At 40.4% G+C, this 144,179-nt stretch overlaps 1 protein-coding gene across 3 annotated transcripts; it reads left to right on the top strand.

Moving 5' to 3' along the window:
• Window positions 1-43,247: 43,247 nt before the first annotated feature.
• Lin28b (lin-28 homolog B) lies at window positions 43,248-129,573 on the top strand. 3 transcript variants are annotated; one of them, XM_052164480.1, is made up of 5 exons: window positions 49,855-49,864; window positions 50,694-50,875; window positions 90,724-90,908; window positions 92,266-92,337; window positions 129,207-129,573. In XM_052164480.1, the coding sequence occupies exons 1-5, from the start codon at window positions 49,855-49,857 to the stop codon at window positions 129,571-129,573; spliced, it is 816 nt and encodes a 271-aa protein (XP_052020440.1). The 3 variants fall into 3 exon arrangements, with proteins under 3 accessions (XP_052020441.1, XP_052020440.1, XP_052020442.1); XM_052164481.1 differs by lacking the exons at window positions 49,855-49,864; window positions 92,266-92,337 and adding an exon at window positions 43,248-43,281; XM_052164482.1 differs by lacking the exon at window positions 92,266-92,337.
• The last annotated feature ends 14,606 nt before the right edge of the window (window positions 129,574-144,179 follow it).

Raw genomic sequence — 144,179 nt, 5'->3', positions numbered from 1 at the left:
TGCCATCTACATTGCTGGTGGGTCCTCTCACCTCAGTTATCCCAACCTGAAAACTCTCTGCCCAGAGTCTTATCTCCTAGATAAGGAGATAACCCTAGATGCCTTCTAGATAGGAAGGTATTCGTAGAATCGCTCAAGTTGACAGTCAAAATTAAGCATCATTATCATGTATTTTCAGACAGGTGCCAATCTTCCTTTTGTCACTGAATATTAATTTATCTTCACTCTCCTTTTTGTGGATTATTCCTATCCAACATTTACTAAGGTTCTTGTTCTCTCTCTCTGATAAGATCAAAGGCTAAGAAAATATTTCCAACAAAATCACAGAAGAAAATTTGCCTAATCCAAAGAAGGAGGTGCCTATAAAGGTACAAGAAGCATACAGAGGTGTGCACGGCCCTCCAGGAGAGCGTGATCTCCCAGCAGTGCTTTCACCTCTGAGCACAGAGGTGAGATCTCCACCTTCGCTCTGGAGGGGAACAGCTAGGAGCACATGGGGCACAGTGAAGCAGCTGAGACTGAAGTCTTCCCGCTGCCATTTGCACAAAGGAGCTGGCAGCTCCACAGCCTTCTGTGCACAGCCTACCAGGAGAGAGTGATTTCCCAGCAATGCTTTCACCTCTGAAGGCGAACAACTAGGAACACGGGACATACGATCAGTAGAGCAGCTGGGACAGAAATCTTCCTGCGCCCATTTGCACCAGGGAGCCATGCAGTTCCACAGCTGTCTGTACACAGACCCTACCAGAAGTCTCCCAGGAATACAGACACAGGCTTTCAGGCCCACAGGAGGGACAAGCTCCAGCCAGAGACAGCAAGACCAGCTAACAACAGAGATAACCAGATGGCAAAAGGCAAGCAAGCACAAGAACCCTACCAACAGAAACCAAGGCTACTTGGCAACATGAAAACCCAGTTCTACCCCCATACTCAATCCCAGATACCCCAATATACTGGAAAAGCAAGAGTTGGATTTAAAATCTTATCTCATGATGCTGATAGAGGGTATCAAGAAGAACTTAAATAACTCCTTTAAAGAAATACAGGAGAACATGGGTCAACGGGCAGAAGCCCTTAAAGAGGAAACACAAAAATCCCTTAAAGGATTACAGGAAAACACAAACAACCAAGTGAAGGAACTGAACAAAATCATCCAGGATCTCAAAGTGGAAGTAGAAACAATAAAGAAATCACAAAGGGAGACAACCCTGGAGCTAGAAATCCTAGGAAAGAGTTCCTCAGTCCTCTAACCCTGCATGGTGTATGGCTGTGGAACCCAGATGTCTGGAATAAAGAAATCCTCATGTTATTGCATCGAGACCGTTTCTCTCGAGTAATTTGGGTGTCGCCTTCTGGGGTGTGGGATGCTGGGGCACCCTTGGTTTTTTTGGGGTCTTACAGAAGCAACAATCACTATTCCTTAACATCAATGGACTCAATTCCCCAATAAAAAGATATAGACTAGCAGAAATATTTTTCATGTAAATCTTCAATTTTATCAGAAAAATGTTTGTAATCCCTCTTTCAATAAATTTAGTAATGTTTTTATGTCTACCATTTTATCTGCATTATTTTTCATGATAATCTTCAATTCTAACATGTTTTTCTATATATTTCTCCTATTTTATCAGAATTGTTTTCCATGTAAATCTCTGATTTTATCACAAAATATTTTTAATTCCACCATCAATTAATTTAGAAAGATTTTTTATGTCTACCATTTTATCTGTATACTTTTCTACGAAATAATCAATTTAACATGTTTTTCTACATATTTCTTGAATTTTATCAGAAATATTTTCCATGTAAATCTTCAACTTTGGGCTGGAGAGATGACTCAGTAGATAAGAACACTGATTGCTCTTCCAGACTGCTCATCCTAAGTTCATATCCCAGCAACCACACGGTGGCACACAATCATCTATAATGAGATCTGATACCATCTTCTTGTTTATTCATGGGCACCGTGTATTCATGGTATTTACTATAAGTACAGTGTACTTATAGTAAATAAATAAATAAATAAATAAATCTTTTAAAAAATCTTCAACTTTATCAGAAAATGTTTATAATTCTACTTTCAATCAGCTTAGGAATACTTTTATGCCTACCATTTTATATACACACACACACACACATATATGAAATTTTCCATGATAATCTTCAATTTTAACATGTTTTTTACATTTTTCTACAATTTTATCAGAAATATTTTCTACGTAAATCTTCAATTCTATCATAAAATGTTTCTACTTTCTTTTTCAATTAATTTAGCAATGTTTTTTATGTCTACCACTTTACTCTTTAATTTTCCATGAAAATTGTCAATTTTAACATGTTTTTCTATATATCTCTTCTATTTTATCAGAAATATTTTCCTGATAATTTTATCATAAAATGTTTTCACTTTCTTTTTCAATAAAAGAACATGCTTTTCAAAAAGACAAAGAAGCATACAGAATACCAAATAGATCGAACTAGAAAAGAAATTTCCCTTGACATATAATAATCAAAACACTAAACATACAGAACAAAAAATATTAAAACATATGAGGAAAAAAGACCAAGTAACATATAAGACAGACCTATTAGAATTATACTTGATTTCTCAATGGAGTAAAGCCTGGACAGGTGTGTTGCAGACTCCAAGAGACAACAAATGACAGCCCAGGTTACTATGCCTGGCAAACCTTTCAATTACCATAGATAGGTAAAATAAGATATTACACGATAAAGCCAAATTTCAACAATATCTAGCTACAAATCCAGCCCTACAGAGGTGCTGGAAGGAAAACTCCTACCTAAGGAGGTGAATTATATCCACAAAACATAAGAAATAAAAAATCTCATATAATCAAAATCAAAGAAAGGAAACACACACACACCATCACTACTACCACCACCACCAACAACAACAATAAAACAGGAATCAAGCATCATGGGTCATTGATATTTCTCAATATTAATAGTATCAATTTACCAACAAAAAGACATAGACTTGAAGACAAAATCTATTATTCTGATGTATCAAGAAACACACCTCGACAAAGACAAAAAAAGACATGAACTCAGGATAAAGTGATGAAAAGTATATTAAGAAAATGGACCTAAGACCACACTAGTGTAGCCATTTTAATATCTGACAAAATAGAGTTCAAACCAAAACTAACTAAAAGAGATGGAGGACACATAATATTCAAAGGAAAAATTCACTAAAATGATATTCTTAATATCAATGCCCCAAACACAAGGGCACCCAAGTTTTTTAAAGGAAACACGTCGCAGGCAGATTTCTGAGTTCGAGGCCAGCCTGGTCTACAGAGTGAGTTCCAGAACAGGGCTACACAGAGAAACCCTGTCTCAAACAAAAACAAACAAACAAACAAACAAACAAACAAAGGAAACACATCTACAGCTTAAATCATATATTGACTCCCACACACTAAGAGTGGGAGACTTCAGCACCATGCTTTCACCAGTGGCCAAGTCATCCAGACAAAAACTAAATGTAGAAATTTAGTTAACAGACATTATAAACTAAATGAACCTATCTATAGAACATTTCAGTAAAACACAAATATACCCTTTCCTTAGCACCTCATAGAATGTTCTCCAAAACAGACCTACATATGTGAATACAAAGCACGTCTCAACAGATGTAAGAAAATTGAAATAACTTCCTGCATACTCTCAGACTGCCATAGACTAAAGCTGGACCTCAGCAACAACAGAAAGCTTACGAACTCATGGAAACTGAACAACTATCTACTGAATGAAAATTGTGTCAAAACAAAAATAAGGAAAGAAATTAAATGCTTCCTAGAGTCCAATAAAAATGAATGTGCAACATATACAAACTTACGGGACACAATGAAAGCAGTGCTAAGAGAAAAGTTCATAGCACTAAGTGCCTCCATTAAAAAATGAAAGAGAGAGAGAGAGAGAGAGAGAGAGAGAGAGAGAGAGAGAGAGAGACTGATTCATACTAACAACCAAGTGTTAACAGAACACCTGAAAGTTTTTGAGTAGAAAGACTTAGAAACCCAAAAGGAACAGAGGGCAAGAAATAATCAAACTGAGTCCTGAAGTCCAAAAAAAAAGAAACAAAGAGAACAATACAAAGAATCAGCAAAATGAAGAGCTGGTTCTTTGAGAAAATCAACAACATGGACAAACCCTTATCCAAACTAAAAGATGGAGACAGACCATCCATATTAATAAGTCAGAAATGAAAAGTTGTGGGGAGGTGGATAACAACAGTCATTAAGGAAATTTGGAGAATCATAAGGTTGTAATTTTAAAACTTGTGCTCCTGCCAGGTGATGGTGGCCCTTGCCTTTAATCCCAGTACTCAGGAAGCAGAGGGAAGTGGATCTCTATGAGTTCAAAGCCAGCCTGATCTACAAAGTGAGTTCCAAGACAGCCAAAGCTACATAGAAAGACCTGTCCCAAAAAAACCAAAAACCAAAACCAAAACAAAATCCTGTATCCCACCAAATTGGAAAATCTAGAAGGAATGAATGGGGTATCTTTTTTGATATGTGCCACTTACTAAAGTTAAATCAAGATCATTTAAAATTTAATAGTTATAGAACCCCTAGTAAAATAAACGCAGTCATTAAGAGGCTCCCCCCAAAGAGAACAGGGTTGAGCAGCTTTAGTGCAGAATTCTACCAGAATTTCAAAGAAGAGTTAATGACAAGTCTCAAATTATTCTACAAGAAACAGAAGGAACATTGCCCAATTCATCTTATAAAGCTAACGTTAGCCTTTTACTCAAAACATGTAAAGATTCAACAAAAAAAGAAAATTACAGACCAATTTAATTTATGAACACAGATGTAAATACTCAATAAAATGTTTGTAAACCAATCAAAGAACACACGAAAAAGTTCATCCACCATGATCAAGTAGGTTTCATCCCAGATATGCAAGGAAGTTTCAATATGCAAAAATCAGTCCATGTTCTTCACCATAAAAATGAACTGAAAGGGAAAAATCTGCATGACCTTATCATTGGATGCAGAAAAGGCCTTTGACAGAGTCCAACACACCTTCATGATAAAAGTCCTGGAGAGATTAGGAATACATACATAAACAAAATACATGCAAGCCTATAGCCAACATCTAGTTAAGTAGAGAAAAACCTCTGAGCAATTTCACTAAAATCAAGAACAAGACAAGGTTGACCACTTTCTTTATAGTTATTCAATATAGTACTTGAAGTTTTAAATAGAGCTAAGACAGCTGAAGGAACTCAAGAAGTTACAAATCAGAAAGGAAGAGTCAAAGCATTGTAATTTGCAGATGGTATGAGAGCATACATAAGTGACCCTAAACATTTCACCAGGAAACTCCTACAGTCCTCTATAAACAAATAACAAAGAAACAGAAAGAAATCAGAAAACAACATGTTCACAATAGCCTTGAATAATATAAAATAGCTTGGGGTAACACTAGCCAAGCAAGTGAAAGATTTGTATGGCTAAAAACTTCAAGTCTGGCTCTCTCTCATCCCCCTCCCCCCTCCCTCCTTCCCTCCCTCTCTCCTTCCCTCCCTCTCTCCTTCCCTCCCTCTCTCCTTCCCTCCCTCTCTCCTTCCCTCCCCCTCTCCTTCCCTCCCTCTCTCCTTCCCTCCCTCTCTCCTTCCCTCCCTCTCTCCTTCCCTCCCTCCCTCTCTCCCTCCCTCCCTCTCTCCTTCCCTCCCTCTCTCCTTCCCTCCCTCCCTCTCTCCTTCCCTCCCTCCCTCTCTCCTTCCCTCCCTCCCTCTCTCCTTCCCTCCCTCTCTCCTTCCCTCCCTCTCTCCTTCCCTCCCTCTCTCCTTCCCTCTCTCTCCCTCCCTCCTTCCCTCCTTCCCTCTCTCTCTCCCTCCCTCCTTCCCTCTCTCTCCCTCCCTCCCTCCTTCCCTCTCTCTCTCCCTCCTTCCCTCTTCTCTCTCTCTCTCTCTTCTTCCCTCCCTCCTTCCCTCTCTCTCCCTCCCTCTTCTCTCTCCCTCTCTCTCTCCCTCCCTCCCTCCTTCCCTCTTTCCCTCCCTCCCTCCCTCCCTCTTCTCTCTCTCTCTCTCTCTCTCTCTCTCTCTCTCTCTCTTCCCATCTCTCTTCTTTCTCCCTCTTGGTCTCCATGTGGTCATGACCACCCCTCATCTCTCTATCTTCTCTTTTTCCTTTTCTCTCTCTACTCTTTTAATAATAAACTAAAAAAAAAAAAAAAAAAAAAAAAAAAAAAAAAAAAAAAAAAAAACCCTTCAAGTCTAGCCAGGCTTGAATTGAGTGGCACACACCTTTAATCTCATAACTCTGGAGGCAGAGGCAGGTGAATCTCTGAGTTTGGAGCCAATCTGATCTACAGAGTGAGTTCCAAGACAGACAGGGTTATACAAGGAAACCCTGTATAGAAAAAAAAGTCAACAACAATGAAAAACAAACAAACCTTTCAAATCTTTGAAGAAAGAAATGGAAGATCTCAGAAGATGGAAAGATCTCCCATGATCGTAGATTGGGAGGATTACATAGTGAAAATGGACATCTTACAAAAAGCAATCTACACATTCAATGCAATCATCATCAAAACTCCAGCAGAATTCTTCACAGACCCTGAAAGGACAAGACTCAATTTTATATGGAAAAACAAACAAGAAAAAAAACCAGTTAAAACAATCCTGAATAATAAAAGAACTGCTAAGGTAATCAGCATCCCTGATTTCAACCTGTACTACAGAGCTGTAGTAATAAACACACACACACACATACACACACACACATACACACACACACACACACACACAAGGTATTGGCATAAAAACATACACATCAATGGAATTGAGTTTAAGACCCACATGTAAATTCCCACACATATAGGGATCTGATGTTTGGTAATGATGCCAGAAATGCACACTGCAAAAAAAAATAGCATCTTCAATAAATGACTCTGGCAAACTGGTTGTCTGCATGTAACAGAAGGCAAATACATCCATATTTATCACCTTGCACAAAACTCAAGTCCAAATAGATGAAATACCTCAACATAAAAACAGATACACTAAACCTGAGAGAAAAAAATTAGGGAATAGTCTGGAATGCATTGTCACAGGAGAAGACTTTCTGAACAGAACACCAATATCTCAGGCAGTGAGATCAACATGAAACTGAAAAGCTTCTGTAAGGTACTGTCAGTCAGACAAAGCAGCAGCCTACAGGATGGAAACCAAACTTATCAACTCCTATCTGACAGAGGTCCAATATCCAAAATACATAAAGGACTCAAGAAACTAGATGTAAAAACAAACAAATAATCCAATTACTGTGTGTGTGTGTGTGTGTGTGTGTGTGTGTGTATGTATGTATGTGTATGTATTTAAAGATGAGTGGGGATGATGTATGGATATTCCTGGGAAGGAAAATAGAATAGACCTTCCAAGTGGACTTGGGGTGGTTGGGGATGAGATGGTTGGGAAGGATCAAGTTGGATGTGGAATATATGAGGAGGGAGAGAGAGTTCGAAGAGAGATACCTGGAATGGGGAGGCATTTGGGGGGCTAGTATGGAAACCTAGCACCGTGGAATCTTTCTGGAATCTATGAAGATGACCCTAAGGAGAATTCTTAGTGATGAGAGCTAAAGAATCTCAACTGTCCATCTCTTGTAGCCAGGCAAGGCTTTCCAGTGGCAGGTCTGGGTAGCATTCAGTTGGGTTGTTGGCCAAAGGCGTCTCATGGAAATCTCCAAGCAACCCAGGTTGACGATAAGTCAAAGTGTTGCTCTCCACTAACAAACACTTGAGCCCCATTCCCAAGCACAACATGCACCCCACTCACTGAACATGAAGAACTTGAGCTGCTGCCTATGTGGAGCCTGCACCCCTACACTCTAGTCTCTTTGGTGTATATTGTTGTTTGAAAGAAAATGGCCCCATAGGCTCATAAGGAGTGGCATTATTAGGAGATGTGGCCTTGTTGAAGGAGGTGTGCTCTTGTTGGATTATGTATGTCACTGGAGGTGAGCATCAAGGTTCCCAGTGGCTTGTTTGCTCTTCCTACTGCCTGTAAATCCTGATGGAGAACTCTCAGCTATTTCTCCAGCACCATGTCTGCCTGCCTGCTGCCATGCTTCCTGCCCTGACAATAATGGACTGAACCTCTGAACAGCAAGCCAGCCCCAACTAAATGTTTTCCTTTATAAGAGTTGCCTTGGTCATGGCATCTGTTCACAATAAAACCCTAACTAAGACAGTATGGAAAGGTACTCTGCAGACTATTGAAAGCAAAATACAAACAATCTAGGCACAAAACCTTTGGCCTACAATCAAACACTATTAATATTTGCTTAGTATTTTATAGTATTAATATTAGCATCATGTTTTATGGGGCTCCTGACTGTGAGAATGACTGTGTCTCTGACTCTTGGGCCTGCTCATGGAAATCTTTTCCTTCAGTTGGGTTGCCATGTCCAACTTTAATAAGAAAGTTTTTGCTTCATCTTATATTTTATTATGTCATGGTTGGTTGTCATCTCTTAGAAGCCTGTTCTTTTCTAATGAAAGAAAGAAAAGGAACAGAGGTGAAGAGGACTTGGGAGGAGTGAAGGAAGGAGATATATAATAGGATATATTATATGAGAAAGTAATCTATTTTCCATTTAAAAGCAAAGTAAACTTTAAAAAAAAAGTCCATGGGCTGGAGAGATGGCTCAGCAGTTAAGAACACTGACTGCTCTACCAGAGGTCCTGAGTTCAATTCCTAGGAACCACATGGTGGCTCACAACTATCTGTAATGAGATCTGACAGCCTCTTCTGGTGTGTCCAAAGGCAACCACAATGTACTCATATACATAAAATAAATAAATAAATACTTTTTATTCGATATATTCTTTATTTACATTTCAAATGATTTCCCCTTTCCTGGATTCCCCCCTCCCTGAAAGTCCCATAAGCCCTCTTCCCTCCCCTGTTCCCCCATCTACCCCTTCCCACTTCCCTGTTCTGGTATTCCCTTACACTGCTGCACTGAGCCTTTCCAGAACCAGGAGCCACTCCTTCCTTCTTCTTGGGCATCATTTGATGTGTGGATTATGTCTTGGGTATTCCAAGCTTCTAGGCTAATATCCACTTATCAGTGAGTGCATACCATGGGTGTTCTTTTGAGACTGGGTTACCTCACTTAGTATGATGTTCTCCAGCTTCATTTGTCTAAGAATTTCATGAATTCATTGTTTCTAATGGCTGAATAGTACTCCATTGTGTATATGTACCACAATTTTTGTATCCATTCTTCCATTGAGGGACATCTGGGTTTTTTCCAGCTTCTGGCTATTATAAATAGGGCAGCTATGAACATAGTGGAGCATGTTTCCTTATTACATGCTCCACTATGTATATGATCACAATTTATTCATTTATTTCATGTATATGAGCACAATGTACTCATATACATTAAATAAATAAATAAATCTTTAAAAAAGTTCAAGGCCAACCTTACCTCTATAGTGGTTGAAGGACAGCTTGAGATTTAAAAAAATAAAAATAAAAATAAAATAAAAAAAGATCTTCCCTGTCTTTCCCTATCTTTTTGTTTTGGGGAGTTTGGAAGACTTGTCTGTCTCCTGGGAATTCCCACCTTTTCTCTATGCTTCTACTGAAGTCTAGTTCTGTGATTCAGGATGGTGTGATGGACTTGTAAGTGGAGCACACACAGGGAAAACAAGTGTGCCTCTGGGGGCTCAGTGGCAGCGTGCCTGTCTAGAACCTGGAAGGCTCTGGGTTTGAATCCCAATACCACAGAAAAGAAGAAAAAGAAAAGTTTGGTTTAATTTCAAGGTTTCAAAATTATTTTCCCTAATAATTACTTGAGATGTATAGGGTTTCATATAGAGAAATAATAATATTAGCTAAATTTAGAAATACCTTTTAGTTTCCCAGAGATGAGTGACACAATTTTATCAGATGCTTAAGGAATGGGAATATTAGATAAACATGTACACACACACATGCACACACACACACACACACACACACACACACACACACGCACGCACGCACGCACGCACACACACACACACACACACAAATAAAAGAAGTTGCTGTTAACAGTGTCTGACTATGTAGCTCTGGCTAGCCTGGTGCTCACTACATAGTGAAGGCTGGCATTAAATTCCTGAGCTCAACCAGCCTCGGCAGAGACTAAAGCTGTGTGCCTCCACTTCTTGCTTAGTTACCTGTGAAATTTTTAACCCACATGTTGTGATGCAGCCAAACAGAATCTGTCTGAATCAACAACTAACAGCAACCACTAGATGTCAGCATTTAAGAATCATAATTTCAACAACATGCTCATGTTGCTTTACTCTTTTATCAAAGTTTAAATCATGATTATGGTTTATGTTTTTTAAAAGACCAGAGAGGAAACATGACTCAAAATAGATGAAATATTTAGACAGCAATAGAGTAAACCCAATTCAATGACAACTTCTGTTGTTTTGTTTGTTATTTGACACAGGATCAGCCAATCCTATTTGGAGAAACCCTGTCTCAAAATAATAGTGATAATGATAATAATAATAAGAAATAAAAATAATAAATAAAGATGTGTGCCTCCGGACTTGGCAACAACGTCTGTAACACGGATAATGTTCTTGGAGTAGCAACACAGCTTAGTGTTAGAGACACCAGCCACCACGCCTGACAACTGGAGTCTGATTCCTGGAACTAACAAGATGTAGAGAACTGACTCAAACATGACATCTCACCCCCTTACATGTGGCACTTTACCACACATCCACGCAAACACATAGAGTGAACACATGTAAAAAGAAAGGATAATTACGATCTCATTTTAAGCAAAAGAAGAAAAGCAAAAAACGAAACAGAAAACAAAACAAAAAACCCTTGTAGGAGGTTCAGCTACAAACTGGTACTTTGTCACAACAGATCCAAGACATATTTCTTGACATGAGGGTTTTTCATAGACAGTGCCTTATCTGAAAATCCAAATGCGTAGATTTGGAATCTGTGCTCTGAAATAGTCTTCACACCACCAAAGCCAGCTCTTCTTCTTCCTCTTCTTCTTCTCAAAAGAACCAGCACGTGAGCTCTCTGTCCTCTTATGGGTCATCATGTTGGAGTTCCTTCATTTAAGTAAGTGTCTTCACAGTGTTGTGCATTTAGGAGTTGCACACACTGCACATGAGCGAGCCCTGACACTAACTACTGCTGGGGTCCAGGAGTCACCTCACAAACCACACAGACACCAATCTCAGTCAGAAGGGGATGGTTTATTGAACACACACCTAAATACTGATCAACCAGAGCAACAGCTCAGGCTCAAGATCTCAAAGCCATAAACTGTCCTTTTCTCAGGGACAGTTTATAAAGGCTAAAACAAACAAAAAACAAAAAACAAGACAAAAAACAACAAAAAAACACTCAGTGCTGGAAGTGCTGCCCAATGGTTGGCCCTGACGCAATCCATTTTAGACATAACAGTTGTTCATATTGACCTTCAATTTGATCAGTCCTACATGAATCTTATAGTTGTGGGATCTCTTCAATTGATCTTAGCCAAAAGGCCGAGAAGCCATTACTGTGGAATCTCTTAAGATGAACAAACCTTATAATCTACAGAACATAACCGAGTCTAGCATTAGCATGACCCTGCTCTGAGTCGGTATTCTTCTGTGTCAATGACTGACAGACATCTTACAGGAATGAAATAGCTGGTGGGCATGGAATAAAATGGCTACAGCTAGGCTAGAGGGGCAGACCTCAACAACTGCATCTCCCAGCCCTCGTTATTTTTCATTTCTTTCTTGAGGCAGGACTTGCTCTTCTGACTAGGCTGGGCTCAAGCAAGCCCTTGCTTCAGTTACTCAGGCATCATGGGATGCAGACACCGGGCTTCCCTTCTAGATTTAAGCTGTGGGTTCTGCTAGGTTCTATACTACTTTATATTGAGACACATTCAGAAAAAAACAATAAAAATCAGCATGTTAAAATTATAATCTTTTTTTTCTCAAACACAAATATCCCTCTAATACCTATGGAGAGTAGTAATTACGCTGAAGGTATTTCTACTGGGTCAGATTGTGACCATGAGGCTGAAAGGAATGTAAGCCTAATTAGCTACTTACTGAGCCATTGGAAAGCTGTCTGGATTGCAGGAGGAATGTACACTTTAGCATCATTTTTATCAGCATGTCAAAAGAAATAATGTTAAGCCACTACTTACTTTCATAGTTAGCCATGTTGTCTATGTCGGAGGGTCTGTAGTACCTGAGGCTAAATAGCTTCTTCTACCACTTGAGCTTGGGTTTAAAATAAGAAAATCACATTTATTCTTGTTTTTAATAAGAAACAGTACAACTATATCATGGAGTTGTAATATCTGTGCAAACAATGGAAGTATTAATATTTCCTTCCCTTATCCTCAGCCTTTTTTTTAAAACTATTTTTATTTTCTATATTCTTTGTTTATATTCCAAATGATTTCCCCTTTCCTGGATCCCCCTCCCCATATGTCCCATAAACCTTCTTCTCTCCATCCATTCTCCAATCACCTCCCTCCTTTTTTTTCTCTGTCCTTATATTCCCCTCCAATGCTAGATCAATCCTTTCCAAGATCAGGACCTTCTCCATACTTCTTCATGGGAGTTATTTGCTATGCGATTTGTGCCTTGGGTATTCAGGGCTTCTGGGCTAATTAATATCCACTTATCAGAGATTGCACTCCATGTGTATTCTTTTGTGACTGGGTTACCTCACTTAGGATGATATTTTCCAGATCAAACCATTTGCCTAAAAATTTTGTGAATTCATTGTTTCTAATTGCTTAGTAGTATTCCATTGTGTAAATATACCACATTTTCTGTATCCATTCCTCCTTTGAGGGGCATCTGGGTTCTTTCCAGCTTCTGGCTATTATAAATAAGGCTGCTATGAACATAATGGAGGATGCGTCTTTATTGCATGCCGGGGAATCCTTTGGGTATATGCTCAGGAGAGGTATAGCAGGGTCCTCCGGAAGTGTCATGTCCAGTTTTCTGAGGAACCGCCAGACTGATTTCCAAAGTGGTTGTACCATCTTACAGCCCCACCAGCAGTGGAGGAGTGTTCCTCTTTCTCCACATCCTCGCCAACACCTGCTGTCTCCTGAGTTTTTGACCTTAGCCATTCTGACTGGTGTAAGGTGAAATCTCAGGGTTGTTTTGATTTGCATTTCCCTAATGACTAATGATGTTGAGCACTTCTTAAGGTGCCTCTCGGCCATCCAAATTTCTTCAGGTGAAAATTCTTTGTTTAGATCTATACCCCATTTTTTAATAGGGTTATTTGGTTCCCTGGGGTCTAACTTCTTGAGTTCTTTGTATATATTGGATATTAGCCCTCTATCAGATGTAGGGTTGGTGAATATCCTTTCCCAATTTGATGGTTGCCATTTTGTCCTTTTAACAGTGTCCTTTGCCTTACAGAAACTTTGTAATTTTATGAGGTCCCATTTGTCAATTCTTGATCTTAGAGCATAAGCTATTGGTGATCTGTTCAGGAACTTTTCTCCCGTGCCCATGTCCTCTAGGGTCTTTCCCGGTTTCTCTTCTATTAGTTTCAATGTGTCTGGTTTTACATGGAGGTCCTTGATCCACTTGGAGTGAAGTTTAGTACATGGAGATAAGAATGGATCAATTCGAATTCTTTTGCATGCTGACCTCCAATTGAACCAGCACCATTTGTTGAAAAGGCTATCTTTTTTCCACTGGATGTTTTTGGCTCCTTTGTCGAAGATCAAGTGACCATAGGTGTGTGGGTTCATTTCTGGATCTTCAATTCTATTCCATTGGTCATCCTCAGCCTTTTTAACTCCCTGAACTTTTGTTTGAATGTCCTGAGACTTTTTTAGACTATGAGTTTGAATGGTTGTCATTAGCATCAAGAGTCCCCTTCAGGAGTTACAACAATTATATTCTGCTTCCTCGCCAGAATTATAAGAGCTGAATTCTTCCTAAGCACATCCATTATGTATTACTGATCTTGTCCTGCATAACTCAATTATTTCTTTTGATTTCTTGATGAAGCAAATGGTTCTTAAAGGTTTCATTTATTTTCTTCTCTCAGAAAAAACAGTGTGAATGAAAATGATCAAAATTCATTGCATACATGTATGAAATTGTCCAAGAATTTTTAAAAAAACATGGGGGCAGATCACTTGAGGACACTTGTATTGTCTGAAGATGAGGTCCTGCTGTCCTCCAACTACTAATATTCTGCCTCAGCCTTTCAAATGCTGGAACTAGAGAAGACTCACACCATGCCCAGCTAATGTTACATTTGTTTTGTTCAATAGCAGACATGCTACCAATATTTCAAATCCCTCAAGGGCTTCTAGAGAATGTCCACACTTGTTTAGTAAAACAAACAAAATGGTGCAGTCTCATCTCCCCTTGCTTCTGCTGGATACAACTAACTCTGGAGACCCTGAAAATTGAGTGGGAGAGGCAGACTGTTGAGGGATAGGAAAGAGGAAGGGAAGCACAGTGGTCAGGCATCTTGAGATCTTCCCACCAACAGAGGCAGCTCGCATTTCATCTCTCCTGAACCTTTATCTACTAGAAAATGTCCTACATTGGCTTATTTCTCCCCAGACTAAATGCAGTTCTGCCAACACCATCAGACAGCAAGACCAAAGCTCCCTTGACAGCAAATCAAAGCCCAGAACCACTCCTCACCTCTGTCTGAGCCCTAGAGATAGCTTTTCCTACTTATAGGCACAGGTGGCCTGTGCCTGACAGAGGAAATGCCTTGCTCACCTATGTGAGGCAGGTGTAACAACACAAGAACACAAAACAGCACATCAAAGGCCTGGGAATTAATTGTCATTGGAATTTATAACCAGACCTGGATCTGCATGTTAAACCTAAGAAGACCAGTTGCCTGCTACAATAGACAATTAGAAAGGACCCTAAAGCTTAAAAGTACAGCAGACAACAGAAAACTCCATGGACTGTTGTTAGGGGTTGGTCTGGCGCTGCTATGTATGCAGATGCTAAATCCTGTACCCCAAGATCTGGTTGTCCCAAGATAAACGAATTCCTACCTACACCAGATTTTGTTGTGCAAACCTTGCTCCCCAATTTAAAGTTAATGAAAGGCAAGAGCCTGTGATCAGGCAATAACTAGAAAGGCAGGACTTGAGGACTGACTGAGGGGTTCTCAAGAGAGAAGAAAGGGAGAAGAAAAAGGACAGGGAGAGAGGAGAAGACAGCCATGGGACCAGGGGACTATGAGCATGTGGCCAGGAGAAACAGCAAGGAACAAGGGATGTGACTGGGATGGAAGTTAGAAGAGCCCCATAATCTATGCTTACAGCTTGTAAGTAAAATGCCAGGATTGTGTGTATTTTATTCTGGCTAGCTAGAATATATAATTCCTTCCACAGGCTGTGGCTATAACTCAGGAGAAGAGCCAAGTCTCTGAGATCCTGGACAAGGGAGGAAAGGGATAAATTGAGGCAAGGGAAGGGAATCTTCCTGTCACAAAAGTCACAAATATGGCTGGGGGTGAGAAGGGCTCAGAGGAGCCCAGACTCTGTAGCAGGTGTTTGCAAGCCTTGAGAGTCTGGAGGCCAGTGCTGCTTTGATATGTTAATAGCACCTCAGTTAACCTTTCTCCTTCCTCCTCCTCCTCCTCCTCACCATTCTCCTCTTCCTTTACCGCCTCATCGTTGTCCTCTTTGTCCTTGTCCTCGTCGTCCTCCTCCTCCTCCTCGTCGTCCTCCTCCTCGTGCTCCTCCTCGTCCTCCTCCTCCTTGCCCTCCTCCCCCTCGCCCCCTCTTCCTCCTCTTCGACCTCCTCATCGTTGTCCTCTTCGTCCTCCTCCTCGTCCTCCTCCTTGCCCTTCTCCTCCTCCTCGCCCTCCTCCTCCTCGACCGCCTCATCTTTGTCCTCTTCGTCCTCCTCGTCCTCCTCATCTTCTCCTTCTCCTCCTTCTCCATCTTCTTCTCCTCCATTTTCTCCTTCTCCTTTTCCTTCTCCATCTTCTTCTCCTCCGTCTTCTCCTTCTCCTTCTCCTCCTTCTCCTTTTCCTTCTCCATCTTCTCCTTCTTTCTCCTCCTCCTCCTTCATTTTTGCTTTTACTTATTCACTTTACATCCCCCTCACTGGCACTCTTCCGGTCACCCCCTCCTACTTCCTTCCCCCTCCCGTTCCCCTTCTCCTTTTCTGAGTAGGTGGACGGCCCCTCTTCATATCCTCCAACCCTAGCACATCAAGTCTTGGTGAGGCTGGGCGTTCCTCTCCCACTGAAGTCAGACAAGGCAGCCCAGCTAGAAGAACACATCCCCCACACAAGCAACAGCTTTTGGGACAGCCCCTGCTCCAGTTGTTCAGGACCCACATGAAGACCAAGCCGCACATCTGCTGCATATGTTTGGCAAGGCCTAGGTCCAGTATACTCTTTGGTTGGTGGTTCGGTCTCTGGGAGACCCAAGGGTCCAGGTTAGTTGATTCTGTTGGTCTGTCTTCCTGTGGAGTTCCTATCCCCTCAGGGACTACAATCCTTCTTATTCTTCCAGAAAAGTCTCCAAGCTCCATCCACTCTTTGGCTGTGGATGTCTGCATCTGTTTGAGTCAGATGCTGGGTGGAGCCTGTCAGAGGACGGCCATGTTAGACTCCTGCCTGCGAGCATAAGAGAGTATCACTAAGAGTGCCAGGGAGTGGTGCTTGCCCATGGGCTGGGTCTCGAGCTGAGCCGGTGATTAGGTTTGTCAGTCTCTCCGTCTCTGCTTCACCCCTCATCCCTGCCTTTCTTGTAGCCAGCATACATTTTGGGTTGAAAGTTTTGTGGATGGGTGTCCCTATCACTTCACTGGGGTTCCTGCCTGGCTGCAGGAGGTGGCCTCTTTGGGTTCCATATCTCCAGTGATGTGAGTCACAGCTAAGGACACCCTCCCTCACTGATTCTTGAGTGCTTCTGTTATCCCAGGTCTCGGTTTCTGGAGATGCCCCTCACCTCCCCAACCCTGTCAGTTACAGGTTTCCATTCATTCTCACTGCCCTCTGTCCATCCCTCTTGTCCCTCCACACACTTCCCTCCCCACCCCCTCTCCCACTCTGTTCTCTTCCCCATCTGCCTCTTATGGCTGTTTTATTCCCCTTCTAAGTGAGATTCAGTCGTCCTTGCTTGGTGCACTCCTCCACTGCTGTGGGAGTGCAAACTGCTGCAATGATTTCTGGAAATCATTTCTCAGAAAACTGGGAATAGTTCCACTTAGGACCCAGGTATACTACTCTTCAGCACATGCCCAAAGCACACTCCACACTACCACAAGGACACTTCTTCAACTATGTTCATAGCAGCTGTATTCGTAATAGGCAGAAACCGGAAACTACTTAGAAGTCCCTCAACTGAAGAATGGAAAAAAATACATGGTACAGCTACACAATGGAATACTATTCAGCTATTAAAAAAAAAAACCCAAAGACATGAATTTTTTCAGGGAAATGGATGGACCTTGAGAATATTGTCCTGAGTGAGGTGACCCAGTGCCAAAAGGACATGCAAAGTGTGTACTCACTGCTAAGTGGATATCATCCATAAAATACAGGATACCCATGCCGCACTCCACAGACCAAAGAAGCTAACCAAGCAGGAAGGCACAAACAGGGATGACCCGGGTTTCTGTGGGACTTGACACATGGTAGATCCTGCTGCAGTCCCAAAGTTTCATCCACCGAATTTTAAGACTCGACAAGAGCAGAAGTTTTGTAAGCTGCTTTGAGCTCTTCATTAGACATCTCAAAAAACAAAACCATGGGCTGGAGAGATGGCTCAGCATTTAAGAGTACAGACTGCTCTTCCAGAGGTGCTGAGTTCAATCCCCAGCCACCACATGGTGGCTCAAAACATCTGTAATGGAATCTGATGCCCTCTTCTGGTGTATCCGAAGACAACTACACTCTACTCCAATACATAAAATAAATTTAAAAAAAAAAAGCCAAGACCACTTTTTACATACTTCTCTCACTTAACAGATATTTGTTTCTTGCTGTGTGTGTGTGTGTGTGTGTGTGTGTGTGTGTGTGTGTATGTATGTATTGTCTGGAACTTTTAATGTAGATCAGGCTGGCCTCATAATTGCAGAAACCTTCCTACTTCCACGTCCCCAGTGTCAGGATTCTGGCATACCACTGTAGCCGCCCGCGGCCACATGTGAACTGGATACCTGGAAGAGAATTCTGCGGATAAACGGGAAGGGGACAAAAGAGAAATGAGTCAAGACGACAGTTGCCGATAAAGACTGACTTTACTATTATTTAGCCAAAATATATAGTCTTTAGAAAACAACCCTGCCCACCAAGTGGCCACGAATTCTTTGGTTCTTCTTCTCAGCAGGTCGCCTGCTTCCAGTCAGGCAGGTTTCTGCTGGTCTCCAGGTGAGACTGCCCTGAGGCAGCCCTGGTTGTTAAGGTGAAAGCCGCTGTATTGTTCCCAACTGAACAAGGGCCGGAGATAACACAAGGGGAAGGGTGGAGGCTGCCGGCCTTGAATGTCACAGCTTGAATAGGATGGGCTGAGAAGTCCAGCTAAATGCTGTGGGGGAAGGGACATACCACCATGCCTACCCAGGTCACCTGGTATTTCTTATGGTTCCTCATAGAAGCTGGTGTTACTTTGTTCTATCAGGACCCAGAAGTATAGCCTCCAAATTAGAATCTGTTCATTGTAACAGAACCCCAGACCTTACCACCACTGACTCCATGACAGAAGAAGTACCAGTTAGGCCATCATAAAACTCAGTGTGAAGCAGTACCTCCTGCCAAAAAGAAGAAGAAGAAGAAAAGACCTAATCCGTCAAAGGGCATAGTTCTGTATGGCTTCTGCAGTTCCGCTTCTGGTTACCTGCTCTTGTGAACTGGAGTATGTCATCCCAGGATGTGGTTTTTGTGTTTAAAAGCTCACCTTGAGAAAGACTTGGAGTGACACTGGGATTCTGAACAGCCAGGGTAACTGCCGGTCACTCTAAACCTATGTCCAGGTTGTCCTCTCTGGTGGACATCTCACAGCATTCACGACAGATCTTTGAGTTTTTGCTACTCTGTCAGGTTTCAGGAAAAGTTTTACTCTAACTATGTAATTCTTAATACAATGGTTTACTGAAATTTGTACAAAATGGAAAATGTTTTTTATAATGATTAAAAAAAAAAACCCACCATTTTAAAAGCCCAAGTAACATTACTGTCAGAGTAAATTAGAACACTTCACAATGACTGTAGGAAAAATAGAAATCTCCTGCACCTACCTGTCTTGGACCAGTTCACAATTATGTTTTATGGTTACAATGTGCACACTGTACTTTGGGAACAATTCTGAGTCTTAGTTTAGCTACTGCAACTGCTTTGCAACTTTAGACTTCCAGTGTTTAGACTAGAAGTCGGCTGTTAACTAATTAGCTTGAGCTAATTAACTTGCATATTCTAATTGCCCTAGCCAGCTATGCCTGGATCCACACTAATCTCTAAGACCTGGGCTTTTGGCAGGTCTTTCTCTCAGCAGATATTGTCTCCCTGCTTTGTAACTTGGCTGCTAAGGCCCTCTCTTTAGACAACACAGTAACAGAGGGGGGCCTTGCAACCTGAAATGCCATGGCTACCACGTCCTCTGTGCGGACTCCTGAGTTCATCATCACTATCCCACACACAAACACGTACAACCAAATTCTTTGAAGAAAGGTAATTAGCACTTACCACACTTAATCAACTCCCTCAGTTGAGTCTAATATTTTGAATGTTTTTCTGAGTTTAAATTCTAGCTTGAGGATATACTGATTTTCATGAACAAATTATTTAATATCCATCTTTCACACACCCAAGTCTGAATTTCTCCATCTATAAGTGTTATATTAATGCCCACATTAGGATTCTACAGTAAGAAACAACAGTGCAGTGTTCGTAAATATTGACACTTGTCATTCTTATTCACATTTTTAAAATATGTCATTTTTGTCTCTCTTACCTATTAAATTCTGCATGGACAGAATAATCTTGTTAACCTCTGTGTATCATTTTAGGGGACTAAAGCTGGCTGATTCTGTTTCAGAGCTGTGGAGATTCTTGAACAAAAAAACGAGGACATGACATTCCAAGGATTAGTTGAGGAGAAGGTTTTTATTGTTTATAAGAAGGAGAATACAGCTAGAGGCATCTGAAAGAGGCCAGAGAAAGGAGAGGAAGTGGTGGACTGTACATGGGCTCAGACTGAACCAGACCATGAGAGGAAAGAAAGAGAGAGAGAGAGAGAGACAGAGAGAGAGAGAGACAGAGAGAGACAGAGAGAGACAGAGAGAGAGACAGAGAGAGACCCCTTGACTCCAGTTGCAGCTTCACACCACCCAACCCAGCCTACTCCACCCCTGACACACACTCGAAGACCATGTGGTATCTTGCACTGGCCTCCAGGCAGATGCCTCCACTCTTGCCATCAATAGATTCTGCCTAAGGATAGGTAAAGTAAGCTATACCCTTCTCCAGGTAGTCCCACCCGATCCTGCATTGCCCTGAGCTCTGTGCTACCCAAGGAGTAACTGGAAAGCCTGATGAGCCTTCCACAGGTTTCTGAGGATGGGGGTGACAATCTTCTAACCCTACAGAAGGGTAGCACCCTGGCACAAAAGCTGTGTCTAGCCTTAACCAACCTAGGACCATACAGATACCAATACTGAGACCTTGACAGATGTTCAACAAGTTCTTAAATTCAAAAAATTATCAGATCCTACTACAAAAGCCTATGCTCAACAAAACTGGAAAATCTAGATGAAATGGATGATTTTTTTAGATAGATATCAGGAACCAAAGTTAAATCAGGCCCAGATAAACTACTGAAACAGTCTCATAACCACTAAGGGAATAGAAGCAGTCATTAAAATTTCCCAACCAATAAAAGTCCAGGGCCAAATGCTTTTAGTGTAGAATTCTATCAGACATTCAAAGAAGAGCTAACACCAATACTCCTCAAACTATTCTACAAAATAGAAACAGAGGAATACTAACTAATTCATTCTGCAAGTCTACAATTACTCTGATAACTAAACCAGACAAAGACCCAACAAAGAAAGAGAACTTCAGACCAACCTCATTTATGAATATCAATACAAAACCACTCAATCAAATTATCAAAAACCAAAGTAAAGAGCACATCAAAACCATCATTCATCACAATCAAGTAAGTCTCATCCCAGGGATGCAGGGATGGTTCAACATGATCCACTATATAAACCATCTCAAAGAAAAAAAAAATCAAATGATCATCTTATCAGATGCTGAAAAAGACATTGACAAAATATAACACCCCTTCATGTTAAAAGTATTGGAAAGATCAGGAATTCAAGGCATATACCTGAGCATAATAAAAGCAGTATACTGCAAACTAACAGCCAGCATCAAATTAAATTGAGAGATACTTAAAGCAATCCCATTAAAATCAGGGACTAGACAAGGCTGCCTCCTCCTCTGTCCCTATTTATTCATTATAGTACTTGAAGTTCTAGCTAGAGCAATTAGACAACAAAAGGTCAAAGCGGTCCAAGGGAATATAATTGGAAAGGAAGAAGTCAAGGTATCACTATTTGCAGATGATAAGATAGTATACACAAGCGGCCCCAAAAAATCTACCAGAGAACTTCTACACCTGAAAAACAACTTCAGCAAATTGGCTAGATATAAAATTAACTCATATCAGTAGCCTTCCTCTATATAAAGGATAAACAGGCTGAGAAAGAAATTAGGTAAACAACACTCTTCACAACAGTCACAAATAGTCTAAAATATCTTGGTGTATCTTTACAAGAGATCTGTATAACAAGAACTTCAAGTCTCTGAAGAAAGAAATCAAAGCCCTCAGAAGATGGAAAGATCTCCCATGCTCATGGATTGGTAGATTTAATATAGTTTAAAATGGCCATTTTACCAAAAGCAATCTACAGATTCAATGCAATCCTCATCAAAATTCCAACTCAATTCTTCACAGAAGTAGAAAAGGCAATTCTCAACTTCATCTGGATTAACAAAAAAATCATAGGATAGCAAAAATAATTGTCAACAATAAAAGAGTTTCTGGGGGAATTGCCATCCCTGATCTCAAGCTATACTACAGAGCAATAGTGATAAAAACTGCATGGTATTGATACAGTGACAGGTAGGTAGATCAATGAAATAGAACTGAAGACCCAGAAATGAACCCACATATCTATGGTCACTTGAATTTTGACAAAGAAGCCAAAACCACACAGTGGGAAAAAAAAAGACAGCATTCTCAACAATGGTGCTGGTATAACTGGCAGTCTGCATGTAGAGGAATGCAAATTGATCCATTCTTATCTCCTTGTACAAAGTTCAAATCCAAGTGGATCAAGGACCTCCACACAAAACCAGACACACTGAATCTAATAGAGGAGAAAGTGGGAAATAGCCTTGAACATCAGCACAGGGGGAATTTCTTGAACAGAACACCAATGGCTCAGGCTTTAAGATCAACAATGGACAAACAGAACCTCATGAAACTGAAAAGCTTCTGTAAGGCAAAAGGCATTGTCAATAGGACAAAGCAGCAACCTATAGATGGGGAAAGATCTTTATCCTACATCTGATAGAGAGCTAATATCCAAAATATACAAAGAACTCAAGAAATTAGACTCCAGAAAACCAGATTACCCAATTAAAAATGGGGTACAGAGCTAAATAAAGAATTCTCAACTGAGGAATCTTGAATGGCCAAGAAGCACCTAAAGAAATGTTCAGCATACTTAGTCATCAAAGAAATGCAAATCAAAATGACCCTGATATTCCACCTTATACCAGTCAGAATGGCTAAGATCAAAACCTCAGGGGACAGCAAATGATGGTGATTGCAAGCTGGCACAATCACTTTGGAAATCAATCTGGTGGTGCCTCAGAAAATTGGAAATAGTTCTACCTGAAGGCCCAGCTATTCCACTACTGGGCATATACCTAAAAGACAGATGCAGATACTCATAGCCAGCCATTGGGCTGAGCTCAGGGACCCCAATGGAAGAGTTAGCGGAAGAGCTGAAGGAGCTGAAGGAGTTGAAGGAGATTGTATCTCCGTAGGAAGAAGAGCAGTATTAACTAACTGACTGGACCCCTCAGATCTCCCAGGAACTAAATCATCAGAGTATAAATGGGTTCCTTGAGCTCTGAGGGAAGGGGTTTGATGAAACCATCCCATTTAGACTCTCTCTTTGCATAATGTTTGGCTGTAGGTCTCTGAAAATTTTCCCATCTGCTGCCTGAGGAAGCTTCTCTTTCTGGGAATGGATTATCTCACTCAGGTTGTTGTTTTTTTTTTTTTTTTTTTTCCTAGTTCCATCCATTTGCCCACAAGTTTCATGATTTTTAACAGCTGAGTAATACTCCATTGTGTGAATGTACCAAGCTACAATTTCTTCTATTAGGTTCAGTGTATCCGGTTTTATTTTGAAGTCTCTGATCCACTTGGATTTGAGTATTGTGCAGGGTGGTAGATATAAATCTATTTGTATCTTTCAAAAGCAGACATCCAATTTGACAAGCACCATTCATTGAAGATGCTTCTTAGCTGCACGGTGGTAGCGAACGCCTGTAATCCCAGCACTCTGGGAGGCAGAGGCAGGCAGATTTCTGAGTTTGAGGCCAGCCTGGTCTACAGAGGACAGCCAGGGCTATACAGAGAAACCCTGTCTTGAAAAAACCAAATAAAAAAAAATGCTTCTTCTCTCCCCCCCACCCCCAGTGTGTATTTCTAGCTTCTTTAGCAAAAGGTCAGTTGTCTATATGTGTGGATGTATGTTTGGGTCTTCAATTCAATTGCATTAATTGATGTGTCTGTTTTCTAATACCACATTGTTTTTATTGCTGAGGCTCTATACTACACCTTGAATAAGGGACAGTGATAACTCCAGTATTTCTTTTTGTAGTTCAGGAGTATTTTAGCTATTCTGGGGGTTTTGTTTTTCCATATGCAATTGAGAATTGTCCTTTTATGGTCTGTAAAAAACGGATCAAGCTAGGCACTGGTGGTCCATGCCTTTAATGCCAGCACTTGAGAGGCAGAGGCAGGCAGATCTCAGTTTGAGGTCAGCCTGGTCTGCAGAGTGAGTTCTCTCTGCAGAGAGAACTCTGTTAGAACACTCATGGCTGCACAGAGAAACCCTCGTTTCAAGTAGAAAAAAAAGAATTGTGTTGTAATTTTGATGGGAATCTCATTGAATCTGTAGATTACTTTTGGTAGCATGGTCCTTCTTTCCTTCCTTCCTTCCTTCCTTCCTTCCTTCCTTCCTTCCTTCCTTCCTTCCTTCCTTCCTTCCTTCCTTCCTTCCTTCCTTCCCTCCTTCCCTCCTTCCCTCCTTCCCTCCTTTCTTGCTTTCTTGCTTTCTTGCTTGCTTGCTTGCTTGCTTGCTTGCTTTCTTGCTTTCTTTCTTGCTTTCTTTCTTGCTTTCTTGCTTTCTTGCTTGCTTTCTTTCCTTCCTTCTTTCTTTCTTTCTTGCTTGCTTTCTTGCTTTCTTGCTTGCTTTCTTTCCTTCCTTCCTTCTTTCTTTTTCTTTCTTTCTTGCTTTCTTGCTTTCTTTCTTTCTTTCTTGCTTGCTTTCTTGCTTTCTTGCTTTCTTGCTTTCTTGCTTTCTTGCTTTCTTGCTTTCTTGCTTTCTTGCTTTCTTGCTTTCTTGCTTTCTTGTTTTCTTTCTTGCTTTCTTGCTTTCTTGCTTTCTTGTTTTCTTTCTTTCTTTCTTTCTTTCTTTCTTTCTTTCTTTCTTTCTTTCTTTCTTTCTTTCTTTCTTTCTTTCTTTCCTTCTTTCCTATGGGATAGCCTTAATTTAGGGCATGGGGAGGAGAGTTGAGGAGGGAATAGAGACCAAGAAAGGGAGAGAAAGGGAGGGGGGGGGTCATGAACATGTGGAAAGGGGGAGGGAACGGGGAAAGAAGGGACACAGAGAGAAGAGAGTAAGAGCCTAGAATGGCCATTTTTACTGCATTAATTCTACCAATCCATGTGCATGGGAGAGTTTCCATCTTCTGATATCTTCTTCAATTTCTTTCTTCAGTGACTTGAAGTTTTTATTGTACAAGTCATATCACTTGCTTGGTTAGAATTACCCCAAGATATTTTATGCTATTTGAGGCTATTGTAAAAGGTTTTATTTCCCTGATTCCTTTCTCAGCCCATTTGTCATTTGATTACAAGAATTAATTTTGTACACAGCTATTTAGAGAAATTTTCTCCTATGATTTTTTTGAAAATATTTTCTGGGATTATTCTCCCATCTCTATTCCTATTGTTCTTTTGATAGTGTCCCAAATTTTCTGAATGCTTTGTGTCAGGAATTTTTTAGAGTTACTATTCTTTCAATCCATATATCCATTCTTTTCTGTCATATCTACAATGACTGATGTTTTCTTTTCCCGTCCCTGTTGGTGAAGCTTGCCTCTGTAGTTTCTGTTTGAATTTGTAAATTTTTCCTTCCCAGACTCCTTCATTTTGTGTTTTCTTTATTGCTTCTATTTCCATTTTCAGGTCTTGAACAGTTTTCTTCCTTTGTTGCTTATGTGTTCTTGAAGGGATTTATTCATTTCCTCCAAGTGTCTAGATTTCTTTAATGGATTTATTAATCCCCTTGAGTGGTTAGTTTGTGTTTTTCTGGGTTTCTTTAAGGGCTTTATTAATTTCTTTTTTAAAGACCTCTATCATCTTCATATAGTTGGTTTGATGGCCCTTGTTTGTTTTTTGGTGCTTTAGCTATATTGAACTAGTCAGAGCCTGCTGTAGAAGAGCAAGACACACTGCCCTGGCTGTTATTTATTGTGTTCTAATGCTCTTGGTTTTGGATGACTATAGGTCTAGGTGCTGATTTCTGGATTTGTCTTTGTTGGGTGGGTTTTTTTTTTTTCTTGGTGGCTGTTTTATCTTTGAATTTTTGGAGTGTGGCGCCTGTTAGCAAATTTTCTTTAGACTTGATAGCTGTGGCCACTCTGGATTTCAAATAAATTATGTCGGGTATTGGGAGCTGACGGTTGGGAATGAGGATATGCTAGGGGTCTGAAGCGGTTCACAGGAGGAAGGAGAGCAAAGTGCTCAACCAGGATTGGCTCACTTTGACTCCTTGGAATGAGGGGAGACAGTGAAGAGAGGTCTCCACAGAGGGCCTGCTGTAGCACTGTTGACGGGATTGGGGTTTGATCCCAGAGGAACAGAAGGAGAGGGCAAGATCTGCAGGTAGCCTATCTGCTTCCCTGGCAGGAGTGGTCTGTGGGTTTCCTGAGACTGCCTGCTGGAATTGGGGTCTAGGATAAAGCAACTAGTGGGGAAGAGGGAGGTTCTGAGGGTGAGGGTTGTGGCGTCAACAAGAGATGTGGGCAGAGGGGAAAGGACAACTGCAGAAGGTGTTCTGTGGCAGAGATAGGGATGTGACTGGAGACTGAATTCAGAAGATAGCAGGTGGTGGTAGTGGTGGTGGTGGTGGTGGTGAAGGTCCACAATTGGCTTACCTGTTTCCCTGGCCTGCTCAGCTGATGTGTTCACAGGGAATGCTTGCTGGTGTTGGAGGCTGGGATACAGGCACCAAGGAAGGAAAGGTGGAGGAGAAGATCTCATGATCTGTTGGGGATGGTATCAGAAAAGAAAGATCACAGTATGTTTCCTGCTATAAAGCTGGGTATGAGACTGGAGGATTGGATCTGGAGGAGCAGAGAAGTGTGGGTTTACTTATTGCCCTTGGAGGCCTGGCCCTCGGAGTTGGCAAGGAGTGCCTGCTAAGGGTGGGGGCTTGGATAAAGCATATGCCGCAGTGGCTCCAATAGACTCTGTGAAACAAAGTTTTACAGACTGAGGGGAGAAATGTCTCCTGGAGCCCTCTGGAACACCTCCATTCAGAAGCTGAAAATCTCACCTGGCAATTTGCTTTGCTCCTAAACTCTTCCCCTTCTTAGTAGCCGGGACTAAGAAAAACCAAGCAAATTAAGATGTAAAAGAATCCATCTTGAAGTAAGTCACTAGTCAGAAAATTCTGCAACACTTTGCTCCAGTCATTTACATAATTACATTCACCTCCCAACAGTATCTAAACGAAGTATGGCTCTGACACTATGGTATGAAAAGCATTAATTAGCACAGTGGTATAAATATATTTCATGTGTCTTGACTGTATATTAGCTTATAAATCATTGGACATAATTTAAAAGATATAATGTTTTAAGAAGAGGTTAGTTTAACCAGCAACGACACATAAAAAGTATAAGTCTCTTTTGTTTTTTGACCCTCAGAGTTGCCCTTGCAGGACATGTGGATTTGAAACAATAGGCTCAGACTAGAAGATATTTACATCTGAAGAACCTTATACAAAGTCCTCGCCGAACAGGTGGGTGTTGGGCAAACTAGAAAGAATTTACATTTGAGTTGGTGCAGAGCTCAGAGCTGCCTCAATGGAAGCTTGTGAGGAACTGGTTTTCTCTTGCAGACCCCACCTAGGGGGTCTTTGGCCAAAATAACATTCTTAACTTATCCAGGTGTGATTCAGGATACAGTTCATACTTATTACTCGCGGAGACTCATTTAGATTCAGGGAGTTTGACAAAATGTCCTTTAAAGTCTCTTTAAAAGTTTATATCAAGAAGATTGATGTTGTCTGTGTTCGAACTTCACAGTTGTTGCACAGAAAAAACGTTTTACCTGGTTGATTTTATACTTCCTTGTGCCAAATGGTTATGCTAATTGTTCCTTGTGCGTGCTTTATGGGATACATCTTTTGATATGTAAATGTCAATCCCACATGTTTAAAGGCTCATACCTCAAAACAGAAAAATACATTCAGATTCAAACCGCCTCTGTGTGTGGTTGTGTCTGTCTGTCATCTCGCCGAACCTGTGCCTTTTCTTGAAATCCAAAAGTTTCCCCTCAGATCTAAATCTTCCTGGACCATCCGCAGCACAATAGGTCCAGGAAGGGATGTTAAAAGGGAAGTTCTGGGGGGATTCGTGGACGATGGGAACAGAGGACAGGGAAGGCTGCCACAGGTGTTCTCCTGCAGAGCTGGAAATGAGACTGGGGCATTGGATCTGAAGGGACAGAAGGAGAAGAGAAGATCTTCAGGCAGTCTTTCTAAAACAGAGAAACTTGATTTTTTTTTTTTTTATATTGGGGCTGTAGGACTATCTAACAGTATGAGCTACAATAATATCCTTTCTTTTAAACATTCTCCTTTTCATGTTTAGCTTACCTGACCAGAATAATTGCTCAAAAAAAAAAAACCTACTTCCTGCTAACTACCATACAGTGCCATATGCCATGTTTTGTGTTATTTTGTTTTGAAATTATTTTGGTTGAGATATAACCTGAGTTGGCCTCAAACTCTTAATTCCCCTGCCTCAGACTCCTGAGTGCTAGGTTCATATATATGCACTTATTATGCTTGGCAGACATAATTTTTTAAGATTGTGTATATGTTGGGCATTCATGTGTGTATAGTACATTTGTACATGCAGGTATATACCCACATGTAGAAGCCAAAGGACAACATTGGCTGTTGTGCTGGTAGGTTTTTGTCAACTTGACACAAAGCTAGACATGCCTGGGAAGAGGGAATGTGAGTTGAGAATTTTCTCCATCAGATTGGTTTGTGGGGTATTTCCTCGATTACTGATATGGGAGGGCCTAGCCCACTGTGGGCAGTGCCATCCACAGGCAGGTAGGCCTGGGTAGAGAAGTAGTCAAGCAAACAAGGGATCAAGCCCATAAATAGCATTCTCTCAGGGCCCCTGCCTCAGTTCCTGCTTCTTGAGCTTCTGAGTTGGCTTCCTTTGATGATATAAGGCAAACGAGCTCTTTCCTCCCCAAGTTAACTAGAGCAGGTCATGTCTCAGGAATACTGTCCATATTTTCTCCTTTTGGACATGGTCTCACTGACCTGGGTGCTTCAAATAGACTGATCTGGCTGGCCAGAGTCCTAGGCATTTGCTTGTTTGCCCATTGCTGGGCTTATAAGCATGCCTAGCTTTTGTCCCCTACTGGGAAGGTAGAGGGAGAAGGACTGACCCAAAATCAAGGCCATTCAGGTTTACACAGTGGGTTTAGGGCCAACCTGGGCTACAGAGTAAGGCCCTGTCTACAAAACAAAATGAGACAAGATGACAACACAAGAAACAAGTTTTTAAAATATCGGATTTAAAAAATATGTTCCCGGGGAACATAAAAATTTTAACCAGTGAAGATGGCTCAGTGGATGAAGTGCTAGTCACACATGCATTGATGACAAGAGTCCAGGTCCCCCAAACCAGACTGTTTGCAACCCTAGAGCTTAAGAAGCAGAGATGAGATCCCTGGAGCAAGCTGGATAATTACAGTAGCTTGCCTCAGTGAGGACCAGGTTTATGGAAAGATGCTGCTACTGTCTGTGATCGAAGAAGACATTTAACCTTAATTCCAGAGCTCCACACACATGAACACACACATGAACACACACACAAACACACACACACACACGTGTGGACATGAATGCACACAAGCACACAGATTGTGCACACACACTGTGGTTCTTTAAACGGTAATGTTCCCTGTAGGCTCAGGTGTTTGAAGACTTGGTCGTGCAGAGCCATATTGGGGCAGTCATGCACTTGGTTGGAGTTTGACATTGGTCAAGGACAATCCCTGGCTTCAGGCAGGAATCTGCTGTTAGGACATAATAGGGAAGTAGGTTAAAGCAGGAATTTTTATCCGAGGGTGGAGAAGCTCAGTGAAGGTTAAGTTCTTTGTTCCTCCAGGTCTAGGAATTCCTGAATTAAGCAGGTGACCCACCCAGCTGCCGGAGCAGTCAAGACCAGAACCTTCAAGAGAAGCTAGACAACTTCCACTGGAACTCAGCCTGGAGTCTGGGGGGAAGGGTTTGCCCAAACTGTTAAAAGGTCTGGCACCATTAAAGTTTCCGGCCTTGATCAGTGAAATATTGTCTTGGCCCTTCTTCTTTTCGCCCCTTCCACATCCATCCTCAGCTTCTGTTCCAGCAACCCAGTTTGTAATAGCTGCAGGCAGCTATGGAATACAACACTTGGTCCCCAGTTGGTGGCTCTCAGTAGGTTCAGGAGGTGTGTCCTTGCGGGGAGAAAATGTGTCACTGACAGTGGAGGTTTCAAAGTCAGGCATCACTCCCAGTTTACTCCCTGCTACTTGCTTTCTAGTTACAATGTGAGCACTGTTTGCTGCTCCAGCTGACATGACTTCTTCCTGTCACAGTGGACTCTCGTCCTCTAGACTGCAAGCCCAAATAAGCCTTTCCCTCTTGCTTTGGTCACAGTGTTTTATCACTGCAACAGAAAAGGAACTAATGCACACATGCAAACTGTTTTCCATAGAAGCAGCATTAATTATTTATCACACTTTGTTATTTTTACAAAAATTTGATAGTTTAAAATTAACCAAAATGTTACAAGTATACATCAATCCTACTGCTGTCTATACTGACTTCTCTCTCATCCCCAACACACACCCTTTAGTTTCTTATGAGTCCTTCTGAATATTTTTATATGCAATATAAGCATAGCATATTCATTATCCCCCCCACCTCCTAGAAAAGTAGCAGCATCTGTGTTTGACATTTAGTTTCTTATACTTAAATATTCTCTAGGTCAGGCAGTGGTAGTACACTCCTTTAATCCCAGCATTTGGGAGGCAGAGGTAGGCAGATTTCTGAGTTCGAGTCCAGCCTGGTCTACAGAGTGAGTCCCAGGATAGTCAGGGCTACACAGAGAAACCCTGTCTCAAAATAAACAAACAAACAAACAAAACAAAAAAATTCTCTAGTTCTTTTGACAAGGACACAAGATATTTTATGTCCACTGAACTAATGTACAATTGTTTTAGGGTTTTTGTCAGTCCCATAGGTAAACACAAGTTTATAATAATTTTTTAAAGTTTTATTTATTTATTATTTATATGAGTACATTGTTGCTGTCTTCAGACACACCAGAAGGGAGCATTAGATCCCATTACAGATGGTTGTGAGCCACCATGTGGTTTCTGGGAATTGAACTCAAGACCTCTGGAAGAGCAGTTACTGCTCTTAACCACTGAGCCATCTCTCCAGCCCCCTTATAATTTTTATGACTGTTTTTGTCATATATGTATATATCTATATATAAATATCATAATATATAAATGTCATATATGCACATATCTATATAAATATACATTTATCAAATGTATATAAGAGAAAAATATATATGAGAAAATATATTATAAAAAAAAAGCCTTACAGTTTGGGTAACTTTTAAATTTTAAGCTTGAAAAAAGGGTAATTTATATTAGTGATGGTTACATAGATGAAAATAAGCTTCTGTGGTTTGAGCTCCTCCTTTTACCATAATAAATGGAAAAGAACCTATACAAATATAATCCATTCTTTGTAGAAAAGAGGCTCATTTTTAAACTAAGATGCAAAACTGGTCAGTTATAAGAATATTACTATACACTGTATTTTGTTGCCTCAAAATATGTCGTAGTCTTAACCCTAGTACCTGAATGTTACATCATTTGGTTATAGAATCTTGGCAGTGAAAGTTGAGACCATTAAACTGGAACATAATCTAGGATGCCAGCATCCATATTGAAGGGGAAATGTGGACAACAGAGACAGACATGTACAGAGAAAAGATGATGTGTGATGCGGTGCTGGGGAGAAGGCTATTAGCAAGTCAAGCAACATGTGCAGCAAGCTAGGAGAGGCTGGGAACGGAGTCTCCCCTGCAGCCCTGTGAGGAACTGATCCAGACAGCTTGCTCCCATGACCGTGGGACCATAGATTTCTGCTCTTATAGCTCTCTTAACCAACAAAATGTTACTCATAAAGCTTCATTTAAAAACTGTTTTAGAGCAGGGAAACCATGTAAAAAAAAAGCCCAGATTTTCAACGTTAAAGCTAGACTTGTCATTTATTAGTAAAATGACATGGTGTCTGGATTTTACTGTTCTATTTGTCAATCACAGAAAATAAAGGGCAGGAGAGATACAACACGCTGCATTTCCTAGTTCCTAAATGCCTTGCTGATTACTTTAAATGTAGTCCAAGTGAATTTGTAACTTAAACATATCTACTTCTTTTGTGCTCCTACATAAACTATTGTAGGCAGGCAATATTAAGGCTAAGGGAGACCCTGTCGACAATCTCTGGGAATAATTATTAGATGTCATTCTATGAGCAAAGCAAATTATCACGACTCCAATTCAAAATATTTATCTTTAGAAAGAATTCTCCAGAGACCTGTCTTCTGACTTTTTTTTTCTTTTTTTTTAAATCTGCTTTGGTCTTGTTGAAATATTCCTTAGAAGTTTTTTTTGTTCAAGTCTATCATCTTTCCCTCATACCCAACATGAAATAATACATTAAAATTTTAATTTTAGTTTTCACTTCTGTGACAGCAGTGTAATGTTATGACTTGAGATGAAACGAACAAGCAAGAAACTGGACGACTTGTTGGTTACTTATCAACTCTGGGTTACATTTTAATATGTCTTGGTTTATGTTAGACTCCTCTTAGGTCTAAATGGCTAGCACATACCTAATTATCTAACACACCTAAATTATACGGAAAGTGTTGCACTTTAAAAATTATTTTAAAACAAAGTTTATATATATATATAATTTGTAGACATATATATATAATTTGTAGACACCACACATTAATAAAAATTACTATAATGCTAAGTCACATTTCATGTGGTAATACAATAATTAATAGCTTTGTTTTTCATTTTTCATACTCAATATTTGCATACCTTCCTCTATCTTTAAAATCACATTGTAAAGAAGGTAGCATTATAGCAGAGCATCTCCAATTAATTAATACAATGATTTTCGCTACTGCAGCTAAAAGAATCTTTTAGGCTCCGAGGATGATAGTGCTTGTGGCTAACTCCTCCAGCCTGAGTTCAATTGTCATCCATATGGTGTAAGAAGAGAACTGACCTCTGCCTGGTGTCCTTTGACCTCCACATGCTGGGAAGCACACACAGACACACACACACACACAGAGACACACACACACACTGTTTAAGGACTAAGAAACCTGTTCTCCTCTGTAAGTTATGTAAGAAATACATTATGTATTTGCCAATGAAAAAGTATCTTTTAACATAAATCACACTCCACTGACTCACAAGAGAAGCCGACAGCCATCTCGGGTATGAGTTCAAACAAGCCAATTGGTTGTTAGAGGAATCACAAATAGGATTTAGATTACAATCAGCTTTCTGATTTATCTCACCCATTAAGCCAGATATTCCCTTTCCTGGCAGGCAATGCTGCAAATAGTTGAACTGAGTTCTAAATCCTAATCCAGATGTTCAAAGACTACAGACATCTTTACATAGCAATGGTTTGGTAATTTAAGTGAGAGTATCCTGCAGCTAGCTAGCCTTTGTTGTCATTTTCAAAGTTTTACAATTTTAGTTTGCTTTTATACCCAGTAATCTTGGTTTTGAACAAAACTGGTTTTGTGAAATATTTAATCTCTTTTTCTTAATTCCAAGCGATAGTCAATTCGCAAGGCTAAATATCTGTGTATGGTTTTTGCAGCTGGCTGACCATCACTGACAGTGGAATGAGGACTTGTTGACAAGAGAGAACTATGAAATACCAGAAATTAAACAGGAGCGACAGCAGTAATGTGGAAAGCTATACCCGGACTACACACACAGCCTCGTTTCTGGCCGCCGACGTCACGACTTGTTGCGGGACAATTACTAAATCTAACAGGATTTGGGGTCGAATATACATTTCACTAGGCACAGCGGATGCCAGGTTCCTCGAAGCTCTGGCGTGGTGGATGCAGCTCATTGGGTTCAGATGCACTTTCTGCAAACTGCATGGTTAGGCGTGCTCGCGGCCGCCCCAGCGCAGCCGACCCGAGGCGCCCAGCTCCGGCCAACGTGCATCCTTATTTCCTGTGCAACGAGTGCGGGGCTCAGCGGGAGAGCACGCGGGCTGCCGCCACCGCGCGTGCTCCGTGCAACCCACGGGGCGCGCGACCGGACGCGGAGAGAAAGGCCGCGGCCCTGGAAGCTTCCTGAATTCAGGCTGCGGAGCCGCGGGCCGTGAGCGCCGCAGGCCCTCGGGGACGCGCCTGAGCGGGTCCGGGGGGTTGGGGGGGGGCGCGCGCCGGGCAGGAGTCCCGTCGCCGCGGCGCGCGCACGCCGAGCCCCGGGAATGAATGGAAGGTTCAATCTCGCGCGCTCGGCGCGGGCAGCCAATGGCGCGGCTCGGAGCAGCGGCGGGCAGGTGTGCGCGAGCCTCCGCCTGACGCAGGGCCCGGGCCGAGCCGCCCGGCCCCTGGCGCTCCGCGTGCACAGCCCTCCTCCGGCTCGCGATGTGCTGGCCCTGGTGGCCGAGCTCCGTCAGGAAGTGACAGGCTCGCGGACCCCGCCGCCCTCCTTCTCCCCGCCGCCCTCCTTCTCCCCGCCGCCGCCAGCGCGCCGGGCGGCTCGACCATGCGGCAGCGGAGGTAAGCCGCCGGCCGCGCGGGCGCGGACCGGGGTGCGCGCGGGTGTCGCACGTGAGCAACGTCGAGTGGAGCTGGGAGCGGAGGAGCAGGGCGCCCGCGCCGACGTGGGGAGGGAGGGACGGACGGCGCGGCGCGTGCGGCAGAGTCCGCGACAAGTCGCCGTGCGGGACGGAGCGCCGCTGCTCCCCGCCGTCCTCTCGCGCTCTCGCCCCCGGCGCGGGTAGTGCTTGTACTTCCGGGTTCACACCTCGGGGTCCCGGCTCGGCGCGCGGGTGGGCGCAGCGCGGCCGCCCGGGCTCGCCGTGCGCGGCTCGGGCGGGCTCGACGCGGGCGGGGGGCTCGGCGGCTCGCCTCGCGCTGCGGGTGCGTCGGCTGCGGGCTCCCGCCAGGGGGCGAGCGCACCTGCCCCCCGCGCTCGCCCCACACCCGGCCGCTTTGTAGCCGCGGGCGTCGGGCAGCCTTTTCCCGCTCGCTCGGGCTGCCTGGGTGGCGTCAGTCTGTGCATTAGAATTGAGGATGTGAAGAGATCCGAGGAAAACGGATGTCGGTGGTGTTTGAAAAAGGATAAAACCGGGGAAGAAACGCGGCAGCATTAACCGCGAGAACTGGATGCGGGTTCTTGATGAGGATTTGTACTCCGAAAACTTTTTTTTTTAAATTGATAAATATTAAGAGTTTCTGAGCAACATCTTGCAATATGTATTTAGTCCCATTATTGGCAGATATCTTAAATGTAAGTAATAGTAAGTCCGCCATTTTGGATTGTTTCACGTAGCAGGATGAGATTTTACGTTCCAGTTTTTCCTTCAGGCCCTTTCTATGGATTTGTTTTTAATCTGTAGGTTTTACGACTGTCGTCTAATACTACTGTTCACAGACTTAATTTTCTCCTGTAAAAATTTGTATGCTTAGAGTTGTAAACGCAAGAGGAAATAACCTTGTGTTCTTCTATTGTAGGAATTTTTTTTTTTTTGTCAAAAATATTGTAGTAGTGAGGTGACAGTGACATCTATCTAGTATTATAATGACTTAAAACATTTTGAAATATTGCCGGAAAACTAAAAAAATAATTTTTTTATTCACCTATCAGGAAATTATGTTTTGGTGTGTTTAATATTTAGCTGAACACTAATGGAAAATGGCCTTTTAAAACAAATTTTGAAGTCTTAACAGTAAATTATAAAATGTCACGATCTTATCAGATCTTTAATGGAAGCCTTGAGCAATTAAAATCGAGTCCTTGGAAATGTGTCGATTTTGTAATTTTAATAAATGTAAATTGGTGAGATGACATCTTTCTCCTGAGTATTTGAGATTTGATAGAAATGAATTAGTCTGTAAGTTAATTCATTTCAAAAGAATATGATACAACAATCTCCATTTAAATTAGGACTATGCTCGTAGTTCATCTTGAGAGTTCTCAGAAATACTTATTTTATCAAATATTAGCATTTACTTCTCTTTATGTGTATGAACTCCTGAAGTCTAAATGTATCCAGTTTCTTAAGGACCTCGAGGAAGGAATTAAATTGCCTCAGGCTTTTAACAAGGGAAGGAAGAAGGTTTTCATGAGTTAGGAATTTTAGACTGTCCTAATTTACAAGTAGGATCAGCTGATTTGTTTCTTGATAGTAAAATATCTTAAGTGTTTAAGGAATTTAATATATTTTTCCAGAACGTTAATATGAATAAACTGGTTATGAATACTTTGCAACAGATTTAGGACCAATGATCAGATGATTATATGACCACTTACCCTTTTCAAATAATGAGTGTAGTTTTATATATATTCTGTGACCAAATTTCTCTGAGAAAGAATGAAAAATTTGTTGTGAAATTAAACTTGAAGTAAATACAAATATACTGGGCCAGAGTCTTTGTAAATAAGGCACCCTGAGATTTGAAACACTCATGCTTAGTTTCAGGACAACTTATTTTAAAGGGTGTTGCACATGTAACTTCCTAAACCCACTAAGCTTTAAGGAAAGCAGTGAGTAGAAAGTTTTGTTTGGTATTGACTGTAATGAAAGAACAGGTAGGTGGGTCTTACCTGTTTGAAACTTTAATACTGAGTGGTAGCTGATCTTGTCACTTCTGGATTTCATAACAGATTGCTATAATACTTTACAATTCATTAATAGAAGAGAAAATCCACTCCTAAACAAAAGGTATAATCGTGGCATTCTATAGGAGCAGGGACTGGTACCTTTAAAATAGTTGAAGTAATGTCACATTTTCCCAAGCTCTGATCAGGAGATGATTTAAATACATCTTAGTACATAGTTGATTAAGATGAAAATAGGAATATGGAGATCAACTTAGAAGTAATCAAAGCTCCTTATGAAAGGAACATTAAAGTACTTCAGTAGGTAAAGAGTTATTTGGTCTATTTTAGAAATTTCCTTTCTTTTAAAATTGCCAAATGGATAAAGACGATGTATTTGAATGCTTTAGAACCAGTAGTTGCTTTTCCTGCCCTTTAAGGGTAATGTATTTTCTTTATAAACAATTGCAGTTTTTGATGAATTACAAGGTAAGCAAGAATTTCTTGCTTGCCAGTTATAACAATGAGAATTCTTTATATCCAGATACATAAAGTTGATTTACTCATACATAGCTAGAAAAATGATTTATAGGATTATACAGGTTTGAAAACGTAGCATGCATCTGCTTAACTGTATGCTGCTGGGTCTCCGGCAGGATGAGGCTCTGAAGTCGCTGGCCACAGTGCTGAACCGAGACAGCCATATCTGCCCAGGCAACCGACCTGAAAACTGTGCACAGAAATTGGGTGGAGATTCAGGGAGAATTTTGCATATTTGTGCTATATATATTTTTCATTTAATTAATTTTTACAGTTTGTACTGTAAATCATTCAGAAGATATGATCAAGAAATTTTATTCCCAAAATACATTAATTTACTGTTCTGCATTGGTTTTGAATAATAGTATAAGATAATAGCATTAGTGCTAGAGATTTTCTCATTTCTTGAAAGCTGTCACTTCCTGGTGATAGGATTTTAAAACTAGTTTAGTCAGCCAATGAATTTAACCCCCAAACTGTGATTTTAGCTGATGGTAATGCAAGGCTGTATGTCAGTTTTTATTTGTGACTTTTGATTGAGGCTTATATTTTGAACCATGAAAATCAGTGTCAAAATGTGTGGTTATCAAATACAAAAGTATAAACTAAATGTGAAATAAATTCTATTTAGAAATAACAATATGAACAACTTCCCAAAGAATATAAATGTTGAGATTGTCTGGATCTAGCACTTTGGGGAAATTTATGTTGTTAGAGGCAAGACAGACAACAGGGTTTAAAGTAGTCACAGTGATTGATATGCTGACATTCTACATTGTGAGGCAGGAGGATGGATGTGAAACTGTTCAGATTACCTGAAGAGGATTGTGTAATGAACACATTCACCACTGCAGCAAGAAAAGTGCTATTTTAAGCATAGAACTTTGAAATTATTTTCTAAAAATAGAATGAATTGATATTCAGGATCATCAAATTAAGGGTCAAAGGTGACAAACCAGGACAAAGGGCATGTGGCTCATTTTCAAGCATTCAGCTTCTAGGTTTTTTTTTTTCCTTCTTCCATGTTTGAACAAAAGCTTAATTATATAGAAAAAAGACCTGGTGTTGAATAGCTAGTTCAATGATGGAAGACCATGTTTCAGATTGTTCAGATATTTTCAATCAGTTTTGCTTTTGCATATTCATGAATGTCAGAGTTACAGTGCTACCTTTTTGTATTTTAGATAATCTATGCAGTAGTGGTCAAATTTTTCAAAAACATTTTAGTTGCAATATTCTGAACTACATACAAAGACTAAAAATATGTTTTGGCAGACTAAAAATTTTAGAAATCTGTAAAGGAAAAATTAGTCCCAGTTTCACCTCTGTTAATTAAATGGTATTGATTTTTATATAATGTCTTTTTATATAATATGACATTATTACAACACTAGTTCATTGTCAGTGATATAACCACAAGCATGTTTCTATTAAACTAGAATGTTTGTAGTAATCAAGCTGTTTAGAAGATGCTAAAAGTTCTAGTATTTAATTTTGTCTCTGGTAACAAAAGTTTGAGCATTAACAATGTATATTAAACTAAAAATATATCAAATAAAATGTTGTTAAGTTGTAATTACATAGAGCCATTCAGTTTTGCTCTGAATCACTTTGTTTGCTCTCTAAGAAGCTATTTGACAGACAATTTGGACCTTCAAAATCCTGTGTTTAGCTTTATGAAGAAAGAAAGTTTGTCACTTTGATTTTCTCTTTCATCTAAAACAAATTTTGCTAATTTTTTCTTTTAATGTGACTTTTGAGTTGTTATATAAAGCCATTATTTCGTGTATTAGAAAATACATAAGTTGCATTATAAAAACCATTATTTTATATCCCAAGTGTATTGTAACTCAACTGTATTGTTTACATTTAATTTAGAGTTGTTTAGCAATCACCATTTGTAACATGATCATTACCATCACATAGGCTTGTCAGTATGCTAGCTGACTGAAGTTTTTAATTTCTAGATTGCATTATTTATGACTTTTGAAGAGGTTGTAGACATGAAGCCAGTAAATTTTCAGATTGCAAAATAACTGAAAAGTTAAATTTATCTTTCTGATTCAGCAACATTATAAATATGAGTTAACTTGGATATTTGCACATATTAAAAATAATGTGGTTTTTTCCAAAGGTAACAAAATTCTCTACTCTCAGATTAATTTTAACTGTTTCATAACATTTTCTTGTCCTCAAATCTCAGTAACCTAAGTTTTTTTTAAAACTGTGAAATTGCATGTATTTGTGCTTCATTTTAGAATGTTAAATTTACCTTTGTATGATTGATATATATCATAAATGATGTATCCAGTTATTGCTTAAACTAGAGTAAGATATTTAGTTGAATTATAAGGTAATTTATTCCAATTTTAGGTAGGACTTGAATTTAGTCTGTAACTAAATTTGTATCAAATTATTAAAGTATGATTTTAACTACTATTAAACATTTTTAAGAATATAGCCCAAGAATATTTTGATGGGAGTACATTTTGATAAAATTCTTCAATTTTGCACTTAATATTTTATATGTGTATCTTGTATTTTAAGTTATTGTCAGTACGTATTGTGCTTTAGATTTTTCTCTGGTGTTACATGCTTGCTATATGATTTTTACCAGTCTTGTTTAAAAATGTTTTCTGAGCTATTTTAAGAAAGATCATTGTTGCCTATTTTGCTTTGTATAAATCTGTTTGATACGGTAAGATAGACTAGTTTTTGCTGTAATCTGTAGGTTGAATATTTACTGTTAATATCTTTATATCAGTTTAGTGAGCACCAATAATTAAAAATATCTAATATCTCTTAAAAGGTTGGGGAGTTGTAGAATAATCCTTGTATTGTGAATATTATTCTTGTTGGCTAAATCACTTTTTGCTGATATAAAGCTAGCTTCCTTTTAATTAGATTAGGAATAAAAGTTAACAAGAAACAAAGTTCAGAGTAATATGTTTTATACTTGTATTTTTTAAATTCATTTCTCAGTTTTGTAGGCTTAACAGTTTGTCAGTATTTGAATGAATGAATGAATTAATTAAAAGTAAGTTTAATTTTCCTATGCAGTTAGTTACTATAGTGGATTTTAACATAAAACAATATTTTTATGTATTTTAATGAGAAACATAAAGTTTAGGAATCTTTGTAATATAGAATGATTGTAAGTAAGGTAGTTTTAAAGCAGAAGTGATGTGTGTGTGTGTGTGTGTGTGTGTGTACATGTATGTGTCTGTGTGTTTGTCTATGTCTGCGTGAGTTGAGCCCAGGAACTCATGCATGTTAGGCAAAGTCTACCATCTACACTAACATTCTCAGCCCCTGTATATTTAAAACAAACTAAAATTGAAATTACATATGAATTTTATATGTTCAGTTCTCACTCAACTCACTTATTTTCGTGTCATAAAAGCCACTCTAGACACTGCTATAGGAATTATGTTTTCAAACTACATATCAAAACCAGGTGGTGGTGGCACATGCCTTTAATCTTAGCACTTGGAATGTATTTCTGAATTTGAGGCCAGCCTGGTCTACAGAAAAACTTCCAGGACAGCTAGGGCTACACCAGAGAAACCTTGTCTCAATCAAACAAACAACAAACAAACAAATCCTCAAAACAAACACCAACCAGCCAATCAAAACCCAACAACAAAAACAAACATTAAAGACTGCAGGATACGTTGTAATGAGCTAAGTATCTTACAGTTTCTGCTGCCACAGAGCCCAGGGAAGTTGGAAGAGCATCTTTTCATGAGGCTATTCCAGGAAGCTATAACCAGAATTCCGAGATAGAAGCATGGTACTCAGTAAAGTACGAAGAAGAGAGTCAAGTGGAGATCTAGATGATGTACAGGTATTAGTCTAGTGAAATGGCAGAGAAATGTAATCTAAGATTTTAGTTCAATTTTAATAAAAGTTAATCAGCTCTTATGCTCCTAAAGTATTTTAGGAAATACTTCCTAAAGTATTTTAGAAAAAGTCAGATGTTAAATAAAAACACTCATGTGAAATATAAGTAGTTATTTTTTGTACTACTATTGTACGTATGCATTTAAGTAACTTTTCTTTTGAGAATGTAAAAAATATGAGTCTTTAATTTTTTAATTAATTCCATGTAACATTTACCTATAAACTACAGTAGGAACTGTAGTTATTCAGTAAATAGTATATGGATTGATTGTAGTCCATTTTTAAACTTCATTCTGTCTACTAGCTCTTAATTTGGGAAAACCTTATGACATATTTGTAATTCCAGCAGACTGAGTCAAGAAGATAGTGAGTTCCTGGCCAGGATAAACTACAGAGTAATATCCTATCTTCAAAAAACAAAAGGAAAGAAAAGGAAATAGAAAGAAAAATTTAAGTTAGATTACGTTCTGTGAGCGTGTAGCTTCACGATAGTGCCTTTTGCAAGGTTCTGGTCCTAGTACAACAAAACAAACAAGACGTAAGCATTAGTCACATACGTGAATCTTATATAAGAATTTTATTTCCTGTTGAAAGAATGAACTCTGTAATATAAACTGTATGCACTTTATAATCCAAAATTTCTTGTATCCATTTCATAATGAAAAATCCAAGCATTATTCAAGTTGCTTGGCTTCCTTTTCCGTTTTGGTTACTTTGAACTCTGGATCCTCCCTTCATAATTAAGGATTTTTGTCTGTTTTTGAGACTGGGTCTTCTAATGTAGTCTTGGCTGGCCTGTGTAGACCAGGCCAGCCTTGAATTTACACAGACTCTAGCACTCTGTGTCTCTGTCTCTCTAATAGGGTCTAGGATGTCTGGCAGTTTACAACAGCCTGTAAGTCCCTCTCCAGGGGAGCCTGTAAGTCCCTCTCCAGGGGAGCCTGTAAGTCCCTCTCCAGGGTGGCCTGACACCCTCTTCTGCCACTTTAAGATACTGTATGCAGGTGTGTACACCTACATGCAGAAACATAAACAGAAAATAAAATGGATGGGGTCTTGTTCAAGGCTGCCCTTGAAATCAAGGTGTGTGTGTGTGTGTGTGTGTGTATGTGTGTGTGAATTTATATAGTAGATACAGAATTAAAACTTAGGTAAGGGAAGACAAGCATTGTTTTTTTTCCCGAGACAGGGTTTCTCTGTATAACCCTGGCTGCCTTGGAGCTTGTTCTGTAGACCAGGCTGACCTCAAATTCAGATCTGCCTGCCTCTGCTTCCCAAGTACTGGGATTAAAAGTGTGTGCCACCACATCTGATGTAATACTTAGATATTCTTTTAAAGTTTGAGTTAATAGGTATTTGATGTAAGTAATTTTATCTTTAAAATTTGTGGTACCTAATACTGCAGAGGCAGGCAGACTTCTGAGTGCAAGCTCAGTCTGTTCTATACAGTGAGTTCTAGGACGGCCGGCGCTACACAGTGAGCCTTTTTACCCTCACCCAAAAGTATTTGAAGACAGGCACAATAAATCACATCTGTAATCCTGGGGTTTGAGAGACTGCGGCAAAAGGATTGCTCTCTGTTTGAGGCTAGCCTGGGCTACATAGTTGGGACTCTGTCTCAAAAAATTCTAAAATCCAAGTGTTTGAGTCTAACAGATCTTTTAGTCAGGGGTATAGGGTTTTAATTAGTTTCTCAAGAACATGATTAATTTCTTACCATTTATCTTCTAAAATATATCTGACTAGATAGTCAATTTTAGCAAGAAGCATGGTATTGTAGGTTAGCTAGATATTTTAAGTGAAAAATAACTGAGATCCTTTAATTAAAGTATAAAATTCAGTATTAAAATTTTTGTCAGATGTGGTGGCTCACACCTTTAATCCCCAGGAATGTGGTTCTCCATGAGTTAGAAGCCAGCCTGGTTTACAAAGAGAGTCTCAGGATGGCCAGGGGGGTATTACACAGAGAAACCTGTCTCAAAGAAACCAATACAAACAAACTGTTAAAAGCTACATCATAAAATGGTGACTACTGCATGAGTGCTCCTGTTTTATTTTTCAAGCCAGCGTCCCTTGATAAAGTAACGGATAAGTTTATGGCAAATGGTGATCAGCTCATCGCGGTGACGTCACAGAGTTAAATGTGGACATCTATTTCCAATGCATCGATGCATTGCAGAAGCAGACATTAAATAGGCGACTGCTGTAGCACTGACTTGAACTCTCTGATTTTAGGTTCTTCAGAAGATGATGAGGTCATTCAACCAGGGTTCATCAGCCCCAGGTTAGTCTGATTTTTAAATTAAATGTTTTACTTAACCTAGTGCCTTGAATGATCAGTAGAGACATATGAGAGGACTTGACTATCTATCCCTAAGGATTTGTCCATTTTGATTTATCCACATGGGGAACATTGACATTGTATCCTAGTATACTCCATCCAGTATATGCCATCTATAATACCATTATTCCCACCACAGCTGTGGGGGTGGCGTGTTCGACTTACCCCAGCCTTCTGTTTAATAGTGTTTGGTTCAGTGATTTTCTTTTCTGTAGCTTTTCAAGGCAGATAACATACTTCAACATTTTTGGATCCACTGCTTATTCATTTCTGTGATTACTAGTAGGCGCTAACAAGTATCTGTTGAGGGTTGGAGAGATGGCTCAGTGGTTAAGAGCACTCGCTGACTGCTCTTCCAGAGGTCCTGAGTTCAATTCCCAGCAACCACATGGTAGCTCACAACAATCTGTAATGGGATTTGATGCCCTCTTCTGGTGGGTCTGAAAACATCGACAGCGTACTCACATATATAAATAAATAGATAAATCTAAATAAAAAGAAAAAATTTTCAAAAAGTATCTGTTGAATTGAAGTGCAGATGTAGTGTTTTCAAATACGTCACTGTCTGTAAAGTGGGCTTTTGAGGACCTTTCACGTCATTAAAGCAGACTGCGGCATTTATGGTGCCCTTCACTGTAGTTCTTAAAATCTATCTGCTCATTATCCTCTTATAAAATGGAGTTGTTTGATTAAACCTAGGCTTTAGACATGGAGTTTTATTATTTATTTTACTGGTTATTTTGCAGTAGTGCTCTTATTGATAATGTTAGGTCACTCTAGCATTGGCCTGATGAGTTAAAAATCCTGTCTGACCTTAGTTGGCTTGTTTTTAAGAGAGGGTCTCACTGTGTGGCACTGCCTGGGCTGAAACTTGCCATGTACACCAGGCTGACCTGGAACTCACAGAAATATGCCCGGTTCTGCTTTGAGTTGTGGAATTAAGCGTGTGTGCCTCCACACCTGGCTCTGACTGAGGCGTAGCTCCGTGTTCCTTTGAAAGCACGCCATAGAGTTGTGAGCCACAACTTTATAATGATTTATAATGAAATGATATTTTAATATTAAATTTACTACTAAGGATTGCATAGACAGAGGAAAGATCAGATTTTAATGGAGAAGCCATAGTCGATGCTCCCTTTTGGCAAGCACTATTTTTGTGAAATTAAACTTAACATGTTGATGATGCTCTATCGAGTTTCACTATTAAAAGTTGCTGCAAACATCAATATATCAATTTCTTACTATTGATTGTAGAGTTTTTCTGGAAGTCAATTGGCATTTTTAGGCATTTTTGTTTGTTTGGAAAAGACATTAACACCAATGTGTTAAATGACTGCAATAAAATTTCTTTTCTGTTTTCTCTTGATGAAAAGGAAGTTGGAGAAAAGATTTTTACCAAAGGGAGGTTGTTTCTGCAGGCCTAGCTTTAAACAGAAAGGCTGACTGTCAGTGGCCCTCCCTAGTGGCAGGCCCCTGTTGAGGACACTGAACCCCCTGCCCAGCAGATCAGTTAGGAACCAGACACTGCAGCCAGGTTGGAGGAGGCACTGGAGCCCCAGCCAGCCCTCAGATTCGAGCTAGATGATTCTTTTCCAGGATTTGTTTTCAGGCCTCTTATTTTTCTACTCCCTACATTCCCAGCTTCCTGTTGATGTTATGATCAGTAAAATCTTTAGAGTAAATATTGAAATAATCCTCAGAGTAGAGCATACTCTTGTCATCTGATTGGTTGTTTTTGTGAGATGAACTTTTAAATAATTAACCTGCAAATGATTTTAGGGGAAGGAGAATAAATAAATGTGTACATTGTATTTTTTATTCTATAGATTCAGACATTTCTATTTACTATAAAATAATCCTTGAGTTATGAAGCATACATGTGCAAATAACACAAGTGGAAAAATCGTACCTAGAATTTTCCAAATTTATGTTCTTTTGTGCTATTCTGAATAGTTATATAAAGCTCATTTATTACTAGATGATTGTTTACAAAGTTACCATTTCAACTAAAATAGTTTACAAAAGTATTTGTTGAACATAGCTTAAAAATATGTGAGAAAAGTAATATTCCATTTTTATTTACTTTTGTTGCATGAGAAATGTAACAGAATTTTGCTAGATTTTCAAAATAACACTTTACAAACTGTGGCTTTAAAATACTGCCTCATTTATGAATTCTATTATTCCAAATTTTGTCTTACTGCAAAAGTACCTGACCAAAAGCCAGTTACAAATAGCTTGGTTTTGAAATGTAAAAGTGATTTAAATAAAAATCTTTAGATTTATGAAAATAAGTTTCTCTGTTTCCACACTAGTCTCTAAACAATATAATTCAAAAGGCATCTAAACATGTTTTAAAGAGATTTTTTACAACTGAATAACTCTAAGAAAAATTTCTTGAAGTCAGGGCATTTTTTTTCCCGGTTTTAAAAGAAAAAAAATGAATGGGACCGGAATTTTGGTTTTGGAAACAAAAACAAAACGCCTTCATTTTCTGGGTACCTTTGCTAACACGCTCAGCCGGGCTTTCATTTCCTATGACTCCCTGTTTTAATCCACCATGGAGTACTTCAGTGAAACACAGGGAGTGGCTGGAGTCGGATCGGTTTCCTCAGACGCAGGTCTGATAGCCTTTGCCCAAGAGCATGCGGGAACCGACTACTGGGTCCCCAAATCCAGTGTCTTCCCCTGCCCTCCACTTTCTAGATCCTTCAGAGAAAGGCGGTGCTGATGCCTTAGCGACTTGCCAGCCTCCCAACTGCAGGCTCCACAGCTTGCTAATTTTAAGCATGGCCGGTGGGGGCGGGGGCAGGGGCAGTCACTTTCTGAGCCTCAAGTCTTCCTGCTCTGTTAGAACATTCTGGAATCTCAGAGGTAAAAGAGATCAAATTATAAATGAGACATGCTTAAATTCAGTAAAAAAGGTCTAGATAGGGGCTAATGTTTTGTCCTAGTGGTGAAGATAAGGGTTTCTTTTGTTTGTTTTGAAGAGCAAAATGACAAATGTTTAAAAACCCCTTAGTAAGACAACAGCCTTCTGTGGAAGGACTGATTTTCTAGAGGGAAGATGGTGAAATAAGGGGTTATGAGGTAGGAGACAGAAAGGTGAGGAAATTGCTGGGCGGAAAAGAAAGGAAAGGGTAGGTATGAAAACCCCAGAGCCCGACCCTGGGATCTTGGGGCCCTGGAGCCCTGGGGACCCGACGCTGGGGCCAGAAGCTGCTCAGGGAAGTGCTGGCTGCGGAGACAGCCAGAGCTGCGAGCTCTGCCCACTTGCTGGGTGGACGGGCGGGCTCTTGAGTCCAGCAGTGCCTCAGCTCCTCACAAGTTTTCTCAAGACCCCAAACACTGTTGCTGCTTTAATAGAATTATACACAGCTTCTGACCGGGAGGAAGGTCGGGGGAGAGGGGTTCTTGTAGAGTGTTGTTGTGGAGCAATTCAGTTGACAAAACGTGTCCACCTTTAAAAAACCGGGGGAGGGGGGCCCTAGGAAACCCAAACCTCATATCCAGTGGACAGGGGTAGATTGCTTGCCGTCCCTCTCCTATTGAGTCAGGGTCGGACTTAGGCTAATTTTAAAGACATTTTGGAAGAGCTATGATAAATCAAGCTATGAAGCATTTGGCTTTTGAAGGTTTAAAGCATGCATTTTAGTCAAATGCGGGTCTTTCTGGCACTAAAACCAAGTAGGAAATGAGAAAAAAATTAAAACCAGAAGACTTCAGAAGATGACAAATTAGAAAGCATCGTAGGAGACTCCTAAGAACCATTCTGTGTTATAGAAGCACTCTGAGCCTTAAGAGCTGATGGCCAGTTTGTAAAAAGGCTCAAAAGATTGGGCAAGGGGCAGAATCTATTTAAAAGCCATATCCTTGAGTTGATGAGATTGTGTCTCCAACTCTCCCTCTTTCCAACTTACTTCCTTCTTTCCTGTTTCTAGCCTTCCTTCCCCTCTGTTTCCCTCTGTTTAAGCCCACCCCCAAGGTATGTAAATGCTTGTGCCTTAAATTCTTTGTCAATGAATTTTAGAGATTTTCTCAGAGTTCCCAATTGGAAAAAGCCTTCTATATAACTTGAAAGGCTGATGCCCTTCTCAGGAAATGAATGAATTGATAACCTCTGACACCAGTGACCAGCCTGGTGAACCCTACCTTAATACTTAGAATACCAGAGCCCCTAATCAGGTACAACTGTGAATCCCATAACTGTACCAGCAGTGCGGCTCAGCAGTAGCATTCCTACTTTCCAAATACTGAAGTATATCTGAAATTTGTTAGATTTAAGACTGCAAGGACCCAGAATCCATTTACGTGTGTTTGATTCTTACTAGTAGACTTTGATAACTAAAAACAAACTTGTAGATAAAATGTAATTCACCATAAACCAAAATTTACAGGCCTGTTAATTTTTGGAGACTTTTGCATAAATATCCCATAAACTATCTCAATTTACAAGGATACTTTTCCAGGTTATTTGATATTAGACTTTTAAAAGGTAATTTTTTTAAATTACAAAAAATGACATTTAGATTTTTTTATTGTTTATAATGAATAATATAACAAGTGTGGTAGTAATTTTTTCCTACTATTAAGATAATGTTTTGTAAATGCTTGGTTAGCAAACAATTTCTTTAGAATGTGGGGGACTTCTTACTTTTGGAAATCCTTTGGATTTTAAGGGTTTTTTTTTCCTCTCCACCAGCTGGCACATTGTTACCCTTCTCAAAATAAATAAAAGCTTGCCTCCTTCCTGAGAACAACAAAAGAAAGAAACAGATAAAAAAAAATCTTTCCAAATTGATCCGTTTTGATTGACACCATTTATCACAAACAGCTGAAAATAATTTATTTCTTTATGCATCGATTATTTTCAGATCTGAGCCAATTATTTTTAGGTTTTCAGCATGAGGAAGAGTGTTAATAGGTGTGCTGTGTGGACTTTTCATAATCCCAACATTTTAGTTTGTGTGAAGCACTGTGTGGGCTGGCTAGAGAGATGGGGTGAGGGGTGTACGGGCATGGTGGGGGAGGGTCATCTGGCAGCTTTGAAGAAGGGAAGTGGTATCTACAGTTTTTCTGTAAACTGCTTGTTTAAGAAAATGGGGGGATGGGTAGTGAACGACTGGTGGAAGCCTTAGAATGTTTCAAAACAGGTAATTTATTTTAAAGAAACAAAGCACTTCTAGTTAATATGTAGTGCTTTTTGAAATATTCGATAAGGTGGCCAGTACACACACACGTTACAAGCACGGCAAAAAACAATTTGAAAAGCCAAGAGTGTTTTGATGCAGAGGGCCAACAGGAAGGGACGGGAGGAGCCCATTGCGGTATTACAGGCTCGTGCGTGGGTTTGGCCGATCTGCTTGCAGGCAGTCCACTCCCAAGATGTCAGGGTCCAGCTAATATTACGCGGCTTTGGCTTTACCTTTCCCCTACGTGCCCCGCTCTCCCGACCCCAGCAGACCCCAGCAGGAGGCTTTTTCTTCCACAGTCGCCTCTCCTGCATCCCTCTTCACCTCCTCGCGCCGCTCCCCTCCCCCCTGCGCTGAGCCTCCTGCTCTTGGGGGAACAATCACCACTGATTGAGGTTCACTCTACGTTAGGCTGGAAAACTGGGCTGTAATTTAGGAAGTCATTAATCACATCTCCTCCCCCGGAAAGAGATGGCGGAGAAACCTGTGAAGTACAATTTCTTCTGTACCTCTCAAAAGTGTTCTGATATGAGCAGCATTATTTGATAAGAAATTAGTAGCGATTTTTTTCAGTAGGATTTTATTTCAAATTAAAAAAAAATTTCAGGTTGAAATTAGGTGTGCTTTTGCCTCTTGGTAGGTTTATGTTACCAATATCTGAAGTTGTTATATAATTAAATTTAAATTTGGACTTAGGAATTGCGTATTTTCGTCTACTAATTAAATATTAATGTCCCTAAGGTGTTTGGGTGCTGTGGAATAGCAGAGTCCCTATGGGGGTGCATGTGTGTGGGGAATCCTAGCATCAGTTGCTTTATTTAAATGGCTCCCCCTATGCGATTACAGAAGCTTGTGTGTAGCGCAGGCGTGTGCACATACACTGTCTGTCGCCTTTCTAAACCAGCGAATCACAAGGGCCCTTCGTTTAAATAATACAAAATCAGCATTCTGATTAATGATAAAGAAGTGTCCCATATTGTCTTTAAGATAACGTGTTTGAGTTTTCCGTGCTCATTCATAAATTATTTTGATGTCAGCACAGATGAAATGGCGATTGGTTATCTCTTCCTCTTGCCAGCCCCTTAAGGATCCGAGGTGAATTAGTAGCAAGAAAGCATGTAATTGACAGAGTCACGTGTGCTCAGGGGCCAGAAACCGGAGAGAGAAGAGAAAAAAAAATCAAAAGAAGGAAAGCACATTAGACCATGCGAACTAAATTTGTGATCGCACAAAATCAAGATGTTAGACTGGTGCTGAAGATCACTCCGGCCCAAAGGGAAAGTTTTCATCTCTGGAGTTTGAAGCTGAGGGCCGGTGGGGCAACATGGCCGAAGGTTAATTTTCTTTTCTATTGTTTTACTGTGATTCCTCTCTTCTTTTCTCCCCTGCTTCTCCCCACCGCGCAGTTTCTCACCCTCTCTCTCCTGTCCCCCTTTACCCTAATACTGGGCATTATCTCCCCACCCCTTAGAGTACCGTGGGGCTTTGGCAAAACCTATTGTTACAGATCTCCAAAATGTTTTGTACCGCCCACACTGATTCACAATTTGGAAAGCTTTCAGAGGGCTATTGTTTGAATTCTGTGTGTGTGATTACGAGTAGTTTCAGTTAGTGAGTTCAAGAAAACTTTTATACACCTGCCCCCTCCCCCATTCTACCCTAACTTTAATTGAAAGTTAGGGGGAGGGAATGCACATTGCAAATAACCCGGGATTCCATCCGCCCGCATGTGCATTAACCAGTAGCCAGCCCTCCTTAGGATTTCTTTTTTCTCTTTCTGCTTGCTTAAAAAAAAAAGCAATCTCGCTGAAAAATTACTCTTTGTAAATTGGAATAGTATTAGGTCAGCAGTCTGTGAGTGAAGTGTCAGAAGCTGTAACTGTGAGGAAAGGAGCCAGATGACCAAGTATGCGGATGTACAGAAACGTGGAAGCCGGTGTGAGCGAGCGAGCGAGCGGGCGAGCAAGGCAGCAATGTGGCTCCCCCCACCCCCGCCTTTGCTTTTAACCCTTTTTGTTTCTTTCTTTTTTTTAAAGATGGAAAATGTTTGCCAACCTTTCGTTTTCAGTCTTCATTTCTTCTTTTCACAAGCAAACATTTTTGTTTAGATGAGCACTATATAGAAACGCAGCCTTAACTGACTTTTGTCCTCTTCCGTGCCAGGCGGGGCAAGCAAAGGTGACGAGCCAGAGAGACTGGCTGGGCTGGCGGAGGACGAGCCCCAGGTTCTGCATGGAACTGGCCACTGTAAATGGTTCAACGTGCGCATGGGGTTCGGCTTCATCTCCATGACCAGCCGAGAGGGAAGCCCCGTGGATGTGCCCGCGGACGTGTTCGTACACCAAGTGAGCCGGACTCCTTAACCCCTCTATCGGTTCCTATGTATGGCAGTTGTGTGTAGTTATGTCAATAGACATAGAAAAATGTGCTTTTTCAGTGTATTGAAATGCGGAAATATTCGATAAAACCAGGCGGTTGTCCAGTTTTTAGATGTGTTCCTCTTAGGGTATTTTTTTCTAAATAGAAAATGAAGTCTGGTACTTCACTGACTGGGCTTGAGTTGATTTTATTTAATAAACCTTCCCTTCACTGACAAGGAAATCACATTCTAAAAGCACCTCTTACTGCTGGCTTACATGGCCTGTATTTAGTGAATGAGTTGTAAGTGCAGGAAGAAACATTGTGGAGCCTTGAAAGTTTCCAACAGCCAAACAATTTGCATGTTGTAACAAAGTATAGGCACCCTGTATTTTGGATACTTCTAATGACAGTACCACCTGTACTAGTTTATCATTGTCTGTTCTATAGTCACTTGCACGTTTATGTAAAAATAATTTGGCTTTATAGTAAAATGAAATAGAATGTCATTAATCAAGAGTGGGGTTTGAAGCAATGCCAGATAAGATTCTTAGTAACCAAACCTTTAAGAACTATTTCCTCTTAGGTCATTTATCCAGGGATACTGTCTCTTTAAGAGACCAATTTTTTTTTTTTTTTTAAATGCAGCCAAACCTGGCTATTTAAAACTTGATAGTTGGTTACACTGTAAATTTCTACAATTGCTTGTATTATGTTATACTTTTTAAAAAGACTTTACCAAATGACAGTCATTGTTTTCTATTTTAAAAAATGTCCCCAGGAAACAATAAATACCTTTCCTCATAAATTCCTTTCTATTAACTAATTGCTTCAGGGTTAAGAAGAGTTTACAGTCTGCAAGTAAAGAAAATAAAAATTTTCTAGTGAGTTCATAGACCTAAAGAGGCTCATGTGGAAAGAGGGTTGTTTTGGTTTGCTAAGTTAAGCAGTGGAGGGAGTTTTATGTTGCATGTTGATGGGCATGGGCCTCCAGTACTGAAGTTTCTCTGCTACACAGTGTGATGCCACCGCCTCACTTGTTCTGGGCAATGTTTACACCCGGAGCCCTAAGCAAGGGCATTTTAAATTACGCAGTAACCAGGAGGGACTAGGAAACCATTCTGTTTTCATCTGCTGTGCTTGGCTGCTTGCTAGCTGTGGGGTTTGCAGTTTTCTTTCTTAAAGGCCTGGCTGTCATTACTGGCTGTTGACAGAGGAAGGATAAGCATCTGTGAAATGAAACAATGTAAATAGTAAATAGGGACTTGGATAAAGCCTACTAAATTTATGTTGCATATTCTGGTGTATTTTTTTTCCTTTTTAAAAATTTCTTAGATTCAATGAATAAAATTGAAAAATCTATTTTTTTCGGGCTCTTGCTTCTCCCTTGAACCTTTTTAGGTTGTTAAATTGTTCTTTACGATGTCATAAATTTGTTTTATAGATGATAAATGAAAAAAATAGAACTTTTTTCTTTATTTGATCACACCTTGTAATAACTTCGTTGTATTTGGGTTTTTAAAATATATTTTTAGAAACATAGAAATATATTGAAATGCTAGCTATCTTACAACCAGTGTTAGTATTTAGACCTATTAAAGCATCCACTTTAAACTGTTTAATAGAGATAAGATTAATAGTCCTATGTACACTGAATTAGAATTATATTGCTGGCAAATGTCATATAACTATTGCTGTTTCTATAGTATAAACATTGTTTTTTAATATTTCCTTTATTCTTTGCACATGGGGACGGACACTGATTAAATGAAGGTTCTTAGCTTTTAAATTTGAGATTGATAAATAAATTTATTATGTGAATTATTACATTGAAGAAAGCAGAGTTTCTGCTGATTCTAGTTCAAGTAGAGGTTAGAAGGTTATAAGTAAGGCATTTAGGGTACTGTGAATGTCTCTGTACAATCAGGTTTGGTTCAGGAATATCCTATAACCTGTTCATGCTTTTTAACCTAGCTATTATTTTTACTGCATAAGCATTTTTTACAAGACAACGCTGCCAGGTTTTTTTATGTTAAATTTCCTTTTTATACTAGTCTACTATATAAGAATATGTATAAACATTAGAAATTTGAAATGCTCAGCCAGGTCAGTGTTTGTGAAGCATATGTCAGGTTGGCTTTTTAACATAATGTATTATTTTGTGTATTTGGGGTAATGTGTATAGGTTGTATGTGTTGAGTAGCTCTTGTGCAGATTAGAGGACAACTCTGTGGAATTGGTTCTAGTTCACCTCAAGGTGTTGAACTCAGGTACTTGGTTGGCTGGAGGGACAAGTACTTCCCCTGTTACACCATCTTTCTGGTCTTGTTTGTGTCCAAAAGTATTCCCAACATTTGGGGGTTTTTGTTTGTTTGTTTTTTGAGGGTTTTTCTGGGTAGAGCTAGCTGTCCGGGAAGTCACAGAGATTTGTGTGCCTCTGCCTTCCCAGTGTCAGGATTAAAGGCGTGTGTGTGTCTCCTCCACCACTGGCTCTGAGCACTTTTTTTCCCCTAAGATTTATTTATGTTTGTGACTCACTGTACTACACTGTAGCTGTCTTCAGACACACCAGAAGCGGGCATTGGTGGGAATTGAACTCAGGACCTTAAATGCTGAGCCATCTCTCCACTCTAAGCACATTTTAATGTTATATATTTAAGAAATCAAAATTAATGATTTAAACATTTTTTTTGTTTTGTTTTATGTGCATTGATGCTTTTTGCCTGAATGTATGTCTGTGTGAGGATGTCAGATCTTGGAAGTCTAGACAGTTGTGAGCTGCTGTGTGGGTGCTGGGAATTGAATCCATGTCCTAGAAGAACATTCAGCGCTCTTAAATGCTGAGCCACCTCTATAGCCCCAAAATATATTATTTTCAGGGTATTTAATATTTAAATTATGCCCAGGGACTCACAGACTTTTTTGTTTCTTATAAATATTTCCTACAAAGAACTTCATATTCTCTCTATTTTATAGCAATTGAGTTATTTTGAAAGGCAGTTCTTTGTAGCAAATATTATACATAGCTCTGCATATTAGTTATGATTATATTTAAAATTTGTTGACATTAATGTAATTGTAGTTATCACAACTTTGCTGTAGTTCTTGTGATATCTAAATCCTCAAGTTGGACATGTGCTTCTGCTTTTAGATAACATAGGTAACAGGGATGAGCTTCAGCTGTTGGAAATAGGGACTATTGGTGATTTAAAATGACAGTCTTCATGTGATTTCTACTGTTAACATGTGATTTAAGTGATAATGTTTTTATGGTCAGAAAATCAACATGTATTCTGACCCATGTTAATAATGACTCCGTGATTTTCAGTAATACACATTTTATAAAGAACTGTTACATTTATGAATTTTGTCCTATTTCATTTCTTTTACTTTATGTGTGCTAGGCAAGCATTTTTTTATGAGCTCTGTATAACCTTTTAGGAATTGCTCAACAACGCACAAAGATTTGTCCCAATTGAAGTGTGAGTATTCCTGGTCAAGGATCTTACCAAAAATTTCAACTAGAATGCAATTATTTTGTAAGTTCTAATTAACTAATTTTCCTGTCAGCTTCTTTATATTACTAACTTAAAACAGTTGCATCTACAATCAGATTATAGGTAGAAAAATGTTTTATTTGAGGGCCAATGGCATTTTTTTAAATACAAGTTGGTTTTTTATTTTTTATTTTTAAAAAGATTTATTTATTTTATTTATATGAGTACACTGAAGCTGTCTTCAGACACACCAGAGAAGGGCATCAGACCTCATTCCAGATGGTTGCTAGCCACCATGTGGTGCTGGGAATTGAACTCAGAACCTCGGTGCAGTCAGTGCTCTAACTGCTGAGCCATCTCTCCAGCCCAGATTTTTTTTTTTTTTTTTTTTTTTTTTTTTTTTTTTTGGTTTGGTTTGGTTTGGTTTATTTTGTATGTGTTTGCAAGGATGTCAGATCCTCTTGGGACTAGAATTACAGGCAATTTTTGAGCTGTTTAATGTAGGTGCTCATATCAGAACCCAAGTTCTCTAAAACAAACAAACAAACACCCCCGAGCCATGTGTCCAGCTAAAAAAACAAACAAAAAGTTTATATTAAAACAAGAATCCCAAACATACAAATGCACAAAGTGTGCAAAAGCATCACCAGGCAAATATGGTGCAAAGAGGTCAGTGAGAGCTGTCCGCCATATCCAATATATTGGGCTTTTTTAAATGAGATAAGATCAAGTGTAGTAAATGAGATAGTCTTAGAAAATCAGTATCAGGACCTATATAAAAATGTATATCTCCAATGTCAAATTATTTAAATAGCATGCAATTTTTCTAAAAATCTTCCATTGTATTTAGCTCATATTAAAAACGTGTCTTTCGGTCTGTAGAGATGGCTCAGGACTTAAGAGCACTGACTGCTCCAGAGGTCCAGTGCAGTTACTGGTCTGAGGTCTTTGCAGTTAACTGGTATTTTCCTTTATAGAATTTGTGTTTTTTTTATCTTCATAAATAATACTAATACAAATATCTGAATTACAAAGCTTTTATATATTTCATGTTTCTTTTTATTTATTTTAGAAAACATCTCAAAGAGTAATGGAAATAAAAAAATTAAAAGTTATTATGGCTGAGTATATAATACACACATGACATCCCAGTTCCAGGAGCATCAGGAGTTTAATATCAGCTAGAGCTATAGCCTGTCCAAACAAATAGAAAAAAATAGTCTAAATTTAAAGTATTATTAAATAATATTAGATATTTATAGATAACTACTATTTAAATAACTACTATTTAATTAAGTATTGTGCCAGGTTAGCCAACATTTTATTTCTACATAGTTTTAGTTTCTTCAATATTTCAATATTAAACTGTTGGAGAGAGTGCTTATGTGTTAAAAGAACTTGTATTCTTGAAAAAGTTACAGGTTCAGTTATCAATACACATATAGGAGCAACTTACAACCCATCTTTAATTCCAGCATCAGGGATCAGACAGTTTCTTTTGCCCCTTTGTCCCCTGTGTGTGTGCCAGAAATCACACACAAAAAAAGAGAGAATTGAAAAAATTAATATTTAAACTTGGCATGATAACGCACACTTTTCATCCCAGAAGTAGGAGCACCTCTGAATTTGACTCCAGCCAGTACCACATAGTAAGACCCTGTCTCAGTTCATATTAATAACATGTGAAGACATTTGCTTCAGTATATTCATATCTCAGGGTGTATTCCTATGATTAAATTACTAGTGAGCTATATTTAACTTTTATCATTCATATATTAGCATGATTACATTTTTCATTATGCTGAATATATGTGATTATTATTGTTCTCAGGGCTATTTAACCTGCCCTTCCCCCACCCACCTCCTGATTTGAAGGATCAAATTCTGACCTTTGGGCACACTAGGCAAACTCTACCACAGAGTTAAGTTTCCAGCCTCAAATACCAATTTTAAAAACAGTTCATTGGCTTGTGATCCCAGAGCTTGAGCTTGAGGCTTGCCTAGCTGTGTGGTGAAACTGTCAAAAAGTTTAATTTTCCAAAATTTTAAGATGAATTTTCTTAGTTTAGCAATTCGGAAAGTTGGGGTAAGCTACAATTCTTTAGACCTGTATAGTCATAAAATCAATTTGAAGGCATTTAAACCAACATTTGGCAAGTATATGAAAGATACTGACTATTCTTTTTCTAATTTTGAGGCTGTTAGTCATTCTCCTTTGACTTAGAAGTAGATTACGTTCCCGTTTACAGCATGCTTCTGTGTGTGTTAGCTTTTCTGTTTTCCCTCCCGCGCTCATCGCTGGCGTCCACTCTCCCACCTCCCATCTTAGTGAACTTGTGCGCACCAAATAGGAAGTCAAGCACTGAACCACATTTACCAGGTTTAAGAATTTCCATCTTCAAGGGCAGTTTTAGGTTCTCCACAAAATCATGAGAAAGCACAAGAACTTTTCTGCATTCCTGCTTTCCCCTCACATGCATATCCTCCCCAAGCCGCATTCCACGGTGGTGCCGCTGCGCACGGTAACAGCCGCTGAGCCTGTACTGACTTTAGTCCCCGGGACCACTGGTGAGGCTTAGTCCTTAGCCATGTATACTCTTGGTTACTTTTTATTTGCCTTTTAAAACAACAGCCTTGTATACTCTTGGTTACTTTTCATTTGCCTTTTAAAACAACAATTAAAGCCCGGCGGTGGTGCACGCCTGTAATCCCAGCACTCTGGGAGGCAGAGGCAGGCGTATTTCTGAGTTCGAGGCCAACATGGTCTACAGAGTGAGTTCCAGGTCAGCCACGGCTATACAGAGAAACCCTGTCTTGAAAAAACCAAATCCAAAAAAAATCAAAAAAAAAAAAAAGAAAGAAAAAAAAGAAAAGAAAACAACAGTTAAGGACAAAGAAGACGATAAATGTTTTCAAAATAGGTAGGTAACAGCTGGCTTCGTCTATTGTGTCTAAAGTGCTTTTCACTGACCTAGAGTTTTTGGATCTATGGATACAGTAGGTAAAAAGTTAAGATGTCTTACAGAGCAGAGTGGATCATGCCTGCTCACCCTGCACTCTGGGGCAGAGGCATGAAGCACCATCTCTCCAGCTCCCAGGTTAGTCTTTTTTAAACTGTATATTTTTTAACATTTGATGAAACATGTTGCATAATATCGATAGCTTAATTTTTATTACAGAACTTTTATTTGTAGTTTTATGATAAGTAATAGTGTTTAGTGTGTAACCCACCTATGGTCGTAGTCAGTCAAGAAGCTGAGGTAGGAAGATCACTTGGACCTGTAAGTTCAGGCCTAGCCTAGGCAACAGAATCAAACCTTATCTAAAACTATATGTAAACTGTTGGAAGCCTCAGGGTACAAACTGAGCTTTGGGAATAACTTGGCATATAGATATTTTTGTTTTAATAATTTGTTGTTCTGTGTGGGGTTTATCTGTTTTTCAGATATATATAATGTTTATTCTTTAGTGTAAACTAAGGAAAGATACTGTTTTAATCAATATATTTTGATAATGCTGTTAATAATTGTTTAATTTTGTATTTGACAAGAACATAGACTGATAGAATGGTATAGACTCTGGTTAAGTAAATTGATTAATCTTTTGGGGAGGAAGTTATTTGTGAGTGTAATATATATAGGGACATCAATATACATCTTTGTATGGCAATATTTTGTAGACTCAATGCTACCATGTATGAAATACTTAATAGTTTGACACATGAAAGGGACCTAGCATATGTTGTTTATTGTGTGGTGTAGTAAGGGAAATTCACTGGGTTTGGAGTCTTGGTTCACTTGGTAGGCTTCAGTCTTTTGGCTAGTCACGCCTGGTAACTTCAGTATTCACACAATTAAAATGTGGTTGGTACAATCTCCTATTTTAAGGAGGTCAGGTTAAGTCCATTGAAGTTGACATTGTATCTATAAAAATAATTTAAAGCCTGTAAACAATGCCAGATGAAAGTTTTGATCTTTATTTGAGGACTATTTTTCAAAAGCTTAGGTCATTAATTTTATTTTTTGTTTCATCATGGGTTTTGAACTGTAATTTATATACTCATATTTATGGATTCCTTCCTCAACACACACACACACACACACACACACACACACACACACAGATGAGCTATGACAAATTCTGTAACCACTATTCCCTTCCTTTTTTACCCATTTACAATCACTTTTGAAGAGGTTCGACTGACCAGTTGTTGGCTAACTGATAGGTCCTTTAGCCTGCCTCAGACAAGACTATGTATTTCAATATCTGTTGTCTAAGAAGGTCCATATTGCCGTTAACTTTTTCCTTAGGTATTTCTCTTTAGTAATTTCAATCTGCCTGAAAATTACCATCACATTGGGAGCTTTTGTTCTTGGAAAAGTTGTATGCATTTGACTGATCTTCCTCTTAACTTGTGATCTTTTCCTATACAACGTAAACTCATGGCTCAATTCATTAGCACGACTCAGGTTATTATTAGGGTTATTTATACTGAACTAAGATTGCCGTGTCCTTGTTACAGATGTGTATTTCCGTTTTAGACAGTAAGTAGTCTGTGTGGTGATTTGAATAGGAATGGCCCTATAAGCTAAGATAGTTGCATATGATTTAAAAAGGATTAGAAGGATTAGGAGGTGTGGCCTTGTTAGAGGAAGTATGTCACTGGTGGTGGGCTTTGACATCTCAGAAGCCCATGCCAAGGCTAGTGTGTCTCTGTCTCTCAGTCTGAGGAACAGGACTTATCTCTTAGCTATTGCTCCATACCATGTGTGCTGCCTGCCACCTGCCATGATGAAAATGAACTACATCTCTGAACTGTAAGCAAGCCTCTAATTAAATGCTTTGTTTTTATAAGAGTTGCTTTGGTCATGATGTCAATTCATAGCAATAGAACAGTAACTAGGACACTTAAAAAAATTGTGGTTCTTTAATTTTTCTATTCTGTAGTCTTTACTAGTCACTAAATGTAAAGCAGTCACTGTCAGGCGATATAGTAAAGGATTCTGCTTCCCCCACCCCACCTCTCTTTCTCTCAAGTTTTGGCACATTTTGGGGCTGGAGAGATGACCTACTAGAACAGGGTGCTTGTTGTGCAAACATGAGAGCCTGACTTCTGATTCCAGCACACACTTAAAAAGCCAGGCATGGTTGTGCACCTGTCAGCCCAGTGCTGTGGGAAGCAGCGTGGGAAGAGTGTCACATGGAGGCTTACTGGTCACCAGCCCATCGCTAGGTTCAGACAGAGACTGTCTCACATAAGGGGGATATTGACATAGCCGATACCTCAGGTTCTTTTCTGGCCGCATGTTCACATGTACTCAACACACGTCCACCATAGTCTCATGCACGCACACACATAAATGTGACACACTTTTCAATAAAAAGTTTCTTATTACTGTTACTCACAAATGACAAAAAGTTTATTTTTTCCTGTTTACTATTCATTCTGCTATTTTCAGAGTCAATTTATAAGGCTCTGCTAATTTTATTTGGGAATAACTGGTAGAAAATAAATCTTAGAATAAGCATATTAGTTCATGCCTATGATCCTAGTACTTGGGAGGCAGGAGATCGGCACAGTCCAGGCCTGCCTTGGCTACATGGTGAGTTTCAGGCCATTCTGAGATGATGCAGAGTGAGTTCTAGGCTAGTCTGTGTCAGAGTAAAACACTGCCTCAAAACAGACACATCTACAGGCATGGAGAGCTGAGATGGCTCCGTGGCTAGGAACGTGTGGTGCTCTTCCTGAGGGCTCGGGGTCATTCCCAGCATTCACTTGGCAGTTCACAACTTCTTATAACATAACAACAGCTTTAGGAAGGCTGAGAGACACGGACTCTAGGCACTTGGCATCAAACACACACACACACACACACACACACACACACACACACACACACACACTCTCACTCTCTCACTCTCTCTCTCTCTCTCTCTCTCTCTCTCTCTCACGTGCACACATAAATTGTATAGTTTTTAGATTTTGTAGAGAAACTTGTTCTTGCCGAATTTAATGCCAGTATATATGCCAATATACATTTTTTTCTTACCAGTTAGTCATCTTTTAAGTCTTTTATTATGACGTTTTACTTTTAAATATCAAATTTAACTTAAACTTGTGACTTGCTAAACTTGAGCTCTATTTGAAATATCATTAATTTGCTGATCACTCTAAGATTTGTATTTATATTTGTAGTTTGTTTTATAGGCTATAAAAATTTCATGTAAATTTCAAATTATCTTTATTTTGGCCAGACTTTCTCATTCCTTCCCTTGGCAACAAATCCCTCAGTTATTAACAACAATGACTAAGATGTGTATAGATTCTGTAATGCCTAAATTCCTTCATCTTAACATACATTAAGTGAATTTCTGTTAGGTCAGCCATAACAGAAGTGTGCCAGCATGGGCTTTATCTATCACTTGAAGCACTTAGTCAGTAATGCAGAGTTTATACACGCACTCTCAAGTATGCTTTCACTATGTATGGAGACACTGGTGCTCGCAAAGTAGTTACGCTTCTCAGCAACTGGTCTCACTGACACATACCTGACATAGTTGGTTCACTGTAAATCATACATGTTAAAGTGAATGAGTCCTTTTCATTTAGGAAGGAAAACATCCCTATTTTAGAATTAGGTAAAACTGTAGCAAAAATTCACTCCTAGTGGCGACTTATTTATTTTTAGATCTCTGACACAAATTTTCTTTGTTACTAAATCTAGGAATTTGCACATTTCTCCTTTTAGCTGCCTCCTCCCTCACACCACGGAAGGTTTTGAATGTCCGGGACTTTGTGCCCTTTGGCTCGGGTTGCAGCCTCTTGATTGAGTCAGAGAAGCCTGGGTCAAGACTGCTCTTTGCTTATCTTTTCCTGGGGCTACTTGTAAATCCTTCTTTCTCTCCTAGGAAAATAAAGTAAAACAAACTTTTTTTCTGTTGGATTTAGAAGTTGGTGCTTGATTATGACTTCACTGGATTCATTTCACTGTCTTGCTTTATTGAGTTGCAGTTTATTTGATGTATATAGTCTTATTTAATTAATTTCTGTTGGCAGTAAAGCATGTTGTAAGATATTTGCACCTGAAATGTAGTGACAACGTTTGAGAAAATTGATTTAGTTAATTTGGATTACAAAAAGGCCCAAAATATTTTGTTGTGTGAAGTATTCAATTTCTAGCATTTGTCCTGACTCTTTCGCCTTACCCAGTCAATGAGTTTATTATTAGTGCCAATAATGGTGCAAAGATTTTACATCTAGACTGAGATTTAAACAAACACAAAACACTTTGTTCTTATCTCAGCATCCCCTAAAAGTATACAGCTCTGGTTCCAGCTCAGGACCACCCATTACCCTGGACATTGGATACTCCTATTTATTCAAGAGGTTTGTGAAGTAGCTGTGTGCAGTGGGGGATGGGTGTGTATCTGTGCAGCAATCACAGGGAGGTGATTTTACCTCAGCAAAGGCATCAGCATTGCTTATAAACTGCAACATTTTGTTGCTGGTAAATGTAATTTATAGTCAATGCTTGTTTTATGTTAGTGCTTGTTGTATTTATTTTCTAAACTTCCAGAAACTCACATACAACTTTTTAGCTTGTAGACCCATCCATTGGCCTTGAGTTAAATCCAAGAAGCTTTTGTTTCTCCCTGCAGAAAATAAAAAGAAAAAAAGGAAAAAAAAACCCCTTTTCTTTCTTTTTGAGTACTAAAGTTTAATGACTTCTCTTTAAGTTCATCACTGATTGTATTGAAGTGAACTTCAAGAATATATGAGGTGTCAAAGAGTTTACAGGAAGTGTTGATTGAAATATGCATCTTAATTTACTTGTTTTGAGTGACTGTATTCTTTAGAAGGCCAAAATATTTATTTAATAAAATAGGTTTCTAAAATAAGACTTAAAATATTTGTGTGTGTGTGTGTGTGTGTGTGTGTGAACTGTGGGTGGGTGAAGTAGTGTATATGGAAGTCAGAGAACGAGTGTGCAGAGTCAGTTCTCTCATTCCGCATTATGTAGATCCCTGGGATCACACTCAGGTAGCCAGGCTTGTGTGCCAAGGGCCTGCTGAGCCGTTCTGGGCCCTAAAATAAGACTTTTTAATTGCTCCTAGCATTTCCATTTTTCTGTCATTTATTTTTTGGCATCATTTGAAGTTTCTAAATTGCAGCTTACTTCTCAGAACTTAAAAGGTAAGAAGATAAATGGAAAAAAACGACAACTTGATACAAACGTAGAAATAAATGTCTGAGCTCTCTGCGGCAGCCAGGTGTCTGAGAAAACGTTACCTCTTTCAGCAGCAGCGTTTTATTTTGGAGTTAAAAGGGAGTAACTGCCAGTCCTAATATGGTGGCTTATTAGTGATACATAGTTTACTGTGAGTCATTAAACAGTTAGAATCTGAAGCTGTTTTTGTTTATATTTAGAGTTCAGATACTTGTTGTATCTGAACTCTACAGTTTGTTTATATTTAGAGTTCAGATACTTGTTGTATCTGTGATTCATTATATCACCAAATAATGAATGAAATTTGTGAAGCAACAATTTGATTTTTTAGAGATAGGCATTCCTCTGTGTGGCCCTGGCTGTGCTCAAACTCTCTCTGTAGACCAAGCTGGAAATTAGCGATTTCAGCTGCCTCTGCCTGCTAAGTGCTAAGCTTAAAGGCGCCACCACCGCCCATCCCTGAAACAATAATTTCTTAAGAGGTACCTATGACTGATTTTTAAAATTTATTGTTCTTTGATCTTTCTATATATGTGGGTCCTTTTAAAAACTTCCGAGGATGATTATATGTGTTCCTGGGGTTGGATCTTTTGTTTCTGCTTTTAGATTAGATTTATGTTCATCTAATCTGTGGAGGTGTTCTGCTTGCATGTGTGCACCACGTGCATGCAATTCCCATGGAGGCCAGAGAAGGGTCTCAGACCTTCTGGACCTGGACTTAGAGATGACTGTGAACTTTCATACAGTGCTGGGAACCAAACTCTGGTTCTCTGAAAAAGCAGCAAATACTTTTTTAATCTCTGAGCCATCTTTTCAGCCACTTGGATTGAATATTTTAAAAAATTCTAATCTTTAAAACCTTGCCATTTTGGGGGCCGTGTTCAGGCCCTAATACACATGTTGGGTGGCTCACAACAAGGTAATAACTCCAGCTCTAGGGCATCTAATGGCCTCTTCTGGCTTCTGTGGGTACTTGCACACGTGTGGCACACACACTTCTAAAAATTCAGTCTTAAAAAAGGAAGTTAGCATTTTCCATTAAGTGCTGTCCAAACAGGGAGAGACTATGAATGTGCACTCGAGAGTGAGAGAGTGGCTGCGTCTGATGGGGCAGGCTCGGAGTTGACCTTCACGTGAGACAGACAGGTCATGCAGTCCAAATGGCTGCTGTAGAAAGGCCGAGACTCCAGGGTTCAGCTGACGGACACGGTCTGCGAAACAAAAGTTCTTACTTTCATATCTTTCAGCAAGTGGACAGTGCTCTGAGGTAATATATGGTTTTAAGATGGAGACTTCCTGACTTGGAACAAGGGGTATGTGGGAGATTGTTTGCTAGGGATAACTACACTTCTGTCCTGTCTTCTGCTCACTGCCGTGCCATTGGGTTCCCACAAGGAACTCAGAATTTGTGATATTCAGTGTTAAGTAGTACACAGAATCCATAATGGAATGATGCATTCAGAGTAGAACTTACTTAACAGTTTAGACAAAGGTATATGTTGTCTGTTTGTGTGCCTGCATGGATATACGTCCCAATTGCTTGTGGGAGCTGTCAGACACCAGAGACATCGGATCCTCTAGAACTGGGATCGTCGGCACTCGTGACCTACCGATGTGCGTGCTAAAAGCGCGGTCCTCGCGAGCTCAGAGTAGATTTTATACAGAACAATTGATTGTTCTAATTTATGTTTTCAGTTTGAAGTTGTAAGGTAAAGGAATGATTTAAATTGTGAATTCACTTGGCTGACTTGCAGTTACTTTCCACTTGCTTGTTCTGACGAGCCCTGCCACCAGGACTTACTGTCCCTGAGTGAGGTCCTCACTGCGTCTGAGTGAGGTCCTCACTGCGTCTGAGTGAGGTCCTCACTGCGTCTGAGTGAGGTCGCTGATCCTTTTCTGTCCCTGCTCTGCTCTCAGTGCCTTCTGAGAAGGAAACCTTAGGTCCAGCTCTGACCTCTCAGAAGCTCAGGCCTGTCCTTAGCACACATGTGCGCTTCCTCAGACAAGAGGTTATGTTAGCAACACACACGAGATCTTGATCAAAATTCACTTACAATTTGCTTTTGGCACAACTTCTAATTGCTATTAGGATGAAAAGAATCTTTGCTGTATGGTTGAGGCCTGTGGACTCTAATCTGGCCCTTTCTTTTCTCTTAGGTTTCGCTAAATAGTTTATTTCTTTTCTAAAGTCTGTGGTCAGTGGCATAAGGCATACAAATAAATGATGACTATGTTGTAAGACTTCTGAAAGGTCTGCGTTCCTTCTGTTATCTACGGGTATTTCAGCTAAGCATTTCTTCCTCACACAACATCCGTAGCACTTAGTTAGGTCTCTTGTCCTTGTGAAAGAAGAATTGTTTGAAGAATTTAAACAGTATGATTTCATAATCTCACAGTTAGCTGAAACAAGATTTTAGATGTCATAATTTGTATCTGAAACATAAAAGTGAGTCCATAATGTTTATTTTGTTACCAAGGACATTGGAATTTTTCTTATTTGTTTTGGTTCTTAATCTTGTTAATAAAAGTATTTAGAAACTGACTTTTAAACTTGAAGACAGTTTTAGTAGAATTTGAGAGAAAAACAACAGGGCAGTCAAGTTGTAAACTTTGACAGCTGCCAGGAAAAGGGAGGCGGGTTACAGGAAGAAGGAAAGCTACGCTTTTTAGCTTTTTATTCTACAGTCCTAGAATTAGGCAAGTTCAGCAATGCAGGTCACAAGCAGCCACGTGGCGGAAGGTGAGGGAAAGCTTCAGAGAAAGAGAAAGCCCAGGGAATCCGGCAAAGCGGGGCCAGACCACAGAGAAGAAAGCGAAAAGCCAGACTCCTGAGTCAGCTGTGAGCAGGCTCTATGCCTGCTGGGGCTTTGCAGATGGCGACACGGAAGAGGGTGTACAGGAAGGGCAAGTTGACCATCTCATACAGGGGTAATTAGTCCTTAGCAAGGTTTTCAGTAAACCACCTTTCCTGTAGGGTGTAGACTTCTGGCCATGTGATTGACAGCCCCCACTGAAGTATCTTTTAGGAGGAGACCATAGTATGCTTCTAATTGTCTAATCTTTGGACCTGGCTGATCAGAATGCCTTGTCTCTACCCAGGAACTTAGGAATGATAAAACTGATGTTGGGAGGTGATTGGAGAAGGGATGGAGAGAAGAAGGTTTATGGGACATAGGAGGGGGGGGGGGATCTGGGAAAGGGGAAATCATTTGGAATGTAAACAAAGAATATAGAAAATAAAAATATTAAAAAAAAAACTGATGTTGACTTTCTAGTAAAAGGGAAACGAGATAGGTAGGGCCTTGAGCTGATCTGAGGAAGGACTGCATCCTTAACAGCCTATATGGCTGCTAAAATATGAAAAGAAATGCAGCTTATAGGCAAATCAAAGTGACAAACAGTGGAGTAGACTTAAGGTAATGTAAAGATCATTGTGGTTCTGGGTTTGGGCCAACCAGCTGTTTATAATTGCGAGTAATCTTTTAACAGATTCATAAATAAAAGCATTAAAGCAGATTGCAATCCTTCCTAACTAAATAACTACCCCAAGTTACCAACCACCCAACCATCAGCAAACGTAATGGGCTGATCTGGAGTCTGCTCTGCCAGTTGGACACCCTTAAGCTACAGCCAGCATGCACTAGAGTCATGACGTCAGTGATGGACAACACAATAATAATGTCACGTAATTACAGAGTGCTTATATATGCATTTGCTAATTAAACTTTTTCAACACTGAAAGAGTTGTAATCATTGTCAATTTTTGCTAATAAATTATAGAATTTCACATAATTAGGTCAGTAATATGATTTCTGGGTACAACTCTTACATCTCTGAATTCCCATCATATTTAAGTTTTAATTGTATGTTAACGTGCTCCCTTTGTGCCCCGTTTTAGATGTTCATTTGTGAGCACGCGGGGGGTGGGGGGGGTGGGGTGGGAGGGGTGGGGGGGCAGGGGGGCGGGGGGGGGGAGTGAGGAAGATGGCTCGGGAAGGAAATGCTTGCTGTGCATAATCCAGCACTCATGCAGGGGTTGGGGAGTAGTGGTTATCCCTAAGATTGAGGCCAACCTGGTCTGCTTGCCCATGGTCAGTCAGGGATATATATAGTCAGGACTAGAACAGAGAAACCCCCCCATCTGAAACCCCCCCATCTGAAACCCCCACCCCCACCCCCCACACCCCCACCAACAAAGCCAACTGTTCCAGCATGCCCTGATAATGTCTCACAGAGGTTTGGGAAAAGAAGCAGAGCTCAAGAGCGCGCCAGCCAGCCATCCCAACTGCCTTTGAGTTCCAAATTTAATGAGTTCTGTTTCAAAATATAGGGTAGAGAGCCATTGAGGAAGACACTCCACGTTGATCTGGCTTTTGTCTTCTCCTTCTCCTCCTCCTCCCCCCTTCCCCTTCTCCTTATCCTTCCTCCCCTCCTCTTTCCCCTTCCCCTTCCTCCCCTCCCCCTTCTCCTTCCCCTTCTCCTTCCTCCCCTCCCCTTTCCCTTCCCCTTATCCTTCCTCCCCTTCCCCTTCCCCCTCCTCCCCTTCCCCTTTTCCCCTTATCTTTCCTCCCCTTCCCCTTATCTTTCCTCCCCTTCCCCTTCCTCCCCTTCCCCTTCCTCCCCTTCCTCTTCCTCCCCTTCTCCTTCACCTTCCTCCCCTTATCCTTCCCCTTCCTCCCCTTATCCTTCCCCTTCCTCCCCTTATCCTTTCTCCCCTTCCCTTTCCTCCCCTTCCCCTTTCTCCTTTTTGCTTTCCTCCTTTTCTCTGTCTTTCTGCCTGTCTTTCTCTCCCCCCTCCCCCTTCCCTCTCTTCTCAAGTTTCTTACAGATCTCAAAGAACCCTCAGAGGCAGATAGTTCAGCCACAGTAAAAATAACATCAACACCGCTGCAGTTTGACAACAAGTCACTATCCTCTGAGAATCTCTGAGAATAGGATGGTGAGGGACCTAAACTAATCTTAGACTAAAAAATACTATTTATTTATTTATTTTGTTTATTTTTTTAAGACAGGGTCTCATTACGTAGCTCTGCCTGGCCTGGAAGTCACTATGGAAACCAGGCTGGCCTTGGACTCACCTCCAGAGTGCTGGGATTAAAAAGATGTGTCAGTTTTCCAGGAAAAAGCCTTTTGGGGGTAGAATATTCCTGATGAGGGATGAAGAAAAAGGGAAAACAAGGACAGGAAGAGTTGTGAGTGGAGGCTCTGTGCAGGAGGAACTCGGACTGTAGTGCGTTCTAGCTGCTTGAATTTTACCAAAGCTCTTCTAGCTGTAGAAATTAGGTAGCAATATTCATTTATAGGGCAGTGCCTTGAAAGGGAAATAAAAGATATCCTGCCTTTCTTGTAATTAAAAAAAGCATATATATGCTACAATTAATATAACAGAGAATGGGTGGTAGAGGAATGTCAGAGCCGAGACGTAAGAGCAGAGAGATAGAGTTTAATTGGGCCTACAGAATAAATTTAATGAACTTTGATCCTTTCACTTTTCTGATTCTTTTTTTTTTTAATTGGATATTTTATTTGTTTACATTTCAAATGTTATTCCCTTTCCCGGTTTCTCCTCTGCAGACCCCCTACCCCATCCTCCCTTACCCTGCTTCTATGAGGGTGCCCACTCACCTACCCACCCACTCCCGCCTCCCCACCCTAGCATTTCTCTACACTGGGGCATCAAGCCTTTCTAGGACCAAGGGCCCCCCTCCCACTGGTGCCAGATAAGGCCCCTTCAGTCCTAACCCCTCCACCAGGGTCCCTCTGTGCAGTCAGATGGTTGGCTGTGAGCATCCGCATCTGCATTGGTCAGGATCTGTCAGAGCCTCTCAGGAGACAGCTGTATCAGGCTCCTGTCAGCAAGCACTTCTTCTTGGCATCAGCAGTAATGTCCGGGTTTGGTGTCTGCATGTGGAATGGATCCCCAGGTGGAGCAGTCTCTGGGTGGCCTTTCCTTCAGTCTCTGCTCTACTCTTTGTCCATGTATTTCCTTTAGACAGGAGCAATTCTGGGTTAACAGTTTGGAGATGAGTGGGCAGCCCCATCCCTCAGCCGGGGTGGGGGAGGGGGAAGGCGTGGCATGCCTAACCTCTAGATATGGTCTCTACAGGTTCTCTCTCCCCTTTGTTAGGTATTTCAGCTAATCTCAGCCCATGGGGTCCTGGGAGGCTCTTGCTTTATTGGCATCTGGGACTTGCTGGTTGTTACCCCCAGTTCCCCATCCCCCATTGCTACACACCTCTGTTAAAATTCTTGACCCTCTGTGTATCTCTTCCCATACCTGATTCCTCCCTCTTTTTCCCCTACCCGTCCTCTCTTCCTCCCACGTCCCTCCCACCTTCTACTTCCCTTGATTATATTGTTTCCCCCTTCTAACTAGGATTGAGACATCTGCTCTTTGGTCTTCCTTCCTCTGGAGCTTCGTGTGGCCCGTGAGTTGTATCATGGGTATTCCATGCCTTTTGCCTAATATCTACTTATATGTGTGTTCTTTTGTGATTGGGTTACCTCACTCAGGATGATATTTTCTATATCCATCCATTTGCCTGCAAATTTCGTGAAGAAGTCACTGTTTTCAGTAGCTGAGCAGTACTCCATTGTGTAAATGTACCACATTTTCTGTATCCATTCCTCTGTTGAGGGACATCTGGGTTCCTTCCAGCTTCTGGCTATTATAAATATGGCTGCTGTGAACATAGTGGAGCATGTGTCCTTATTACATGTTGGAGCATCTTCTGTGTATATGCCCAGGAGTGGTATAGCTAGGTCCTCAGGTAGTAGTACTGTGTCCAATTTTTTGAGGAACCACCAGACTGATTTCCAGAGTGGTTGCACCAGCTTGCAATCCCACTAGCAATGGAACAGTGTTCTTCTTTCTCCACATCCTCCTTAGCATCTGCTGACACCTGAGATTTTGATCTTAGCCATTCTGACTGGTGTGAGGTGGAATCTCAGAGTCGTTTTGATTTGCATTTCGCTGGTAACTAAGGATGATGAACATTTCTTTAGGTACTTCTCAGCCATTTGAGTTTCCTTAGTTGAAAATTCTCTGTTTAGCTCTGTTCCCCATGTTTTGATAGAGTTATTTGGTTTCTTGGAGTATCCAGTTTGTTAGTCTGTGTTTTTTTATTAGGGAATTGAGTCCATAGATATAGTAGTCTCACTTGACATAGTGATGTCAAGGAATAGTGATTGTTGCTTCATGTTATTTTTGTTCTTAGAGGTGGAAGTATGATTTTGTGGCTATCTTCTTTTGGGTTTGTTGAAAGATTAGTTTCTTGCTTTTTCTAGGGTGTAGTTTCCCTCCTTGTATTGGAGTTTTCCATCTATTATCCTCTGTACAGCTGGATTTGTGAGAGATAGTATATAAATTTGGTTTTGTCATGGAATGTCTTAGTTTCTCCATCTGTGGTAATTGAGAGTTTTGCTGGGTATAGTAGCCTGGGCTGGCATTTGTGCTCTCTTAGTGTCTGTCTGACATCTGCACTGGATCTATCTTCTAGCTTTTACAGTCTCTGATGAGAAGTCTGGTATAATTCTGATAGGCCTGCCTTTATCTGTTACTTCACCTTTTCCCCTTACTGCTTTTAATATTCTTTGTTTTGTGCATTTGCTGTTTTGACCATTATGTGATGGGAGGAATTTCTTTTGTGTTCCAATCTATTTGGAGTTTTGTAGGTTTCTTGTATGTTCATGGGCATCTCTTTCTTTAGGTTAGGGAAGTTTTCTTCTCTAATTTTGTTGAAGATATTTACTGGCCCTTTAAGTTTGGAATCTTCACTCTCTTCTATACCTATTATCCTTAGGTTTGGTCTTCTCACTGTGTCCTGGATTTCCTGGATGTTTTAGGCTAGGAGCTTTTTGCATCTTCTTCGACTGTTGTGTCAATGTTTTCTATATCTTCTGCACCTGAGATTATTTCTTCTATCTCTTGTATTCTGTTGGTGATGCATGCATGTATGATTCCTGAACTCTTTCCTAGGTTTTCTAGCTCCAGGGTTGTCTCCCTTTGTGATTTCTTTATTGTTTCTATTCTACTTTTAGATCTTGTATAGTTTTGTTCACTTCCTTCACCTGCTTTGTTGTGTTTTCCTGTAATTCTTTAAGGGATTTTTGTGTTTCCTCTTTAAGGGCTTCTACCTGTTGACACATGTTCTCCTGTATTTCTTTAAGGGGGTTATTATTTATGTCCTTCTTAAAGTTCTCTATCATCATCATAAGATGTGATTTTAAATCAGTCTTGCTTTTCCAATGTGTTGGGGTATCCAGGGCTCACTGTGGTGGGAGAACTGGGTTCTGATGATGCCAAGTAGCCTTGGTTCTTTTGCTTATGTTGCTGGTCTTGCTGTCTCTGACTGGCTTGTCTCTCTTGCAAGCCTGTGTGTCAGTACTCCTGGGAGACCAGTTCTCTCTCTCTCTCTGGGAGGAATTTGGGTATGGAGAGCGGTGGTACAGGGTCAGCTTCCAGATGCAGATTATGTCCCTGGCTGTTTCTTGGCTTTTGTGTCCTGATGACTCTGGGAGGGTCCCTCTTGGGCCAGGAATTTGAGCAAAAGTGGTGGTCTTAGCTGTGCTCACAGGCATGTCGATACTCTTAGGAGACAAGCTGTCTCTAGGAGGTATTTGGTTATGGAGTGCTATGGCACAGGAATAGCTTTAGTGCAGACGGAAACCGGAATCCACTTTTGTGATTCTCAATTGTATCTGCTTTATTCTTTGCCTACTAATAATGATTTCTTGTGAGTGTATTGATTACCAATCTGAAGGTCATGTCTGCACCTCACTCTTCCAGTCTCAGCCTTTCCTAAAAATTTGGTTTTTAAGATATTAAAGCTCCGTGCATGCATGATTTGCATATAATCAATAGCCAGATTCTATGTTTTAAATCTCAAAATACCTCCTAACATATCATGCATACTTGGAACCTCAGTGATAAAGACAGAGCTATGATTGTCAGCTTCAGGGTCTGCACATGATACATTGGACCTTAGGTTGAGGCAGCTCAGATAAAGAAACACTGGTATTAAAGGAAGCCATAAGATATACTTTGATATGAAGGTATTTGGGAAATGAGTTTCTAAAGGGTCAGGCATTCTCCAAAGACTTAATCCTGCTAGTCTCCTCATCAAGTAACCACTGAGCAGCATGTATATATTTGAGCAGAACAGAATGAATGGAATATATATCCTTATGCAACCTCCACCTCTTATTTCTTGTGTGTCTGGTGTTTAATCAAAATAGGAAAATAGACCCAAGTAGGAAACTACATAAAGTGCAGCATCTTAAAAAGAAAAACTGAAACCCAAAGACTAAAAACCTAGCATTTAAGTTCTGTAGCCTCGTCTCAACAATATTAGAATATGAAGAATTTGTTTCGTTTTATCTGTCATGGAACTCATTGTGTAGACCAGTCTGGCCTCCAGCTCACAGCTCTGCCTACCTCTGCCTCGGGATTGCTGAGATTAAAGGCATGCTCTACCGTGCCCTGTTTTCCACTGTACCCATGAAGAATATGTTTAAAGGAATAGAATGTTGTGGAAAGGATAGGAAATTCTAATGCATTCTAAACATTGTAGCTAAGGTACATCAAGTAGCATTTGTTATCAGAGAGAAAAGCAGGTTAAGATATTTGTGTTGTGAGGGCTTGTCTTGTACCTAGTAAGGTGTGAGTGATCTCCTGCTCGTGTTTCCAGATGCTGCAGCACACATCTCCAGCTTGACACTATCACCTCCACAGAGAACCTCGGGTGGAACACTTACAGTTAATACCTTTAACTATAAAGATATCAGGTCTAAATATAGTAAAAATGGTTTTGGAGTGTCTAAACATTTAGAATAAGAATTACCTTGAAGTTATTTAAGGTGTAAGCGATAGGCCTTGGCGAGACAGCTAGGCATTAAGAGCACGTGCTCTTGCAGAGGACCTGAGTTTAATTCCCAGCACCCTCCTGATCATTGAAACCTCCGCTAAGGGGGTCTGGGATCCTCGTCTGGTCTCTATGGTCACTGTCTCCTCTCCATGGCACATACTTGCTTGTACATGTACATAAATATTTGTTTAAGAAAAGGATTAAGTAACATCATGGACTTAATTCTTAGTATGAAACATTTTAATATTTTAATTTTTATATACATGATATTGTTGTAATTGATAAAAGCAGTTTAGAAAAAAAATCAGTATTCCCTCTACCCAAGAATACCTACTGTTACCCTTCCTGGTTTTCCGTACCCTTCTTCTCCTCTAAATAACTTTGAAAATAAGCTTCTCTCAAATCAATTGCTTACTTTTTTTTTTTTAACTCAAGTGGAGAAAATTACTTTGAATTCTCTTAGTTAAATGATTGTCAGTTATAAATTAGAGGAGTTAAATCAGTTATAAATTAGAGGAGTTAATGGGAAAAACATGTATAAATTGATTTGAAAGTTGCAAAGTGAAAATATAAATAAGTATGCTGTGCATTTCCATCACAGACTCTAAAGCATGTGAAGTATAAATTTCTTTATGAGTAAACCTAACATTATCATTGTTTCTTATTTTATGTACTTTATTCTTTGTGTGTGTGTGTGTGTTTTTTCCAGACAGGGTTAGACAGGGTTTCTCTGCGTAGCCCTGGCTGTCTTGGAACTCACTCTGGATAGCAGGCAGGCCTCGAACTCAGAGATACATGTGCCTGCCTCTGCCTCTCTCCTGAGTTCTGGGATTATGCACCACCACTACCTGGCTGAATCCTGCTCTCTTTAGCGATTACCTAGTAAGATGTTTCAATCTCTATAATATAATTGTTTGGGGCTCCATAAATGTTGTGAAGTAATTGTTTATAGGCTGAAAATGACTTAATCAATCAGTGAATGTAACGAAGACTATATAAGTATGTTGCAGTTAGTATTTGCATTTGAGAGAAGTTTTATTTAAAGAAAGGAAGATGATTTATGTGACCATAGAACAAATGGGGAAATTGTGAGCTAGAAACAGATTTTTGATCTTGAAAATGTTACATGTCATGGGGGAATTTGCAGAAGCCACTGTCAACTGCATCTTCCTAAACTGGGTTCAGTGTTCTCAAGTGTATGTCTTTTTCTGTGCAGGCCTGAGTGTAAACTCCTGTGTGTTTTACACTGTGCCCTACAGTATAGAATTTCAAAATCTGCTGAAAGAATAGTTTCCTTAATATGAAAGGAGACCATCGTTACACTGTTTTCAAATGTTCCTGTCACCACAGTGACACTCAGTGTTTAGCCTGTCTCATATATTCATTATGTGACAGACCTGTATCTTCTCTACTACACATTGATATTTCCCCGTCTGCATACATGCTGCATTAATCTTTTCATAATGCCTATTTTCTCAACACAGCCATTAGGAACAACCTATAGTTATTAATTTTGTTCTTACAATATGTTCAATATGTTCTTTATAACATGCCAAAAATCTATCTTTTTTTTTTTTTTTTTTGCTGTATGTTTCATAATATGTCTTTCCTTCCTGTGGATGTGGCCCATTCCTGCTAGACAGGAGGTACTGCTAGACAGACTTGCGGCTGGACAGATAGAACAGACAGCAAGCTCTGGAGCACGTCTTTGCTAGGAAAGCATGGCGTGGTACAAAGGGTGAGGGCAGCCGGGCAAGCCTCACCCAGCCATTGTGTCCTTTGTGCTGCCATTTCCCATCTCTTCTGAAGCACTGCTGTTTAAAATGTCCTTCTTAGTTAGGCTTCCCTCCGCCCACCCCACCCCCACACTTAATGACGCTTACCGGCTTCCCAGCTTTCCCTCTTCCTGGTGTAAAAAGCTTCTGTAGGAAATTGATAATCGGTGTCTTTCTGCTTCAAAGTCTTTTAACACTGCTGCTGCCTGCGAAAAGGAATTGACAAGGTTCCTGTGATCCTTGTCAGTTTCTCTGACTAATCAATTTTTCTTTTGTGGAGAAGCTTTCTGTTAACAAGAGATCACTAACCTGAAACTTCTGTCACTGTCCAGTGCTGCTTGGCATGCTTCTGCTGTTCTTCTGGCCCTAGTACTTCAACCTTTGGCTAAAAAGTTTAATTCCTGTCTTTCAATTAATCTCTTGTAGTATAGTGGAAAGCTATTTCATTGTAATTCATGTATGCTTACTGGTTCTAGCTAATTTGAATACTTGCATAATTCAGCTTATAAAGCTGTTTCCTATTCAAAAAGCAAGTACAAATCAAAATGAGTATAGTTTTTTTATAATTCTTACTGACTTTCTAGGTAAAACCAAGGGAAAGCAATTCGAATATGCTTGAAAGAGAATTATGCTACCAAAGACATAACACAAAGATCTCCAGAAAAACAGGAGTATGCTGTTTCATTAGAAAATTGTTTTAAAAATCATGTCAATCATTGTTATACTTACAGAATTTGTCTTTAGTTCAAGGGCAAGTTTGAGCTGCCAAGTTAACCAGGAAATAGTTATAAGTACTGATCAGACTATATTAAATGAGACTGTATAAAATGGGATAGAATATATTTGAATACTATTGATATGGGTTGTACACATAAATGTGAAGCTAAACCTATTAAATATCTCGGAGGAAATCAAAGGAGAATGTCACACCTTTTAGGTATTCAAACCCATCTTCAGTAGATACCAAATGTAATAATACTAACTGCAAAAGGAAAATATGGCAAATTGCACATTATCAAAACTTAAACTTTCCTTCATTAGCACTGACAAGTTAAAAAGGCAATAGGACCGGGGAGTGGTGGCGCACGACTGGGAGGCAGAGGCAGGTGGATTTCTGAGTTCCAGGACAGCCTGGTCTACAGAGTGAGTTCCAGGACAGCCAGGGCTACACAGAGAAACCCTGTCTCGAACCCCCCCACCCCCCAAAAAAAAGCAGTAGGAAGGTTGGGAGATTTTCTGTGAATGTTTGGAAGATGGGAAACTCACCAAGATGTATACTGGGAGCTGGATGCTCTGGTCATGTCTGTACTCTCAGTAGTTGAGAGCGTGAGGCAGCATGTTGCAGACAGCTCAAGGCCAGTTTGGGCTGTATAGAAGAATGCGGGCTCTGAGGTGAGACCCTGTCTCAAAAATTGAAATCAAAGGGCCGGAGAGATGGCTTAGTCGGTAAAGGCGCTTGCTGTGCAAGCGTGGCCATCTGATGGACCCTGGAACTGACACACAGGCAGAGGAGGCATGTACACAGTTGTCTTTTGGCCTCCATGTTTGTACTTTGGGGTGGGGGCTGGGATTGGGGAGTGCTCTTGTGTGTCATTAGCCTAATAGATCAATTAATCTTAATTAATTAATTAAGATTAGATCATTAAGAAACAAAACACAACCTGTTCTCCCTGGCCCAGTAGCTATCCAAATTCTAGTAGCTCCTCAGCCAATGCTGGATTACATACTGACTTTCTTACCCTCCATTGGAGTTTAGTCTGGCTGGAGCTTGCACGGGTCTTGTGTGTGCTGTCACAATTACTGTAGGTTCATATCTACTTGTGTCTGTTTTGTCTGAGAATCAGTGTTTTCCTGAAGTTATATACTACCTCTGGTTCTTACAGCCCTTCAACCCTTCTGCAAAGATCCTGATTTGGATCTTTCCTGAGAATCAGTGTTTTCCTGAAGTTATATACTACCTCTGGTTCTTACAGCCCTTCGACCTTTCTGCAAAGATCCTGATTTGGATCTTTCCTGAGGAGTCTTCTTCTTCTTCTTTTTTTTTTTTTTTAATTTTTTTTATTCGATATAATTTATTTACATTTCAAATGATTTCCCCTTTTCTAGCCCCCCACTCCCTGAAAGTCCCGTAAGCCCCCTTCTCTTCCCCTGACCTCCCACCCACCCCTTCCCACTTACCCGTTCTGGTTTTGCCGAATACTGCTTCACTGAGTTTTTCCAGAACCAGGGGCCACTCCTCCTTTCTTCTTGAACCTCATTTGATGTGTGGATTATGTTTTCGGTATTCCAGTTTTCTAGGTTAATATCCACTTATCTGAGGAGTCTTCATTCTTTTGTTCTCTGTACATCTTTGAAATTTTAATCACATATAACTTGCATGTTTGGTAAACATTTACCATTGAGCGATATTCTTGGCCCTGCTTTGTTGTTGCTTATTAAAACATCAACTAAAACTGTGTATGCTGACACACACTTTTAATCCCAGCTCTGCAGGTGCAGGTGCAGGTGGACCTCTGGTTTGTTTGAGGCCAGCCAAGTCTCCATAGTGAGTTCCAGGGTAGCCAAAGCTGTATATTGAGATCTTGCCTCAGAAGCAAAAGCAAACACACATTTTCTTAGTGATTGAGTGAGTTGGCCCAGCTCCTTGTGGGTGGGGCCCTCCCTGGGCCCTCCCTGGGCTGGTGGCCCTGGGTTCTGAACAAAATGTGGGAAGCAAACTAGTAAACACCACCCCTCCATGGCCTCTGCATCAGCTCCTGCCTCTGGGTTCCAGTGCTGTTTGAATTCCTGTCCTGACTTGTTTCAGTAATGACTGTGATCTGGAAGTGTAAAATAAGCCAAATAAACCCACCCCTCCCCAATTTGTTTTTTTTTTTTTTTTTTGGTCATGGTGTTTCATTGCAGCAATAAAATCCCTAAGACCCTCACACATAACCAAAAACAAAAACAAGACCCCCCAAAACAAAAGCAACCCAAACCATGCAAAACCAAACAAAAACCCCCAAATTGAGTAAAAAGTGCTTTATTGTGGCCATTTTTTAAAATCTGGTTCCCAGCTCTGGGGTAAAATGTCTAATAACTGATCAGATATTAGCCATAGGTTTTAGATAGATATCGTTTCCCTTTAATCTATAGGTTGCCAGTAGTTTTTAATGAGCAAATGTTTTAAAATGCCTTTCTGTATTTTTACAAAGATCACACTATTATCTCTTACTACTGTGATAAAGTGGATTGCTTTCTTTCTTTCTTTCTTTCTTTCTTTCTTTCTTTCTTTCTTTCTTTCTTTTTTGGATTGCTTTCTGAATATATAACTTTCTCGCACTGATTAATTGCATATGGTTACATATAACTGCAACTACTTTGCCAATTTAAGTTTAGATTTTTTTTTTGTTGTTGTTGTTGTTGTTGTTTTGTCTTGGTTTTGATTTTGGTTTTTTGAGACAGGGTTTCTCTGTAGAGCCCTGGCTGTTCTGGAACTCACTCTGTAGACCAGGCTGGCCTCGAATTCAGAAATCCGCCTGCCTCTGCCTCCCAAGTGCTGGGAAGGTTTAGAATTTGTATGATTGTGTTTGTAACACATATTGTATTACTTTCTTTTTAGTGTCAGCTTCCATACAAGTTAAAGCCTGAATTCTGTGGAGTGCCTTTTATGTTCCATAAAGGAATCTTTCCAAGAGTAGTTTTATCCCTGGGTTAGAAGGGCTCACAAGCCACAGGGCTGTTGCTGTCCTATTCCTGCCCTCACCCCCATTTTTTTTCCTTTGAGCCAAGGTTTCTCTGTGTAGTCCTGACTGATTGACTATCTTAGAATACATTCTGTATACCAGCCTGGCCTTGAACTCAGAAATGTGCCCACCTCTGCTTCTTGAGTGCTGGAACTAAAGATGTGCACTGTTAACTACCCAAGTGAGTTTTCTTTCTTTGTAGGAAGGTTTTAATTAGTGGTTCAACTTTTAAATTCGATAACTGCATTATTTAGATTTTGTTTATTTCAAAGTTTTGTTTTTTTTTCCCGGAAATTTACCTATAGGGCATTACTTTTTACATTTGCAGTATGAAGTAGTGTCTGAAATACATAATAGTCTACTTATTTCCTCGTTATTGATGTCTCCTGTAGTGCTTTTCCTGCTTTCATGAATGATATTGGAAATTTCTGGGTGGTGGCTGTTGTTTTTCTCTCTTCTCCTCCCAAGGGGGTTCCGTTACTCTCGCCTCTCCAGTTTTAGTTACTTTTTGGTTTCTGTAATTAAACATCACATCCAAGTCAGTTTATGGAAGGAGGAGTTTACCTGGCGCTTACAGCTCCAGAGGGATAGGAGTTTGTCACCCTCATGGTGGGGAGTGTGCCAGCAGGCACGCGGGCAGGTGCAGGCGGGCAGGCAGGTGCGGGCAGGCGGGCAGGTGCGGGCAGGCGGGCAGTCAGGTGCGGGCAGGCAGGTGCAGGCGGGCAGGCAGGCGGGCAGGTGTGGGCAGGCAGGTGCGGGCAGGCGGGCAGCAGGCGGGCAGGCAGGTGCAGGCGGGCAGGCAGGGGCAGGCGGGCAGGCAGGTGCAGGCGGGCAGGCAGGCAGGCAGGCGGGCAGGTGCGGGCAGGCAGGTGCGGGCAGCAGGCGGGCAGGCAGGTGCAGGCGGGCAGGCAGGCAGGCAGGCATGTGCGGACAGGCAGGCAGGCGGGCAGCAGGCAGGCAGGCAGGTGCGGGCGGGCAGGTGCGGGCGGGCAGGTGCGGGCGGGCAGGTGCGGGCGGGCAGGTGCGGGCGGGCAGGTGCGGGCAGGCAGGTGCGGGCAGGCAGGCTTGAAAATAGCGGAGCAGCTGACAGCTAACATTTTGATCCACAAAATAGGAAACAGAGAACACAATGCCAGGAGGCTGTTACAGTCTCAAAACCCATACCAATTACACATCTCTTTCATCAAGGCCACGCCTCCTAATCCTTCCCCAACAATTCTAACAATTTGGTACCAAGTATTCAAACAAGAGCCTATGGGGTCCATTCTTTCAGAAGTACACCTTCCTTTCCTCCCTCTTCCTCCACTCCTTTTCTATCTCTTTTCCCCACTCTGTCTTAATTAGAGTTCACTGCTTTGAAGCGATACCACGACGACGAAGACCACTCTTACAAAGGCAGACATTTAACTGGGACTGAGAGTTTCACAGGTTTAGTCCATCGTGGTGGTGGTGGGGAGCGTGGGAGTGTGCAGGCAGACTGAACAGGGAGCTGAGAGAGTTGTACGTTTTGGTTTGCAGGCAGCAGGATAGGACTAGATTCCACACCGGGCAGACCATGAGCGCAGTGCGCCTCAAAGCCCACTCCTCCAGGGACACTTCTTCTAACAAACCACACCTTCCAATTTTGCCTTGGGGCAAGCATTCAAACACAGGAATGTCTGGGGTCCATCCCTTTTCAAACAGCACACTCTCCATGTCATTGCCAGCACTGCAGGAGTAAACTCAGGAGCTTGTACCCGTGCGCTATCCTGCACTCCACTCCTTAGCTGTGTGTGGGGCGCCTCTTTCTTACCTTAGTAAGTCTTCTAAAACGTTTATCAATTTTATTTTGAGTTTGTTGACTTCTTGCACATTTTTGGTTCTTGTTCCTTTACTTTTCTACTGTTGGATTTGTTATTTCTTAGCTTTTAATTGAAATATGGTCTTAGAATGAGTTTTAGACTTTTTGTTAGAAGTGCATTAAAGATACACCTTTCCCCCCAAAGTACCCTTAATCACTTATCACTTGCTTTGCTATCACATGTTTTTATTACCATTCAGCTCAAGCTATATTCTAATTTTCATTGTGATTTTTTTCTTTGACTCACGGGTTTTTAGACATATGTTGCTAAATTTGCAAATATTTGAGGATATTTTAGATACTGCTTCTAGAGTTGATTTACACTTAATTACATTTAAGTCCATGTACTTCAAAAGGGTGAAGGCGTTTGGGTGAAAACTGGGTTGCTCACATATTTCAAATATGTATCCTTCTATATTTTTGTTTGCTTTAAAAAAAAGAATCCCTTAATTTGAAGTTTAAATATTATCCACAGATACTTCAAGACCTACGTACTATTCCTTTTCAATTCTATCAACTTCTGTTGATATGCTTTTAAACTATGTTTATAGCTAAGTAATATAACAATTTCTTTTGTTCAGTTTGCACTTTATTTTGAAGTACTACATTCCTCGGTAGTATTTAATTCTTACTTCATGTGCCGGCATCACCCGTGTGCAGGTATGGGGAGCCCAGATGAGGTTGTCAAATCTCCCCAACAGATGGTCTGTCGGAAGTTTCCATGTGGGGCTGAGTATTGAACCTCAGTCTGGGGAAGAGCAGTCCTTGTCTTAATTACTGAATCATCTCTCCGGCCCCTCTTTTTTTTTTTTTAATATTTTTTTAAAGATTTATTTATATGTAAGAACAGCTGTCCTCAGACACCCCAGAAGAGGGCATCAGATCTCATTACGGATGGTTGTGAGCCACCATGTGGTTGCTGGGAATTGAACTCAGGACCTTCAGTAGAGCAGTCAGTGCTCTTAACCGCTGAGCCATCTCTCCAGGCCCCTCTCCAGCCCCTCTTAAAGTCCATTTTATATGATACTGCTCTGCATTAGCACTGTTTTGATTAATATGCTGTATGTTAGATTTTGTATTGGGGTAAGGTCTCAGATATGCCACAGCGTGGCTGTTGATGTCAGAGGATAACTTTCTGAGTCATTTTAACTCGTCTCCTATGGGTGTGGGCTCCAGGGTGTGGGCTCCAGGAACTGAACTTGTCTCCTTCCTCAGCTTTCCAGAGGTTTATGCAGCATGTCTACCTGCTAAGCTGCCATGCTGCCAGCCTTTGCGCTCGCTCTCCCCCCCCCCTCCCTCCCTCCCTCCCTCCCGCCATTCTGTAAATGATGCCTGTGTGTGGGTATGTCTGTGTGAATGCAGGTGCCATTTGTTGGTCAGAAGAGACTTTCAGCCTCTTGGAGCTAGAGTCGTTGGTGTCTGTGAGCATGCGTGCTGCTGGGCCTGGCACGGCCTTGGTAGCAGTGAGGGTAGAGTGGCTTGGTTCCTGCCCCGGGATAGCAGGCCTGTGCCTCCTCAAGTGTGGATGGCTGCGTGGGCTTAAGGTGTGTTTGTACAGTGGCGTACATGCTTTCCCATTCCTCCGAGGAATATCCTCTCTTATTGATGTTAATGACACCGTAATAATTAGAAACTGCAGGAGTCTAGGAGTCAGTCGTGCGTCCATGCCTTTAGCAAAATGGTGAATACTGGGACCTTCAGGACAACCCTTAAGGATGTGAAAAAGAACTCTAAGAATTGAGTTTGAAAATATGTAACTTCTCAGCTGTGCAAAAAATGATGCATTATTAATTATATGAGGGACTTTATGAATCTAAAGGAACAAAGACAACAGAAAAATACAAAGGCGGGCAGATTCCTGAGTACAAGGTTGGCCTGGGACACAGTGAGTCCTGGCCCAGGTGTGGTGGAAAGGATAATTCCCGGGCGGGGTCCCACCCGGGTCTCACCCTGCTCTCATACTGTCCAGGCTTGTGCTTTCTGTCTCTTCCTAAGGGCCAGGGAGCTAAGGTCGTGGAGTGTGATTGGTGGGTTGGTCAAGCCTGGAGTGCTAACTGAACTGATATGTAAATAAAAAGCTGGACTTTTGTTCCGGTGTGATGAGTTAGCAGAAGGGAGCTGACCTATCTGGAGAGCTGATTTAGAGAACTGATGCAGCTCTTTTAGAATATTTTTAGCAGCTATTTAGAAAAGGCTCCCAGAAGAGCAAACACAGCTCTTGTAGACTTTTTTCTGGCTTTTTGATTCTGACCAAAAACCCCAAGAATTACTTTTAGAATTTTTCGAACAGGATTTCTGACTTGGATCAAACAAACCCATGAGCCATCCAGAGAGATTTTAAGTTTTTTTTTTTTTTTTTTTGTTTTTGTTTTTTGGATTTGGTTTTTTCGAGACAGGGTTTCTCTGTGTAGCCCTGGCTGTCCTGGAACTCACTCTGTAGACCAGGCTGTCCTCCAACTCAGAAATCCGCCTGCCTCTGCCTCCCAGAGTGCTGGGATTACAGGCGTATGCCACTACTGCCCAGCTTAGTATTTTTACTAACAGAGAAAGCTGTCTAAACCAGAGAGTTTTTAGAATATTAAGAAAAAAGTTTTCTAGAATAGAACAAAACACAGAGAGAGAACAACCTAAAAGGCTGTCTCAAGCAGACTGCAGAGCCGAGAACCAGCTACAGAACGCCGGTTAGGGAGTCATCTGGAGCAGGACACAGGCCGCCGGCTCAAACCCACGATTTAAAAAAAAAAAATTATTTATTTGTTTGTTTGTTTATTTAATGTGAGTACACTGTAGCTGTCTCAGACACACCAGAAGAGGGAGTCAGATCTCGTTACAGATGGTTGTGAGCTACCCTGTGGTTGCTGGGAATTGAACTCAGGTCCTCTGGAAGAGCAGTCAGTGCTCTTAACTGCTGAGCCATCTCTCCAGCCCTCGAACCCACAAGCTGACATTGAGTTGTTTGTTTTGCTGCCCTCAAATACCCCTTCTCTCAGACCCCTCTCCAAGTTGAGGCTGGTCCTTGGCAGGTGCTGGCTCTGAACTAAAGTTCTCTGCAAAGCAGTATGGGCTCTTAGCTGCTGAGCCATCTCTCCAGAACTTGGGAGGCAGACACAGGTGTATCTCTGTGAATTTGAGCCCAGCCTTGTCTTGAGAAAACAGAAAGCAAAGCAAACAAATAAAACGAAAGCCCCAGTAAAACAATCGACAATAATTCTTTTTTTAAAATAGTGCTTTAAAAACTTTTATTTATTCATTTTATGCTTATGAGTACATTGTAGCTGTCTTCAGACACCAGAAGAGGGCATCAGATCCCATTACAAAAGGATATGAGCCACCCTGCAGTTCCTGGGAATTGAAATTGAACTTCTGGAAGAGAAGTCAGTGCTCTTAAACACTGAGCCATCTCTCTAGGCCCTTGTCAGTAATTCTTAATTATTTGTTTTTAAATTTATTTTTCTTACCTTAGGACAGGAGATGGATGGTTCAGCAACAGTGGCTGCTCTTATAGAGGACCTGGGTTTGCTTCATGACCTCCACATGGTGGCTCATAATTGGCTATAACTCCAATCCCAGGGGATTCGGTGCCCTCTTCTGACCCCCAAGGGCACCAGACACATTCATGGTATAGAGACAGACATACATATTGGCAAAACACCCATACACATACATAAAATAAGAATAATTTTAATGTTTGTTGACAATCACCAGTTGCAAATTAATTGCTTTGTTTTTTTTTTCTTCCCTGGTATGTCATGTAACAACAGTGTTATAATGCTGTGTGCTCCTTTCCTCTGAGAAGCTACTATCATTTACCATTCACTAATCCTGACAATTAAAGCCAGCTCGTTTAGATGACTGTTGACGAAAGTGTTGGTGGCTGTTGGTATAGTTAATAAAATACTTTATTCCAAACATACTTTTTGTAGTGGATTCTTTATTTACTCTTTGGAGCTTATGCATTTCTTTCTTTGTAAATTTGGTATTAGCCCTTTGCCAGGGGCGTAGCTGGTGAGGCCTCCTCCCACTCTGGGCTCTCAGCTAACTCTGCCCCTGGTGTGCTTCGCTGTGAGGAGACTTCTTCCTTCTGTGTGCTCCTATCTGTGCTGTTGGGGTTTTACTTGAAAACTTCTTATCCTACCCCAACATCTTGAAGGCTGTGCTCTGTTTTCTTCTAGAAGTTTCAGTTTGTAAATTGAGGGCTTTGAACCATTATTTTTGAACAAGGTGAAAGGTAAGACTTCAATTCCTTCTGCAGATAGAAATCTAGTTTCCCACCATTTGTTGAATATGCTGTTTTGTTTCCTCAGTCAAGTGGACACAGCCTTGCTGCTTTACTTCTGGGTCTTAGCTGCTGTCCCACTGCTCTCCTCTGTTTTACCCTGTGCCAGGCTGACGTTGTTACTGTGGCTCTCTAGTGCAGCCTTAGGTTGGCTATCTAGCATCGTTCATACTCCGCTCATACTTTGCAGGTGTGCTTTGGTGATTCATGGACGATTGTGATTCTGCGTGAAATCTTGCGCTATTTTCTTCTAAAAGAATTCACAACCTGTGAATTTTGATAGAGCCTTCATTTGTTTGATATGTATAAATAAAAATTTAAATACTCATTCTGAAAGAACAATAAAGTAAAACTTTTGTAGGAAAATAAATAATTTTGTAGTGTATAATAGGTAAGGAGATGAGTTAAGACTGAATGTAGGCAGTGGGCATGAGTTATGAGAGAAAGGATGTAAGATAATTGTTTTCTAGTCCAAATTCTGTGGATTGTGTTGTTTTGGGTGGTAGTTAAGTGCATAATATTTATTTGATACTGAAAGTATAAAATTTAATGTGAAGCTTCACAGCTTCTGTTCTATGTGTCTATTCTGGTTGGACGTAATGAGCACATCTGTAATCCCAGCACTCGGAAGGCAAAGGCAGGTGGGTCTCTGCGGTCAAAGCCAGATGCTCCACATAGTGAGTAGTAGGCCTGCCAGAGCTACCAGCTCAACAAAACACAGCGATGGAAAACAAAAGCCCAAAAGCCTATTTTAACTATATAGAAGGTTGGAGTAGTATAGATTTTGAGTCTGGTTAATTTTGTTATGTTTATATTAGTTTCCAAGTTGTTTTATTTTATAATAAAATTTATAAAGTTAAGGAAAAGAGGTCATGACCTCAAGAGGAACAAGATGAGGTGATGGGCTGGGCTGGAGGGAAGTGAGAAGAGGAGATGATTGATGTACTTATATTTTAATTTGAAAATGTATTGAAAATAATTAAAAAGAAAATGCCTTACAGATATGCCTATCGGCCATCTGATGGAGGCATTTCCTCAACTGAAGTACCTCTTCCCAAGTAACTCTAACTTAAGCAGATTAAAAACAACAACAACAACAAAACAAAACAACCAGGACATATAATGGGCACTAGATGTGTTTGCTGGTAATAGAGAGAATGTGAGCGCACTAAAATTTAGGCCTCCTAACGGAGTCAGTGTGGAAAGGAGAATAGTATGAAGGAGAACCCGACAGAGATGCCTGAGCTGGGCATGCTGTGATGAACGCAGTCTGTCAGGTAAGTAGCGTATGAAGTCAAGGAATGCAGAATGTATATGTGGGGCAGCATCCACCTGCCTCTGCCTCCTGTGCCATCTCAGAGCATGGGCAAACAAGCAAAGGGGCTGGAGCGCTGGCTCTGTGGTTAGGGACGCTTGCAGCCCTTCTCACCTAAGTAAGCTTCAGGGGTCTGATGCCTGCTGACCGCCTTTGGTTCCAAGCATGCACAAGCATGCATATATGCCTGCAGGCAAAGCACATAAAATCTCAGAAACAGACCAGCTACCACCAAGGAAAAGCAATTTTCTACCCATTCGTTCCTTAGCTGTGCTGCCTTTCCAGGTGTAGATTATCTAGGCTCTGCTTTTGGATTTGCTCTCCTGCTGCGTGTTTCTTTATCCTCCATATAACCAGCAGGCTTCCTACTGCAAAAGGCAAGGCTTGGCTGCTTCAGACCCTCTCTCTAAAAGTCACCCCAAGCAAGCACAGACAACAACAGTTTCAGTTAAGTAAACATGTAAGAGCTGCAGAGATGGCGCGGTGGTTGAGAGCATTACTGTTCTTGTAGAAGACTTGAGTTCATCCATGTTGGGCTGTTCACAACACCTGTAACTCCAGCTGAAGGGGTGCTTCATGCCTCTGGTCTCTGTAGATACCTTCAGAATTTTTTTATGTAATCATTTTTTGAAATTAATTGAAAAATGAAATAGAAACATTTTATGATAGAATTGAAGATTTACAAGGAAAATATTTCTGATAAAATTGTACAAAACTGTAGAAAAACATGTTAAAATTAAAGATTATCATGGAAAATTTTATATACATATAATAATGGTATTTTATATACATATAATAAAAATATTCCTAAGTTGATTGAAAGTGGAATTATAAACATTTTCTGATAAACTTGAAGATTTACATGGAAAATATTTCTGATAAAATTGAAGAAATATATAGAAAAACATGTTAAAATTGAAGATTATCATGGAAATTATGCAGATAAAATGATAGGCATAAAAATAATTCTAAGTTGATTGAAAATGGAATTATAAACATTTTCAGGTAAAAAAGATTTACATGGAAAATATTTCTGGTAAAATTCAAGAAATATATAGACAAACGGTTAAAATTGACTATTTCATGGAAAATTTTATATATAAAATGGTAGATATGAAACCCTTTCTAAATTAATTGAAGGTGGAATTAAAAACATTTTGTGATAAAATCCGAAATTTATATTGAAAACATTTCTGATAAAGTAGAAGAAATATATAGGAAAACATTAAAATTGAAGATTATCATGAGAAATAATGCAGATAAAATGGTAGACATAAAAACATTACAAAATTAATTAAAAGAGGAATTACAAACATTTTCTGATAAAATTGAAGATTTACATGAAAAATATTTCTGGTAGTCTATGTCTTTTTATTGGGGAGTTGAGTCCATTGATGTTAAGAGATATTAAGGAATAGTGATTATTGCTTCCTGTTATTTTGATGTTATTTTTATGTTTGCATGGCTATCTTCTTTGGGGTTTGTTGGAAGATTACCTTCTTGCTTTTTCTAGGGTGTAGTTTCCCTCCTTTTGTTGGAGGTTTTCATCTATTATCCTTTGTATGGTTGGATTTATGGACAGATATCATGTAAATTTGGTTTTGTCATGGAATATATCTTGGTTTCTCCATTTATGGTAATTTGAGAGTTTTGCTGGGTATAATAGACTGGGGTGGTATTTGTGTTCTCTTAGGGTCTGTGTGAGATCTGCCCAGGATCTTCTAGCTTTCATAGTTTCTGGTGAGAAGTCTAGTGTAATTCTGATAGGCTTGCCTTTATATGTTACTTGACCTTTTTCTCTTACTGCTTTTAATATTCTTTCTTTGTTTTGTGCATTTGGTATTTGACTATTATGTGATAGGAGGAATTTCTTTTGTGGTCCATTTGGAGTTCTGTGGGCTTATTGTATGTTCATGGGCATCTTTTTCTTTAGGTTAGGGTAGTTTTCTTTTCTAATTTTGTTGAAGATATTTACTGGCCCTTTAATTTGGGAATCTTCAATCTCTTCTATACCTTTTATCCTTAGGTTTGGTCTTCTCATTGTGACCTGGATTTCCTGGATGTTTGGGTTAGGAACTTTTTGCATTTTGCATTTTCTTTTACTGTTGTGCCAATATTTTCTATGGAATCTTCTGCCCGATATTCTCTGTTCTATCTCTTGTATTCTGTTGATGATCTATGATTCCTGATGTCTTTCCTAGGTTTTCTGTCTCCAGGGTTGTCTCCCTTTGTGATTTCTTTATTGTTCCTATTTCCATTTTAGATCCTGTGTGGTTTTGTTTGCTTCCTTCACCTGTTTTGTAGTGTTTTCCTGTGATTCTTTAAAGGATTTTTGTGTTTCCTCTCTAAGGGCTTCTATTTGTTTACCTGTGTTCTTCTGTATTCTTTTAAGGGAGTTATTATTTATGTCCTTCTTAAAGTCCACTATCATCATCATGAGATGTGATTTTAAATCAGAGTCTTGCCTTTCTGGTGTGTTGGGGTATCCAGGGCTCACTGTGAGTTCTTACAATGTCTGTCATAGAATCTTTGGAATTTTCCTATGTAAGATCACATTATTTTCAAAAAGTGATGCTTTGAATTTTTCTTTTGTCCCAATTTAATTGTTTGCCCTTGATTTGTTCTCCTCTCTGACCATTGTGGCTAGGGCTCTCAGTATTGCATTCAAGTGAAGAAGGTAGATGTCCTCATCTTGTTCTGTGTCTTAGCAAGGACCTCTCTTTCAGCTCTTCCCACTTTGCTATAGTGGTAACAGCTAGCTTATTAAAAATTGTTTTTATTGTGTTTAACTATGCTCTTCTGTAGCTTTGTTCAGCATTTTTATCATGTTAAATTTAGTCAGTTGTTTTTTCTGCATTTTATTGATATAATTTTTTTTTCTTCCTTTCTGTTGAAATAGTTCCTTGTATTTGTTGATTTGGCTATATTGCGCCCTACAGCCTCCAAACCTGAGATCAGAGCATCCACAGGGTGGGCTTCCTCTGTGAGCTGCGGAGGTCTCTGCTTCAGCTCTCGATTGGCTTGTAGTTGGCTGTCACCTTCTTTTCCTCTCAGATGATCTTCTTACCTAAGATACAGCAACTCCCTCCTCTCCAGTTGTCATCCAGCTGCACGGACCATTCTCCCGCTGCAGGCGACTCAGGAGGTGTAGTGTGTAAAGGAAAGCCACACTAACAAGAAGAGGCTCTGTCTAGGCAGGGTTTGAGAGGTCCTCGTCTTTGCTGTGCAGTATTTTAGTGGCTGTAGTTCTCTGAGTCACCTGCAACCCCTGCAGTTCCTCACCCATAATTCTATAAGCTAGCTCAATAAACTCATAGACTTGTGGAGTTCACAGTTCCGGAGGCTGAAAATACAAGCTCGGGTGTTGGGGCACTGTCTGTGCTGTGGAAAAGGTCCAGGGGCTGGATAGCCTCACGGCAGGAATGCACGTGAGAGCAGGAGATTACGTTACAAAGCAGGAGGCTGGGCTAGAGAGACTGCAGTCTGAAAGCTCGGTGGGAAGCAGAGTCCAGTCGACCTGGGGACCTTCCAACAGGCCCAGCCCCTCCAACCCTCACACTGTTTCCCAGCGTGAAGGTTGTGAGTTCTTGGGAGCCAGCATGGGACAGAGCTCATCTGAACCCTAGCAGATGGTTTTAGGGTTGTGGGCTTGGATTAGAGACTTTCTGGCCTCTGATCATCAAAGTCAGGGCATTAAGTAGTATTACAAGTTTGGTCCTGAAGATAGTTGGGCAGGAGAGGACAGTTCTGTTGCTGATATGGTGAGGTGGCTGTTTTACTGAGAGACAGCATTTTGCAAATTCACTGGAGCCCAAACCCTGCTTTTACAGTCGGTGTTTCAGGTCCACCATTACTGAGAAATCAAAGTGCTTGAGTTTTATGCATCAACAGGAAAGACAATAGCTGTTTCTTTCTTTTGCCAAACAAATTCAGAAGTCTTTACAAACTTCCACAATAGATCAGAGAAGTCCTTACAAACTGCAGTCTTCCACATTAGATTAGAAAAGTCCTTACAAATGGCACAGTCCTCCAAGTTGGATTTTCAAAATATGTAAAAAGGAATTCAGATAGGTAAATACAAAAAGCTAATAATTTAATTATTTTAGTACATTTTGAATCATCACAGTCACATTGATGAAGAAATTTTATTAGAAGAGTGAAGGGGTATTTGAAATTCAAGTTATAATTTATAATTGAGAAAAAATAAGTTATAAAATATAAATTTAATTATATAGAATTAAATAGAGAATAGAGAAAGTGACTAGGATTTAGTGTCTTGCTCTGTACCCCATCTCTACAAAAAATAATTATATGTCTTTAAAAATTGTATGTCTGACACAATATCAAATAGTTATCACTGAAAACATTCATATGAGCAACTGGACAGGATCTACCTAATATATGGGTGTGTAACAATGAATGAAGAAAGAGGAGAGATGAATTTGAAATAAAGCAAAGGGGGGGTGTATTTGAGAGGGTCTGGAGGGAGGAAACTGAAGGGGGAAATAAATATAATCTCAAAATAAAAATAAAAGTGTTGTGGCATTGTGATAGGCATTTATTTTAGATTTAACTATCACATATTATCTTCATACATCAATACATGTAATGTTAAGTATCTTTTTCTTTTAAGGCAAAGGAGAAGCTACTTTTTAAACTACAAAGAGATCAATAGGGCAGTAACAGAAGAACCACCTGCCCCAAACTAAATAAAAATCTTACTAATGATAATCTTGATAATAATTACATAATTCAAGTACAATTTGTTTAATCAATGGATTAAAATGTTATTAAGGCAGAGGTAACTTTTTTTTTTTACCAGCTAGTACTGTAATTGCTTAAAATTGAATTTCTGTTAGTTTTTGTACTGTAGAACCTTCTGTTTTTAAGTGGTATTACTTTTTTTATAAACTTATTATATGTGTGAATAAAGGTGCATTTGTGGAGGTCAGGGCAAGTGAGTTCTCTCCTTTTACCATGTAGGTCCTGAGAATTGAACTCAAGTTGTTAGTGTGGCAGCAAGTGCTTTACCCAACTCCTCTCTCTGGTTTTATAATAGAACCTTTGTGGTAGAATTGATGGGACAAAGAATCTAGACATTTAAAACTTTGTATCACTGAATTGCTTTTTACAAGTGGTATAAGATTTCAGCTGCCAGCACTGTAAGTTTTATCAAACCTCAATAAAATAAAACAAAAAGTATAATTATTGTAATGGATAACAAAATTTCTTGCTTTGATAATCTTAAATTATGCTGATGATTTATATAGCAGTGATAATCTTGATCTTTCTCTCTTTCCCTACTCTTTACAGAGCAAACTATTCATGGAAGGATTTAGAAGCTTGAAAGAAGGAGAGCCAGTGGAATTTACATTTAAAAAATCCCCCAAAGGCCTTGAGTCAATATGGGTAACAGGCCCAGGTGGGAGCCCCTGCTTAGGAAGCGAAAGAAGACCGAAAGGGAAGACTCAGCAAAAGAGGAGACCGAAGGGAGATAGGTAACTGTTCCCGGCTGATTGTGAGTCTGTTGTATTTGGAAAATATGAAATTTTTTATTCGTTTGCTTATGGATTTTATAGAGCCTAGCCAAAAGAAACTGTCATTAGTGTGTAGCTGTGACTGTGTCAGGGGAGTCTTGTCTTACAGCTTAGCCTTCCTTCGGAGCACTGAGGAGTACTGAGTTACAGTTAGAGTGCTGTGGGAGAACGCTTGACTACCGTTCCCCAGAGTGTGGAAGGCCAGAGGAGGAGCTCAGGTTCTCAGAGGAAATGCCTCTCTGAACAGTTTTTTTTTTTTTTTTAAATTCTCCACCTGTTTTTACCAAAGAGAGCTTTAAAATGACAATTCATGCATTAAAATCCAAACATTAAAAACTGAAGTTAGGGAGAAAGACACGTGAAATCTTAACTCTAGACACAAGTCGTAAAATTTATGCTGTTTTGAAATTTATAAGATTTTTTTTAAACTGACTCTTGTGTGTCATTCATCAATCCCTGCATATATTCCCACTGTCTGAGTCTGCCAACATTTACAAGCAGTGCCGTCAGGGCAATTGAATCTGTTTTCTGTGCTTTGAAATCAGCACCACAGGATCAATTCTTATGTGGACATTTTTGGAATGTTTTCTGATTATATATATGAAAGTTTTTGGTACCTGGTTTTAAGATGCTATCCAAAAGCAATTAGAGCCAAAAGTACTGCTAATAACACTGAGCAGCTTACAGAGTCTTGCTTAGTCTTTTTAAATTATATAGCTATGGACCTCACTGTTTCTTGTTTTTGTTTTGTAAAATTTGACCACTGAGACTGTGAGCTTTAATTATAGAAAAAATGGAATGTCATTAGGCTTAGTTTAAAAAGCAACATAATCTGTTAATTTACTTCTTTACACTAGTTGGCTTTTGTTGCTATGACAAAATACTTGATAAATTTAACTTAAAAGAGGAAACATTGTGTTTTACTCACCTGGAGACTGTTGGAAAGGAGAGAGTAGTTGGCAGAAGCCCAGAAGGTACATCCTTAGTGATCTGCTTTTGCCAACTAGGCCGCACCTCCTTACATTTCTAATTACCCATTACGCCATGGTGGGTTAATCCATTGATGTCACTTCCCATTGTCCCTACTTTGAAATACTGTTGCCCTAACGCCAAGCCTGCCAAGCCTTTAGCAAGAGCTTCTCTAAAACATTTAGATTTAAATCAGCATTCCTTAAAGTACTTCCAGGTTTGCAGAAGCAAGTATTGCAGCTGAGAGATCAGCAGAGGATGCTTTTCCAGTGTACCAGAAAGGCGGTGGTGGTTTGGATTGGGGTGATAGACATAGAAGTGGTGAGCGGAATTCCTATGTGTTTTGAAGGTGGAGACGGCAGGATTTACTGATGGATCAGATGTGGACTGTGAGAGAAGAAGAGGCCAGGATGATTCCAAGGTTTGTGTGGCCTGGGCACCAAGAGAGGAGGAGGAGCCGGTTCCCAAGATGGGGAAGACTGCAGGAGTAGTACATTAACAGACGGGCTTGGGGTGTGCTGAGTCTTCCAGAGGGCTACCGTGTAGTGGGCAGGGACATGATGGGGGCTGCACATGAAGCTTCTGCAGTAGTTTATACCCATAATGCAAGGAACGAGCAACAGCCCTGGGTCACTGTAGCACTGGGAAGGAGCCGAGGAAGAGACTGAGAAGGAAGTGACAGCTGCAGGGTCTTGTAGGACCGGTTTTGTTCTGGAAGAGTGGGAAAGAGAAGTCAAGGAGGTGAGTATCGGGGCCGTGTGGAGAGGCTGATGATGACACAGCGATCACGATGGCCACTGAGCCTTCACACAGCTTCAACACAGAAGTCACCGACGAACGTGACAGGAACAGCTCTGTAGACTGGTAGGAGAGGAAGCAGAAGGGGATGCATTTTGTAAATGTTATCAAATGATTGAACATGTAAGTGTTGATGGGGAATGGTTTAATAAAAGGAAAGATTGATCATGCAGCAGAGAGGAGGATGGAGGCTGCAGGAACTTCTTTGAGGAGTTGTCAAAATGGAATGTGAAGCATAGCTCTGAGCTCTGTCTGTAACTCCAGATGGGTAAGTGGACGTGAAGATGGAATTAGATGGCGTCTTGTACCTTCTCATACTGCTTGCTTGGTGCGGACAGACCTATCAAGAACGAAAGTATACGCATTGTGAGAAGAAAAGACTTCAAGGCTATACTGGAAACGCTCACTAGATTAGTAGGCATGAATTTCGAGTAAGGTTAGCCTGCTGCTGTGTTTCCTCTTACCAGCACAGACGTCATGGCTACTGTTCTAGTTGCTGGCATCTGTTGTCTTCCTCTGGTTAACACTGACACAGTTGAGGTTTGATGACTCCCACTCCTCTGTTCTGTTCATGATGCTATAATCTTTGTCGCCAGATTCAGCAACTCTAGTTGTCCACCTGTCACTTTTTATAAAATTTTAGGAAAATAGTTCAGAAGAGGTGTTACAATCCCAGCATTTGAAAGCACTGTAAACTTGAGGCCAGTATGATCTATACAGGAAGTTCCCGACCAGTCAGGAGTGAGACCCTGTCTCAATCAAAACAACAACAAATATAAGGAGACCTCCAACAAAATGTTCCAGTAAGCCCAGAGATCCCTCAGTAGAATGAGAACAGATTTAACAGTGTGATAGCAAGAAGTAGAACTTGGGATACGAAGATGGCTGGTATTTAAAACTAAAACTTGTGTTTTATGGCTTAAAAAATAACAATAAAAAGCAGACAGTACATAAAGAACATGTATTTGGAAGCACGAGGTACAGCTTAGTTGGTAGTGTGCTTGTTTAGCAAGCATGAACTCCTGAGCTAGCCCCAGCTTTACAAAAACAAGCTTCGTGATATACACTGTAATTCCAGCACGTGGGACAGAGTGTGATGATCTACTGATTCAGGGTCATCTTTACCTGGATATCATATTTGAGAATAGTCTGGGATATGTGAGAGCCTGTTTCAACCATAACTGTTGAGGTGGCTGAACCACCCAAGATTGATCACTGAGACCCACACGACGGTAGGAGAGAGCCAAAGCCTCATTCCTTCACGCTTGCTCCATGGCCTGCATGCACACATGAGCCTACAACATGTGTACACACTCACCCACAATCTCTAAACAAATGTAATTTTAAACACTCTCTCTCTCTCTCTCTCTCTCTCTCTCTCTCTCTCTCTCTCTCTCTCTCCATGCTTAGTTCATTTTTATGCCTTAGATGTTATGCTGCTTAGAGCAGTACCTCCCTGCAGAGTTCGTTGTTTCAGGAATAGTCTATGACAATAACTTGGACAGGCCAGGCTAGTTGTGTTGGAAACGGACCCCAAATGCTGAGTCCGTGGGATAGATTCATTCCACTGTATTAAACTCGTTTCTCTTACTCTTCCATAGCTTATAGATTAGGAGTACTGTGCAAAGTTTTTTGAAACTTGAATTTAACCAGATTCTTTCTGTCTGCCTATTCACTTAAAGTCAATAAAAGAATGAAAGGTGTGAGTTTTGAAGCACTGGAGTGGATCAGAATTGTAGTTTGTGTTTGTGTGCTAGTCCTTCCAAGAAAGATTGAGGTTAGTTATCTTTAGTAAGACTGTTTTGGCAGTTGTGTTGTGTGGTATTCTGTTACCAGATGCCACAGTGGCATTAAGTTTTCCCATTAGTTATAATTTTTCATTTTAACCACGTGACCAAGATGTTATGGGGCAAGTTTCTCCATTTCATTTTGTAATTAGTAAGCATTTTGTTGGGGACAAGATATCTTAAGTCATCTTAAGTTATTCATTTTCATTACACTGAAATATTTTCATTTATTTCTTAGTTAGAACCATTGATTTCTGGATCTCTCCATGATTTATAATCTGTAGAATCATTGACTCCAGTGCTAAAATTTCCACTTGTGGTAACATCTCTATAGCATCTATACCTGATTGGCAGGGTCCAGTGATACTGTATTTAGATACTACCTTAAGCAACTTTTGAACTTAAGAGTTTACAAAATTTTGAAAGAATGATGTTAGGACTAGGGGAATGGATTTGTGGGCAAGCTCTTGCCTTGTTATATACAAGGCGTTGGTCTTAATGCTGGACACTTCAAAAAAAAAATAGCAGTACATAGTTGAATGTGTTCGCTGAAGCAGAAAAAGGCAGAATTCCAGTTAAATTTTTTTAAAGAGAAAAGTTAATATTAGTACATCTTTGTATTATTTCATATTATTACTAATTTTTTGTGAATGGCATATGAACAGATTTGTTTCACAACCTTTTGAATTTTCCATTTTTCTCTCATAATGTTTTTGAAATGTATCTGCAATGTTGAATGTATCAGTAATACATTCTTTTATATTGTTGGATAGTATTCCATTATTAGGCTCCAGCAGTCTAATTCTTCTGTTGAGGTGTTTTGGTTATTTTCTGACGGTGACAGTTATGAAGAGCATCTAGAAAGATTCATGTACAAGTGTTTGTGAATATTAGTCTTCAGTTTTGGAGTTGGATTTCTGTGAAAAGGTGGTCATGGGTGTGTGTTTAACTTTCTTTTTACAGAAGAATCACATTCTCCTGCATTCCTGTCAGAAGGATGTGAGCCACCTGCTATGCATATTTGTCAATAATTGATGCTTTTCAAGTGAACATAGGTTTAGCTACTCCATATGAGCAGTGGTCATGGTTGTAATTAGGGTAACTTGTGTGGTTAGGATTTCACTTCAGTAATGGCCGCTGATACTGAACATGAAATTGTGATACTGTTATATTTATCCTCTGGTCAACTGTTTGTGCCTTTGCCCATTTTTTGAGTTATTTATTTTCTTGTTTTTTTAATTTTTAATGTACATTGTGTTTACAGGACATTTGCCAGATAAATATTTTCCAAATGTTTTTTCTATTCTGTAGCTTGTTTTTCCTCTCATAAATAATCTTATAGAGTAAAAGCTTTTTATTTTGACGAAGACAGTTTAATTAATCTTCATTTGATGTCACGCTTATGAATTCTTTTCTTGAAAGTTGGATGTGGTCGTTCATGTCTTTAATCCCAGTACTTAGGAGGAAGAGACAGGTAGATTGATGAGTTTGAAGCCAGCCTGAGCTACAAAGTGAGTTCCAGAACATCCAGGGATACACAGAGAAACCCTGTCTCAAACAAATTAACAAACAAACAGCTAGATGGATGGAAGGATGGATGGATGGATGGATGGATGGATGGATGGATGGATGGATGGATGGATGGAATTCTTTGCTTAACACCAGATCACAGTATTTCCTTCCATGTTTCTCTGGGAGGATGGTTTGTTGTTTGTTTGGTTGTATGTTTTGATCTGTTTAATCCAATTAGAGTTAGCTTTGTATCTGGTGTAATGTTTAGATTGATGGATTTTTTTTTATGAATTATAGGAATCATTCAGATGCCATCTATTAGAGTGTTCATTCTGTATTTAAGTCTTCCATGTTAGAAAAAATTACTTACAATGTTAGATAAAATAATTTTGTACTTACTGCTTGGTTTGTTTTCTGTTCATCTTCAGAAGCATGAGAAGAAAACTCCTGTAGTTTTCCTCATTATAAACTGGAGGTGACTGATGACAAATTAGAGACCTAATGCTTTGTTCTTAAAAACTAGCCTAGTCTTTTCTAAAGAACAGTTTACTATGAAAAAAAGAAGTCAGTTTTAACAGATTTGAGGTAGGCTAGTAAACTGATCGTTTTGTCTGCTATTGTATTTACATGACACAATTCTGTCAAACTACATTATGGAATTAACTATTTCATTATAAAATTTAGTTTATGCTTACAGTGATGTGGAATGACTAAACTGATTTGCAGCAGTGAGAAAATTGGTGTAGAAATCTTTGTGCAGATGAAGTGACTTGATAAATAATTGGTAAATGACACACATGTGACTTTTAAGAACATTAGTGAATTCATGTTGGGAAGATGTGTCTGTGGGTATAGACATCCATTTCTGGGACTTGTCTGCTTACAGTCTCACCTTTCCCTTTTGTAATGCTGTTCCATCCCTAACGCGGTGACTGTTGTCTTACAGTCTCATCTTTACCCTTTTGTAATGCTGTTCCATCCCTGGCACAGTGACTGTTGTCTTACAGTCTCACCTTTACCCTTTTGTAATGCTGTTCCATCCCTAGCACAGTGACTGTTGTCTTACAGTCTCACCTTTCCCTTTTGTAATGCTGTTCCATCCCTAGCACAGTGACTGTTGTCTTACAGTCTCACCTTTCCCTTTTTGTAATGCTGTTCCATCCCTAGCACAGTGACTGTTGTCTTACAGTCTCACCTTTCCCTTTTGTAATGCTGTTCCATCCCTAATGCGGTGACTGTTGTCTTACAGTCTCACCTTTCCCTTTTGTAATGCTGTTCCATCCCTAGCACAGTGACTGTTGTCTTACAGTCTCACCTTTCCCTTTTTGTAATGCTGTTCCATCCCTAGCACAGTGACTGTTGTCTTACAGTCTCACCTTTCCCTTTTGTAATGCTGTTCCATCCCTAATGCGGTGACTGTTGTCTTACAGTCTCACCTTTCCCCTTTTGTAATGCTGTTCCATCCCTAGCACAGTGACTGTTGTCTTACAGTCTCACCTTTCTTTTCCCTTTTGTAATGCTGTTCCATCCCTAGTACAGTGACTGTTGTCTTACAGTCTCACCTTTCCCTTTTGTAATGCTGTTCTATCTCTAGTGCGGTGACTGTTGTCTTACAGTCTCACCTTTCCCTTTTGTAATGCTGTTCCATCCCTAGCACAGTGACTGTTGTCTTACAGTCTCACCTTTCTTTTCCCTTTTGTGATGCTGTTCCATCACTAGCACAGTGACTGTTGTCTTACAGTCTCACCTTTCCCTTTTGTAATGCTGTTCCATCCCTAGCGTGGTGACTGTTGTCTTACAGTCTCATCTTTTCCCTTTTGTAATGCTGTTCCATCACTAGCACAGTGACTGTTGTCTTACAGTCTCATCTTTTCCCTTTTGTAATGCTGTTCCATCCCTAGCACAGTGACTGTTAGTGTTAGCGGTGTCTTAGTTCTCCTTAACCTTCCATATCTTCTGACCCAACCACGCTCTGATGATGTCTTTTTCAGCAGTGCTCACTTAGGTTTTTTAAAAAGTAATTTATATTTTAGTATTCCAGTACTTCAAATTAATTTCTAATATTTAATTTTTAAACTATATTAGTACATGAGTCTTTCATCTTTTACATAACTAAAGTAGTATTTTGTTTCAAAAGAATATTAATTGCTAAGGATTTTTGAGTGGAAAGGCAGAAAATCCCTTTATTTTTTACTATTAAAATGGTCTTGTTTCTGAATTTGGCATTCTTGGTAGTCTAATATTGAAATGACACATTGTGATATGCTGTCTTCTTGGCCAAAAAGACCAGGTTGAGTATAAATAGAATCTAATTATATGATATTTAATTTAAACTCAGAAGAGTTAACCACACATATGCACACACTCCTGGTTTTTTACATGGAGATGTATGAGAGTTACACAATCATGTGTAAGTGCAGTTGGACTCAGATTATTTTAAATTTGTAAGAATGTTTTGGGAAAGGCTCGGCTTTAGGAAGCTGGGCAGATGCTGCCTAATGAAGCGCCGGGAGCTTTACTTTCCTCATGGAAAGTGCTTGCCGGACGCACTCTCCAGAACAGGGAGCGGTGGCCCGGATGGGGGCTCCTCCCTCCCACTTCTGCATGGTTAGAATGTTCCCATTCATTATCTACACACACAGGGTAATGTGGCGCTTTCTAGTTACTTTACGTGGGAAATCTAATGCTATGGCTTTTGGAATCTTAATAGCATTCCTGAAAATAATAAGCTGATGCCTGGACTCTGTTGTTTTACTTTGAGAAGTCCTTCAGTGGTATTATCTCACATTTGCTATATCCAAAACCTATTTCCAAAAGAAAATTAAAATGCTATTTATATGCTAGAGATGTTTGGGAAAAAAAGTAAATCAACGGATTCCAATAAATAACTGTTTCACCCTGATACTTCTGTGATTAGATTTAGGAATTTGCTGTTTAGTAGGTTCCTATTGTGGCAGAAATCTTTCAGGCATGAATTGATAGGCCAGATCCTTTGAGGTCTGTCTTTTCTGACCTATGACCCCTATTCTTACAAGATCAACATCTGAGGGCAGGAGATTAAGGCACTTTAAAGACTGGAATGGTAAATGGAATGGAAAAATTAGCCAGCACATTTTGGGCGCAGAACATCAAAGTCATCAAATAGCTCGCTTATTTTAAACCTGGCTTAAGGGTGTAACAAGCTAATTTTACCATGCCTGTTGAATTCGGGGGAAAAAAGTTTAACTTTAGGGTATTATTATATTTTATTTTAGCTATATGATATAAATGAAGTTCATATAACTTAACTTCAAAATATCAGGAAATGCAAAATAATTTGTCTCAAGAGCAGTATATTTTAATCTATGACTAGTTTGGATATTTATTTATTTATTTATTTATTTATTTGAAAAAAACCTACATTTTAAAATATTTACCATAAAATACTTATTAATAATGTTCGGTAAATATGTACTTCTACTGTCTCAGAATTGAAGTTCCCAAACTGTAGCTCTGCGTATACACTACTGAACTGCAAGGAAAGTAGACTGGTTTTTCTAAGTTGGATGTAGAAAATAGAAGAAAAAGCATTGATCAGATAGAGGCAGTTTGTTCTTTTCTCCTGCTTTGTCCTTCTGAGTGTGCTGTTTAAAGCTTTATATCCTGCCTCTTTAAAAGTATCTAATGATTTGCTTCTCATATAGTGATTTCAGAATTCATGTGTTGATCCTTTGTTAGAGGTTTGCCCCGGCCCTTCATTTCCCATTTGTACCCTGGGTAGCTGTGAATTTGCATCCATACTCTGAACAACTGCTAAAGGCTGCAGCTGGATAACTGATGCTGCTTCCATGCTCTTGTTAAACTATGAAGCATGTATGAAAGTCAATAAAACCAATAGTATACCCAAGTCTCTTCTTTTTTTTTTTTTTTTTTTTTTTTGCACTTTTTAAAATTCTAATCCCAATTGTGTGTATTATAGACCTAGTTTTTAGGTGGTTTTTCTGTCCTTTCTTGTGATGATTCGGCCAGCGCTCTTTAATGAGGCAATTACCGTCATTTCCTCCATTCACATTCCCTTAGCAGATGCTCTCCCTGCTGTGACCTCTGTGCAGAGCAGGCAGACAATGTGCGGTTCTCATCACCCTCCACCAGACACTGTGTGGGGCTGAGCCTCTTCTCAGAGTGGCAGAGGTCTCTCCAGACCGCTAATGGGAATGGTCAGATGCCAAGTGCCAAGCAAGCAGAATTTTAAGTTGATTTTCTGATCATCATTTTGTTCTAAGTGTGATAAATGCATAATGTCTCTAAGGAAAAAAGAAATGAAAGCAATCTAGGACTAGCATTGCAAGGACAACATGGACTGCGTTGTTTCAGTGTAAAGTTCTAATGACAGATAGATAACTTAAACTATGAGGTCATTGCAAAAAAAAGGAAATATATGTAGTCTCTAATATGTGTGTTTTATCACTAGAATGATAGCCCACTACCACTGGACTGTCCTTAGGCATGTTGTAAAAGCAAGCATGATAGCATTGTTTAAACTATGACATTTGTTTAAATGTTAGAAATTGAATCATAAATTCTTACACATCATATCTCATAGTTGTGGTATCCAGTTTTTTTTTTCCTGTGAGAACAGAATAATGTATGGTCAAATTGAATATTAGTCAGCAAAAAATTCCATGTGCACACTGTTAAATCCCTCCACTGAAATAGTCTTATATTTCAATTTCAAGAAACACAGGGGACTAAGCTCCATTAATTAGAGACAAAGCTAATTCTGTTCTCATGAAGCTAAAGAGCTCTCAGATATTCTTCTACATTTATATTAGAATTTAACATTTTCAGTTTTGTTAAGTAGATTAAGAACATGAACTGCTGTCAAAATGTTATTTTGTTACTATGATAATTTTATATTAATAATTTATAACATATAACAAAATTTCTTCATGTACTTTTTGCAAGTAGTAATTAGGTAAAACAGACTACTGTTTTGTAAAATCAGATTTATCATCAACAGATTTCCATATAATGTCCTTTTTAAAAGTATACATTTTTACAGGTTAGATTTTTAGAGTTATGGATACCTTGAGAGCTAGGCAGAAAGTTCAGGCAGTAAAATACACTTGCCTTGTAAACCTGAGGACTTGAGTTTGATTCCCAGAACCAACCTACAAGATTATGTGTAGCTATGTGTTCATAATTCCAGGGAGTTAGAGATAAGCAAATAAATGCCCATGTCTCACTGGCTAGCTGGTGGCCCCTGCCGACTCGGGGTGCTCCAGGCCAGCGAGGGACTGCTCACACAAGGTACAGGGCTGCAGAGGTGGGTCACCAGGTCAAAAGCACTGCCATGCAGACCTTGTGACTTGAGTTTGGTCTCTTGAACTCAAGTAAAAGCCAGATGTGTGGTGTCCATCTGTAATATTCACACTTTAGAGTCAGAGACAGAAGAATAACAGCTCGTTGTCCTGGAGAACACAGTGTAATAGCAGAAGCAAGGGAGACCCTGACTCAACAGCATGGTGGTGAGAACCAGCTCGGAAACTATACCTGGGCCAATAACACAGCTCAGCGAGCAGCGGTGCTTGTCGACAGCTCTGACAACCAGAGTTTGACTCCCAGAACCAACGTAGGAGGAGGGAGGAGAAAACCCAATCCTGCAGTGTTGTCCTCTGACCTTCACACATGAGCTTGCTACACATGCACCTGTGAACATACACACACACACCTACACACAGAGAAAACAAACTAGATGCTACCTAAAGAATGGTGGCTGAGCCTGTCTGCTGGCCTCCACACACATTTTATCTCCACACGCTTACACATGCGTACAGATACACAATGAATTGTTAGTATAGCTAAATTAAACAGAGAACAAGGATTAAATCTGAAAAAAAGTCAAGGAAGGATATTCTGTTTTGTTTGTATGGGGTTTTGGGGAAAGGGGGAGTTTGAGATAGGGTTTCTCTGTGTAACAGTCCTGGAACTCCATGTGTACACCAATATGGCATTGAACCCGAGTGTTGGGATTAAAAGCATGTACTATTGCTGCCTGCTGAAGAACACTCATTTATAAAGTGCTTTGTTCCGCTGGTTGTTATTTTGAACTGAGTTAGTAAGGGGGAAAAAATCAGACATCTCCCTTGCTTTTAGGAGAGAATGCACCTCATTGATAGGGGTGGGTAAACATGGTCCGTATCTAGGGCTATGGACGTGGTGCCTGTACAGTTGAGCTCACATAATTTTGATAGACAGACATTGGACCCCTTTGATTTAAGGATGTAGGATGAAGCTTTTTAAGTCAAATCAGAAGTGTTCTTAGTTACATAGGGATGGATGTACGTGCTCGACCACAGTGTCAAGAGGGATTTAATTCCCAGAAATCCTGACAGAAGCCCACATTGATTTTATCGATCTAGAATCCAGTGTCATCCTCTGGTCTATTAAATATGAGGCACTTGCCCTCCTTGTGGGGAGCCACATTGGCTCCATGCGGATCATGAGCAGCAAAGATAAAGTAGGTGTGGTTCTCAACAAGAAGTATCGTTCTCTGAGGAGAAGTTAATGGCAGGACATTTTTGTCATACACATCACCGGCCTTCTCAGAATCCCTCGGCAGGCCATCACCAGACAGGGAGCCGTCCTGGGGATTGTCAGCACACCCTTCCTTCATCCCACATTCTACTGCCTCCTGTCTGGTCTGTTTGTTTTTGCCAGTGTGCCTTCTGCTCTTCCCTCTTTACTCTCTGCTGACTGACTGGTACACTGTGTCCTAAATTAGTCCTTTGTTATGACCCTTTCCGTGGTATCTCCATAATCTGCTTCCTTTTTGCTGTGTTTCTTTTGAATGTCAGTTGAGTTCTTTTGGAATATTGGCCAAGATCTCTGTTGTGATTGTCTTTTATCATTGTTTTTTTTCTATTCAGCTTGGCATCTTAAATCATGTCTCTAGCTCCAGAGACTGTCCTCTTATTCCAAACTAACTTTGTGGTAAATTAACTCCAGATGCCAGTAGGAACCATATTTCCTAGGAACATGCAACGTTCTCCCTCAGATTACTTCGTCTGGATTGTTGCTTTGCTGTTGTATTCTTTCCATCAAAAACTCTTCGTTATTTTCAAATACATGCATGTAACTAGGTGCATCTATCCCTGTGTGTGTGGACAATCAGCTTTCCCTATACTGAGGGCATTCTGAAGTTCAGGGGATGGAATTAGATCTCCAGGCTTGTCGGAAGTGTCCTGTCCTGCTAAGCCATCTCAACAGCCTGATTTTTCATTATTAATGTGAACAAAGAGCTGGCGTTGGCTCTCCTTGAAGCTGTGTTTGGAAATTATAGTTTCTATACTTGAGGGGCCATACATTTCAAGTCAGTAAGTCGATTTTATATATACTTTAAAAACTAATAACTGTAAATTTTTTATACACTGTACAAACAAAATAACTCTGCTAAGGAGATGCTGAGGATGGAGGAGCAAAAAAAGTAGCCTCTCTGCCACCTCTGTCCTCCGTAGCCTCTCTGCCACCTCTGTCCTCTGTAGCCTCTCTGCCACCTCTGTCCTCCGGAGCCTCTCTGCCACCTCTGTCCTCTGTAGCCTCTCTGCCACCTCTGTCCACTGTAGCCTCTCTGCCACCTCTGTCCTCCATAGCCTCTCTGCCACCTCTGTCCTCCGGAGCCTCTCTCTCACCTCTGTCCATGGGAGCCTCTCTGCCACCTCTGTCCACTGGAAGAGCAGGGTCTTTGTGGGGATAAAGGGTTTAGTTTCTCAGGTTTTATTTCAGTGTGTGTGTCTGTGTGTGTGTCTGTATGTGTGTCTGTGTGCGTGTGCGTGCATTTATGAGGTAGGGTATTATAATTCATTAATAATGCAGTTTAAGTAAAAATTGGACAGTGCTAAGTTTTGGATAAGAAGTGGTTAATGAGGTAGATGCATAAGGATTCTTTAGGTTTTAATAAGTTTGAAAGACAGAAGAGACGTTAGGGTATCAAATCTGCATTCGGGGAGCTTTTCTCAAGTACAGAATAGAGAAAAGGGCAGGAGATGCAACTTTGCAAACCATCAGGTTCTTGTTATTACAGCTTTTAAAGTGTATATAAAATTGACTTACTGAGTTAAAATGTATTGTTTTCATGTATACTTTAATATACTGTTTGGCTTTTCCAATTCTTTTAGTTTGTTTATCCAAATGTAGCTTCATTATTATAGAAGTAATACAAGAATATTCTATAAAACTTGAAAATAACACACACCATAAAATGTTGTCTTACAGACATTTGTTTTTCTCACAGTTACAGAAACTGGATGTTTATGATTTGGTGTGTGCATCCATGACTTGGTGTGTGCATCCATGACTTGGTGTGTGCATTCATGACTTGGTGTGAACATCCATGACTTGGTATGAGCATCCATGATTTGGTGTGAACATCCATGACTTGGTGTGTGCATCCATGACTTGGTGTCTGCATTCATGACTTGGTGTGAACATCCATGACTTGGTGTGAACATCCATGACTTGGTGTGAGCATCCATGACTTGGTGTGTGCATCCATGACTTGGTGTGTGCATCCATGACTTGGTATGTGCATCCATGACTTGGTGTGAGCATCCATGACTTGGTGTGAGCATCCATGACTTGGTGTGAGCATCCATGACTTGGTGTGTGCATCCATGACTTGGTGTGAGCATCCATGATGTGGTGTGAGCATCCATGACTTGGTGTGTGCATTCATGACTTGGTGTGAACATCCATGACTTGGTATGAGCATCCATGACTTGGTGTGAACATCCATGACTTGGTGTGTGCATCCATGACTTGGTGTCTGCATCCATGACTTGGTGTGAACATCCATGACTTGGTGTGAACATCCATGACTTGGTGTGAACATCCATGACTTGGTGTGTGCATCCATGACTTGGTGTGTGCATCCATGACTTGGTGTGAGCATCCATGGCTTGGTGTGAACATCCATGACTTGGTGTGAACATTCATGACTTGGTGTGAGCATCCATGACTTGGTGTGTGCATCCATGACTTGGTGTGAGCATCCATGACTTGGTGTGAGCATCCATGACTTGGTGTGTGCATCCATGACTTGGTGTGTATATCCATGAGTTGCTGTGAACATCCATGACTTGATGTGTACAGCCATGACTTGGTGTGTATATGCATGACTTGTTGTGTGTATCCAGGAGTTGTTTCCCTGCTGTTTTCATAGCCTCACATGACTTTTCTCTGAACCAAAACTTTTACTTCTTTTCCTCTTCTTATTAAGTGCTTATTGCGTTCCATGTAGTTTTTTAAGTGGTCTGTCCAGAAATAAGTCACACCAGGATTGGGACTCAACATATAAAGCTGGTGTGATAAACACAAATTGGTTATTACTTCTTCCATTTTTCTTGCTATACTTTTATGTCTTTATGTTTTATATGTCCTAGACAACTTACAGCTGAGTCTTACAATTTTAAAATCTTCTTTTAAATTTTTATTTAAATTTTTATACAATATAATTTATCATATTTTCTCTCCTCCAACTACTTTTAGATCTTCACCATCTCCTTATTCATTCAAAGAACTATTCATTCAAAGTCCTTATTCAAAGATCTTCATGTTCTTTCTCTCAATGAGGGGGGTGAGGAAAAACAATAACAAAATACCCCCAAATGAAAATCAAAATAGACAGCCTAAGATAAAGAAAATCATTAAGCAGAATCAGGTAGCACACATACAAAAGAACACAACACAACGATGGAGTCTTGTTTTGTGTTGGCCATCTATTCCTGGGCATGGGCCTGCCCTCGAGTGTGCGTAGTGTATCCAGTAACACTTGATTGGAAACAACTGAATTTCCCTTTCCTAGCAGGTATGTATTGCAAGGAGATTCTGGGGTCAGAATTTATATCTGCTTCTTCTCAGCACTGGTTTTGTCTGATTTGAACCTATGCTGGGTTGTGTATGCTGCCATGGTCTCTAGGTTTATGTTTGTAGCAGTCATGTTGGGTCTGAAGACATTCTTCCACCTGTAGTTCTTACAGTCTTTACCCTTCCACTTCAAGGTACCTCAAGGGCTTAATAAACCTTGGGAGTGGTTTACTAAAGACAGCATAACATTTAGAGAGGAGTGTTCCAGAGTCTTTCTGCTTACTTCTTTATTATGGATCTGTTAATCACCACCGACTGCTACAAGCTTCTCTATTGAGGGTTGAGTACTGCTCTGGTCTTTGAGCTTGACAGTATATAAGTTCAAGGGGTTTTATGGCCTTTACTTTAACAGACTAATAACAGTAGGTCTAAACCGATCTGGTCTCAGGTTCTTGGCTGTTTTTGCTGTGTAATACATGATTCCATCTCATAGAGTGGGTCTTAAAAGTAATTGGTTACTTCCATTTGTGCCACTATCATATTTCAGTATATGTTGCTGTCTTTGTTAGGGTTTCTATTCCTGCACAAAACATCATGACCAAGAAGCAAGTTGGGGAGGAAAGGGTTTATTCAGCTTACAATTCCACATTGCTGTTCAGGACTGAAACTCATGCAGGTCAGGAAGCAGGAGCTGATGCAGAGGTCATGGAGGGATGTTATTTACTGGCTTGCTTCCCCTAAGTTTCTCAACTTGCTCTCTTATAGAACCCAATACTATCAGCCCAGGGATGGCACCACCCACAATAGGTCCTCCCACCCACCCTTGATCACTAATTGAGGAAATGCCTTAGAGCTGGATCTCATGGAGGCATTTCCTCAAGGGAGGTTCCTTTCTCTCTGACAACTTCAGCTTGTGTCAAGTTGACACACAAAACCAGTCACTACAATTGCAGACAAGTCTCTGTTATAGCTTCTGCTCCAGGAGCATGCAGATTACCTTCTTCCAGCACCATGAATGGTTAGTCAGTAGGGGTAAATTTTCTAGCTTGCTATCAGCTTGACTCCTCTGTCTGGTTTGCTTGCTTGCTTTCAAATTAATGACATAAGTTAGTTGTGTCTTTAGCAATAGTACATTACCATCAGCTCATGGAGACTAGCCAGTAGCTTTGGCAGTAGCCTGTGATTTTGGTGGATGGGGTTGTCTACAGAATCCCTTTGGTCAATGACTCAGCATGATGTAACCCATTTCTGCCATTGGACATCTTCATAGTTAGCATAAGTTACCAATTGGGGTATCGTCAACCCCATTATATGGTGGTTACACTTAACTTTTTCATATATTTTAGGAAGCTGCTATACAAATAGGTTTCCTGATCCCACTTAAAGGGGCTGTTGGTGTTATTCGTCCCTCTCCTTATTTCCTCCTTTGCCCTGCTTGTCTCCCCCCCCCCCCCGCCCCCATTTACTCCTACTCAGGCTCCCCTTTACCTCTTATGATACTGTACTTCACTTTCCCTTCCTTGGAAGATTCCTTTTGAATCTGGGTTTCCTCACTTAGAATGATTGGTTCTATGCCTATCCATTCACCTATTAATTTTATAATTTCTTCTTAGTAACTGAATAAATGTTCCACTGTGTAAATGTTCTGTATTTTCATTATCCATCTAATGATATATAATGAAACACCTAGGCTGTTTAAAATTTCTGGCTATAATATGGAGAGCAGCAGTGAACACGTATGTACAACTCTGTTGTAAGAACAGATTCCCTTGGGAATCTAATACCATCTATGCCGAGGGGTATAGGTGGGTCTTGTGGTACACCAGTTTCTAGCTTTTAAGGAACTGCCACACTGACTTGTGTAGTGGCTCTACCAGTGTGTACTCCCCAAGCAGTGGATATAACTCCCCTTTCCTTGCATCCTCACCATCATGTGCTCTCTGCATTTTATTAGTCCCGACCATTTGGACTGGTGCAAGAAAACTCTGAAGTAGTTTTAATTTGCTATTCCCCCGACGGCTAAGAAATTTGAACGTTTTTAAGTTTTTCAAATCTCGTTATTAGTTTACTTGATGTTCATTTTTTGTTGTTGTTGTTGTTGTTCTTGTTTCTTATTCCTTATATATTCTTGAAACTAACTCTCAGATATGTGATTTTTAAAGTATTTTCCCATTCTGTAGGTTGTCACTTTGCGGGAATGATGGTGTCCTTTGCTATGAAGAAGCTTTCTAGCTTCATGGGTCCCATTGTACAAATGTTAATTGTAGGTCGTAATGCTTGTGCTATCAGTGTGCTGTTCAGAAAGTTCTTTCCTGTGCCAATGACTTCACACCTACTCCCTACTTTCTCTTGTGTCCTATTCAGGGTAAATGGTCATATTTTGAGGTCCTTCGTTCATCTGGAGTTCAGATTTGTGTGGTGTGATAAGTATGGATGGATTTCTATTCATTCACAGGCAGCCATCCAGTTTGACCGGAAGCACCCTTTGCTTATTTTAAGCTCTACTACATAGCTATGGCAGTAAAAACAGCATGGCATTTTAGTTATAACAGGCATGTTGATTGATGGAGTGGAATTGAAGACCCAGACATCCATAGGCATAATTACAAACTTGTATCACATCAAACTGACTTTAGATCCCATCGGATTGACGTCAGAATTAGTCATCTACTCCTTGCCAACTTGACACCGAAGTGTATCACTTTATAACCTTCCACCTATATCTCACAGGCTTTTAGCCACCTAATAATGCAAACTGCCTCCATTCCAACTTTAAATGTTCCCCTGAAGTGTACAACTGTGTCACAAAATTGAGGTAGGTCTTCTCACGTCAGTTCATCTATTTGGGATTATTTTTCACAGGCATGCCCAGAAGCTAACTTAACCTTAGGTAATTCTTTACAGGCTTGTCTTCTGGGTGATTCTGGACCCCTGGGAGTTAACAAGCTGAATAAACCGTCACATTCTTTTCCATGTGATGTATTTGCCTTTTCTTTGACTGTTGTGCCAGTGTTTTCTATGGCACCTTCTGCACCCGAGATTCTCTCTTCTATCTTTTATATTCTGTTGGTGATGCTTGCATCCGTGACTCCTGAATTCTTTCTTAGGTTTTCTCCCATTGTGATATCTTTATTGTTTCTAGTTCCATTTTTAGATCCTGGATGGTTTTGTTCAGTTCCTTCACCTGTTTGGTTGAGTTTTCCTGTAATTCTCTAAGGGATTTTTATGTTTCCTCTTTAAGGGCTTCCTTCCAGCTGTTTACCTGTGTCTCCTGTATTTCTTTAAGGAATTATTTATGTCCTTCTTAAAGTCCTCCATCATCATCATGAGAAGTGATTTTTAGATCCGAATCTTGCTTTTCCAGTGTGATGGTGTATTCAGGAGTTGCTATGGTGGGAGAATGGGTTCTGATGATGCCAAGTTACCTTATGTTCTGTTGCTTATGTTCTTACACTTGCCTCCCTCTGTCTGGTTATCTCTAGTGCTACCTGCCCTCGCCATATCTGACCCGAGTCTATCCTTCCTGTGATCCTGGTTGTGTCAAAGCTCCTTAGAGCCAAGCTGTCTCTGTGATTCTGGGGTCCTGTGATTGCCCAGGGCTCCTGCCCAAACAGACTCCAGATTTACATCTTACTGTGTAATGTCCCCTTTTTGATCACTTACAGAAAAGGGGAAGTTAGTTTTCAGCTATGATCGCTGTTTTCTCTGCCTTCCTTTGAGTTAAGAATGTCTGTTAGGGGTATTGGACTTTCCATCAGTAGCAAATGTATTTTATTACATATTTGGGAGTTTTATGTCTTCATGACGAATGGGTCTTTACACTTATGAGATGTTCCATTTCTCTTTTAAGTATATTTCAATTTATTCTTTGACACTTTCTTACATGTCCCCAGTATCACTGGAACCATATCTAAGCCAAACTACTACTCCCATGCCCTGGTAATTAATCATGCTTTGAAGTATTCTTTATTATTTCCCAACTTTTAAAAGTTGGTTAAAAAAAAATAGCCTAGTTTTTACTAGCTCCTCAGAAATTCTACTTCAGTAAGCCTAGCCATTTCAGTTGAATGTGTACAGAGACAGGCAGGCCATCCCACGTCTAGTTACTGATGCTGTGACGATTCACACTCATAATTTAATGATTATTTTTATTTCCCTGACTTTATTTTCTTTATTATTCATTTTCTCTGCTTCTTTTTGTTAACATTATTTCATTTGAGAATTTTGCAGAAATGCAGTTCTACTCACCCATGCTGTATTGTGCTTCCTTGTCTTACTATGTTAAGGCATGACACAAATACTGCAGATTTTTGCTTTAACGCATTAAATTAGTATTTTGCACATATATCTTTTAAAAATTGCATTTACCCATTTATTGTTTTGTTGGGGGTGAATATGCATGGGAGGGAGGTCAGCAGACAACTTACGAGAATTGGTTCTTTCCTTCTACCATGTGGGTCCCTGAGGATTGAGCGCAGGTATCTGAGGGGATCTGGCTTGCTAATTGCACTTATCAGACTATTTTATGATTATCCCATATACCACAGAGATCCTGTTTGGTTTCAGTTGGTTCTTACTGTGTTACTTAGTTCTTTGAGAATTTTATACAATGTATTTTGATCATACTCACCTCCTCATTTCTCCCCTTGACATCTATGCTGCTAAACTATGTGTCCTTTTTTGTTTGTTTTTTAAAAATAACTAGTTGGTTCCAATTTGTGCCATCCATATGCTCCTAGGTTTGGGGCCATCTACTGTGCATAATTGACTGCTGTTTTTATTTTTAAAATCTTAATTTTCTTTGTAGTCAGCTTCTATCATTGCTTTTGTCACCAATCCTTAAGTTTACTTTATTTATTTTGTTTGTGTGTTTACATGGGAGTGCTCTGGCGTATGTGTGGAGGTCAGAGGACTGTTTTTAGTAGTCAGTTCTCTCCTTCCACTATGTGGGTTCTGGAAATCAAAGGCATGTCGTCAGGCTTAGTGGCAAATCCTTTCATCGGCTGACCCATCATGGCAGCCCAAGGTTACTGCTTCTTCAGTTTACTAGATATTTTTACTCTACTGGTAAATGTGTTCATTTTAAACATTGTAACTTTCAAGTCTAAAATTTCTGTAACTTTTCTGTCATAATTTTCCATTTTGTAAGTTGTTGAGTGTATATACACCAGCTGTCTTGGGATGTGTTTGTTTGCTTTCTTGCTTCCGGTTTCTTCCTGTTTAGACAGCTGGAGCCTCTTGAATGTCTCCCCTGGAATATGAGTTACTTCCCTGCTTTGTATGGCTGGTAGCCTGTTCTACCCAAACTGTCGGGCTGAGAGGTGGTAGGCTCTGTGGGCGATTTCAGCTTTACAGGGCACTGAGTTCTGGCCTGTATGCTGCGTATTACTGCAGTTTTACTCTGGCTTTACTTTTGTTGTGGGCTAAGGTAGATCTATTTTGGTTTTGTTGCTCTAGAGAACAGCCCTTCCTTTTTCTAAAGTGTGGTTCTTTTTTCATAAGGCAAAAGGTTACTGTGATTGAGTAACTTTCTGTGTTTCTAGATTTAAATTTCAGTGTGGTTTCTATGTGCTCTGGCTAGTCAGCATTTCCTACCATTGTTTGATCTCAGGTGTCTGGTTATCTCTCTTTGAATAATAAAGTCTTTCTTGCTCTGTTTTGCACAGCTCTGAATCAGAAGGTCGAGATGCCTTTGCATATAACCCTTGTCTCCAGGTTCATGAATTCTACTGCTTCAGGAATCATGAGTCTATCTGTGCGCTTTGTGGGACTCTCCCTGAGGATATGTGAATAAATGTCTAGACATACACGTTTTCTATTTGGGAAAGGTAATTCATCAGTGAGGCGAAAAACAAGGCAGTCCAATAAAGCATCCTGGGAGTCAAGACAAGAGACTGGCCTCTGGAATGCAGGGAACAGCCCTCTCACCCTTAAAACTATACCAGAGACACGTCCATTTTTTTCTTTTATTTTCCTACCGTTAAAAAGAGAAATATTTAGTCATTTACTTGCAGCATCCACATGTGGAGGTTAGAAGTCAGCTTGTGGGAGTTTGTTCTGTCTTTCTGCCCTGAGGGGTCTGGGGGTTAGACTTGGGTCACCAGGTTTAGCAGTGGGCTCCTCACCTGGCCACTCCTCCTTTGGGTCTTCGTGTCTGTCTCAGTGTAGCCCATGCTGTCCTGGAACTGTCAGCCATCCTCCTGCTGCCTCTCTGGTGCTGGGATTTTGAGGTGTATGCCAAAAATAGGTCTTGAGTCAGTTCTCTATATCCTTCTTCATCTCTACAATTCATCTGTACAAGAATATGTTATCGTGGAATTGATCTTGAGTTACTCCAAGGTATAAATCAGAAAAATACCAAATAAATGAACGTTGAACAGTGAAATATGTGTGGAAACGTAAATTGATTGCATCTGTAACAACGCAGATTAATTTTCTGGTATTGTATCAAAATGCAAGTGCAGGGACCAGAAGTATACCACGGAGGTAGGTAAGTGCTTATTGTGTGCAGGGACTTAGTTGTCACCCTGAGTAACCTCCTTCCTCTGAAAATGTCAGAGTAGGTGTGCTGACTCCCATGTCGACCTGACTCAGGCTGTAGTTATCTGAGAGGAAGGAACTTGGGTTGAGAAAACGCTTTCAGAGGACTAATCAGGCTCATCTGTAGGACTTTTTCTTAGTGACCAATGAGGGAATAACCAGCCTGTTGTGGCAAGACACCCCTGGTCAGTTTTGGGGGTGCGTTAAGGAAAGCAGGAGGAAGCCAGTAAGCAGTGCTCTCCATGACCTGTGTGTCAGCTCCTGCTGCCTCCAGGATCCTTTCCAGTTTCTTCCTCTGCTATTTAGGACATGTAAGCCAAATAAGCTCTTTCCTCTCTAAGTTGCTTTTGATCATGGTATTTCATCACAGCAATAATAGCTCTAAGAAGAAGGCAAAGAAAATCACAGTGTACAAGAAATGCAAAATATAATTACTTGCAGAGTATCTGTAAAATATGAATAGTATTATTAGAAGTTGTATAGTTTGCTCTCTCCCCAACCCCTCATTCCCCGCGTGTGTGTCTGTCTGTCTGTCTGTCTGCACGTGCATGTGCGTGCACATTAAGTTGTCTTTAAACTTGTCCTCCAACTCCAGCTTTCTGAGTAGCAGGAATGACAGAAATGCATCACAGTGCTGAGCCAGAAGACTCTTAAAGATATCTATCTATCTATCTATCTATCTATCTATCTATCTATCTATCTATCTATCTATCTATCTATCTATCTATCTAGATATCTATCTAGATATCTATCTAGATATCTATCTAGATATCTAGATGATATCTATCTATCTAGATATCTATCTAGATATCTAGATAGTATATGTAAGTACACTGTAGCTGTCTTCAGACACACCAGAAGAGGGCATCAGATCCTATTACAGATGGTTGTGAGCCACCATGTGGTTGCTGGAAATTGAACTCAGGACCTCTGGAAGAGCAGTCAGTGCTCTTAACCGCTGAGCCATCCCTCCAGCAAGCCCTCTTAAAGGTATCTTAAAGTATGATTACAAATATTTATAAACAAAATGATGCCCTATTAAAATATTAAAAATTAATAAAAATGTAAATGGAACAAACCCAAATTGTTATCCCACATTACTGTAGAATGATGGTGATATACGTCCGATCGTGTAAATACTGATCCAAATCGCGGAGAAGAGACGCTAGCTAATTATTTCTGCTTACTCTCTCATGCCCTCAAATGCAGTAGTTTAAATTGTTTGTGATCTGATGGTCCTGTTAAAGAGGGTGTGGCTGCTTCTGTTGGTCTTTATAAAACATTCTTGTCTTTGACATTCATCAGAGTGACCAAATCAGTGAATTTGTTGTTCCTTCCTGTTCTCTTTTCCTTTCAGTTTTTCCTTCTTTTTCTTTTTTCCTCTTTTTTTTCCCTTACATGCTGAAGCAGGATCTCACTGCACCTCCGGCTGGCTTGTACTTGCTGCATAAACTGGCACATGCTGAACTTCAGGCCCTCTGCCTCTGCCGCCTTGGCTCTCCCCTGCCATCTCTGCAGCTCATGCTGAACTTCAGACCCTCTGCCTCTGCCGCCTTGGCTCTCCCCTTCATCTCTGCAGAAGCTTCCCCTGTCCGTTCCTCCTTCAGCCCCTCACAGTGACATTGTCTTACCAGGACACTGATGAGGTAAATGGGATTGCATGGACAAAGGGGCATTGTAACTGGGAAAATTTGAGGCATAGCCCTCTTTTTATTGTCTCAAGCATTTGTTTACCTATAAGCTATGCCACACAGATTTCCTTCCACAAATATAAAAAGTGAACACATACTGTCATGTTCTTTTGCAAGGTTTTTGTCTAAATGTGTTGCATAACATTTTTATAAAATTATTAACTAGAATGCAAATTTTTCTTCTGTCTCTAGAAATGTATAGTTTTTTATTGATTCTTAAGAGGATTTCTTATGGATATTTTCTTATGTAAAGGTATATATTTTTCTCATGAGTAACATCACCATGTTGTTACTGTGAAGTGCTAGTCTTTTGTATCTTCTCTTATTTGCCTAGCAATCATGAGCATCTTTATTGAAGTCTCTACTTGTATGAACAAAAAGTGGAGGATTTTAAGTTCTTAAGTACGTTTAGAGGAAGGTTAAAAAATTCCATCTTTCACACATTCTTAGGAAGATCAGAGAGTGCTGCAAGATGTGAGTAAGAAAATGAAACTTGGTGATTTGTATCCAGGTTGCCTTCTGTCTGGGCGACCTGTCATCCTGCCTTATTTCCTTCTCCTTTCCATTACGTTTTCTTACATTATTAATGCTTTAATTGTATTTTTAGAACTTTACTCATTTAATTACATTATTATTATAAACATAATGCTAATTGTGTTATAAACATAATGCTAATATAATCATATTTTTATAATTTCCTTTTAGTATGTTAGAAATAATTTCCAGTAGTATTAAAAACAAAATGTTTCAAATTAAGAAAAGAAGGATCACGGGGAAAAAACATAAAAAGTAAAATTGTCCAGGCAGTGGCGGCACACTTTAACTCCAGCTTTGAGAGGCAGAGGCAGCTGGATCTCTCTGAGTTCCAGGACAGCCAGGGCTACACAGAGAAACGCTATCCAATAAAACCACAACCAAACCTAATGTTGGGCCCAGAAAGTTAAAAATTAGTTGACCTTTTCTATGTCTAGAGTCCACATGGTTGAAAGACCGTCTGCGTCTCACATCATGGCTTCTGTGGTGCATGAGTATTACATGGTAAGGGATGATTTAAGAACAATAGCATGAGTTACATGAATGCCACAGGAGAATGCATTAAATGTCACTGAGATGAGACCTGGGCAGATGTTATACCTGGTTCAAAGGAGAATCTAAAAAGCAGCTGTCTTTGGCGCCCAGGCGTGCTGACGTGAGCGTGCTGACGTGAGCGTGCTGACGTGAGCGTGTGAGTGGATGCAGCGCGAGCAGTGAGACGGGAGCAGACGGACCTCCCACTGCCCAGGAGCAAGTTGCCTCTCTGTGGAGAGGCAAGTGAGTGTTGCTGGGAGCTCTGAAGCCAAGAAAGAAATACAAGGTAGCCTTTATGGAATCAAAACCAGGCCATGTAGAGCTATGTGCCCTGCTCCTAGGCTAGAGCAGTGAAGCACAGTTTCCCTTGCACATGTGTTACATTCGTTCAGATTATAAAAATTATGTGAAGAGAATTTCACATCCATTGTGGTAAAGGAGAACACTTTACCACTTGAGGTTTTTATTTTTTTATTTTTTATTTTTTTGTTTCTTCCTCGGGGTTTTATATAAAGTTAGTTGTGCCTTGGTTTAATTACCATCCTCCTATTTCGACTTCACATGTTCTGGGGTACATGTACATCAACACGCCTGACCACAGTGAAAAGGCACTATGACCAAGACAGCTTGTAGACGGAAGAGTTTACTGAGGTTCACAGTTCTAAAGGGTTGAAGTCCATAAAGATGGGGACAACATGACAGCGTGTAGCAGGCGTGGTGGCAGGAGCAGGAATCTGAGGGCTCATATCTTAAGCCACTCACACAAAGCAGAGAGTGAACTGGAATTAGGTAAGATGTTTTACCTTCAGACTCACTACCTCTGGCATACATCCTCCAACCAGGCTGAGCCACCTGACCCTCCCCACATAGTCGAACGGTTGAACCGTCAACCACCCGTTCAAATGCCCAAGACCGGCTAGTGAGATGGCTCAGTGGGTAAGAGCACTGACTGCTCTTCCGAAGGTCCTGAGTTCAAATCCCAGCAATCACATGGTGGCTCACAAACATCTATAATGAGATCTGATGCCCTCTTCTGGTGTGTCAAATGCCCAAGACCATAGGGCCATTTCTTCTTCAACCATCACACTATAGCCATCACATTTAAAAAAAAAAATCACTGTATATGTACATTGTATGTGACATTGTTACAGAAGGACACTTTTACACAGCTGTTCACTGTATTGTACATTGTATGTGACATTGTTACATAAGGACACTTACACAACTGTTCACTGTATTGTACATTGTATGTGACATTGTTACATAAGGACACTCACACAGCTGTTCACTGTATTGTACATTGTATGTGACATTGTTACATAAGGACACTTTCACACAGCTGTTCACTGTATTGTACATTGTATGTGACATTGTTACATAAGGACACTTACACACAGCTGTTCACTGTATTGTACATTGTATGTGACATTGTTACATAAGGACACTTTTACACAGCTGTTCACTGTATTGTACATTGTATGTGACATTGTTACATAAGGACACTTACACAACTGTTCACTGTATTGTACATTGTATGTGACATTGTTACATAAGGACACTTTCACACAGCTGTTCACTGTATTGTACATTGTATGTGACATTGTTACATAAGGATACTTTCACACAGCTGTTCACTGTATTGTACATTGTATGTGACATTGTTACATAAGGACACTTTCACACAGCTGTTCACTGTATTGTACATTGTATGTGACATTGTTACATAAGGACACTTTCACACAGCTGTTCACTGTATTGTACATTGTATGTGACATTGTTACATAAGGACACTTTCACACAGCTGTTCACTGTATTGTACATTGTATGTGACATTGTTACATAAGGATACTTTCACACAGCTGTTCACTGTATTGTACATTGTATGTGACATTGTTACATAAGGACACTTTCACACAGCTGTTCACTGTATTGTACATTGTATGTGACATTGTTACATAAGGATACTTTCACACAGCTGTTCACTGTATTGTACATTGTATGTGACATTGTTACATAAGGACACTTACACACAGCTGTTCACTGTATTGTACATTGTATGTGACATTGTTACATAAGGATACTTTCACACAGCTGTTCACTGTATATGTACATTGTATGTGACATTGTTACATAAGGACACTTTCACACAGCTGTTCACTGTATTGTACATTGTATGTGACATTGTTACATAAGGACACTTTCACACAGCTGTTCACTGTATTGTGCATTGTATGTGACATTGTTACATAAGGACACTTTCACACAGCTGTTCACTGTATTGTGCATTGTATGTGACATTGTTACATAAGGACACTTTCACACAACTGTTCACTGTATTGTGCATTGTATGTGACATTGTTACATAAGGACACTTTCACACAGCTGTTCACTGTATTGTGCATTGTATGTGACATTGTTACATAAGGACACTTACACAACTGTTCACTGTATATGTACATTGTATGTGACATTGTTACATAAGGACACTTTCACACAGCTGTTCACTGTATTGTGCATTGTATGTGACATTGTTACATAAGGACACTTTCACACAGCTGTTCACTGTATTGTACATTGTATGTGACATTGTTACATAAGGACACTTTCACACAGCTGTTCACTGTATTGTACATTGTATGTGACATTGTTACATAAGGACACTTTCACACAGCTGTTCACTGTATTGTGCATTGTATGTGACATTGTTACATAAGGACACTTTCACACAGCTGTTCACTGTATTGTACATTGTATGTGACATTGTTACATAAGGACACTTACACAACTGTTCACTGTATATGTACATTGTATGTGACATTGTTACATAAGGACACTTTCACACAGCTGTTCACTGTATTGTGCATTGTATGTGACATTGTTACATAAGGACACTTTCACACAGCTGTTCACTGTATTGTGCATTGTATGTGACATTGTTACATGAGGACACTTTCACACAGCTGTTCACTGTATTGTGCATTGTATGTGACATTGTTACATAAGGACACTTTCACACAGCTGTTCACTGTATTGTGCATTGTATGTGACATTGTTACATAAGGACACTTACACAACTGTTCACTGTATATGTACATTGTATGTGACATTGTTACATAAGGACACTTACACAACTGTTCACTGTATTGTACATTGTATGTGACATTGTTACATAAGGACACTTACACAACTGTTCACTGTATTGTACATTGTATGTGACATTGTTACATAAGGATACTTTCACACAGCTGTTCACTGTATTGTGCATTGTATGTGACATTGTTACATAAGGATACTTTCACACACTGTTAGTTCACTGTCTATGTACATTGTTTATGACATTGTTACATAAAGACACTTTCACACAGCTATATACTGTATGCTCATATTTTTCCCATATAGTCCTCCTCTCTCCCACTGATCTTTTAGACATGTTCACGTCTGCTTCTGTTGTCATATATTCATATATGATTCTATGAATTTATATAAAATACAGAAACTACTAATGAGAGAGAACAGAAGATAGTAGTCTTTCTGAGCCTTCCTTAATTCACTTAATATGATTATGATTTTTAATTCATCCATTTTCCTTCTTTCTCGTGTCTGAAATTCCATCGTGTATATATAATATATTTTCTTTATCTGTGGCTTTTGTTACTGAACACTTGAACTGCTCTATAATCTAGGTATTATAGTTGTAGCTATCATATTTTAAAATATTCATCTTATGAAATAAATATCACTGTACTGTGTCAAAAATTTTACATTCTTTTATTGCAACTATAAAATTTCATAAACAAATATATATAGTGGCTTTGTTTCTTCATGTAAATTTCCATCAGCTAAACCCATAAGATGATTGAAGGAAAAGAAGTCATGCTTATCCCTGGAGAATGGTCCTCATTAAAAGCCGTTTTTCCTTTGACTTGGGAATACATACAAACCAGTACTTTAGCCTATGTAATCTAACCCTAATCATTGGCAACTATTAAGAGGTTTTGGACTTATGTAAACAGACTGACAGCACCCAGGAGAGAGTCTAAAGGCATAATTCTTTAAGGATTTATTTATAAACACATATGTATAAAGCACATATATACATGTGCTTGCATGTATATATGTATGCGCATCATAGGGCCTGCAGAGGTCATAAAAGGGTGACAGAGTCACTGTAACTGTAGTTATAGGTGTTTATGAGCCACTTGGTGTGGGTGCTAGTACTAGGTCCTCTGCAAGACCAGCAGGTGCACTTACCTGCTAAGCCTTTGTTGCAGTCCTGAGACCCACCTCTTTAAGAGATTAGTGATCAAAGAAAAGCTTACAGGGATGTTTAGCTTCATCAAGCATGACCCGTGTATACCTTCCTGGCATAAAGCACCCCTGCAAGATCAAGAAACGGAAGTCCTAAAGGCAAGGGAAACGTTCATGACTTCACCGTCAGCTCTTAATTTCCAAGATGAGACCCACATAGAAGGAAAAATACCTCATTTAACAGAAGTTATTTGAACATTATAGCAATTGAACTTGCTCAATTTTCACCTGCCTACATGGTGGGCAATTTTAGAATGCTCATTCTTGGCAAAGGATAATGTGTAGTCATTCACCAGAGAACCAATTTGACCAGGGAAGTAGGACGGCTTATTTCCTTCTCATCTCTGCCATGTCATTTTCCTCAGCAGTGACTGGGCTGCAGTGAAAGACCGAGCTCACTGAGCGGTAGAAGTGTCCTTGATGCCTTAAGCTAAATGGTCTCAATCCTTTTTCCTCAGTTTAGTTCTTACGTGTACTGAGGCAGGTGTGTGCCAGTGTGAGTGCAGGTGACAGCAGGGCTCAGAAGATCCTGGACCCTTAGAGCTGCAGTTAACAGGCAGTTGAGAGCTACCACATTTGGATGCTTGGAACAAAACCAAGGGATTCTGGAAGAATAGGAGCTATACTCTTAGCCTCTGGTCCATCTCTCTAGCCCAGGTTTTTAACTCTTTCTGATTCCTGTAAGACAGAATATGGTTTGGCACAAGTTTCTTTGGTCTCCTGTACATAAATTGTTCCCACGGGCACATTTCAGATAAACCGTTCTCCAAGGCTAATAAATATATAAGCTTATATAAAATAAACTTAGACTATCCTTAAAAATTCAGTAATATAGTTCTAATTCAGTAAAGTGTGACAGTATAGAAAGGAGTATTTTAATCCTGTCTTCATAAAAACTCAGACCCCAGCAACATTATTTGTATCAAAGGTAACTCTATCATGTATCACCAGAGTTCTATATAACACAGCAGATATACTATTGGCTAAACCCAGAATAACATCTTTAATTTTCCTGCTATGGACGTTGACTTTCAGAGAAGCAGCACCATCTGTGTGACTTATCTAGCTGCACAGTTAATGAAGTATATTACCAAAAATTGACTTGTGATTTCTTTGTCCCTCTTCCTCTAAAATTTCTGCCTTCCGTTTTAACAAAGGTTTTGTGTGTGTGTGTGTGTGTGTGTGTGTGTGAGAGAGAGAGAGAGAGAGAGAGAGAGAGAGAGAGAGAGAGAGCGAGAGAGAGAGAGAGAGAGCTAATGCTTTTGAAATCCATGTTTTATATATCTAATGTATTTAGGGTATTATGTTATTTAAGTTCTTTCATACATTGTTTAATGTTTATATCTACTTGGGAGATTAAAATTATTCCTTTATCAAGTAGTGATAAGACTTTAAAATTTCTTGTGCTCTAGTCTAGTATTTTATTTATTTATTATGTAAACTTTCTTGAAATCAGTTCTCACTATATGCCCTGGCTAATCTGGAACTCACTATTTGGACCAGAGTGGCCTAGAATTCCTGCCTCTGCCTCCCAAATCCCAAGATCACAGGTGTGTACCCTCATGACTAGCATCTAGTCCAGTGTTTAATATTAAACAAATTTCATTTTTTAGGGGATAAAATTTTGGTACAATCACACCAAAGCTGAAAAGAAATCAAGAATAGTAATTGTATGAGTTGACACAGTTCTGGTAGAACTGTGTTCCTTTCAGCCTTGCCACATCTCTAACCCTAGAGATGGTCCTCTCATGGTCCCATGAGAGGCACTTTTGTATTTCCAGCCACACTACTAATAAATAAGTGAGCAAATATTACCATTAGCTATACATTCCTCTCAGATTCATCTGTCCAAGCAGCTGTCTCCTATTTTAATCATCCTAAGGTAAGTTAAATATATGTTCTTTCTGTATATAAAATACTGTATTCCTAAAGATGTGTGGCCAAATAGTGAAACAAAAGCTAAAAGCTTTCATCTAGAATGCCAGTTTGCAATTGTGCCACTGCTACTGCAGAAGGGTATTTGGATATGTAAGTGCATGAACGGGAGTCACTTCTGACCTAGACACTCCCTCCTCATTGTCTGGGACTGGCCGAGGGGCCACTGGGAGTGGGATTCCGCCCTGTTTCTGACAAGCTGCTTTTACTCCCAAGAAATTGGAAATTGTTATCTGCCTTTGAATACATCTTTCCCTTAAAAAAAATCAACCTTTTTCATTAGCCAGAACAGATCACCTGTCTGGGATATTGCTTGTCACCCAAAAGAGAGATAATATTTACTTAAAATAAGACCTAGAATTCATTATTTTGCTCTTTGTGTTTTGATACAAATTAAGTCTCTAAACCAATGGTTATTGTTTCATGCAGTGGCTGCAGAGTCTGCCAAGTATTTTTAGATGTAATGAAACAAATCTTAAAATACCTGGTGTATGACCATCCCTGAATGAATTGTGCTGGCCTGCAGAAGGCTCCCGTGGGCCCCGCCCCTCCCCGCAGCCTCTGGTGATTTCTCTCCCCTCTGCGGTCTCTTCTGTAAACCCACGGCAGTTCTTTCTTTCCATTGTGCTTCTCAATGGCCGCACTGCAGCTTGCCTTTTATCCATCCTCGTTTTCCATTTTGTTGTTTTTCTAAGATGACAGAGCTTGTAAGAAGAGCTCTCAGTGTATTTTTAGTTGGTTTCCAAGGCCCTTGGGCACATTTTCAGTTGCTGTTACAAGCCAGACCACTGCATTAGTCAGAGCAAAAAGCTAATAAACTCGAAGGAGTTTAAAAAATAAAAAATACATCAAATAAGGTGACCACATGAACATGTAAATTTTATTATCTAGCCCATCACCACCACCACACCTGTCACTGGGAGTCTAAAACAAAGTTTTGCACATAGTGTATATTTTGAGTACTTTTTTTTTGTAGGACAATGATTGAATGGGTATTCTAAACAGTTGACCCCACTAATCAGTAAGAGGTAGAGATAATTCCTCAGTAGAACCAACTAATAAAATAGATCAGTAGAGTAGTTGGTAAGTAAAGAGGCTCCCCTCTGAACCCCCTACAAAGCCCACCTTAGTTTAAATAGTCTGAAACAGAGGTTAAAAGATAGAGAAATCATTTCCACTGCTGCACGTTTTGGTTTCAAATTTCATTTTGTGTCCATACCACCCAAAAACTGGGGGAAAAAAGCCCATCCAAACACCTGCCTTTTATTGGGCACTAATACTCACTGATTGGTAATGATATTGTTGGAATTTCACTTTCATATATAATATTGCTGAGAATCTAATCTGAGTGACCTAAGAGGAGAGAGAATAGGCTATTGTTACTTAAGGATATTGTTTTAGGGAGCATACAGTTTAAATAGTAAAAGAAAGTCATTTTTATAAACAGCCTGGAAAGTAAACTTTCTAATAAAAATCACCCACATTTGCAAGACTGTTTCTAAGCTACAGTGATCTGAGCGAGCAAGGCCCTCCACAGGCTCAGGCTCAGGGTGTGCACACTTGGCCCTCAGTTGGTGGCACCTTTTGAGAACGTAAGGAATCTTTGAGAGATACAACCTTGCTAGAGGAAGAGCGTTACAAGCAGATGGAGAGGGTCCTCTGAGAGCTCGTAGCCTTATCTAACTTCAGTTCGTTTTCTCTGCCTTGCTGTTGTGGAGAGAATTGTGGTCTTCCGCTTCCCGACAAGCTCCACGCTGCCAGGCTCCCTCACCACTGTGGACTCTCCCTCTGGAGCCATGACCCCACGCGAATTTTCCCTCCCACAAGTCATTGTGGTCAAAGTATTGTATCACAGCAACAAGAGTCGACTAATACATATGCCTAAGAAATGTATATGTGTGCATTTCAAGGTTATTTTAAATTTGAGCAACTAAGTATAGCAAGTTAATTACTGTAGGACATCTTAATAAGGTCAGTAAATTTTAATTTGTAATCATAAAGTTCAGGGGAAGTAGCAGTTGATAGAGGAGTGGCAGTCCTCTCATCCATTTTGATGACACAAATCCACACGGTTTGAATCTGTTACTGACTGGTGCACTCGTAATTGCGTTATGGTCTCAACAGAAAAACCAGTTCTGAAGTTAAACTCAGGAGGTGTATATAGTGTTTTTCTTCTGTGGTAGTGAGAAGTTGAAATCTTTTCAACTACAGCCACTAGGAACAAGGTACAGTATCCCTAACACAGTAATTATTGCATGTGTGTGTGTGTGTGTGGTGTGTGTGTGTGTGTGTGTGTGTGTGTGTGTAGAAACTCTAACTGCTAGAAAGCTTTGAATTACGAAATATGGTGCCTGCATGATCAAAGGTTTTGACTTGATGGGTCTGTACATAGATAGATGATAGTGTTTTAAAAAGAGTTTCCAGGATTTTAGGACTACTGTTGTACAGTCGTCCTGTCACCACTGGGAATAATAGTGAAAGTCAAATTATAGAGTAGAAATAAATTTCTATAATTATAATTATTTTCTTTTTCATGACATAAACAGCATATTGATTCTTTGGTTATTTTAAAAGGGAAGTATAGCATCTTATAGAGGACTGAAACACTGCCTCACCAACTCTGCCTTGGCAGATCCTGACACTGTTTCTTAACCATTTACCCTTCAGCATCTTGCCATTTACTTAAATGCTTTCTTTTTGGTTTTTTGTTTGTTTGTTTGTTTTTGGTTTTTTGGGGGTTTTTTTTTTTTTTGGTTTTCCAAGACAGGGTTTCTCTGTGTAGCTCTGGCTGTCCTGGAACTCACTCTGTAGACCAGGCTGGCCTCTAACTCAGAAATCCACCTGCCTCTACCTCCCAAGTGCTGGGATTAAAGGCGTGTGCCACCACCGCCCACCACCATTCACTTAAAGATACATAAAGTTATTTAATCATGTACAATATGTATAAAGCATAATGGTGAGTACATTTTATTGTTTGTATTTAATTTTAATGAATAATTTGTCTTGGATATTTCTCCATATCAATGTATATAGATAGATGTACCTCTGTATTTAAATATTTATCTCCTGTATACCTATTAATATCTGATAAATATTTCTTGGTACACGTGGGCCTTTTCAGTTTAATATATTTTATATACAGTTTACTAGTAAAGATACTCTAGCCAGACCACCTGGTTTTCCTGAAAGCATTTGTTCTTATTGTTTACTTTTCTAACTTTGTATGGACAAAGCTTTAGTTCGAGTATTCACACCGACAATATTTGTGCTTCTCACCGTGGCGAATGTGGGGCTAATTCCTAAAGTTGCTAGCTCAGGGTATATGTATTAATTTGCTATTAAATTGTTCTTCAAGAAAGACAATCCCAGTTGATATGACTCCAGTCCGCAGAACGTAATCGTGGTTCCTTTGGGCATTGCACCATGCTGTCTGTCAGTCTTCTGTCTTTGGCCAGACTCGCTGAGTCAGTCTGACAGCGCCCAGGATAGCACATCACCCTAGAGCTTTGGCTTACAATCTGCTTTTAACCCACAAGACAGGATTTCCTTGTGTAGCCCTTGCTAGTCTGAAACTCACTTCCTAGATCAGCCTGCTCTCAAGCTCACAGAGATACACCTGCCTCTGTCTCTCAAGTGCTGAGATTAAAGGTGTGTATACACATAAGTAAAAACATGTTTTGGAAGATGTTCTTTTAGTTAATGTGTCTGCATTGGTCTGTGCAAGTGAGTCCAGCTGCTCCAAGCGGCATCAAGTGCCCCGCCCTCCTGGAGTGAGATTTTCAGGACGGTCTGAGCCCTCAGCACGGATATGGGGGCTTGACTGGGATCCAGTGACCCATCTCCTCAGCCTTACAAATCAACCTTTTCTAAAAAAGAAAACACGATTTCCTTATTAATTTATTTTGATGAAAACAAATTTCCTAAGAGTAGTAGTTACATCTGAATTCCAATTTTTGAATCAAAGTTTTAATTTTAAAACAGAATCATCAGAAATTTGCGTATGCTTTTAACACACATATATATACATGTATACACATATACAATTGCTTATTTCATAATGCGATGAAATAAATAATTGAAAAGGCTTAAGAGATTTATGAGTTTTTTGTTTATTTTTACCATCTTAGGTCTTCTCTTAATCTGCTGATAAAATTCTTTCAATTAGAAATTTTAATCTTAATTTAGTAGTCTTAAAAAGTTGGCTTTGTATTGACTGTTATTTATCTTCTATCTTTAACATCTTCTAAACTATAACAAATAATACTTACAGAATGTATGGTAGCTCACTGGGATCAAAGTATCAATCAGTGATTCCACTAAGCGCTTAGTAACATTCTAAAATGTGGTCATTTTTAGTAATCTTTATGCTTAATGCGGAAGAAATTCTCCTTGCTGCCACTGGCTCACCATTTGTGAATATACTGACATCGGAGATTTGTTTGGTTTAATTTTTTAAAAACCCTGGTAAGATCCATCCCAAGGCCTGCATGCCAGGCAAACAGAACATTTTAATTTTTAGGCAAAGCTGTTGGAATTTATAGCAAAGTATGACTGTAGTTTCCTAGTGTAGTCCTTTGATCATGACACACTCTGTTCCAGTATTTGTTAGGTATGTAGCTCTGTATGATACGTTTAGTATTTAGTATTTTGATACCCACATTGTAATATAAACTCCATTCAAATTAACAAAATCAAACTAACTTGGAGAAGTGTGCAGTATGAACAAAGGGGCCCCAGAGGCACATAGATCACCTTTGTGGCTGTGCTATCACCTCGTAGCATGTTGGTGTCAGTCCAATGGGACGGAAGGGTTTCACAATGAGCTGGGATCTGCATTCTTAGTAAGAGCAATTGATGTTGAATGATTAAATAGAGGAGGAGAATAAATAATGCTGTTTGTACAGCGAGTGCTGATCTTCTAACACAGCGTTAACACAATGTTAACATTATGTGAAAAGTCACACAAGTAAATATACACTTTGAAGTGCAGGGAAACTAAAACTGTTACTTGTCTTTAAAATCACTTTTACAATCAGACACAAAACATGATGCTCTAAGACTCCATCTGTAAACACGGAATTCTGACGTGCAGGCCCTTGTTCAGTAAGCAGAGAGGTTCTCTGAACTGGGTTAGGCACTGTGTATACCACAATGGCTGGAGCTGGTGTGCTGTGGGAAACAGTGCTTACTAGTCCTCACCTATTTGCTGCCTTTGAAAATGAGCTCCTGGCTGTACGCTGGCCTAGGATGTGAGTGCAATGCAAAATAAGATGTATTATGAGTGTGCTAAAGGCAAATTCAATTTAAGAATTTTACTGCTCATTATAGATGAGAACTATAAGTAATGTAAGTAATGTGGTCATATTCATAGATGGCATTTTCCAGTATGTTTTCGAGGGTCTGAATTTCAAGCATTGGTTGGCACTACTCTGAGGTACTTGTGTCTGAATTGCAGTTCTTGTTAACTCACTACAGTATGTGTTTAAGCAGCAAATATTTGGGACACTGTATTTCTGGGCTTTTCTCTTTACTTTTGAAAATATGATGCAGTCTACGAAGATAAATAAATACCCATTGGTTATTACAAAAAGAAGCCCATCCTGCGAGTTCTGTAAAATAATACTGACAAATAGAGAAGCCAATGATGGTTAACCTTAATTTCTGCTAGAAGAGAACCTTCACTCTTTATAACTGACTCTAGAAAATACTGAGTATCCTGCATGCACTAATTGTTAAGTTACTAGGAACTGGTAGTTTATCTTTGAAATGTAAAATCATGTAAGTTTTTAAGTTTGGTGTTCTCAAACATACAAATATAATCAGTCATAATTTTTGACATTACATGGTCTTAAACAAATTTTTTACATCTATCACATTTTTTCTTTATTTTTTTTAAAAAGCACTGCTTTATAATTAGAATTGTAGAATCATAAGTGTACTGGAAAGGGATTTAAAATTTAAAGCCTTAAGACAGTTGATTTGGAAACAAATTACTATGTAAATGCTATCTTTAAAATTCAGAACAAAACTTTTTAAAATATGAATGCTTCTTAATGGCTCCATTTTAAAACTGTTTTGAAAAATGAAAATAGCAATTGTATATTTCTTTGCTCGGTTTTTAGAAGTTAGATTTTCTAGCATCTAGTATAGAACTGGTCCTGTCCCCAGTGTGCTTTCAGATTTCAGTTCCAAATAAGAATGGCGTTTATGCTCACTTCAGGCTAGGAAAACTGACTTTAATGGAAAGGTTGTTTCTATAGAAAGAAAAGTCAACTTTTCTAGTCAGCAAACTAACATCAGACCAAATAGATTGAGCCTCTGACCTCAGGGGTGGGGGCTCCTTAGTCCCGGGAGGGGCTCCTTCTCCTCAGTGCTCTGGTGTACACATTCTATGTCTCGCTTCACCCCCCCCCCCAATCTCCTTCCTTCTCCTCCTCCTCCTCCTCCTCCTGCTCTTGCTCCTCCTCCTCCTAAGTAGATTAGGTATCAAATTTTCTTGTAAATTTTATACAAAGGCAAAAATTATTTCACTTCTATTAGATACTAAAGTCTGTAACTCATAAAACCCAATTCAGTTTGTAATTTTTCTAAATGCTGAATAAGTTAGTTCCTAGCGTGGCAAAGATTTTATTCTTTAATTTCTTATAGGTCAGTCATTATGCCCCTTTTGGTCCGCCCTCAAACACTTCCTCATCCCATTCCTCCTCCTTGTCTCCAGGAGGATATCCTCACCTCACCCCAACCCACCAGGCCTCCCCATTCCTGGGGCCTCAAGTCTCTCGAGGGTTAGGTGTGTCTTCTCTCACTGAGACCAGACCAGGCAGTCCTCTGCTGTATGTGTTGGGGGCCTCATATCAGCTGGTATATGTGTGGTGTATGAGCAGGTGGCTCAGTGTCAGATCTCGGGGGTCCAGGTTAGTTGAGAATGCTGGTCTTCTTACAGGGTTGCCCTCCTCGGCCTCTTCCAGCCTTTCCCTACTTCAACAACAGGGGTCCCCTACTTCAGACCATTGGTCGGGCCTCAGTCAGCTGCTTGCTGTGACTCTCAGAGGACAGCCATGCTCGGCTCCTGTCTGTGAGCACTCCACAGCCTCAGTAGTGTCAGGCCTTGGCCTCCCCTGAGCTGGATCCCACTTTGGGCCTGTCACTGGACCTCTTTCCCTCAGGCTCTTCCACCTTTGAGTTCTGAGAGTCTTTCGCCTCCCAGGTCTCTGGTACATTCTAGAGTCTCCCGACCGCCCTCCTCCCGAGGTCGCCTGTTTCTGTTCTATCTGCTGATCCTCAAGGCTTGTTCTCCCCCACCAATACCTGATCATATTCCCCTTTCCCCTCCCTGACCGGCTCCCACTCCGGTCCCTCCCTCCACTCCGTGTGACATCTTTCTTCTTCCTCATAGTCAACGCCTGCTGGTGGACTTTGGTTTATTGCTGACTGCCATCTAGTGGATTCAGTTCTCCTTTCCTGATAACCTGTTAAATTTGAGCAACTAGTTTCTACATGGAAACATTAATTATCACACTGTGCTTTGTGTATTTTCACTGGCTGTTGTATTTAGCACAACTAATTTATATAAAGTTGCTAGAACATTTTTGTGATGATAATCCTTGAAGCAATCAGTATAAACAATTTAAATAATATATACTTTAAAGAAGTCACATTAAACTGAATTGATCTCATTGATAGTTTTGAACTTTGGTAATTTAAATTTTTATATATGTAAATTATTATTTCAATAATTACTACATTTTCTTTTAAATTAATGATATACGGTACTGACATGCTTTAAGCTTTTCTTTCTTACTTTGCAGATGCTACAACTGTGGTGGGCTCGACCATCACGCTAAAGAATGCGGTCTGCCTCCTCAGCCTAAGAAGTGCCATTGCTGTCAGAGCGTCACGCACATGGTGGCCAACTGCCCGCACAAGCTTGCCTCGCAGCTGCCCGCCAGTTCTCAGGGAAGACGGGAGGCAGAGCCCCAGCCATGCGCCTCCGCGTCACCTAGGGAGGTGGGAGGGGGACATGGCTGCACAGCCCCACTTCCACATGAAGTGAAGTCAGAAATGGCAGAACGGTCAGAACGGTCACCCCAAGAAGTTTCTTCCTCGAAAGCATTCGCATCAATAGGAGAACAAAACAAAAAGGGGCCTTTGATTCAGAAACGGAAAAAGACTTAGTCCTTGTCAGCGTTCTCTTCGCCCGGTTAGGAAGTCTACCTCACGCAAGCACAGGGGAATGGTTCCACAGAGAGCAGCCGGCCGGGGGTCTTAACTACTGCTGAGGAACTGGGAAGTTCTTAATTAGACAAATCACTCTTAAGCAAATTACATTTAAGCAGGGTGTCATGTTTTATAGAATTGAGATACTACAAATAGTATGTGTATAAGTGAGAGGGGAGACCTGAATCTGTATGTATGTGTGAGGATTTCACATACAAGTGCAGGCACATATATATATATATATATATATATATATATATATATATATATATATATATATATATATATATATATATGTGGTTGCCTTGTGTGTGTGCGTGTGTGTGTGTGTGTGTGTGTGTGTGGAGATATAAGAACATACTCTTCCTCAGACAATTGGGCATCTCCAAGCATTGAAAGTCCATGTGAAGCATTTGAGATGGTTTCAGAGTTAACCTTGGAATTTTTCCTAAATACTACTTCTTCTATGTTATGTAAAAAATAACTACGTGACTGTTACCTTTCCTGTGAACCAAAGCATACTTCAGATCTCAGAGCTGCCAGTCAAATGGTACTAAAGGCTTTTGGGATACTTGGTGCCTCCCAAGTCTCTCTTCCTAACTGTGTTGGCGCTGACGGAGGGTCTGCCGTTGCTGTTGCTGATCTTCCCTGTTTGAAGGCAGTGACTTAACTCCAGATGCCTCCGAAGCCATAGGCTTTAATTCTCGGACACGTAACTCCAGAAAGACAATGAATGTGAAGTGAAGTTGCTGTGCTGATATGTCAGTGTCTTTTATTCTCTTTTGATTGTAAATTACATGCCTATTAAGAAAAATGGGAGAGGGGAGTAATGTATATAGTAATATGATCCTTTTCAGTGGTATTTTGATACTAGGTCTTTTACAAATGTTCTGAGGTTTTTAAGGGACCGTGGTGACAGAAGCCTCTTTTGACTAAGTAGCTTTTGAACCATCACTTAGAACAGGAAGGTCTCTTACTTACTGCTGAAGCCTTAGAGAAAAACTTAATGACTTGGGTATATTTTGGTGGCTGTTCTTATTTCCTCTGGAGAGTTCTCAGACTTGTTTCTAAAACAAACAAAAACAGCATAGAAATAAAATAGTGGGGCTTAGAATGAAAATGAAGTTGTCCGATAGATACAGCCTGTGACTGACACTGAAAAGAACAGTGTTTGGTGGCAGGCCGAGTGACTGGCAGCCCTGGAGCAGAGTCACCAAACTGCCCACTGCTCTGAGGCTAGGAATCCTTGTACGGTGCCACTGCTGCTGTGTCACTGTCCTTGAGTGTGGAAGCAGAAATAGCCCACGCGACAGATTCAGGGTGAGCACTCAGGGCTGTCACAAGGATCTTCTCAGAGGGATTCTCAGTTTGCTAACACATTGGCTAGGGACTGATCGTAGTATTGGGCTGTTTTCCATCAGGTTTTGTTTTGTTTTGTTTTTCTAATGGAGTTAGCCTGTTTCTAAATGTGATGAGCAAACTTTTGAAACATCTTCAAGAAGGTACCAAGGAATTGCAGTGAATAATTTTGGCTGTAACTGTATGGGCCTGTTGGTATATGCTCAGATAATCAAACAAGAAAGCATTGTGACTCATAGGAGACACATTCTACGGAGGAGTGCCTTCCTCCTGTGTGTCTTGTCATGGGAGGTGGGTGGTGCTAAGGTTTTATCAAGCCACTAGAAGAAGAGACTGTCTCTGACTAGCTTGCCAGTCCTTTCCAGAGTAGCTGGAATTTCTTGACAGTATTTATGAGAATTCCTACAGTGTTTTACTGAAGTCTCAGTGTGCTGTGACCCAGAGCTTACCTTCTGACGATATTGAATGTGATGTAGTCATAGAGAAGCTCTGCCTTGCCTTACGTGAGGACGTCGAGCTTATTTAAATTATGTAGACAAATCAGAGTGTCATCCAAGTATAGTGAACGAGGTAACAGTTGTACAGGCAAAACCTGATAGGTCACTTTGAACGTTCAAGCCAAAGTTCCTTGACTGTAAAAATGGGAAATAATGGACTTGAAAATTGGATATTCTGTTTACATATAAAAATTCAGAGCTGAGGTCATTTTTAAAAATGAAAGTAGAAAATTCAGAAACACTTGAGCTGTAGACCTTATGGGTACAGTCAACTTCTTTTTCAGCATCTGACCAGGATGACTTACTAAAAGCACATACCAAACCTGTCTTATGGTTAAAAGTTTATTTTTTATATAAAAATATTGTCACTGTTACATGCTCAGGACAAAGAACTTTGCTCAGGGATCATGCCATAGAATGTTTTTACTGTTTTTTTTACAGACTAGTCTATAATCCTGCTTTCTCAGAACCAGCCAAATAAATTAAGTCTTTATGTACATACATGTACTTGTTAGTAACTACCTCTGAGTTTGACATTGATCATAATTTTGAATATCAGATATTGGTCCTTCCTTTTTAAATTTCATGTCAAAGTCTTATAAAGCAGAATTCCATTCCCCCGCAGATGTGAACTCACTGATATGAGCACTTGTTCATTCACACAAGTGAAAATTCTGTTTACAGCAAATGGCTACCTCCCAGCTACCCAGAGCACACCTCGATGCTGCTGCGGCCTGCGGGTTGCTGATAATTCTCTGGTACAGACACTTGTAATCTGTAGCACGTTTCTGAAAAATGCCTGTTTTTCTCATAGACTTCTCATGTTAGGTAGCAAAGTCTCCAAGCATTTCCTTAAAGTTATCATGTATTAAATTTAAGGAAGTATGGCCACTCTTTATTCTAAGCAAAAGAGAACACAGAAACAATCTTGAAAATAGCTCTGTCACCTAGAGGCGAGGGGCAGGAGAGGTAACAAGAGCAAACTTGGTGTTTGTGTTTTGCTGACAAGTGTTGTCAAGATTGCTTCCCCTTCACTGTATCTCCCGCACTGACACAGAGCACACTGCAGCATTCCAAGCCCCAGGCACACAGCTAACTAGCACCAGCTTGCCGTGGGGGAACTTAAAGTGCAGGGCTGCTTTGAGCTGGGGGGGAGGCATGGGGTCTGTGGAGCACCACTTTGCAGGGGTGATGGCCTGTGGCTGGGGCCACCTTCTGGCCTCCCGTTCATATCAACACATGTAATTCCTAAAAAATGATTCACTACCAGCCTTTAGCCTGCGAACTATTCATTCTCTACACAGCAGGTCATAGTGGAGACATTTTTATACTTGCATTTCTAGTCTTTGGATGTATTTTTACAAATGAAAGATTTAGGAAAATTTTTATCTGCTTATAACTTGGAAATTTTAGTGTGCAATCTAAAGAAAAAGATAAAGACATCACGTTATTAGCATCAGTCCGCCTCCCAAATATAGGATGTTTTTATTGCCAATTATTTTTGTATTCTGGCTGAGATTTATTTTGCACCAGTGCAGGCCTAACTTGCCGCTGGTTGTATGTAGTTTGTGAATAGAAGCCCATAAGTGTTAATAGACCTTGTAACATTCACTGTAAGATGAATTATACAGGATGTGGGGAATCTCATTAAGTCTTAAAGTTAATTTAAATTAATTTATCTGTTTTCTCTAAGAAATGTGTATCGTAAACTATATATGTAATTTCCCATTTTGGTATAAGATCTAGGGAAGTGTGTGCAAGTGGAGAGATGTGCTGACTTTGATTTTCTAGATGTCTTAATGAGAGTTATTTGTTTTAGAAAAAAAACAACTTGTTGAAAGCATCCGGTTCTGTCTTACATACTGTCAACAGCCTCTTCAAGATGTGCCTGTGTGATCTGTGACCTACTGTTGGTTTAAAGTGAGCCGGCGACCTGTGACTCATTGCTGACCTCACAGTGGAACAGGACTACAGTGTCATGGTGAGGTCCTGTACTTCGAGAAAGTGTCTGGATATGCAACGCACCTGCAGCTTACCCCTACCATCCCCGCTTGGAAATGATGGCGCCAACTACCTCTTCAGTCACTTCTGGCTATCAACCACAGGCACCTAGCGCCAGGCTAGCTTCAGTTAGCGTGTGTCGTTCCTGTGGTGGTAACAACTTTATCCATATGAAGACCAAAGTGAACTCTGGTTTCTATATGTCTTTAATACAGTGTTGTATCGAGTATTTGGAAATTATGTCATGTAGTATTTAGATTACCTCACTCCATTTTGATTCATGTTGTTTACAAGTGAACATTTTTTAAAGATACCCTTGAACTTGCGTTAGAAAGAATAAAAAGAGGAGTTGATGTTAGACTGACACAGTACATTCCGTCACCTCAGTGGCCTGCTCTCTGCGGACATGGGCCTAGCCTTGTCTCTGTACCGAATGTCTTACTCTGTTGGCTATTGATGTTTTGAGGTTTAAAATTACATGATAGAAAATAAAAGATACAATGTTGGTGTTTAAGATGGGTTTGGAGATATTTTGTGTGTGATTTCTGTGATTGAGAAATTAAGTAAATGGATAAAGGACCCTTTCAGAGGTATTTTTGCCAATGTGAGGATGTGTTAAAAGTTTCAGCATGGTCTGGTAGCGATGGGAAACATGGAAGGTTTTGTTTGGTGGGGGGGAGGGGTGGCTTGTCTTCATCTGGATTGTCCAGTATTATCAGGAATTATACAATTGAGACCTTGTAAATTGAGATCTACCCTTTGTGTGGCCAGAGAGAATGGTGTGAAGCTTATAAAAACCTCTTGGAGAAATAATTTTCGAATTTTCTAAACTGGTTTCTCTTAGTAATTATGAGGATTTGGAAAAAACAAATTAGGAGACAGCAGTACCAGAAATTTAAAGTGTAGTGTAACTTGGTCAGACTGTGCAGTAGTGATGCATTGTGAAAATAGATAGGTGAGCTGCTCAATACTGCACCCTGCCTAGTTCAGTTAAACTCTCTCCTCTGTTCCAGGATGATTGGCTCTATTAGTTGGTGTCCTATGACCTCTACATCATTTATAATTTCTAAGAGGTAAAAACAACTTTTAAATTGTAGATATTTGTGCTGAGTACAGGCATCCTTGGAGGCTAGAGGCATCAGATCCCTGGGAGCTGGAGTTGTAGGGGTGTGAGCCACCTGGCATGGGTGCTGGCAGGAGTGTGAGCCGCCTGGCATGGATGCTGGCAGGGGTGTGAGCCGCCTGGCATGGGTGCTGGCAGGGGTGTGAGCCGCCTGGCATGGGCGCTGGCAGGGGTGTGAGCCTCCTGGCATGGGTGCTGGCAGGAGTGTGAGCCGCCTGGCATGGATGCTGGCAGGGGTGTGAGCCGCCTGGCATGGGTGCTGGCAGGGGTGTGAGCCGCCTGGCATGGATGCTGGCAGGGGTGTGAGCCGCCTGGCATGGGCGCTGGCAGGGGTGTGAGCCGCCTGGCATGGATGCTGGCAGGGGTGTGAGCCGCCTGGCATGGGCGCTGGCAGGGGTGTGAGCCTCCTGGCATGGGCGCTGGCAGGGGTGTGAGCCGCCTGGCATGGATGCTGGCAGGGGTGTGAGCCTCCTGGCATGGGTGCTGGGAACTGAACCCAGACTCTGTACCCAGTGAATCTTCTCCCCAGCACATGGGGTTTTTTGTTTTGTTCCATTTTGTTTTTAATTGAACGTTAGCCATTTTAAGTGAATACTTCAGTTTCAAGCCACACATGTGGTCATATAGCAATGGATAGATTCACTTTGCTTAGGCTTTGAAGAGCTTTCCATTATATGAAGATTGTGTTTAAAATGCAGTAGTATTATACTTTGGGAAATATGAAAAATGGTTTTAAAAAGAAAGCTATTGAGGACTAGCTGCTCCTGCAGAGGAACTGGATTGAATTCACAGCACCCATGTGCTGGCTCACAACCCTCTAATTCCAGCTCCAGGGGATCAAATGCCTTCCGTGCTCCTCTGGGTGCCAGGTCTAAGGGAGGCACACACACACCCACTGAGGGCAAAACACATGAGTAAAGAAAGATAAATACTAAAATCGAAAAACATAAAATACCACTACATGCAGATAACTGATATTACGTTTATTAAGATGTAAAAAACTTTAAACTATAGTCTTACGATCTAGAATAACTATTATATATTAGATATTAGCCCTCTGTCGGATTTAGGGTTGGTGAAGATCCTTTCCCAGTCTGTTGGTTGACGTTTTGTCCTTTTGACGGTGTCCTTTGCCTTACAGAAACTTTGTAGTTTTATGAGGTCCCATTTGTCAATTCTTGATCTTAGAGCATAAGCTATTGGTGTTCTATTCAGGAACTTTCCCCCTGTGCCCATGTCCTCCAGGGTCTTCCCCAGTTTCTATTCAATTAGTTTAAGTGTGTCAGGTTTTATGTGGAGGTCCTTGATCCATTTGGAGTTGAGCTTGGTACAAGGAGATAAGAATGGATCAATGCACATTCTTCTGCATGCTGACCTCCAGTTTAACCAGCACCATTTGTTGAAAAGACTATCTTTTTTCCACTGGATGCTTTCAGCTCCTTTGTCGAAGACCAAGTGACCATAGGTGTGTTGGTTCATTTCTGGGTCTTCAATCCTATTCCATTGATCCGCTTGCCTGATATTGTACCAATACCATGCAGTTTTTATCACTATTGCTCTGTAGTAGAGTTTAAAGTCTGGGATACTGAATCCCACCCCCACCCCCCCCCCCACCCCCCGAAGTTCTTTTACTGTTGAGAATAGTTTTAGCTATCCTGGGTTTTTTTGTTATTCCAGATGAATTTGAGAATTGCTCTTTCTAGCTCTATGAAGAACTGGGTTGGGATTTTTATGGGGATAGCTTTGAATCTGTAGATTGCCTTTGGCAAGATGGCCATTTTAACTATATTAATCCTGCCAATCCACGAGCATGGAAGGTTTTTCCATTTTCTGAGATCTTCTTCGATTTCCTTCTTCAGAGATCTGAAGTTCTTGTCATATAGGTCTTTCACTTGTTTGGTTAGAGTCACCCCAAGATACTTTATGCTGTTTGTAGCTATTGTGAAGGGGGTCATTTCCCTAATTTCTTTCTCAGTCTGCTTATCCTTTGAATATATAAAGGCTACTGATTTGCTTGAGTTGATTTTGTAGCCAGTCACTTTGCTGAAGTTGTTTATCAGCTGTAGGAGTTCTCTAGTAGAGTTTTTAGGGTCACTTAAGTATACGATCATATCATCTGCAAAGAGTGATAGTTTGACTTCTTCCTTTCCAATTTGTATCCCCTTGACCTCCTTATGGTGTCTAATTGCTCTAGCTAGGACTTCAAGAACTATATTGAAAAGATATGGAGAGAGGGGGCAGCCTTGTCTAGTCCCTGATTTTAGTGGGATTGCTTCAAGTTTCTTTCCATTTAGTTTGATGTTGGCTACTGGTTTCCTGTATATTGCTTTTACTATGTTCAGATATGGGCCTTGAATTCCTGTCCTTTCCAAGACTTTTAGCATGAAAGGATGCTGAATTTTGTCAAATGCTTTTTCAGCATCTAAAAAGTAGAACCCAGAGAACCAAATAACCCCATTAAAAAGTAGGGTACGGAGCTAAACAAAGAATTTTCACAGGAAGAACTTCGGAGAGCTGAGAAACACCTTAAGAAATGTTCAACATCATTAATCATTAGGGAAATGCAAATCAAAACAACCCTGAGATTTCACCTCACACCAGTCAGAATGGCTAAGGTAAAAAAAATCAGGAGACAGCAGGTGTTGACGAGGATGTGGAGAAATAGGAACACTCCTCCACTGCTGGTGGGATTGCAAGATGGTGCAACCACTTTGGAAATCAGTCTGGCGGTTCCTCAGAAAACTGGGCATGACACTTCCTGAGGATCCTGCTATACCACTCCTGGGCATATATCCAGAGAATTCTTCAGCATGCAATAAGGACACATGCTCCACTATGTTCATAGCAGCCCTATTTGTAGTAGCCAGAAGCTGGAAAGAACCTAGGTGTCCTTCAACGGAGGAATGGATACAAAAAATGTGGTATATTTACACAATGGAGTACTATTCAGCCATTAGAAACAATGAATTCATGAAATTCTTAGACAAATGGATGGAGCTGGAGAACATCATACTAAGTGAGGTAACCCAGTCTCAAAAGATCAATCATGGTATGCACTCACTGATAAGTGGATATTAGCCTAGAAACTTTGAATACCCAGGACATAATCCACAAATTAAATGATGTCAAAAAAGAATGGAGGAGTGGCCCCTGGTTCTGGGAAGACTCAGTGCAAGAGTATAGGGGAATTCCAGAACAGGGAAGTGGGAAGGGGTGGATGGAAGAACAGGGGGACGGAAGAGGGCTTATGGGACTTACGGGGGAGTGGGGACCCAGAAAAGGGGAAATCATTTGAAATGTAAATAAAAAATATATCAATAAAAAAAGGGAAAAAAAAGAAAAAAGTAACTATTAATGGGTTTGATTGATCTTCTAGTCACATAGATGTGCACGTACACACACATGGATATCTAGTCACATAGATGTGCACGTACACACACATGGATATCTAGTCACATTGATGTGTACATACACACACATGGATATCTAGTTACATATCTTGTTACAGATGGTTGTGGAGCCACCATGTGGTTGCTGGGATTTGAACTCAGGTCCTCTGGAAGAGCAGTCTTAACTGCTGAGCCATCTCTCCAGCCGCAAGAATCTTTTTTTAAAAAAACAATTACTGCACTTACATAGGGAGAGAGCACGCCATGACACACTTGTGAAGGCACAGGACAACTCGCAGGGGTCTTTTCTGTCCTGACATGCAGGGCCTGGGAATCAAACTCAGGGCACCAGGTTTGGCAGCAGGTGCCTTTACCCACTGAGCCAGCCCCCTGACCCTGCTTCTGCTCTGAATCTTTAAGAATTAGTAGAAGGTGTCGTCAGTGGTTAGGGACTCTTGCTGCTCTTTCTGAGGTCTCTGCTTTCCATCTGTTCTAGTTCCAAGAGATTGGATATCTTTTTCCGGCCTCTGCAGGTCTCACCACCCCCTGCCCCCTACACTCACAAATGAAAATGTATCTAAAACGAGAATTACACTGAGGCATGCAGGAGATACAGAAGAAGGGTCAGTAGGATGCGTCCAGATGCTAGAGAATGTGAGTGGGTGCCGGGAACACAGAACCACACAGCAGACGCCTGCAGTGGGGCACAGGAAGACAGTACAGTCTCTAGGAATTAGAAGCAGCGAGTTCGAGATTGGGGCTGGAGAGATCGTTCAGTGGCTAACAGCCTGCTCTTTCAGAGGACCCAAGTTCAGTCCTCAGCACCCACACGATGGCTCACAGCCGTCTGGGTCCCAGGCTGTCTTCTGGCCTTACTCTTGTTCAGTTTTAGGTCATTATGAGAATTCATGGAAGAGAATTTGTGTGGACACAGTGAGCTGTTCCATCAGACACGCTCCCTTAGCATCTCAGCTCTGCTTCCGTCCGTCACTGAGCTGTTAGCTAGAGCTCACCAGGCCTGTGCTCTTGGCTTTTCTTGAATATGGGTCCTCATTGTGCCCTGGAACTCAAGTGAACAAAAGAAGACAGCAAGAGGAAGTCAGTGCTCTTAACCGCTGTTACGCAGTCTTGCTCTTACACAGCAAGAGGAAGCAACCCTCTGCTTCCTCTCCTTCCAAGTCACCTAGGACCTTCTGCCTTACTTTCAAGATGGCCCTAGCAGGTGTGCGGAGGCAGGAAGAGATGAGATCAGAAGAGCAGCTGTGTATGCAGCCCGTTACACGGGAGAAGGGCGGAGGGGATTCTCACCTTTCTTTAAGTTATAAAGCACCTACCTCGTGTGGTGGGAGTGTGTGTACTGGTGAACTACATGTCCGTGTAATGAATGTTTCTGATAACAGGAAGACCAGAGCCTGGATCCTTTGAACACATGTTTGCATTATCTGCTTCTCTTCACTTCTAGTGCACTGTGGTAACTGTCAGAGTCAAAATGGACTCCGTTGTGTCTGGCCCAAGCAAGGAAGCCAGGCCTGTGTGAAGGGCACAACCTCAAGCATATGTGATTGACACAGTAACTACCGCAAGTTCTGTAGACCCTGCCGTTCTTTGCCTCCCCACAAACAAAGCAAACATCCAGCAAGCCACATGGGCAAGAAACTCGCACTGCTTTTAGTAACTGTTTCCAAATGGAATCCATTCCCCCTGGAGCTTTTCCTTGAGGGAGTGCGGTAGACATGACCTAAAGCAAGCTACTCAGAATATCGTCACGCAGTTCGTTCACAGTATGTCTCTGGAAGTGTAAACCTTCCTGGTGGGGTGGGAGGGAGGAATGTGGAGAAGTTGATCCGTGGTGTTTAGACGCCAGTGAGAAGCTCTGCCACGCTATCTGTTGTATGACTGGAGGCAACAATGTTAAGCTGTATGTTTTAGGCCAGTGAGATGCCTCAGGAGATGAAGATGCCGATGCCAAACTTGGTGACCAGAGTTCTGTACCCTCCGGCTTCCCATGGTGGAAAGAGAGCTGACACAGGTTGTCGTCTGACCTCCATGTGTGGGCACTCCCAGCACACAAAACAAAAGGTTACAGAAATTAAAGATATTAGATCTTTTCTGATAATTTCACTTACATGATGAACGTTTGAGGAGACATGATTAATTTAAACACCACACTGTGTAATACATCGTATAAATACAAATACATTTTAAAATAATTTCTTTTAAAGTTTTGACTTTTAAGGAACTATAAAAAAAGGCTAGCGGTGTTGTATGCCTTCAAGCACTCAGGAAACTGAGACAGGAGGATCATGAGTTGGAAGCCCACCTGAGATGACTAGCAAATTGGGTCTGGGTTGTAGGGAGGTGGGGGGGAAGAGAGAGAAAGGGGGAGAAGAGAGAGGAAGGAGAGGAAGGAATGAGTGCAGCTCTGGAGTTGCACCTTCTGGCTGGAGGCCATGCTATACTGCAGCAGAACCAGCAGAGGGGGCACTACCCACACTCCAAAGTGATCTTTATATCACCCCCGCTACAATGTAAACATCTAAGTATTTCATATTACTAATAAACCTACCTATGAAATTTCCTTAACTGTCATCTGGCAAGGCTTAGTTTTAGTACCCCAGCAGATGTTAAAGTATCTTACCTAAGGCAGGAAAAACAAACCAAAATCTGTAGTAATCCACATATTTGAATCAGCACTTAAAATTCTGCTTCTAATGCCCAACACAAAGCAAATGCTGTATACAAGGTTGTCACCCTGTGTCTTAGCATCTGCTGAGAGTGGAAGAGCTTTCACCTATTTAACAGGGACATAGTTTCCTCTACTTTAAAAATATTGAGACAGGGTCTCACTATGTAGCTGTTTGGTCTAGGAACTTACTCTGTAGGCCAGACTGAAGAGTTCTGCCTGCCTCTGCCTCCCTTTATCAAGATTAAAAGGTGTTTATCATCACATCCAGCCTCAAACAGATCTGATTCAAGATCAGCTGGTTTCCTAGATGTGGAACTACCTCCATACACCTGCAACCAGTCATAGTGTTTGTGAACCCATGACAGCAAAGTGGCAAGCAAGAGTCCATTGATCTTCACAGGGAATACAGCATGGCAGCTGGGAGCTGAAGCTACTGAGGAGCCCACTGTAGGGGAAACACAGGTATCCCAGAGGGTGGTGGCTAATTGGCCTGGCTGAGGCGCAGAATAGAAGTAACTTATAGCAAGAGCCTTGGAGACAGTGTTAACAGTATCAGTCTTTGGTGAGTAACTGGAAAGATGACTCAAGGTTAAAAACACTGACTGCTTTTCTACAGGTCCCAGGTTCAATTCCCAGCACCTACATGACAGCTCCCCACTGTCTGTAATTCCAGTCTCAGGGAGCTGACCCCCTCTCCTGACCTCTGCAGGTACCAGGTATGCACGTGGTACACAGACATCCATATAGGCAAAACAGCCAAACACACACAAATACAGAATTAAAAAGAAACTATTAGCTTTTTTTTGTTCCCTGCAGGCCAAGAGGCCCCATCAGAGCAGTTTTTATCTCAGCGTGCAAATTCTGATTACGTTGATGCTGGGACCTGCAAGGTTCAGCAACTGGCCTGACTGGGATGATGAGGAAGGACAGACACACAGACGTGTGTACAGAGGAGCTGAGGTAGGGTGGGCTGGACGTTCTGGTGGAGACGCAGCAGTGGCAGCAGCAAGCGGGAAGCTCGACTTGTTTATTTTGTACATGTGAGCAGGGGAGAGGGACTTACTTTACTGTACACAGCTGAATGAGGAGGAAGCAGGTTTATCTCTGCAGGAGGAAGCTGTGTGCAGGAAGGCTCCTCAAGGAACCATGTTTTACAGTCATCCAGGAGGAAGCTATGTGGTTGACATTTCCTAGATACAACGGTCAATCCTTTGAAAGCACTGGAACTTGGACCAGAGAAAGGCTTTGCAAATTTCCACAGACCTGGAGTACTGGGGTCCTTACCATACCTATGTGAATACCAACAACACCCATTCACTCAGTAATTAATCTGTTCCTCACACTTAGATAGCAGCACAGATGTTAACTGTACATTATGAGTCTAGAGTTGTTCTGATGCAGGAAATGCCAGCAGTAGAGAGTTAAGGTGTCTGTTATTTCATTACAAATAAACCAGGAAAGGGGAAATCATTTGAAATGTAAATAAAGAATATATCTAATTAAAAAAGAAAACTTGGGGCTGGAGAAATGGCTCTGTAGTTAAGAGAAGGGGGCTGCTCTTATAGAGGACCCAGGCTCATTCCTGTATCCACAGGGCTCACAACTGTGTATATGTCAGCTCCAGACAGGTCCAACATGACCTTCTGTCCTCTGTGGGCACCAGACATGCACATGGTGCACATACATGCAGACACTCATACAATAACTTTTTTTAAAACCTTGGAGACATGGTGAAATAAACTGAGTCTCTAAGAACAAAAATGTCCTCAGTCCCAGGAAGGTGCGGGCCCCTGACTCTTTCAAGAGAGCCCTGGGTTGTTAGACCTTTTAGAACTAGAGGGGGTGCTTGGCTGTGATGCTCTGCCTCAGAGGGGAAACAGCAAAAGTTTTGGAGGTGTGCCCACGGAAGTTGCACTGCCTTGCGGTATCCTTCCATTACAACTAACATAAGGTAAATATAACTGTGCATTTATATAATATCTGGGCTATCTGTCTTTATAAATATGAATGTTCTGAGTGCTTTCAGAATATTCGAAGTGGCAATTTCCTTTTGATATAAATATACTCTAAGAGTCATACAACCGACTTGATGTTACATTTAAACAAAGATCAGGGGTATGGGACAGAATAACTTCTGCAGAGCATTTTCTGAACATCATCTCGGAGCTAACTGAATGCTAAAATCAGAGGAAGCACTGACACAAGCATCCTTTAATCTACTAATTTGTGCTTTGTACAAAAATACACTTGCTCCTCTGTGTCAATGGATCTGAAGTTGTCTGTAGACCTAACGCGTGGGACTCTGTCTACCTTTCTCTGCTCCTTTGCAGTCAGGTCCACGTGGGAGGGTTATTCAATGGCTCAGGGCTCCTGTTCTCCAAGTCTTTTTGTCTTCCTTGGAGGTATGTCTCTAAAAATAGTTTCAAGTTTCTTACTCAGACTAAGTGGCTCTCTGAAGATCCCTCACCACGAGATTCTGATCTTCGTTATCAGTGACACGGATACACACACACGGATTCTAAATTACCCACTTTTAACTGCGTGCCTTTCAAACAGCTCCATTCCCAGCACCCTGAATACCTCAGCTAGATCCAGGCCGATCAGCAGAGGTAACCTTTTCTACTATCTGGGGTAGAGAAGTCCGCCGAAGCACCGCACATGGAGACTGGTCACAGTGGAATCCGATACTCCTGCCTTCTCAGCTGGTGCCATTGGCAGGGTGGCTGTAAATTAGCCTGATGTGTGGGTGAGCTGAGTAGTTTAATGGAAACTGAGACCCACCTTATCACAGCTTATGTGGGTCAATGGACAAAGTGCCCCCCGGTTGACGCTACAACCTTAAAGCCAAGGCTAAGTCACTACCACTTTCCTTGTTTCAAGATGAGGGGCTACTGAGTGAATTCTCCTCAGCTCCGGTTGGTTTGAACAGATGAAGCAAACATGAACAGACATGACTAGCCAATCAGTGGCCTCAGCTGGGTGGCCTGCATGCCACTGTCAACTGAACCAAATGATTTGGGCAAAGCCTAGTGTATCTCACATCCCTGAAAACTTGACTACCAGGAAAGAAAGGCCCCCGCCAAGGCCCTCCCAACCACTTTCTGGTTGGACGCCTCTGGCCTCAGGCGAAGCCTCTGCCCCATGGGAGCGCTCTCAGCCACAGTTCTGGAAACAGCAGGCCCTTAAATAAATATTCTGTTGTCTGGAGACAAAGTCTTACTAAGTGACCCCAGGTGGGCCTCAAACTCTCACAGCTCCCACCCCAGCCTTCCGAGTGTTAGCATTGCAGGTGGGAGCCACGGTGTCTAGCTCCGTACATCTGTGTCTGTCATCCCAGAAGCCGACTGAGGAAAAGTCGCTTTTCCCTGCCCCCAGCCTGCGATATTCACTCAGCTTATCTTTTTTGTTATTTCTAAAGCGAGGCCTTTCCTGTATATGAGCCTGTGGCCAAGATGGCTCCAAATTCCAAGACAGAAAGTTTGGTTTAGCTGAGAGTTGGCACTGAGCTC

This window comes from Apodemus sylvaticus, chromosome 19, assembly GCF_947179515.1.
Source record: "Apodemus sylvaticus chromosome 19, mApoSyl1.1, whole genome shotgun sequence".
Classification (NCBI taxonomy): domain Eukaryota; kingdom Metazoa; phylum Chordata; class Mammalia; order Rodentia; family Muridae; genus Apodemus; species Apodemus sylvaticus.
This window is presented reverse-complemented; position numbering and strand designations above follow the sequence as displayed.

Coding starts and splice junctions, on each gene's coding strand:
- Lin28b (XM_052164480.1), top strand. Junction 90,909..92,265: donor AGGAGACCGAAGGGAGATAG/GTAACTGTTCCC, acceptor TGTGTTTTGAAG/GTGGAGACGGCAGGATTTAC. Junction 92,338..129,206: donor GAGGCCAGGATGATTCCAAG/GTTTGTGTGGCC, acceptor CTTACTTTGCAG/ATGCTACAACTGTGGTGGGC.